The sequence below is a fragment of the Aplidium turbinatum genome, chromosome 13, assembly GCF_918807975.1.
Source record: "Aplidium turbinatum chromosome 13, kaAplTurb1.1, whole genome shotgun sequence".
NCBI lineage: Eukaryota > Metazoa > Chordata > Ascidiacea > Aplousobranchia > Polyclinidae > Aplidium > Aplidium turbinatum.
In genome coordinates this window covers 5,739,630-5,848,892 of record NC_137484.1, presented here as the reverse complement: position 1 = coordinate 5,848,892, position 109,263 = coordinate 5,739,630, and the positions used below count along the sequence as shown (strand labels likewise).

At 36.7% G+C, this 109,263-nt stretch overlaps 3 protein-coding genes and 1 long non-coding RNA gene across 4 annotated transcripts; 3 read left to right on the top strand and 1 right to left on the bottom strand.

Annotated features, from left to right (window-relative positions):
- Window positions 1–11,290: 11,290 nt before the first annotated feature.
- LOC145782390 (uncharacterized) lies at window positions 11,291–39,737 on the top strand. The gene is made up of 19 exons (XM_082594173.1): window positions 11,291–12,769; window positions 13,443–13,572; window positions 15,294–15,319; window positions 16,813–16,859; window positions 25,404–25,517; window positions 26,731–26,837; window positions 28,058–28,123; window positions 29,014–29,057; window positions 30,721–30,831; window positions 31,376–31,531; window positions 32,150–32,245; window positions 32,758–32,856; window positions 33,989–34,099; window positions 34,241–34,415; window positions 34,987–35,102; window positions 35,500–35,593; window positions 35,809–35,888; window positions 37,831–38,061; window positions 39,006–39,737. Exons 1-19 carry the CDS (start codon window positions 11,291–11,293, stop codon window positions 39,252–39,254), a joined length of 3,531 nt encoding a protein of 1,176 aa, XP_082450299.1. The 3' UTR covers window positions 39,255–39,737.
- A 5,017-nt stretch (window positions 39,738–44,754) lies between these two features.
- LOC145782038 (dol-P-Man:Man(7)GlcNAc(2)-PP-Dol alpha-1,6-mannosyltransferase-like) lies at window positions 44,755–57,315 on the top strand. The gene is made up of 11 exons (XM_082593769.1): window positions 44,755–45,289; window positions 46,781–46,913; window positions 47,433–47,606; window positions 47,928–48,009; window positions 48,979–49,091; window positions 49,961–50,081; window positions 50,940–51,020; window positions 51,438–51,569; window positions 52,625–52,778; window positions 55,040–55,137; window positions 55,595–57,315. Exons 1-11 carry the CDS (start codon window positions 45,098–45,100, stop codon window positions 55,836–55,838), a joined length of 1,524 nt encoding a protein of 507 aa, XP_082449895.1. The 5' UTR covers window positions 44,755–45,097; the 3' UTR covers window positions 55,839–57,315.
- Window positions 57,316–58,075: 760 nt separating this feature from the next.
- On the bottom strand, window positions 58,076–85,231 carry LOC145782029 (dipeptidase 1-like). The gene is made up of 10 exons (XM_082593757.1): window positions 85,125–85,231; window positions 84,195–84,318; window positions 80,057–80,198; window positions 79,790–79,922; window positions 69,612–69,762; window positions 67,284–67,338; window positions 66,819–66,995; window positions 61,643–61,727; window positions 60,646–60,721; window positions 58,076–59,689 (listed from the first exon to the last, which is right to left on the bottom strand). Exons 1-10 carry the CDS (start codon window positions 85,162–85,164, stop codon window positions 59,464–59,466), a joined length of 1,209 nt encoding a protein of 402 aa, XP_082449883.1. The 5' UTR covers window positions 85,165–85,231; the 3' UTR covers window positions 58,076–59,463.
- On the top strand, window positions 78,151–79,264 carry LOC145782030 (uncharacterized). Its single transcript, XR_014290812.1, has 3 exons — window positions 78,151–78,407; window positions 78,894–78,971; window positions 79,188–79,264. It is a non-coding gene; the product is annotated as an uncharacterized LOC145782030 (long non-coding RNA).
- Window positions 85,232–109,263: the final 24,032 nt, after the last annotated feature.

Genomic DNA, 109,263 nt, shown 5'->3' with positions numbered 1-109,263 from the left:
AGATAGCCTGGGCCTAAACAAAGACTCTTCAGCTTCAAAGTGCTAAAAAATTTGCCGAAGAGATTGAAAAATATGCAAATACAGTAGTCCTCATAAAACCTCCTGATCCTACTTTTTCTAAGCTTTTATTACTTTTTTATACAATTGTGTAGATGAATTTATAATTGAGATTGTGATATTCTGCTTAAGTGCGTGAGTGCTGATACACGTCATCACTGCTGTGGTGATAAAAAATTCAAACATAAAATAAGGTAGGTAGGCTGCAAACGGACATGAAGTGGCCAAGCCCACTTTCAAGAGCTCTGAGTCTAGATGTCAGAGGGTTCAATTCAACAGGAATAAAAAATGAATTTCAAGCTATGATGCTCAACCAGTAGTATGATGATCAAATCTTAGGAGACAATTAGATTCAGCTTACAATAGTGAAAACAGCATTTACAGCGGAAAAATAATTTTCTCCTCTGAGTTGTAATGTAGGCTAAGTAGCCTTAAGTCTTAATTATATTTTTATGATGTAGGCTAAAGAAAATAGCCTAATTTTTTTAATCAAATTTAAAAAAAAACTCTGAAACTCATATCATGAAACGTCACAGACAAGAAGCAATTAGTCATACCGGTACATTAAAACAGGAGAGAAAACTTCATTTTTGCATGATAGCCTAACCACTGAGGGTAGGCTACCATTTGCTTCAATTGTTTAGCCGCATTCCAACCTATTTTATTTTAAGATAGCCTACAAATGCTAAAAACTCATTGGCTATCGTATTTTGCAAGCCTTTCATGACATTAACATGGAAGCAACATGCGTTTTCAGTTCACGCTCAGTGCAGTGCTTTCGAGTTTAATCTTTTTGTAACACCTTGCAAGGTAGTCGTTAGTCAAAACAGGTTTCCCTCTTCCATTTATCATAGCTTACGAATTGCATCATAGCTCAATATGACGATGTAAGCAGAGCAAACATGCGTTGACATCAATGTTTTGGCTATCAGAATTTAATGCAACGTAATAAAACATTAAACAGACGACAGGTTTACTTTTTCTAACGCTAGAATACCATTTAGCCTACCCAACTTTGAGGAAGAGCACTGTAGGTTTCTATTTCAAATTCCTAAGCAAGAGCAAATGCGCGATTCTTATGGCATAAAAGTTGCAAATAGATTGAAATCGTAATTGCAGTTTGAGGACACTGTGACTTTACCAAAACTACATTGCTGAATTTTAATTTTGTCATGTGCAAATCTCCAACAGCAAATCAAACCATTTTTATCTTGAGTCAACGTCGCATCAATGTGAACAAGGGTTGAATTGCTGGTTGGTTGGTTTTGAATCTTTATCCTCGGACTGACAAAGCCTTGATAGGTTATTCTTGGTAGTTTCGCATACTTGTAGAGGCTCTTGACGCAGGGCCGGTTACCGAGATTGACAGAGTGAAGTTTTCTGATTGTTGAAGTGTTGTTGCAGGGAAATTATTTCATCCAGTGGATGCCGCTGAATGGAGAGCAGTCCTGAAATGCGTTGCTCAAGCGCACATCCTGAGAGTCGAACTTGCGCCGAGTGATCTTGAGTCGGCCGATTAACCACTGACCTAACGGGGCGGGCTGGTTGGATTTCTGCTTCAAAAACAGTAAAGAAAAGATTCAACCTTTGCAGTTGCCAACTTGTTCGTCCTTTTATTTCCTGCTTTCTTTATAATTCTTCTAAATAAAATGCACTAAAAAAAATGTTTGTATTCTGCAAAGTTCTTGAGTAGAAACTGAGTGTCACTCGTGATATGTTATGTTTATACGAGTACGAACAATGGCAACGTCGAAAAAGAGTTGTAAACTTTGAAAACAGCATCGTATATGAGGCAGTTTGAGGGAAAGGGCTGAGATAGGCCTACTGTCTTCTCCAATATTGGTTCCAGAGACGTGATTGTTAAAAACAGATGAACCGATTTTCCTCCAATTTGTTTGTTTACGAAATTTAGTTTTATTATGTGTGTAAATCTCACTCTATTTGCAAAACAAAAATTACATCGTGAGTCATTTATCCAACAGTTAAAAAAGAACCAAATAACCAAACCCCAAATATGTAGACAAACACCTTTAAAAATGGGCAAATTTTTTGAATATAGCGATAAAATCACATAATATGGCAACCCTAGGCGCACTGTTCAAGACAGCGCCAAAACGACGAACCTTGGCATTGCCAGACTGATAAACTACGTCATTGTCACGTGACTTCGAGTTGGTTTGTTTGCTTTTATGACGCTCGCGCTCAGGCGCATGGAAAATCACAGCGCCTCGCACAGCGAAGTCATAGCGGTCAAGCTTGAGTGGAAGTCATGTGACAACAAGGTAGTTTCCCTCTCTGAGAAGGCGTCAAGAAAGCGAAAAAGTTGGAAAGGTCTGCTAACTTCAACAAATTTAATTAAAAATCACGACGTGTTTTACGGGCAGAATGAGCCCAAAAAATTGGTGGAGCTGCAGCGCCACAGCACCATTACACGAGCCGCCACTGTATTAGGTGATCTTAATATCGATTTGTGTAAAATATCAACAAACGATTCTTATCGCAGGTAGCCTATGCAAATATGCTTTTAAAGTTTCTCTTGCAAGTGCCTTATTAATCAACCTACTAGATTAACGCCGAACTCTAAAACATTACTTGATCATATGTATGCGTCGGACATAAGCAACTATAGGTATTAAGTGGCATCCTTGTGAGTGATCTCTCTGATCATTTTACTGTATTTGCCCTGATACAGACTCCAATAAAAACAATGAATAATACCCATGTATTTTATTTTCGCGACATGCATAACTTTAATCGTGAACTATACATCGACCAATAGACAGTGTATTAAAAATCTTCATTGTTTTCGTTGTTTTACATTCTTGAATTGCGTCTCGCTTTAACCACAAAAAGACAATTAATACACGAAATGCTTTAAAAAGTTTTATTGTTTTGTTTTGATAATTTCGCAAACAACAGCTGCTGCTGGTGGCTAAAAAAAAGGGCTCCAGCAGGGCGGCATTCGTCAGTCCAGCGACAGCGCGCGCAGCCGCAAAAACGTGCCAGTAAGATTAGCGAAATTCGTTGGCGTACAGACAGCGCGCTGAACTTGAGCGACTTTCGCGATCGAGGCGCTTACGCACAGCCGACTTTTTGTGGTTAAAGCGAGACGCAATTCAAGAATGTAAAACAACGAAAACAATGAAGATTTTTAATACACTGTCTATTGGTCGATGTATAGTTCACGATTAAAGTTATGCATGTCGCGAAAATAAAATACATGGGCAGATCGGTGGCGGCTGGATGGCGATTATCGCTGGCGCGTCGCCAATAACTTCGCTAGCGTGGAGCTGGCTAGACGCCAATCTTTGCTACTTGGAAATTTGACCAAAAACTCAATTATAGCGATAATCTCAACGCTCTCACATTGCATGAATGCTTTGATAAATTTGAGAGCATCGTCTCTGAAGTAATAAACAATCATGTTCCTTACAGAAAAGCTACCCGTAAAGAGAAGCGCCTGAAGCTTAAACCGTAAATCAGTCGTGGACTGTTAAAATCAATTAAAACGAAAACTTCCATGTTTAAACGTTTACATAAAAAAATTAAGCATGCATTGCATGAACGATATAAAACTTAGCCTAACGTAATCTACTTAACTGTACTATCGAGGCTGCTAAACGTAAATATTATCACAACACCCTAACCGAAAACAAAAACGATTCCAACAAAATATGGAAAAGTATTTATGAATTATCCAGTATAAAAAACCTCAAAAGTAATTGCTACTCAATGCCCTCTAAAGTAATTGCTACGAATGGCAAACCTCTGACGTTTCCAAAAGACATAGCAGAGGAACTAAATAATTTTTTTGTTAACATGGGTCAAATATGGCAAAAACAATTAAACAATCAAAAGACCAACATGGTATAACTTCGTCTCTAGCCAGTGTCAAAAAGTCTTCTTTTCTTGATCCCACAAGTCCAGATGAAATACATAACTTAATCTCCAATATGAAAGACAAATAAGTTAGTCAACAAGGAAATCTGATTGTGAAACTAAATTTATATAATACCTATGCCAGTCCTGTGATCTCTTTCTTCCTAAGTGAACTATTTAATTCTGCGTCACTACAGGAGTGTTCCCTGGCCTTATAAATTGCTGAGGTTATTCCGGTTTTAAAGGGTGATCTTCATAATTCCACAAACTATCAACCAATAGGCCTATCACTGCTATCTCCTTTTAGTAAAATATTTGAAAAGCTTCTGCACGCTAGAATTTACTCATATCTAGAAAAATTCCACCTTTTGAGTGCTCAACAATTTTCGTCAAAATTCATTTCGTCAAAATTCGTTTCGTCAAAATTTGTTTTCGTCAAAACTTTTTCCAAATTTACACATGGCCCCCTCTAGTGTCTGGCCTGATTTGTCACATTTTTCGTTGAAACATTAACAGTCTGAGTTGCTGGCAAAATGTGGCAGGATACTCGAAAAGATAGCGATTGCTAAAGAAAAGTTAAAAGCAGTTGATTGATAAAAAGTTCATGTGTTATTGTTATTTTAACTAGAGTTAACTAAACATAATTTATTTGCCACTCCCACATACTCAACTGGCTATTTGGTGAGACTTTTGATCAATGCAACCCAGCCAAGTCCAGCAGTTCAAACCACTGGTGATGGGTCTGTTTTCTTTTTGAAGCTGCTTAGTTGATAGTTAAAACTGAAAAGTACCTGGGCAGTTCAACAGGCATAGCATAGGTATACCAGAATAGGTTAGGCATTCACCAATTTAATCTTTGGGTATGTTTAACAGATACCGTAATACCTTGCAGCTGTTAGAGTGCCTTGTCTAGTGTCTACTGCTTTAACTAACATAGCCCAATGATATGTCAAACAAGCATGAATGTTTTATTTTGACTATGCAAAAACTATTCCTTGTAAGTTTTTCCAAGCTTTAAAGTATGCCTATTTGCCTAACTGACAGGTACTGATTTGATCATGAAAAAACTCATCATTCATCATTGCAGTCATTTTTGTGGTTGCTATTATGGCATGGTTTATTCAAAATGACATTTGTCTCTCAGTAGGTTTTATTAGCCATGCTTTTGTGAAAGTGATCAGAATTGAAAGAATTAAATCAAGCCCCCAGATCTTTTTATGCCCACATTTTTTAAGTGGCTGCATGACAAGTGTTCAACACTGCACTGTAATAATAAAAAATCAAGAACTTTAGTTTTGCTCCAAGTACGGTATATTTAGACACTGGATCTTTTCAAGTTATCGCAAGTCAAGTACTTTGTAATATGCATGAAAAATTGTAGTAATTTGACTATATTTGGATTAAGTTTTTGCAGTGTGCTACACTTAATAAAAAAAATGGAGTGGGCAATTTAACGTAGGCTACAGTATTTTCTCAAAATTGGGCAGAATTCCATGTCTGGCAACCCTTGTATGGGAATGATAGCCACAGTCATTTTTATTTGGCCTTTTTGTAAACTGAACTGCTGTAAATTTTAATGTGCTGGTTATGGAGTTGTGTGACACTGAAAATGGTTCAATACCGGAAATCGCGATATACCGGTAGGCTACAATATGGTAATTTAAACTTGGACTATGGTAATTTAGACTTAGACTAAATCTACTGGAAATAAATAGGATTGAAGGAGTTAGAAATGCTTTTAAATCTACAATGGGTCAAAGACTGCTCGATCAAGTATCTTAACATAATATTAACATTGAAACAAATCTAACAAAATCATTAATGTTTTTACAAGTTAAAACACTTTTGCGGCAACAATAGCCAACAAAGTACCACTGTGTTATATTTACCATAAACAGCTTTTTGACATTTAGGAGCTGTGTTTTTAAAAACAAAAATACATGATGGATATGTTAAAAAGTGAGTCTACTAGAAAAAACTTTTTTAAATGCCATTGCTTTTTTAATTAAACTCGTTTGTGAACATCCTGAAGCAACAAGTTTATTTTTTGCTATTAAGTGTTAGGCTGAAACATCGTCTCAAAAGTGGGGTACTTTTAAAAATCCTCGTTATAACAAGGTGCTTAGCGAAAACTTTTATCTAGTTTTATTCGTAGTTCATAGCAATCACCATTTAGATGCAGAATTTTTGCTGTTACAGTTAATCAGGGCCGTTACAAACATTTTTGAAAGTTATAATTTTGTATTTAAATGATTGTGTCCTTTCGTGGAAAGTTCATTCATCAAAAAAAGAACAGAAACATAGAAGGGAAAGTTCAGTTGTGTGATGTTGAACAAAGGAATGAATTTGCTTTTAAGCATATTCATGGTGATGGACCACTTTCTGGTGGTAGAAAGGCTTTCCAATTTCTTAATAAAATATCAGTGGTTTGAAAATGACTCAGCATTTGACCAGGTTTTACTTCATTAATAAAGAAGCTTTGCCACATATAAAAACAAGAAGCAAAAACACAAGGACTTCAAGAACAACTTCAAAACAAGACAAAGTTGAAAGAATTAATACTTACTACAAAAGTATTTAAGTGACAAGTATGAACATAAAAGTAATTAGAAAGTTTTTGTCTACCACCTGTTCACCTCTCTCGTTATCCGTTGATGGAGTTAGAGTGACTGGTATTGTTGGTACGGCATGTACAGATTTCAGTAGACCTTAGTGTTAAACCTCAGTGCCATGGTGAGTACGTAGCTTACTGCATTAGGAGTATTCTACTTTTGTTATAAAAATGCTGTAAGACTAAGAAGTGCTCTTCGTGATGAACAATGATGCATTGTATCCAAACCCTCCTACAAGATAGGAACGTGATGATTATATACCTTTGTTGGTTTTTGTACCTTTGCGTTGTAAATATGTTCAAAACAATGTGTTAAAAGATTGGTATTAATTAATCAGCTGGGTACCACAACTGAGAGTATTAATCCATCTTATGATTTTTGTATGTTACCTTTTTCTAGTCATTTCTTCAATGTATCTTGGACATGCATCTAATTATTGCATGTATTCTGAAATTGTACGTGCTGTGAAAAGCAACAAAGACAACAGTAGTTATTGTGATAGCCCAAACACATTTGCCAGCATGACATTCAACATTTTTTAAGGATTTTGTTTTTCATAAATAGACTCTTTTTATGTATGACTGACAATCAGTTTGGCTTCAACTTCTGTAAGTGTATTTTTTAAATCAATAGGTTAACTATCTTGCATTTTGTTAAACCCATTGCCTACACTTATTTACTGTACTATATGTTTAGACTGTTCAAATGAATTTGACCAAGTAAAGTTTTCAAAGCTTGTTCAATGATCTGATGATATTTGTACAATTCTTGTGATTTTATGCAAAACAATGTATGATTGTAAAGTAGGGATACTATAATTCTCATCCCTTTGGTGTATGTGATGGTGTGAAGCAAGATCGAGTATTAATCTTGAAATTTTACGTAGGCTATGAAATATAATATCAGGGGTGCAGCCAGCACAAAATTTCAGGGGTGGCAAATAAGTATTTTTTCATATGTGAGTGAGCCTGGAGTGGCAACGAGTTTCATCGAAGGTGGAGCACTCACTGGGGTCCTCCCCCAGAAATTTTTTTAAAAATATATCTTAAAATTGCCATTCTTTCAGCCAAAATCGATAGTAAAACTTTGTCAAATGATCCTGTAATAGAGTGTGAAATGTTGCTTTAAAATATTTTGATCCTGTAATAGAGTGTGAAATGTTGCTCCCTTTGCTCGCCCCCCTGACTACACCCCTGATAAACATTTATCATTACAATTTCATGGTCTTTCTTTTGGCTGCTGCATTGGCAATTATTTTTGTAGTCGTGTTGTGTGTATGCTAAAGAAAGACGTATGTTATTTTGCACCAAGTATTCAGGATCTTTTCTAAAGTTTGTCATTTCTGCAGGCAAACGTATTTAAAACGGTTATTATTTTATGTATGTTATTTTTTTCACACACCGTACTTGTTGTGAGGACCTATGTGATAAATAATAGTTTGCACTAATTATGCAGAAAAAATAAACTTGTGAAAGAGAAATTCAGGTCGTACGTATATTTATTTGTGCATTGCCAATTGAAACTTTGAGGGGACCCGGAGTTTGGCTTGGTACCGGGCCCAATTATGCACTCAATGGCCCTGCCAAGACGTATTTTTTTATAATGTGCATTGAGTAAAGGTCAGAAACAATCTACTGAATTGTAGAAAACGTTTATTTTCTCCGTTTACGTTAATGTTGATGGTTTGGAGAAAACTACTTCTGATAAAGGTTTCATTTCGTATTACAGTTGGCATTTATGAAGATTAATAACTATCAATCAACTCAAAGAAAGCTCACAATATCGTACAAAGCTTTAAATACTTATTACTAATAAAGGAAATGTTTGTTACCCTCTTACAATATTTTCTGAAAGAACTTTAGTTGTAGAAACTGCAATGTTTAAGACAATTTGAGTCAGCCTGTTAATAAAATCCTTCAAAATGTGACAAATCTGGCATGATTTACATATAGCCTATTTAGAAAAATTCCACCTTTTGAGTGCGCAACAATTTTCGTCAAAATTCATTTCGTCAAAATTCGTTTCGTCAAATTTGTTTCTTTAAAATTCATGTACTGCAATGGCAATAAGCACGCTGTATGACAATCTGTTAAACAATGTGAACCAAAATTTCTATACCTGTTGGCTGTTGCATATTTCTTGGCTTGTGAAAGGCAATTGACGGTTGACCATAACATATTGATAAGTAAACTTCAACACTGCTACGGAATACGTGCCACTGCTCTAAAGCTGATGAAACGTTATCTTAGCAATCGATACCAATATGCCAAATTGTCTAATGCTGCTTCAAGCTTGCAAAAAATCCTTACTGGAGTACCTCAAGGTTCAACATTGGGACCTCTTCTCTTCCTAATGTATATTAACGATCTTCCTATATTGTCTAAATTTTCAACCGTGCTTCTTGCAAACGACACATATCTAGCTTTGTGTGGTGAAGACTTGGATTCGTTACAAACAGAAACCAATTCTGAACTACATAAAATTGATGCTTGGCTACGAAGAAATAAACTTTCCTTAAATTACTCGAAAACAAGTTACATTTTAATAAACAAAGTACGAAAGCGTACTATTGAAACTAGTTTCAGGTTGAGCATTAACCAAACGGTGATAGAACGAGCGAAAACAGTTAAGCATCTGGGAATCTATGTGGATGAAAAGTTACCTGGTCCGTCACACGTTAAAAAGGAAACATTGTGCATATTATATTATAGTTTAGTATATAGGCTAGTCGTGTTCAGTACGGTGTTATTAAATAGGAATAGCCTACTTCAAATAAAACGTTACTCAAGGATATAGCCGTCAGACACAATTATATTATTCATGCAATCACTAGAAGTCCAAAATTCAGTCACGTCACCAACTTTTACAAATATTTAAATATATTAGGCTACAATGAGAAGATATTTACAAACTCGAAATTGCCAAGTTTATGAATAAAGTGTCCAATAACAATCTACCACCTGTATTGCAAGATCGTTTTATAAACTTTGATATAATATTCACTCGCACAACACTCGACAAGTACGACAACTAAACAAAATGAAATATTTTCTTTCACAAACAAACAAATCCGTGGCACACAATCTTTTGGCACCTCAGGATACTAAATTGTGGAGTGAATTAGATGAATATAGGCTATAAAAAGCAAGCAATTTGCTTTGTTTAAAAAACTTTGTAAAATTACTTTGTTAAATTCTTATTAAACATACTTGTTCAGTTTAATTATTGTATCCACATGTCACCTCGTACTTGTGTAAATTGTGTTCTTACCCTGGCCTAGGCCTATATGATTCAATATATGCTCATGTTTTCAACTTCTTAAGAAACCTCAAATTATTCATTTCGATTTCATAGCTACAGTTCAATCATGCAGTTTATTGATTCAGCTAATGTAAAATTTGTAATGTCTGACGCTGCAATGTACGATGCCTGATGTCAGGCAGTACCTTGGCTGGTTAACCGCAAGGTTGTTCGGTACTGCCAGACCTTTCTATTGCTATATTTTGATTTTTATGTAAATGTGTTTCGTCTTGTCGACTCGTATTAGGAAAGCAAATAAAACAAACATCTCTTTCGCGTTCGGCATCTTAATGACAAGAAGATTTCACACAATGGGATATAAAGAAACGTCGTGGTCTTCATGACTAAAATACACGCTTTAAGTTGACAAATGTTAGCTTTGCTTGATTATTTCAACGTTAAGCAAATGTTAGAAAGTCTATAAGAGTTAAGTGGACAAGTTAAACGTTCTATCTGTCCCAAACAGACAGTTACTTTGTCAACACTCAATTCTGTCATTCTTGAGTTTGTCAAAAAGTTGAACTACAAAACATTTTTATTTGCTCTGTATATCAACAGTGAACTTATTAGAAACGCCTAAATGCTCTTGAATACTTGAATCAATATTTACCTTAGAATCGACACCAACACTTTCATACTAATTTATCGTTGAATCTCTAACGGCATATAGCAGCAATATGAAGTTGTCACAGGCCTACAACGAAATGTAATAGTCGATACCGTACAGTGTTTGTTAGTTTTGGTCAGTTAGGTTTTTGCTGTGTAACATTTTGCACGACCATTTTACTCCCGGGTCACAAATTAAAAACTCGTAGGCAATAACCTGCAGTAGCCCATGTAAAACATCAGCAGAATTACAGCCTATAGTCATTAATTTAAAAAATGTCAAAGTCAATTTTCAGTTAAACTTGCTCACAAAATGATAAGTGCAGCTTATGTTTTATAACTTATTGCGATAAAGACGACACAAAACGTCACATATCTTGTTGATTTCAACTTGTTTATTTGAGCAGGTGGTTTTAGTCAGGAGATAGTGAGGTTGCAGGCTAGCAGCTTGAAGTCAAATCAATACCAAGTGGATGCTAGGTTACTGCCTAGAATTCTGGATTACACTTACACCTTACTGATGGATGGATACAGACTTGTTGAAAGGTTTGATGTGACATTGACATTGCTCACTGTTTTGTAAACAGTATCAAATTTACATTTAAGTTAGAATAATAAATTTTGTTATTAGTTGCCACAAACTTAGTTTTAAACATAGTAAGCTACATTTCTTATAATGTAGCCTATTGAACAAAAATGTGCCTCAGCCTTTAAAATTTAATAAAAAGCTTAACTTCTTGCTACAGTTACTCTTTTGTCAACAGACTATAGCAAATCTTCCGATCATGAAAACATATTATTTGAAGTGATTAAAGTATTAGCTTATTAAGTTTCAAATGTCTGCTGATGCCTACACAACAAACTTACAGTCGCCTTCTGTGAGCTCAATTCGGCTCCATGAAGAGGATTTATCACGATCTAAAGTTTCTCAAAAACACACTTTTCTGAAAGAACAATGGAATGATGGGCTAAAGTCGAAGTCACACAATGGGTCTTACGCTTCAAACAGTAACGATTTGGAAGAAAGTCGAAAATTCCAAATAGGGGATTTGGCTTTCATTGGAAAACCAAGAAAAGAAAGAGAGGAAAACAAAGCAAAACAAGTTCCAGAGCTTTCAAGTCAACAAATAAAAGCAACTGTTCACACTAAACTAGAAAAACAACATTTAAAATTAACAAAAGATTTACAAGTGAACGGTTTTCAGACAGAAGCAGCTCTTGGAAGATTTTGGAATTCAAAGTATAACTGCGATCCCATAAACGACCCAAAGTACGAAAAAAGATTGTTTTATGCAGCTGGCAAGTCAGAGAAAATTAGAGTTGGTGAAAATAAACTTAAATCCTTTACTGAAAGCGACAGCACGTATGTTAAGCTGCAAGAACCTAGTATTCTTAATAGCCCAGATATTGTTCCTCAAGTAACAGGTGCAGAAAGTAAGAGAAAAAAATCTAATAATTTGCTCAAGAGTAGTCAATCAGTTGACGGTGAAGCAAGTGCTTATTTCAGATGTCAAATTGTAACTTCTCAAAAGACTGATAAAAAGGAACGAAAACATTTGTTTGATAGAAACAAGGCAATTCAATCAGACTTTCGTCCCAGATCAAAAAGTGACCCACCAAACAGAAAGCAAAAAGTAAATTCATCAGCGGATGGCAAAAATATGATTTCAAAAACAGCTCTCTCTAAACGACCCATGAAGCAAAACTCTGTCGAGGCCACATCGAGCTCGTCCGCTCCTCAGTTTGATCCAAATGTTGTGTCAGTTCCTATGAAAGTAACATCTTTCACCGCTGAAGGATACGAAATTACTCAAGAATACATCTTCATTGATAGCTCTCACAATGTTATTGTTGATAAGCATTCTACAACTGAAGACAGATCTCGAGAGTACGAAGGCCAAAATGCTCCTTCTTCATCGGAATCATCGAATGCTGGAAAAGGAAACTTGGCGCAAAGTCAAGAATCAATAGAAAAGCTAAGCAGTGCAAGTTTACCATGTCTTCAACATGCCACTACATTGGAAAAGTGCACAAAGACCGATCTTCCGGATAATATTGTTCTTCTTGAAAACATTGCTTCCTCTTCCAATCTTGGAAAGAACAAGGAGACAATCTCTAAGGATGTATTTCATTTACCAACTCATGTATCGGAACATCGTCCTTGGTCATCTGCTCCAACGTCTCCAACTTCTTCAAAAGAAAGTGAATCAAGAACTTGGACAGATTGGAGAAGAAGCACAAGCGCGGGAAACAGCCCGAGAAACGTCCCTGACGTCACAATGGCACAATCCAAAAGCGATGTCGTAAAAGACGAGGTAATGTTGTATAGAATATAACGTAGTTTGCAGATGGTGAACCCATCTCAGTGGTGTTTTTAAAAACAAGTAGAAAGTTCTTCTAGTTAGAATAAAAAATCATTTGTTTGAACTGTTTTACTATGATTTTTCATGGACCTCAAGCTACAACAAATTGCTGCCATGATAAGTGACAATCAGGACAACTTGTAATAAAACAAATATCTTTAACGTTTATTTGGGATCGGAAGCCAAATTTCATATTGTTTGCAAGTAGAATGTTATTGTTCACATGGCCGTTGAGAGGATATTTTAGGCCCGGTACCAATGATATTCTTGGGCTCCAAATCAAAACATTTATAAGAAAACTGTATTCAAACAATATGCGGTAGTTTATTTATGTTTTCGGGCCTTTTGAAAAGGCTCCGGGCTCCTAAAATAAACCCGGCCCCGGATCCAAAGTATCCTATGGACACCCCTGTCAAAGCTACTGATTGTTCAAGTTAACTTCTGATGGAAAATATAAGTAACCCAAACCGTTTACGCTTTTAGGATCAAGAATTTCTTACGAGGGAAGTGGCTTGTCTTCTGCGCCATAGTTTTGCCTCTGAATATTTCACACAGTGTGTAACTTGAAGGATTTTGTTCAACAAACAAAGCCATTCCATCTAACTTTTCAAATTCATATTTGCAGGTTCCACATAGCAAGGACGCTAATATTCGCAGTGGACCTATCATATCTTTCTTCAAACCATATCACAAACCTTCACCATCTGAAAATTATACTTTACCACTTCCTCAAGTTGATGAAGGTAACTTGGCAGGTAATTCGGTTTGGCTAAAGAACTGCCTACGTTGTTTTTTTGTTTGCTTTTTTTAAATAAAAATTTAGTTTTTCCGGAACGCAGCCAATCAAGTGTTTTTTTACATTGACCCAACGTAAGTGGTGTAGATTTAACCAATATGAAAGAAGACTGATTTACTGGTTGAAAAAAAGGATCAATTTATGTGGACATGAAACCAAGAATGGCACTTTCAAGTATGCTTGTGATCACTGCTGAAAAAGGCATCGCCACTTCCATAGAAAGCGCTGACTTTCTTTCGTGGGGGTCAAACATCTTCACCACTCGGCGATGCCACAGATAAATGTTTAACGTATCGAGAGACTCTAAATTATCTTAAACTATTAAACAATTTCTTCAATACGCATTTTAGAAGAAAGGTATAAGGACTTGGCTAGTGTGAGTTAATGAGTGGGTAAGAAAAAAAAAATTGCGTTGTGACTTCATACCGAATTATTCAAGTTGTCAACTTCCTAGTGGTGAGCCCTGGTAATTGATTCTTGCAATCAAGCGAATGACAACAAATCGAGACTCGAGACAGCAATTGTAGTTCACAGAGCTCCATGCAACTCCATCCTGTACAGAGTGATGCCGACGCAGAGCATGCGCCCTTCATGTCAAATAGCTGTTCAGGGCGGGCAACTTCAGTTGTCGTATGGTAAGGCATCACCTTGCTGCAGTTGAATGTGGAAGGCCTGACCAAGTCTAAAATCGACATCGACCGAATTATTTACATAACTATCTTGACAATATAAGAAAGCCAAGTTATTAACGTCATTTATAACAGATGATTTACTTTAAACAAAATAGGCCTACGTTGTTATAATGCTATTTTTTTTAAATATCGTTTCACAGGTCGTCGGACCTCTGGGAATGCAACAACTTAGCAAGTGCTTCAACTCAGCAAGTTAATTTCAGCTACTGCCAAGTCAGCAAATGAGATTTACGTGCTCACGTCGAACTTGCTTGGTCATCGCTTGTCAAACTCTTCTTGTTGACTTGTGATATGCCAAATTTGGCTTGCTCAGTTGTTACTTGCTCGGTTTCATCATTTACCAACTTCAGCCACTTACTGAAATGTTGCTAGCTCAGTTGTCACTTGCTCAGTTGTCGCTTGCTCAGTTCACAACTGCTGTCTTGTGGGAGATTCGTCTTACAAATAAATAAACAAATCTGTGGCACACAATCTTTTGGCACATCGGGGTACTAAATTGTGGAGTGAATTAGATGAATGTATAAAAAGCAAACACTTTGCTTTGTTTAAAAAACTTTAATATATTCTTATTTAATATACTTTTTCAGTTTAATTATTTTATCTACATGTAACCTCGTATTTGTGTAAATTGTGTTCTTACCCTATATGATTCATTATATGCTCATGTTTAGCAAGTTGGTCTTGATTCAATTGCTTACGAAACCTCGTATGATTCATTTCGATTTCGAAGCTACAGTTCAATCATGCTATTTATTCATTCAGCTAATGTAAAATGTGAAATGTCTGACGCTGCAATGTATGATGCCTGATGTCAGGCAGCACCTTGACTGGTTAACCGCAAGGCTGTTCGGTGCTGCCAGACCTTTCTATTGCTATGTTTTGATTTTTATGTAATTTGGTTTCTTTTTCTCAACTCGTATGAGAAAGGCAAATAAAACAAACATCTCTCTCCCTCACAGGATTTTAAACTTTTTTCTTTGCTTTCCAGAAGATGGCGCTAACGATCAGAAAAAGGTAAGTTCTAGTTCTTTGATTGTCACATGTACTCCAGTGGAGTGTCACGAGTGTGGAAGCATTTATTGTTCCGAGTTAGCACTAAACTGACAAATTTATGTTAAGTTACATTTCAACATTAAAGAGTAATTGGCGTGCTTGGAGTCAAGAATGAATTTCTAATCGCAATTCTCAATACAAATGTAAATTGACTGTACTTGAACTGTAAAACAACGTGCATGGATGTTATGACAAAGGAATTATTTGATGTCATAAAATTTTAGATAATTCAAGTAAAACATTCTGAATAATTCCACCGTAAATATTGCAACACTGCTGCGGACAGATGTAATACAGCAGCTGGGTTTAAAAACGTATAATTCACTTATACGTTTTTATATCAATTTAAATGGGTTTAAAAACGTACAATGCATTGATCTTAATTCTGTGTCGCAACACTTTGTTTTATTGCAATAGAGCAGGCAACTTTAAATTGCAAATTTGGAAATACAAGTTTGGTTTCACTTTGTCAACTGACACCGACAAAAGATATCTCGTGAAAAATAAGACTAAACAAAGACCACACTGACCCACAATTTTTCTGTCCTTTTAAGCAACAGTATGAGTGTCGTGCATTTACTGAGATGTGATAAAAATTGCTCATAAAGCACTTGTGTTGAACTTGAATTCTACTTGGAGGAAATCAAACAAATTTTTTCACTGGGAAACTTATTCCGAAACGAAACTAAAATAAAGCAGTTCTTTTCGGAAACCACTATGGCTTTTAATGAACGGTAAACCTTCAAAAAAGATCTTTTGGTAGACTGCGCACTTTGCATTTTACTGCACTGTTTACGACCTGAAACCGTTATGAGTTTCAGTTATATTTCGAGTGCATGACTGAACGACAGAGCTCGTTACAATGAAAACAAAACCAAAAAAATGCAAACTCTTGTTTTGTTTTGAAACATTTTTGAAATACTTTCAACTCCGCTGCACTGGAGTAGATCAATCAAGACCAAGCCAAATTGGTCAGATCAAGCGGGGTTAATTTAGTTTTGTCTCAAAAAACCCACTGTAAACTAGAATACGTGGACCACATGAGGCAAACTCTTTATAATTTTGGATTCCAGCTAATTTTTTTGCACCGCAAACGATTTTCTGGCTGTATTGTATTGTAGTTGGCCAGAAATACAGCCCATGTATCTGGCTGTATTTCTGGCCAACTAACATTCTACCATGGGTCGAACAGAGCAATTCGTGTAGGTCAGTGATAAAAAAATCAAAGGGTTGTTTTCTTATGAAAACAAGCTACAATAAAGAACGTTTACTCTCCATATTTCTAAGATAAGCTCACGCAAGGAACAAACGTCAAGCCCCACCCAATGTTTATGTCACACTTATTGGGCGATACATTAGAGCCAAAGAAACTTTTTGTTCACTGAATGATCAGAATGTTTCATTAGCTGTTGAGGTCAAGAGTCACTTGACTCAACAAATTTTGTCTTTTTCAGTTCAATTTACGATTTGAAGAGTCAAAAGATCTTCAAAAACTGCACAGGTAAGTACAAGATAAAAGTACACAGCCTAACAAAGTAAAAATAAAATGCTTAGAGATAACTGCATTCTAATATTCTTGCTTGTTATTATAGCCTACAATCTGGATCAGATATTTGCTCAAATAGTTCAATATTTTTTAAGACTTTATTGAAACGTCTTCGTTTCGATACAACAAAAACAAAGAAACATTATGAATGCTTTTGGCTTTCCATGGAGCACTCATCGGTTAATTCAAATATTAGGTTTGAAAAAACACATGTGGTTGTTCATTAACTTCTGTTGGTGAAACATAAAAGTTATGCAAAACAATGAAAACTCTCTCAACTTGATTATCTTCTTCACGTTGCATTAATTTATTTATGGCAATTAATTTAGTTAATAGAATTGAAGGCACGTGCTTGAGTTTCTAACGCAAAACATCGATTAGCTACCAATGCTGCGTTTCACATAACTTGGGTAAGAAGTAAACTCTGACTTTGTGAATGTGAAATTATACTTAAACTTTGACCATTCCATAGACTCACTTGACTGTGACGTCAGCACCAAAGTGCTAAAAACAGCGCTTTCCGCATGATTTCATCTAATAACGTTTAACTATTCAAACTTCAGAGGACAATTATTTGAGTTACAATTTTTCTATTTTAGTCAGCAAACTATAACCGTGATGGTATTCAGAGTAGTGCACGGCTAGATTTTTTTTACAACAGACCATTGCTAGACATAGGCCAGTTTGTTGTTTTTGTGGACTGGTCGTCAAAATGTCGCAAATTAATAAGCAAAGCATGAAGTGATGAAAGACATTACACGTGAATTCTATTTCTTCCTGTTCAAAATATTTGTATATTAGAGCATATTACATATTGGGTCTCACAAAAGTAAAAATGGGTATATTAATTTTGAGAGACCCAGCGGCAACTAGTTCGGGAGCCGGGACATTATCTGTCTGTCGTCTCTAGGTCAGCGAGCCGAGTCAGAGAGCTTGAATTTGTGGTTGGTTGGTTGGTTTTGAATCTTTAATAGAGTTTTGAATTATTTATATACAAAAAAATCTTTATCCTTGGACTGACAAAGCCTTGACTGGTTATATAGTTTATTAGTTATAGTTTCGCATACTTTGTAACTCTTGACACAGGGCTGGTTACCGAGATTGGCAGAATGAGGTTTTCCGATTGTTGAAGTGTTGTTGCCAGGGAATTATTCCATTTACTAGGTGCCGCTGAATGGAGAGCAGTTCTGAAATGCGATGCTCAAGCGCACACTCCGAAAGTCGAACTTGTGCTGCGTGTTCTTGAGCCAGGCGCGTAACCACTGAGCTAACAGGGCGGGCTGTTGTGATTGTTAGAGGTGCGATTTAACAAGTGCGATGTTTTAAAGTTTATCTGGTATGAGCCATTTGCTAATAAGATCAATTTTAGGCTCAGCACAACGTCCACAGCGCAAACCATGCTGCTTTGTGCGTTGTGCATAGCGATGGTAAGAAACTATTCATTCAGTTAAATGTTTGGTAAAATAAAAAATGTTTAGTAAAATAAAATGTTTCTAAGCAGCGATAATGAAACAAAATAGTCAGAAAAACGGATTTGTTCATTAAAATTCAAGAAAATAGCAATAGTAGCAAAGTAAAGTGTAGGATAGTTTGAATTTTGTGAAGCGAAATTTGTTCATGTTTCTGCTTTGCTGAATCACAATTCGATTACCAGTTTGTTTTCGAAAGTTCTAATTCCTTGAAATGCGATGCATCACGGCGCAGGAAAGTAGGCTACATGATTCCGTTCTTGCTTTCTGTCGCCTATATCTGCCCAGTCACAAATCGAAACCGCTTTCATTTGATGCTTTGACAATAGACATAAAGCCAAAAGCCTCTTATGTTAGTAGGCCTACCACTTTTTTGTTGTAAGGTAGAGTACCCAATCCAGGTTTAGACCGGGTAGTTGGTTGAATATTTGGATTTTGTAAATTAGAAAATAGCTAGGAAAGCAAATACATTCAAGCGTATCATTGATATTACTAAGTGTCTGCAAAGACACAGCCGCATACAAAAAGGAAAGCTGGTTCGAAAACAGTACTTGAGGCCTGCTGCAATTTTAAGTTGAGGCCCACCATGGCAAGTGATTGAAGGTCAACGTCCCAAGACACAAAAGAAAAAATTTTCATAAGCGCCCTAGTGACCCACTGATTCAAGAATGAATTTTTGACGCAAGACAAAAGAAAGTTATTTGTAGAAGGATCTTTATCAAAATGCATTATCTACGTTGCAGAATGGGTGGGCAAAAGCAAAGTGCTTGAGTCATATTTACATCGATCTTGTATTACCTCACTCATGTCAAAATTATCACATTTTAACTATTTATGGCCGTACCCACATAAATAGCTTTCATGTCATTTCAAATTGCCAATGTTTGATTTTACTGTGTGCAGAAAGAAAATGTTTTTGCTTAAAAGTAGGCTAAAGCGCAAACAGCCTCTAATAAAGCTCAATTTATACGGTCCATTGCCCACATAATCAAATCTCATATCATTTCAAACTGTCAATGTTTGATTTTACGGTGTGCCATAAAGAATATGTTTTGCCTTGAAATCAAAGCTAGTGCCAATATTAACAAATAAAAGTCAATTTGTGTGGCGCATCGCTCATGACGAGGTGAAAAAATCTTTTTCTTGCGTTTCAGGAAGGAATTTTCTGCCTTGCTGTGAGAACAGAAAAGTGCCTTTATAAGCAACTGGGCGGTCCTTATTTGAGTAACCTAACCGTTTCGATGTGCTTTCATTGTCCAGTGGCGAGTGATAAACGATTTTCATAAAAAAGAAAGTTTTTAGTTGGGGCAAATATAGACTTGCGTAGTGTAAGTATGGGCAAGACAATACCAATTTAGAGACTTTGCACCCAGACTGCAAATCAGACGATTTTTACATTGATTCAACGTTTTCAGACGTTGAATCAATATAAAAATCAGTTGATTTGTTGTCTGGGTAGGTTATAAGGATAGGCTATACATTACACAGCAATCTAACCAGAAGATAGCCAGCAAAGATACTGAGGAATATGATTTAAAGCGGTTCGCAATAAGCGCGGAATTCGTTTGGTTAATTTTGTTAAGCCATGATATTTGGTTAGATCTTATGCATTTATTTGAATTATAGGAATCGACAATTATTAGTGAAATTGTTTCTCGGCAGTCGATTGTGGCAAGAAATTACAGCGATAGACACATGTTTCTCTCGTTAGGCTGGACTCACCAGTATCGTACCACTAGATCACCAGGCACCACGAAATCTCGACAGCTGATTTTGCAAGCCAATTGAATTAGGCTACCGATATACACCGATAAAATTGTATTATGTATATTGTTCATTTTATTCATTAGTAATTTTGCGGAAGGACACACAATGGACAAATAATTGTAACCTTTTAATTCAGGGGTTTCCAACCTGAGGACCATGGCCCCCTAGTGGGCCATGATCCTTTTTCAAGAAGGCCATGGAAAAAATTGAAAAATATTCTTTTTTTAATTTATCATCTCTAAATCCACTTCAACACTATATAACAAAAGAAATAAATTAAAATTTAATATAATTACCTTTTTTGTAATATTAATAGTTTTCATTGTTCTAACTACCGGTTAATGTATTAACAAGTTTTTTAATTAAAATGACGTTTCCTAATTTTTTCAAAAGGTTGAAAAAAATAGGGGGCCATTGATTTTTCAAAAATTTCAAATGAGGCCACGGTCTAGAAAAGGTTGGGAACCCCTGTTTTAATTAAACAAAAATATACAAACACAAATGGGAGACAATTCTAACTTGGCAGACCCCACAATGCAGAAGCAAGACAAAATAAGTTAAATTACAAGCTGCCTAAGATTTTTTAACTAAACAAAATATTTTTTTCAATTTCTTCAAAGGTAGTTGCAGCCCAGAATGCCACTCTCTGCTTCTGAGTCGGTTGCTTTAATGGATTCGGCGAGAAAGTAATAGAAATACATATTAAACTCCGTAATCTTTATTTTTAAATATGGAAAATTGACTTGAAAAGTTCAGTAAATTCAAAACAACCCAAGTAGAACTATCACTTCGGACATGGGCAGAGCCTGTTTTTTTTTATCGTAAATTCCAAAGCAAGCCTTTTGACGTTTGCTTAAATTTCTCATCGACTTCGTTCACATGGCGATTAAACTTTAATGAAGTATTCGTTGCAAATGAAGCCAATAATTTGGAGACACATGGCGTGACCTCATCACAACTAAAAAGCTTGATTGACTGCAGCAACTACAAAAAAAAACAAAAAAAAACACAGCTGCATTACATCATTGTCTTGGAGAATGGAACAAAGGATAAGGTTATTATCTGTTCATAGCTGCACATGAAAGGAAGGGTTTTCGTGGTTACATTTAGCTTTAAAGGTAGACATAGATGTAGCTACAACATGAATTTAAGTTGCCAAGACATGAGGTAATAAAGGTCAGAGCAGTGAAATCACTTCCATTAACCTTTCACAATCCACTAAGCAGAGCGCTGGTCAAACGCACAGCTTGTCAGATAATCTTACAGTGTTGTAAATAAGAAAGAAACCATTGGCAATATTTTTCATGCGTTATATAGCCTTCATTAGCTTGCAGCTCAGTGAGGAACCAATAATGTCTTTTTCTTGATTGTATAGTATTTTAGGTCTGCAGCCTTGACACTGTATTTTGCCTACATGTAAAGGGCTGTTGTAGCTTATTTGAGCATTATTTCCTTTGATGATTAAAATTACGAGCTTAAAAGACATTATCTTCACAGCCCTTCAACACAGTACAGTAGCCGAGTAATGATGTTCGCAATTGCTTAATTTAGAAACTTTATAGCTAAAAAGACACCATAAAGAATTGCTTTTCTTTTATAATAGTTACATTTCAAATTCTTTAACATGTAAATCAAATTCTACAATTTCTTTGGCAATATACGATGAGCCGACAAGTAAGAATAATGTAGGCCTAATGCAACTGCATATGGAAAATATATGGTTGACTGAGGTAAAGAAGGTTCGGTAGAAAGGCTGGAATTATGGACGGCGAAGAAGAAAACTATGTGAGTTAAATGACACGATAATTGAAGACAAAACATTTAAGACAAAACGATAATTGAAGACAAAACGATAATTGAAGACAAACAAGACATTTTCAAAGGTAACTTGGAGAATTTCAGTGGCCATGCCTGAAGTTGGGTTAAATCCAAAGCACGAGAAGCTATTTGTAGTGACAGCTACACCGAATAAAAACAGTCAAATTTAGAAATAAAATATAGTAAATAGATCAAACTTTCTCCTTTGATATGTTTTCACTTGAAGACTAATAAAAATCATCATTCAGAAGGCACCACATGGTGAAGCATGTAAAGACTTAAATCAAAGTGTTCCTTGAACAGTCATAAATTATTTCCCAAGCACAAAGACGATTCGAGTTTTTATGCACATTTTTTACAAATTTAAGACAAACAATTTCTGCATCCAGCGCGCTGGGGATAAAATAAGATTACATTTGTGGGACTTTAAAAATTACGAAGGTCAAGCAAAAGGTCTTGTTCCATATCAACATAAACAAAAATTCATTATGATATTACAGTAAATCGTTATTTTGTCAAGATTGCACAAGGGAATTAGTTAATCATCTTGGAAAATATTAAGGCTTAAAATTGATTTTTCATTCCAAAACCCCATTAACACAATGTGCATTGATTGGAGGTTGCGTCTGTTGAGCATTATGCAAGGTGGAAATGTGTTACGATCTTTGGATTGACCAACGTTGAGTCGGATAGGAAAATAAGGCCTAATTGTGTTGCATAGCAACTTTTTTTTGAAATAGATTATCATCTAATCGGTCGGATTAATACTTTTATCCTCCGTCACGATGATTAACAAATGAAATGGTCGTGGAATTGAATGAAAGCGCAGTTTTGGATTTTTTGCATACACCGCATGCATTTTACAAACAAAGTTAACAGTATCGTCAGAGAACTAATGCGACAATCAACAGTTCCTCAAGTTTAGGCGTCAGCTTCAAACGTTAACTTAGTTTCAAAAACAGAGTGAAACTGTTCACCAGGCATTTGATAAATAAAGTGACTTGCTTTCTTCTGGTGACTATAGGCTACTGGGTTACCTCCTGATGTTAAGGATGATACTGTAATAAAAGCTAGGTATCATCCTCAACATCAGGAGGTAACCTGGTAGCCTATAGTCACCAGAAGAACGTCAGTTTCAAAAGTTAACAATGCTTGAAAGTAACCGTAATCTATAACATTAATATTGTTTAGCATATCGAGGGTAACTTATTAAAGACAACTTATGTCAAAAAGGTTGATGCTTGAAGGTGTGAGTAATGAACTCTGCTCTGATGACGTAAAACATCATTGCAAATTAATCTCAGTTAGCCTACATTGATCTTGTGAGTATGATGCGTGAAGGAATAAAAGATTATGAGATTTTTTGAAAATGTTGTGTAATTTGAAATGAAGCAAAAGTAGGTAATTTTGAATAGAAACAACACGAAATACTTCAGAAAATTATTATTTCTGAACTGTTTCGATCAGTTGCAAACGAAAACTCACTTAACTTAGTTTTCTAGACATTTTGCAGATTTGTATTTTTCGTTAAGCTGATTAAAATATTTAAAAAAAATGTTGCTAATACTTTTGACAAGTCTAAACGTGAGGTGAACTTTCACTTATATAAGCACTAACAAGTGAAGCAGAACTTGAACAGTGATTTTCATGATTTGACATTTTCAGCTGCAACAAGTTAAAGCAAATATTTCTATTGCAAAGATTAAACAAGAAGAAAACTAAAGTTTATGTGCAGTTTGCAGCAATGAAATCTTGGCCAAGAAGGTCCAGTAAGAGTTCAGTAACGAATAGATTTTCTACTGGCAGCACTTGCTCCTCAGACTATACAATTCAGCATCCTAATGACGCAACAAATCTTGCAATATATTCCAAGTTTCACGAAGGCCATGAAACCTATGACAACGATCTTCCAGGATTGTGCTCCAACAAAGACTGTGATTGCTCCTCTGAAGATGAAGATCAGTGCGTTTCTCCAATCTGGGATTCTCGCAGCTTCAGAAAGAATGAAATTGATGAAGTTTGCTCTAAAAATCAACCTATGAGCCAACAGAAATCTAACGAAAACGCGGTTGTATCTTTCCGCTCTTGTAACTCCGCCGGAAGTACCCGCACCCGATTCCGTAGCAACAGTTTCGATGGGTTAGTGCTTTCTATTCAATGTAAGGAACTGTTTTCATATCAACTCTTCTCAACTAAGCAAGATTAATATTCTTCAACATTTTTTTCAGTAAAATTGTCATGTAGAATGCTATAACAACTTGTAGGCTTGGTGGTTTTCTTGGTTAGAGTAACCGCCTCCGAATAAATAGGCGTGGTTTCGATCTTCTGTGGAAATATTCCGAACACTTTTCTAATTTTCAGTAACTTAGTACTAAACCTTATTACTGCCTGGCACTAAACAAAAAAAAGGATTTACAAAATACTTAAAAAAATAATACAATAGTCCGAAGTAAACACTACTCACTCAAACAGCCTATAGTTAATTAACAATTGATAAAGTTCAATGTTAATGTGGATAGGCTGTGAATCGAAATGTGCCTTGAAAAAGAGCAGGTGAAGGTGGTCACAGCTTAGATAGAATTTCAAAATTCTCAAAAAATAAATTATTAAAATCCTTCCGTGGTCGTGAATGAAATTGTTTTGAAATGGTAGGATATCATAAATTTTAAACCAAACCTTCTACTCAAATTCAATTTTAATTTGATGAATTTGGTTACATTGGCCTACATAGCGGCCTATGGTTACATACAAAGTGTGCATCTTGATAAAAAAATATTATTGCGCCAAAAATGACCAAAAAGTGACCAAGACAAAATTATATTTGTCAAAATTTTCTGGGGAGCAAGCCCCCTACACTCCCTTTCGAACGTTACCTTTTTAGACATTAAGTTTTGCTTTGTCCATTTATCTTATAAAGTTTGTTAGAACACTGATCCTTCCCTAACTTTTTTCTAGATCCACTACTAGCCTACATTGTCGTTATAACCTATATTAAGCTAAATATATTTTTCTAGAAAATATTAAGATTATTTACTTTTAGCTTACATGACAAATGTGAATTTTTCCCCTTACATTGAAAAACTTTGCGGCCCTACCCTAAGGCTTTCTTGTCCTATTTTTAAGCGCCATCACTAAACATAAGAGCCCACTGGTGGATTTCGTGAAAGGGGCAAGATGTACTTACACGACCCTTGTTAGGGGTAATAGACAACTTAGTAAGCTACCACCATCGTACAATGACAAACAAAAGACGAATAAAGCCGTTTTTTTACGTTTTTAGAGACTTCTGTTATGTTTGGCTTGTGTTGTGTTTTGCTTCATGTTACTTTTCATCATTAACGCGTCGGATGAAAAAGATGCTATTGGACTGGTTGCAATAAACAAAGCTAAATAACTAATGATTTTTGATTTTTTGGTAAAGTAAAAGTTAAAATTTATTTTTCAGAGTTAATAGGGAACGGATCGAAGATGTGGAAGACAAGGACAGAAGAAGATCAGAAACAATCGTCAATAAGTTCCAGAAGAAGGAAAAATACCATTCTGGATGCATTTACGAAAGGTTGGTAGATGATTGCTTTGGCTTGATTTGAACGATGTTCATAAAATGAAATTTTAAGTTGTAGCCATGTTATAGCTACTGTATAACACAAGCAGTATTCGTACGGTCATGTTAGGCATATAGCTATAACACAAGCAGAATTCGTAGAGCTGCAAAGACTCGAACATTTGAAACTGTAAACAGTGTACAAGTGTTCATTGCTGCCAGAAACCCATAACACAAAAGCATTAAAAAAAACAAAAGCTGCAGTGAAGCTTAAAAAATTTGCAATTTGTTTATTCCTTTTGTTTTTCGTCATTAACGCAACCGGGACAAAAAAGATACTACTTCCTACAATAGCCAATATGGGTCTATACCACCAGGTCATGAACGGGAAAAATTGGCAAAACCTTGAAAGGGGAACGTGCCTGAATGGAATATCGTGTAGCAGGCTACGTATATTTCGTCTTACCTGTGTTTTATTTGATATAATGCTGTGAGCTGCTCATGCAATGGCTATGCTTTTTGTCTGCAAAGTCTGCAAAACCTTATGAAATATTGTAGCTTACCGTGAATTGGTAAACAGATGCGATGCAGTGTTTTATTCCATGGTGACCTGTGTCTTATGTGGGATGAGTTGCAAGATTTGCTGCAATGTTAACGATGTCTGTTAAGCAATTACAGAAATACAAAACTATTTTGTAAAGCATTCCACAATGTTGATGTATTGAAAAAAGTAAATAATGCGTTAATTTATTTCCAAAAATAATTGTTGCATTGATCATTTTGTCACAAAGAAATTGTCACAAAAAAAAAAAAATATATATATTGCTTAGTCACTTTTAGCATTTTTATGACGGCAAGTTACCTCGCGATGCCTTATTCTACTTCCTGTGTTCGACCGCAAAGTGCATGACCCTATTATGAGACCACAACGCTTGCACTGTTGACTTGTGAATCCTCATTGTCGTTTTAAAACGTGCAGTGGTTGCTTTAGTTCATTTTTTTTCGATTCTATACCTACAGTAATCCAATATCGAACGCTGGATGATAGATGTATGCTGACAGAGATTAGTCACTGTCAGCTGCTGAGATTGCATGTTTTATGGTAAGTCAAGCAGAAGCCTATACTTTTCCATATACAACAAAAGAATCTTCAAGGTCAAAGACACTTGACATCGCCTTTGTGGACCTTAGAAGTTTTGTAATAAAAATTTGTTCGATGTCATTACAGTTTGGACCGATCGAAGCTTCGTCATCACCCAAGCGTGAACAATGGTGTGCCCAATGAACCGCAACGACCTTCAGCAAGGCGACCTGCAGTGGTCGCGTCACTTCCTGGTAAGTTACAATCTGACTCAAACTGGCTTTGAAAAAAAAACGAATTTTAGCGGATTTCGGAATTTTAGCGGATAAAAGAATTTCCGCAATGCCAATTATACGTAGCCTAGTTTGTATAAGATCGAAATTTAAAAACTAGAAGTTTTTGAGACCATCCTTCAAAATTAATGATCATATCAAAAGTAACACATCACGTCATGCACAACAAAACTGTTTTCTACTTGCGTGATAATGAGATATTGCAAAGCGGTCACGCGTTGGCTACAGAAACTGCATATCTCTCTGTAGGTATCATGGCTGATACAGCCCTCGATGTACAATGATGTTCCAGTGCAACTAAATGTATCCAGATGTATACAATGCATATCTAACAGCAACTAAATTAAAATTAGTTTCGATATGCAATATTCTCTATATTTAATGTTTTCTACATGATGCCATACGATATGCGATATTCGCTTTTCAAAAATTTGGCAGACTCTATTTCTACTTACAGTACTTATTCAAGTTAATTTGTATTTCAAAATTTTGAAGAATATTTTATTGTAGATTTTGTTAGCAATGCTTTCCCTTCGGCATTTGAAAGCCACATGAAAAGCAAAATTCAGTTGGTTGAATCAAGTGTATTATAGGCCTACACGAGAAGTCAGCATATGCTGACATTTTCTTAAACCAGAACATTGTCTACGAAATATTTTCACTTGAGAAAAGCAATAAAATTCTTTAAAAATAGCTTTTGACAATAAAATGATAATTACAAATCTTTTCGCTCTCGCTACAATGTTTCCCCAATGATAGGCTTATTTCTTGAGTAGCTTTATTAAGGTTTTTATCTGCCATCAGATGCTGTGATTAAAGAAATAGGAACATACATTTGCCAAAGCGTTGTAAAGAAACTAAGTCTAAACAGTGGTATTTAGAAGATGAGATTTAATGTTACTTCTGTTTCAGCATTAGGTGCAACTTGATATTCTTCGATTTCATGTATTAGGTCAAGGATTCGTAAATCCCTTTCAGTATAATTCATTTCTTTGCATAGATTCAACGTCTGCGACATTGCAAAAAAAGATTAAATTTTTAGCTAAAATATAAGGAAATGTTTTACTTGATACTTCCGAAGAATGTTAGCCTATCTCGCAGATTCAGCACGCTAGACTGTTTTTCCGACGTTGAGGTTATGTAAAAACGAGCAACTTCAACGCAAACTTATGATCTTGCAGATTCCGACCTTTCCGTGCTTTCCGATACAATCGCAAACTTGCAACGGAACCAGCCGGTCCCATCATGTGAGTGCATGTTTCCAGGCTGCAAAATTCCTTATTTTGCAATGATTCAACGTCTGCAGACGATGTAGTTGATGTCGGTCATAAAAATAAGCCCAAATTATGAATTCATTTAATTAACGAATTATGCTAAATTAATGCAATTTCACATAACCTTGATTACTACTTCTTCAGAAAATAAACAAAGGTGGAAATGTTTTGGTATAAATGGCTTAGTTATATAATGTATAAATGGATTTGTTACCTCAAAACAAAAATGAGCATAGGCTACTTTCACTTTTGTAAAGAAACTTTGTTGTTTGAATGTTTTACAGCTTTGCACGATTGTGTTGCATGCAGCATGCAGGTTATGCAAGAAAAAGCAATTTAACTGACACTTTTCAAATCTCATACAAACCATTGTCGTGCCTCATTTTTGCAATGATAAAAAAGATTAATAAGTGACAGTAGTACAAAATATGAAAAGATTAAAGAATTAAAAAAATAATTAAATTAAAGAATTAAGATTAAAGAAAATGACAATTAAAGAAAATATAAGTTAGCTAACACTTTTCAAATCTCAATTTTTTGGTTAAACAAGCCACGGTCGTGCTTCATTTTACAATGACAAAAAGATTAAAAAGTGGTAATAATGAATTCAGTTTTAAATTTGACTGCTGTAACGTATGAAAGTCCTATCCAAAATCAAATAGTGATACCAACAACAAGCATTAACCCTAACCAACGAGGGTTAACAATAACAGGAAGTGTAGGATTTCTGTCGATAGTCTGTGGCATGAACTAGTGGTGCAATACTGGTGAGTCCAACCTAATGGACGAAACAAGATTCTATCGCTGTCAATTCTTACTACAGTCGACTGCCGAAAAAAATATGAGATTTTTATGTTTTACAGCTTTCAAGCGATCAAAATGGAACTTTCCCAAACTAAGCTTCATGGTTAGTGGTTGTTATTAGGTGTTGCATGGTTTTGTTTTTATACAAGTCTAGGCTACAACTTTCTGCATCGTCTTTAAAAGTTTGCTTTTGGAGCTTTTACAAAACGACTTCCACATTTAAAAACAGTCAAAACAAAAATCACACCGAAAGCTTTCTGTTTTGAAATCATATTAAGCACTGATTGAACTCCGAAAGCGGTTTCTGCTGCAACCAAAACAAAGAATGGTCGCATGTGGAATATGCTTTGTGTAAAAACATAAAGCAGGCGTGACAGGTTTGACACTTGGCCTTTCAACACGTCACGGATTGTTTACCTTGCACCAAATTATCAACTCTGTTTTCTGTAATTTGTATGCTGCCACCAGCACTGAAGAAAGCGTGTCATAAAAGTGTTTCGTTGCAGTTAAAACGTGATATTTTAACGTTTATTCAACGTAACGTTTGCTAACTTTAAAACTTTTCAATATTCAATTGTATTTGATATAATTTATATTTGACATGTTTGATAAATATGTCTTAATTATTGATTCACTGAGGAAGTACAAACAGAAGAAATCTGACACTTTCAAGGCAATTTATTAAACGGCTTGTTCGGGTCCGAAACTTTAATTTTACTTTGAATTAGCATTTTTCTATGTAGTCGTTTAGTTTGCATTTACAAAAAAGTAGAATCTAAACGCTTGAACAATGAACATGCTTGCGGTAGGCTGCAATGACGTCATTCAACCTGTCGCTTGCTAGTACAAGCTTAAAGTTCTGGCCAAGTGAAATTCATGGATAAGATTGTTTGGGACTACGTTTAACCATGGTTTTATCTTCCTTTCAAACCGCTTTTGAGTTTTGATGCAACCTAGTTTATCATTTTGAGTGACAGCTTGGAGTAAGGTCACGAGTGGGATTGTCACATTCAAGGCTATTATCTTGCGTCATGGCATACTGGCGAGACACTAACCATGCCAGGGAAAGTTTCGTTGGATTTGATAAGACCCCGAAAGCTTGATCGAATAAAGAACTGAAAGTTGTTGAAGCAGTTCATAATAATCAACTACTGTTTGACATGAAAAAACAAAAAAAAAACGAAACCAGGTTTTTTAAATTTTCATTGCACGTTCTTTCTTAGCCTGAAAATTAGTCATTCTTTTCATTGCATCAATGAACAAAAGAGTGATTTGTTAACTAGGCTTTTGGTTTCGTTGGATTTGATAAGACCCCGAAAGTTTCTGTTCACAATAATCAACTACTGTTTGACGTGAATAAAGACACAAACAAAAACAACAAAACTAGGTTTTCTAAATTTTGATTGCACGTTCTCCTTTCTCAGCCTGAAAATTAATCGTTCTTTGCAATGCATCAAAGTACAAAAGAGTGATTTGCTAACTGGGTTTCTCAACAGCTGCACTGACAAAAATGTAGCAGCTTAAAATAAGCTAAACATGGACACGATGCTCTAGAACATCGGTTCGATGCTTCCCGAGAGCATGCGACGGTCTCTCACCAGGAATAGCCGACGTTTGACGTCGTTTTTCCGTCTATTTAATTTATTTCGTCAGCTTCCAAGTAATCTTCAGCCTTCCATAAGAGAAAAACATTTTTAATCAATCATTTATTTAAAATTTTAAAGCATGCATATTCGTTTTATCAAAGATTTTTTCCTTCAATGCAGAACAAAGACAGATCACGCGAACAAAAGTTAGAGGAGGTTCTTGAAACTTGGAATGCAAGCAAGGTTGATAAAACATTGGATTCCATATTGCAAGAGTTCCAAAGCTGCAAAGTAAGCTGCAGTCTACGTAAGATACTTAGTCAGGAATTGCATTTCATATTGTATGAAGAATGTGGTATTCAAGTCTTCAAATTGGAGACTAACGCCCGGGTTTATTCCAAGGAGGACGTGCGAGTCCCAAGACAGCAAAATCCGTCATTTTTACATTGATTCAACGTCTGCAGGCGGGTCTGTATAAGCTTAATATGTAACAACTCATCTATTCCTGCGATAAGTTGAGTAAGAAACCTATTTGAAAAGGTTTGTAAAGATGTTTTTTTATTGCCATCTGGTTGTTCATCCATGGGTAGGCCTACTGGTAGCCTACTTTGTTCCTGGACGTGACTATATGAGCTATTATAGTGATTAGCGACGTTTATGCTTGGTTGTGTAAATAAAGAATATGGGAAAAGGATTTGGCTAAAAAAACGGCTTAAGCCTGCCATTCAAGGCCTCCCATAGTTCACAAGCAATAGCAAACAGTGATGTTAACTAACATTTTGTGGCAATTTGTCTTTGCTGTGGGATTTCAACTTTAGCGTTCCTTTTATTGAAGGGTGACTGCCGGGTTCTACAACGCTCTCCATCCGGGTCACTTGTAGTTGGAGCTGAGAACGGAAGCACAAGGGAAAGGAGACGCCACAAAGCTGTATGGGAATTGTTCACTTCAGAAAGAACTTACCTCATTGACCATTTGCTAGTTTTACGGCAGGTAATGCACTGTATGTAGACATTTGAGATGAGAGCTATAAGCAGAATGTAAAACAATATGAGTGGCCTAACGTTCTTTATTTGTATTAAACTGGGGATCTACAGTGTGACAAAGTGGCTGGTTATTAACCCAAGTAGCAACCAGCAAGGTAAAGTCTATTTTTTGGAAGGTCTTACCAGCAAAAATTACAAAGTTTACAATAGTTTGTAAAAATAATGAAAAAGGCAATAACTTATAACGCGAGAGAACAACTGCACGCCGAGCAAGCTGGTGCAAGAGAGAGGCCCAATTATGGATCCATAGGATGCACTGCCTAATAATTGTAAATTCAAGAAAAATGTACGACCAGTCCAATTGATGTCAAGTTATCTTGTTGTGTTATTTTACATTTGTTGTTATTTTACAATAATTTATTTCCAATTTGAGGCAACATCTCAAAATTCTGGTTGTGATGTTCATGAAATGTCTAGAGATTTGTTAGCCATATTGTATAAATTCTTTTTTTTGTCTTTGTATTCCAATATTGAGGTCGGCTATGTTGACATTTAAAAAATTGTTTGAGAAGCCTAATCCTAGAAAATAGACTTAGCCTACACTAAAAAACTGATACGCTTCCAGGTGTTCATGGAACCATTGCAGGATTTGCAGTGTGAAGGTTTTCTGCTTTCAGTTGACGTAAGATGTTTGTTTGGAAACTTGGAAGAATTATGCAAAGTAATTAAAGATTGCTTTAACGTTCCTTCTCTGAACATTATTTACTTTAACTGAATTATAGCCAGAACACACTTTTTGAGTTCTGAAATTTCTTAAGATGTCGATTTTTGACTTGCAAGTGAAGCAAAGAATAGATCAACATCGCTTCTCGAACACGTTCTATAGCAGCGTAACTTGGCTTATCATTTTTATCAATAATAGTAATAATCACTTTAATTTGTAGCTATTGCGATAACATGCGGTGGATTGCGAACTGCAGATGCAACACTAAAGGCAGCAGAAAACTGCAAAAGGACGTAGCCTATTGTCGTCCTGTTAGCAGTTCTTAATTGCTTTGATGTGTCATTAAGTGTCTTATCAGGACACAGCCGCTACTGTGCAACTTAAATCGAGTCACATCGAGTTCGTTTAATAAGCCTAACATTCGAATAAGTTACTCTTGCACTTATAGTACAATTAAAACTGAAATAACTCAGGTGTTTGTGTTTACAAAACGACATGTTCTATTGAAGGTCAGCATGGACTTCTGCCACGCCCTGCTCAAAGTGGTCGGTGACAAACGTCCAAGTCAGTTCGGTTCTGCTGATGCCATTGACACCGCTTTTGAAACGGTCGGTTGGTTTTAACATGACATCGTAATATTGTTAGAATTCAGACTTAAACTTAATTCTGCTAGTGTCACTGCGTTGTTTTATAGAACGTTGAACTGTCGAAACATTTTATCCTGAAAATACGAAAAGATTCAGGATGGGTTTGTCGTCTGATATACTTATAGGACATCAGACTACAATAGCGTCAAGGATGATGAAACCAAAGACTGGCTGCTCTCTAGTAGCCTTCCAGTGTAGTCCGGGAACATCGTGATTCTGGGCTGGTAAAAAGATAGACCCTCGGCCCCAGAGGCTCACACGACGACGACTACATACAGACGAGCTATACTGCCCACCTCTGCTTAAAGCTTATTTATTTAGAAGAAATGTACTTTTAGGGACCGCAACGCTGGTTACCTTAGTATTCTATTCAAATAAATGAGATGTTTCTATTTGGATAAGATATTAAAAACCCCCTTTTACAGTAGTAAAAGGTTTATTTATAAATAAACTTATTGGCCATAAACGAACAGTAGCCTACATGAAACGCCTAGGAGGAATATTTGCACTTGTCTTTTTCATCCCTCTTGTAAGGCAGCTAATGATCACTTTTGTCTCGGGCAGACCTAACTTGTGACTGTTTTTTTCTCCATTTTGAATGTGTTAGTGCATATTTGCTGTGTTTATAGTTGGCTTGGATTCTTGTGTTCAACATACCAAACTGAAACTTATGGCGTAACGGCGGCTCAACCTTTTTGAAAAACTTCTTTGTAAGCTTTTTGCTAAACTGAAATTCTGAAGATGCAGCGACGTAATCGGCTACCACATCATTGCAACCGTTGCGTTGTTTATAATAACCTACAGAGCACATGGTTTTTGAAAAGACTATTAGTAATTTCAGTTAGGTCTAGGCTGTAAACATAGAAATAAACCATGGAGTAGGGGTAGAGTATTAAGTATTATTTTTATATGCGGTGCAAGGAGAAAATGTAAAATTTTAATTCAAATATTAATTATAAAATTTGATAAATAATAAAGATTTAAGGAAAGGTTAATGTTGCAATGTAGCCTACTAGTTTGCTTCTTTTTCACAAACCTGCTGGCTGCTAACTTCTTCAGGTTCTTAAATAATTTTGATGTGCTACTTCCTCAGTTCGGTAGCATCATGTGTCCACCTTATCAACGGTACTTCAGCGGATACCGCAACTCCTTAAGTGACCGAGAAAACCTCAAGTCAAATGAAGACTACCTTTTGTTTTTAGAGGTGAGGTGGTGCATGAACCAAAAGCATATACTGTATATCTCGAACGCTTTTACAGTCACCGTAAAAATCTATTCACAACGCTTTTGGTTTGACAAAACACGAAATATTGCTTTAGTTTCAACCTGTCAATCGCGTCTTTAGTGGTGTGAACGCAACCCGAGATGTCAGAGATTGAAAATCAATGACTTATTGGTCACTCCAATGCAACGTCTCACCAAATTTCCTCTGCTCCTGCGGAATATAGCAAAGTACACTGATGATAAAAAGCAGACTGAATCCATAGAAGGAACCTTGCTGCTTGTAGAAGAATCTCTATGTAAGAAATCACAACAGGTTTTGTTTTTTTAATTTTATAAGATGACTGTAGGGCTAGTAATCATGTGGCTTCATTAATGGACTTTCATTTTATTGCAGCCTATTATGCTTATTCATTGTGACCAGATGCATGCCTACAAGATTTGCATAATTATATTTCACTTTTTGTCGCAATAAAAAGTATCCAATAACATCTATCCATAACGTTAACCATCTGCTATCATTCTAGTTTTTGGTTTTGTAAAATTTACACTACCGTCTCTATCAAAATTCTATCACTCACTGTAGCCGAGTAAGCCTGCTTTGTTTTTACACGTATTTTCTGCTCATTGTTGCTTTGACTAATTATTTTTATTTATTTGCATCCCACAAGAATGCCCATATTCAAATCACACAAAAAAAGAAAAAAAATGCAAAAATAAATGGCGTAGGCCTATTTACATTATTAATTTATTAATAATTTACAGTAATTGAAACGAAATTGCAAGCTCATGTGAAAGATCGTTGAGATATTCTACGATCGGCTACCTAACACTGCTGACACATATTTTACTTTTTGACGGTTACTTTAGCCGCTCTAGAAGGACGAGTATCATGGCTGACCCAGTTTCAGTTCCTTCAAGATCTGGAAGGGTCGATATCGTGGCCTCCTGTGTATGAGATGGACAACAAAACAATCCTTCCTGAGGTAGGCCTACGACTACTTTTGAACCGAAGTGCAAATAGACGTAGGCTAGCCCTTTTTCAGGAAACATAAAACGAAAGCTGATGATAAATTTGCAATTGAGATAAGCTTGAAACCTTTGTTCCAGCATGCACAAATAAGCTAATGCTTCTGTCGAAATCTTTTTTCCGTTTGCCATATATTGTTTTTTCGTTGTGATGGTCAGAAATAAAAACAAACTGAACTGACTGCAACGTAAATTTTTGATGAGCTGCTAATGATTTGGCAAACGGGCTCATAAGAATCTGGCCGCTTGAGTGGAGAATTCATCGTTGGTCGAATGGTCTAGGGCAGGCCTACCTGAAGTGCATCTGTTTTCTGTAAGTTAACACACAACCAATCTGAACTTTATGTTTCACAGTCTCTCCGTCATGTCTTATCTGTTCAACCTTGCAAAAACCTCATAGCTAATCCAAAGCGACAACTCGTCCTTGAGGGAGCTCTTGCGGTTGTAGGTAAATTTTTCTAAGCCACAACAGTTCAATTAATTTACGATGGATCAAACCAAGTTGAAGCAGGGTTTTGCTATACAGACTGTTGGAATGCAAAATGGTGATTGGTGAAGAGTTGTTATTTTTTGCTGGTGTTTTTGCAGTGAAAACAAAAAAGCGTGGTAAAATAGCGTAGCCATTGTTACTAGTTCAATTAGTGTAAACTGTTCTTTTTTCAGAAAATGGAAAATCTGCAGATATTTACGCTTTCCTCTTTGATGATTTGTTACTGCTTACAAAGGCTAAAAAAGGAAAACGGGTATAATATTTCGAATGACAACATTTGAAATTTATTCAAATTGTGTTAATTCACTAAAGTTTGCTCCTTTTGATATGCAAGCGTGGGACATACAATCTATCTTCTAGATTTTATGACCACGTAAAGCATTTGAATCATCGCAATTCATATAATACTTAAAGTTTCTAAACTATAGAGCAAAGGTCACCAACTGGCGGCCCGCAGGGCACATGCGGCCAGCCACCCTGTAATGTGCGGCCCGTGGAAGGCATCAGCGTACAAGTAGCCTATCACCAAAAATACTTTTTGTGAGGAGTTAAACAGCATGAAGGCAAAAAATACTTTCCGGGAAGCATATTTTTGCTTTGCATACAATTCCACCGACCGACCAATCAGATTGTAGTTCTAAGTGGGAGTCGCTTAAACTTATTCCAATACAATGTCCAGCCACACTGTCCTACTGTCCTAGTAGTTGATTAAAATGTCTGTTTTCGAATTTGTCTGTGAGCATATAGGGTTGCTAATTTAAGTTTGTAAATGTCATGTAAATACTAATGTGCGTTTCAACGTTTTTGTGTTTCATGAGCAGTGTTCCCTTTATACAAGTTTTTGTTGGCAAATTAGGTCAGTGTGCCAACTCAATTTATAATAAATTGGCAAAATATTATACTGTATATAAATTTAAACACTTTTTCTGATTGTAATACGAAAGTATTTAGCTTAGTAAAATTAGCAAAATGTTGTTAATCAACAATTCTTGCCATGCTGATAAGCACCGCCAGTGAAAACCAACTCATTGCTTTTTTAGAGGAAACACTGTTCATGAGTTACCGATAGAAACGTTTTTTCGGTGATTTCCACAAGCGTTTGTTTCATGGTGCCTGGTTTCTTTCTCCCTGTTATTGGAGCCTATTTTTCACTGATATGTTTGCAGGTCACTATTGTTGCCTGTATTGCGATGTGTCAAACATTTCCATGTTTACTGAAACTGTTAATGGCAAGATATCTTTTGTGAAGCGAAGTGACAACACCACTCTTGCTTGGCGATGAATATTCTGATGAAACCGCTTGCCCCGCTACAAGTGCGCGAAACAAGGGGCCTCGTTTATTAGGCATTGTTAAAGAAAGTCAAAAGTGTTGTTAAAGGAGCATGGCCTGGTGGTAGCGTTGTTCGACTAATTTTGTTGCTGCGGTATTCTAAGATAAATATCAACAACATGTAACGCTGGATAGGCCTACTGGGTACGAAATGCGTTCTTTTCTAGCATAATAGTCAACTTAACTAAAAATTTATTAGTGCGGCCCGCCACAGCGCTCTCCTTAGTGCTAAAGTGGCCCGCATGTCAAAAAAAGTTGGTGACCCCTGCTATAGAGCAAAGCAACGACATAAAATAAGAGATATGAGAGTTCAAAGACGAACTGAGTTGAGAGTAAACAGTGAAATTTTCATACAAGAGAAAACAGGAGGAGAAAAATTTGCTGTTTAGACACTTTTTTTGTTGTTTTTGGTTAAATTTTTCCCATTTTGTGTCTTTCCACCTGCAACTTACAAGTTCGCACACCGCAACAACCATGAAGATTCAGTGACAAGTTAAAACGTTTGGTAGTCAACCATAAAGTTTTAGCAACATGTCATTTAGGTTAGGGTCTGTCTAAGACATTATCATGCTGAGGTTTAATCTTCCAACCTTAAAACTATTAGCATGAATGCGTGATAGCCGAAGTAGAGTGTTTGCAGCATTAGCAACAAAGGACATCGTAAACGTAAACAACATTGATACCGGTATCCCATTGGACCAAAATGGTTTCTTTTAGTAGCCTTTTAATTTCTCAGTGGACGAGAGTCACTTTCTTTGCTGTAAATTAATCAATTATTTTTAAGACATGGACGTTTATGTTGTTGTCTCTGAGCCTCCATTAAAAAATAAACACTATAAACTACAAAGAGTTGATTTTATTGCAGAAATCGTCGGAAATTCCTTCGGGTCTTAAACAACATGCTTTTCTGAAGGACGGCACTTTACTTACCGTATACAGACAACCTATCGCGCTGGATAGATTCATGGTTTATGACGTTGAAAGCGAACAAGCGTCTTCCGTGGGGTTAAAGAAGGCGTTTGTATTAGTCCAAGAAAATCGTTTTCAACAAATGTGTTCCGTTATTATGCTCCAAGCAAATACTGAAGACGTCAAAGTAAGTGAAATTTGTTGGACTCGAATGCGTAGGCCTGGATGTATGAGTTGTGTTTGTTTGTTTGTTTATCTTTATCCTGCATTGCGGGAAAGCGGACTTGAGCGCTATGCATCGGTGTACGCCTTCCGACGTACACCTGACCCACGCTGCAGCCGACGGCAATGTCTGTTTCCGGTTGTCTACTCTATTTATGACTTAAATTTGGTACTACTCATTACTCGAAATCGATCACTGGGTAGAGGCAATTATGGTAAAGTTTCTTGCCCAGAGAAACAACAGCAAGTGCAGGTGGCTGGAGTCGAACATGCAGGCTCTCGACTGCGAGCCCAACGCGCTAACCACTCGGCCATTGCTAACCACTCGGCCATTGCTGCCATTGCTGCCGACCGTTGTATGCAAACAACAGATTATTTTACAGCAGGTCATTTCTGCTTATGATGGAACTATGTCTATGTAGCCTCACCAATAAGATTTATTCTTTCCAAATGATGCATTTATGAAAACTATGCATTGTATGGCATGAGAAAATGCAAAACTGAACACACGCTTAACTTTGCGTCAAAAATAAAACCAATGCACCGCTTTTGAGAGATTGTCCTTTTCTTGGCATAATCATCAAATTACGCCACAGCGCTTCTGTCAATCAGAGTTGCCCTTAGTCGTGAAGGTTATTGTTTATACTTCAACATACCGTGTCACTCTAATAAGTTGAAGGCTATTCTTCGATGTCCCCTCTTCAGTCTTTCAAATATGTCAATTTTTTGTTTATCACTTTTTCTCCTTTCCATCAAACGTTATTTATAGCAATATTACCAGAAACTTATATAGGCCTACTGTATATATTTTTTAAATGTGATGTTCCAAATAACTACATTTTTGGAAAAGTACAATTTTATACCATAATGAGTCACCACAGAAAGTATGCAAAGCTTCTTGTTTTTCAGCGCTCCTGGTTGACTCATCTTGCCTCTACTGCCGCGCAGTGGATGGAAAAGAACGTTTATAGCAATCAAAGTATTTCTGCAGACGACAGACCTATTGAAAAGTTATCGTCTTTCAGTAACACGGACAAACATAAAAAAAGTGAACTTGAACATAAAAAACAGTCCCATCGCACCGATGTTCCTAATCCCACATCATCATACGCACATGAATCAAGGAACAGTGAAGTCAATGGAAAGCAAAGTTACTGATGTTTCAAGATCAGTGTCTGATTCCATAGTTCAAAACAAAGGAAAAAGACACAATAAATTATTATGAAGACCTACTCAGAAAAATGCATGCTTGCAATAACAAGACGAAATTTTAAATTAATACTTGTTTGATTTTGCATGTTCAATAGGCCTAAAGCGTTTTTTGCTGCAAAAGAAATCGAAATTATCATTTCTTTTATAATGGGCCTGCTAATGCGCAAGGCTAATAAAAAGCAATAGTTATTAAGTTAGAATAATATGCTTATTAAGTAGGCGTATATAAAATTTTTTGCTTCATTTTCAAATATGCAAGGTTTTCTTAACAGCAAAATTATGCAGCCTATAATTATGCTGAAGTGTGTGTTAAACTTGTAGGCCTATAGGCCTAGCCTAGTTTACTAAACTTAGGCTAATGAGTTTCTTTCTATTCTACATATTTCATTTTTGCATTGAGATTTTTTTATTGCTTTACAAATACAGTATAAAAAGTAAACAATATTAATGATTGTGTTGAAACGGCAAGCTATAAATTACCCTGGTTGGTTTTGAAGCTTTATCCTCGGACTGACAAAGTCTTGATAGATTATTCCTGGTAGTTTCGCATACTTGTAGAGGCTCTTGACTCAGGGCCGGTTACCGAGATTGGCAGAGTGAAGTTTCCGATTGTTAAAGTGTTGTTGCCGGGGAATTATTTCATCCATTCGGTGCCGCTGAATGGAGAGCAGTCCTTAGAATGCGTTGCTCAAGCGCACACCCCGAGAGTCGAACCAGCGCCGCCTGATCTTGAAGCTTCTTCGTTCACGAAGTCACGCGGTAACCAACTATAGCTATCGGGGCGGACTTTTTTTAATACAAGCAGTGATGTACGCGCATACAAAAAATATTGACGCCGTCAGCGTAAAAGCAAACGTTCGAAAAACCATAGGCTACGCCGTAGGCTATGCGTCAACGCAACTTGTAAAAAAAGTTGGCGACGTCAACGTCAGCGTCATAGCCTACACTAGCGTAAACTAATTTTGTTTGCTAGGTGCCAAACATTCACACGATATAAACCACTCGAAACAAACAAGTTTTATTTTGAATTTCCACGAAGAAACACAAGCATCTGAAAGTGTTCATCTGACATTTTGCTGTGTTTTAGTTCTAATATGTCTTTGCTCATTAAAAACATTCTTTCAACTGCAGCGCTGGAAGGTATTGGCGTGTTGTAGCCAAAAAAATACATTAAAAAGTATGCGTTGACGCTATGCGTTAAAAAACCGCGAAAACTTTACGGAGTAGCCTCAAGCGCACACTATCTAAAAAAATGTGGCCGCAAGCGTTAGCGCAAACAAAAAGTCTACGCCGCAAGTATGCGGCGTAGAATTTGCGGCGTATACGTAGGCTACATCTCTGAATACAAGTAGCCTAGAGCCCTAGACTAAGGTTTGCAGAAAAAGTGAACACTCTAAATCGCTATACCTTGATCGCTACCCTAAATCGCTACAACGAATGGGCCTGCGACGTAGGCTGAGCCTAAAATTGTTGTAAAATGTCAGGACTAAGTAAACAAAGAGACCTTTTTCAGTCTGAAATAAAGGTTCTTACAATCAATCTACATCTTCCTTCTATTTCGATAAATTGGTCATGCTTTTTAAGCATTTTTTTTATTGAAATAAAAAGTGAATGAGAAAATGACCAAAAAATGAGTCAGAAATCATGGTTGTTGTTTTTTAAAAAGGACCCTAGTCTTGATTGGAAGAACGCCACTGTAGGCCAAAGCATTGCAATCTCTAAACACAAGCACACAACGTAACATAACGGCAAATCTACGTGTGTATGAAGCACTAACCAGAATGCGATTCGGCATTTTTACAAAAATTCAGTGCTTTGCAATCCCCTAAATTCAATTCCCTACATTTAAAAAAAAGACCCGGTATCTGTACAAATCAAGTGGATTCTAGCGCTCGTGACGTCGGACGTCAGAAGCGCTTGACACCAGAGAGATTTCTAGCCTAGCATGAGCCTAGGGCCCCACATTACCCAGTCAGGCGTGCAAAACTAGTTTAGTGAAGCGAAGCTTTTTGACAGGTATTTCCCATCTCTGAAAACTAAAGTTGTAAATGCGATATTGCAGCAATACGATATTGTACAGTTTCATGTGCCTATTAAGTTGTAACCAATGCAGATTCAAATTGACACTGAATGTAGCCACCGAAACGAATGTGATAACTACAAAAGATTAGTCTGTGGGTCAGTGCATTTTACTTAGTTGCCTTGTTATTTTACTGTTTTAAAACAGGTCTACATGAAAGCCCTAATTTTACAAAGCTATGGAGAATCGTAAGTTGTATGTTATTGTTATGGAAATCTAATCTCTGCATATTTCTTGTAATTTTGTGTAAATGTTTGTTTTCCTTATGATGTGTAGGCCTAATGTTTATTTTAAAGCGCGACAATGTTGTATTTTTCTATTACTTTTTTGTGTGTCTGAAGTGACAAAATTATCATTTCTGTAGGGTGGCAATTGATTAGTACACCATGTGGTAATTTTGTTGTTTCCCCGTTAGTATAGGAATGTGCCACTTTTGTGTATAGGTGTATGGTGTACATATACTCAGTGTACGGTATACCGGTAGGCTAGATACATTGTATGCAACTTGCATATTTCAACCATGTATGGCACAGTACGGTAGGCTACTGTTTTCGGCAAATAAACCATTGATTGATTGTACTACTGGCTGGCTTGTGGCAGTGGGATGGTGCATCGGATAAGTTGTTTGCTTTTTAATCATGCAATCCTTGTTCAACTCCCAGCTTCAGCTAGTTATTGAAAAACATTGCTCACCTCTACCCAGGGCGCAATAAATTGGGTGGGCATAGTTGCTGGAGGAAAGGTAGCCCAGAAAAAGGAACTGGGCACCCTAGTCTTGTTAGTGTCAAAAGCTGAGTATAATGAGAACCTTATCTTCTCATCCCTTGATGCTTGGATCAAGTATAAGTATGGGACATTTTTGCATTTTACTTACCAACTAAATTTAAATTGGTTGGGCCAGGCCAGTGCTTTCAAACCAGTGAGTCGCCAAGCTATTTCAGGTGGGCCACGATTAAGCTGAGAGATAAAAACTGCTCAATACCGGTATATTTAGTTGCTGATAAAATTGAGTGATTTCAGTGTCTGGAAAAGATGTGTGGAAGATAGATTACGGTACAGTACTTGATATGTTACCAGTTTTAAACAAAAATCTTGTACTAACCTTTCATGGAGTCAATTTTGAAAAAATAATTTAGTTTGTGGCATAATTGCAGCAAAAGTTTAATTACTACCGTACTTTCCCAAAGATACACGACGTGGAAATTTATGGACTTTAACTCTGTATTTTACTAGTTTTGCAGCAGCAGAATGGCTTTGTCGGAGCTGGTGTACATGTCTTCGTTCTGGTCAAAAATACTAGCATGTCATACGTTGGAATAGACCAAAAATATAGGATGAAACTACTTTACCTTTGCTTTACTATTCGTATGACATCATAGCATTTATAACCAGAGTGGAGACTTTTACACCAGCTTCGTTTTGTCTGTAGAACTCATGAATAAACTTATCAAACTTTTTGAAGAAAGCACTATCAGGATTAGATATCAAGAAGCTTAATTGATTTTAGATCCATACAGAAAAGTTAAAAGGAATACACAATCAAAGCGAACCCCCAAATTTCTTTTGCCATCACCAATACACACCTCTATGAGTCTGTCTTCTCAACTGCAAGTCCAATTAAATCAAGGGCTCAGAACAGCTTGAAAATGGAATGCACTCTTTATGCTGTGTCATGTGTGAACTAGCTCTTATAAAAGTTCGACTTGATCTGACTTGTTCACCAGCTCCCAAATAATAAGGTCAAGTTTTACAATACAGTTTTACAATACCGGTACCCATGTGGGTATGTTGTTTCTTTTATTATGTATTAAATTATTTTTCTTTTGGTTACAGCATCTCATTGTGAGTTACATAAAAGAAATGACAATAAAAATGGATCTCATTATTTTTACAGACAAGTCCACTTATAATTACCCTATAGGCCAGGGGTCGGCAACCTTTCTTCAGTCGCGGGCCAAAACAAAACTGCGCAGATGTCAACGGGCCGTACAAGTTTTCCATTTGCACTTCCGTTTTCTTTACTTTTCATAATATTGTTAAAATTGGCGTTCTTATCAGAGTATCTCCATATTTAGCTACTATAGGCTTATATAGATTAATATAAAGAAAAATAGTAACAATTGGTAACGAAAAACACCAAGTACTTTATTTATTGACAGCACAACATTAATGTGATATTTGATGTTGTTTCCTGCTAGAAAGTTTCTGAAGGTCAGGTGATAGGTTGGATGAGGCAAGAATCATAACATCTTGCAAGTGGTCATCAGTAAGTTGTGTTCTCAACTTGCCGTTAAATATACGGTTAATTGACTATTACTAACGCAACTCATGTAGCCTGCAACTAGCATGCAGTAAATAGGCTAATATAACCGGACTTCAAGGTGAAACTGCCAAGTACCTTGATGCTACCTTCTGCAAGCTTAAGCTAAATTTTGCCCCAAACCTAGTTTACTATAACAAAGCGACCCGTGATCGATAGGTCGCGGGTACAAAGGCGCTTTGTGATAATTTCCTATGCTTTGTGGATTCTAACAAGTAGCAAATTCTTCAAAGACAAGAATCACTTGTTGAAAAAAACGGAAAAATGAAACTGGGAGTAAATTATAACTCTAAAAAATAAAGTAATTTAAAAGTCTGGACCGGCTGTCACTAAAAAGGCCAATTCCTGCTTCCTAAGCTACACATATTTCTAAATTATCAACCTTCAAACAAACTAATTCTTAAAACTTCAAATCTATCAAACTATCTGTCAGGCCTGCAACGTCGCTCTCTCTAAAATGCAGTTCGCAGAGAAAGAATATCAAGGAAATTCAAAATGGCGACAATGCCCTAACTAAGCATTGTTGCGGCATAAGTACACAGGCTACGTGATTACAAGTGAGCGTTACGGATAAATATGGAAAAGTAAAAATTGCGAAAGTTTTACATAACATTTAGTAATCTTAATTCTGTTATGTAAAACCAAATGGCAGCATAAAATAATGGGATGTTCGTTTTGGCCCGCCAACTACAATTTGCAAAAATGCTGCGGGCCGGATAATTTTGCTTGGCGGGCCGGATCCGGCCCGCGGGCCGTAGGTTGCCGACCCCTGCTATAGGCACTGCTTTGCCTAGACCACATTAAGTTTGTTAGAATATAAAAATTCTTGTGATTGTTTATTTAAGACAGTGGTGTACTGTACCTAAAAAGAAAGCATGTCTTAAATAATAAGGTGCTCTCTCAGTACAGCCGAAGAGTTTATAGCCGAAGCTCATTGGTGTTGGACGCTATGGCGCAGACATGTTGCGCTGGGGCTTGGCAGAGAGTGCTGCTTGTGAGTGTGGTAAAATGCAGATGGCAGCCCACATTATCAAGGATTGTCGCTTTGTCAGCTATACAGACCACCCCATGGCAGGGAAGGCCTAGTTTCTATCGATGACGACACCAGGCAGTGGCTAACCAATGGATGCCCTGACATATAGCGACAACACAAGAGAAGAAGTAAAGCCGAAGACTATAAAAGAAAGGCTCACATAATGATATTAAAAAGCAAAGTGCTTATACTAAATTTATTCAGTCAGTGAATTAATGTGTTTGATATGTTTAAATTATAATATGTTGTCTAGGCCACTAATTTATCTTCCAAAGTATTTAATCACCTATTTTTAAGGTCACTATTTTCATGATATACCGGTAAAATATAACTTAAATTTCAAGTAGGCTATCATAATGTTAAAAGACTGCAGATCTGCTGTCCCTTCAGCATCAACGTATGACAAATTATATGACCATGGTCCTAGAATGGCTTGTTTATTTGTCATGGTAACCTTTCTTGTCACATGTCCTTTCACGAAAGTTGAAGAAAGTTTTGGTATCCAAGCAATCCATGATCTTTTATATCATGATACAAGTCTCTCGGAGGTTTGTAAAAAATTATTTTTGTGTTGTAATATCATCAATTTCAGGAAAACCATCTGCTGGAAATGAATGATTGTTTCATATCAATGGGCTAATTAGTTTACATTGCTAGTGTCAATATTGTCAAACGCTAATTTAACAGATGCTCCAGGCTGACAAAGTGTAGCTTATAGGGGCTCTGTACATGTCATTTCATAATTGGGTGGCTTATCATTAGTACCGCGTCTACACACTGATAACATCAGCAAAAAAGTGTAATAAAATAATTAGTAGATGTGTGTGTGACCTCATTGGTTATTTGTTTTGCAAATGCTAGCAATAACATACAATATATAACATAGTTGAGAAAGTTTTGGTATCCAAGCAATCCATGATCTTTTATATCATGATACAAGTCTCTCGGAGGTTTGTAAAAAATTATTTTTGTGTTGTAATATCATCAATTTCAGGAAAACCATCTGCTGGAAATGAATGATTGTTTCATATCAATGGGCTAATTAGTTTACATTGCTAGTGTCAATATTGTCAAACGCTAATTTAACAGATGCTCCAGGCTGACAAAGTGTAGCTTATAGGGGCTCTGTACATGTCATTTCATAATTGGGTGGCTTATCATTAGTACCGCGTCTACACACTGATAACATCAGCAAAAAAGTGTAATAAAATACTTAGTAGATGTGTGTGTGACCTCATTGGTTATTTGTTTTGCAAATGCTAGAAATAACATACAATATATAACATAGTTGATGAAGTTGTACTGTATTACTGTATCAGCTAATTTTATGTTTAGTCTCATAAAGCAAAGAATCAATTTTAATTGGGCCTTGGCAGTTTTGCACAACTTCCTACTCATAATGGCTACTTTGTGTATAATACTTGTTTCTAGAGATGTTCACGGAGAGTTGCACTTTAAATGCATTCTACAAACAAGGTTATTAAAACAAACAATTGTTATTCCTGTTAACTTTATTTATTTAATTGTGTATGACTTGTTGAACCACATGATTAGATTTTTTTTTGTTTTGTTTAAATATAAATATTGTTGCTTAATTTACATTTGTCAGTGTGATTTATATGTAGTTTTAAGATTGATTTCATACATTAATTTTGGATGAAAGTTAAGAGATCTAGTTAGGTTTATTTTCGACAAAAAAATTTAAGAGATTTACATCTCTTTCAACTGCCGTACTACCTATATACGGTATATGTTTTGTATGACCACCAAATGAAGCAGAAAGTCTGCGACTGTATGTCATAATTGGTATATATAAATGACTAGTTGCTCGCTAATAGCCTTTTTGTGTAGTCTCGAAAAACCTGGAATGGTGAACATTTATCACATTGATCCCAACAGTTTAAGCAAAGATAGCAACCATATGCTTGTTGCAGCACAACAATAATTATTATATACAGTATTATACTGCTAACATTTTAATATGTGTGTTACTTTGTCACAAGTGTTACCACATCCAACAACTTGATTTTGTTTTGCAGTATGATCATCGCACATTCCCTGGTGTTGTTCCTCGAACCTTTATTGCACCAGTTTTTATTAGCATCCTTTCATACCCTTCAATCAACTTAATATCTGCAGTCACTGCTGCAAAGTTTTTGTCACAATACTTAGGTAAACTTTGGTGTGAACACAGTAGCCTACAAACAGGGTCTGCTACTAATTCGGTGAGTCCGATTCGGTTAGTCCGATTTGGTGAGTTCCTAACCTCTAACCCCTAACCCTACCCCCTAACCCTAAAACGGCAATGATAATTAGGCTACGATACCCAATAATTTAAAAAAAAATGAAAAAATTCCCCGTTAAGGGATCGGACTCACCGGATCGGACTCACTGAAACGGGCCATTTCGCTACAAACAAGACTGAAAAGCTGCATGGGCATAGCTATTAGGAACACTGTTTGAAAGTACATGTGTAGATTAAAGCAAATAATGTAGTAAGACAGTATGTACAAGATGTTTGAACTAAAATACATTTGGTGGTTTATAATTTAATAACATGTTTTATATACATGTTGGCTTATTGCAGTTTCATTAAATAAATGTTTGTTAAATTAAAATTTCAATAAATGTTTTAATTTTTGTATTGCTTAATTATGTGTTGCTTAAGCAATAATATTTATGATGTTTCAGTGAGATTTTGGATCGGTTGCTCTATATTGTTTGGGCTATGCAAGTTTACATCATCACTTCACCATGCTTTTGGCCGTGATGTCACCCAGCACTTCTTCATGATCACTGCCACCCAATTCCATTTCCTGTTTTATGCTTCAAGGCCATTGCCAAATACATTTGCTATGGTTTTAGGTGAATACATTAAAGTATTTGGCTGTAAAGTAAAATAAAACTGCTGTGTTTGTATAAAATTAGACTATGACAAATGGAATTTTGAGGGTTGGATATTGCTGCTATGTTGCGAAAATTCTCTAAACCTAATTTTTAATACTTGTGTGGGTTCAGTCCAAATTAGAATGAATTTTACTTTGTAAGCAGCTAACCTTATCATCTACCGGCTGTAGATGCACTTTCGTTTTAACAGATGTATCTAGGATAAATTGAATATTGTGTGTAGTCAATATCTTGATGTTACAGTCAAATTTTTGTTAACAAGAAAGATTTTTTTTCTAGTACTTCCTGCATTAGGCGCATGGTTGAGGAAAGATGTTTCAAACTTTATATGGATTTCTGCCTTTGCTATAATCGTATTCAGGTAAAATATAAACAATGTTGATGTTATTTCATCATCATGGCATGTTTTACTAATGCTTGAACAATTGAACATGAACAGTCATGAGAAGCGGGAACTCATCAAATGTTTTCTATTTAAAATTTTAAACTCTTGCCACAGACATCACAATCACATTATGGGATGCGAAACTCTGCATGTCCGGCCATACTAGAATGGTCAATTTAACAAGTTTTTACCCATTGTTACGAGTTTGCTTTCTACAAGAATCCATAAATTGATTTTAAACTAAAATTACCACACCTACTCCTGTTTAGTCTATAAAATGTGTGACATTTTGGAAATCAGTCTAAAGCGACTCTTTTAGTGTGGAGTATGAGCTAAAAGATTATCGCATTCCTTAACTAAAAATTGTTGTTAAAGTCTTCGGATTCAGAATGTATACCATGGAGATGTGAGAGTTTATAAAGTCAGTAAGGTCTCGATCGTACAAAAATGGTAGATGCCATACTCTAGTTTCACCCTACTTTGGGATCATCAGTGGCGATATCCATGCTGCCTTGAGTGGGAATCGAACTTTCGACTTTATGCGAATTGTGGACGTCCTTGACTTGGGTGGGCATCGAACCTCGGTCGAGATTGTACTGTGGCGTCCACTGTTACGTTCTTAACCACTCGGCCACATCTCACAACAATGAAGCTGTTATAATCTGTTGTATGTATTAATCCACACAAACGTTGAATAAATGAAAAAAAGTTAAGTTTGTCATATTGACATATTATTCATCAACAGTCAACAAGAGTTCTTGCATATCTGTTGATATTTTAAAGCAGAGTTTTTGGCCACAGTCCAATGCAGTAATTCCAGATGATAATTTCCCAACATTATGCAACGCCTGACTTGATTTTCTCATTGCTGTTTGACGCCACGCTCCATTACTTTTTTACGATTTTAAATTTTTTCATTTTAGGTTGCATTATTTTTATGTTTAGATTTGAACTCTGCATACTGATGGGCGTGTGCTTGCTTATATCTCTTATTCAAGGTCACGCTTCAGTAAAGGACGTCATATGGAATGCCATACCCGCAGGATGCATTGCTTTAAGTACGTTTTTAGTTTGTTAAACGCATAACTATAAATAATATTTTTAAGATTGGCGAGAAAGTTTTGACATCTTGTCTTGCCACACTTCGTGAACGATTAGGTCTGACCCCAACGCTTTGATGGGCCGATGAAAATACACAATATTGTCACCTTGTGTTTACTTTTCCTTTAATTTGTGGTGTTAGTTCAGTCAAAACTTTCGTGGAAACTTTTTTCTGGTTGAAGAGTGTAGTTTAAAAAGTGTCTAAGTCACATTTTGCTAACTTAGATGGGTCTGCTACTATTCGGTGAGTCCGATTCGGTGAGTTCCTAACCTCTAACCCCTAAAACGGCAATGATAATTAGGTTACGGTAACCGATAATTAAAAAAAAAATTTGAAAAAATCCCCCGTTAAGGGATCGGACTCACCGAATCGGACTCACCGAAACGGGCCATTCCGAACTTAGATAGAGTTAGCGCTTGAAAAAGTGATTTTGACAGCCACCTAAATGTTGTAGCAAAATTTCAACACGACAAAAGTGCCAGTTCACTTGTCACAGATTTCACAACACGCAAAACTTTTTCGTTTCAAAAGTAACTAAGCCCTGTCTGAAATCTCAAACTTCAACAATCGAAAACTTCATTTTGCCAGTCTGGGTGACTGAGCCTGTGTCAGTGGTTCAAAGTTACAATTATGCGAAACTGACAGGATTAAGCTCTCAAAGAAGCCTTCCCTGTACAAGGACAAAGATTCAATCAATCAATCTGGGAACTTCATTTGGAAATTTTGGACTTGGGCACTTTTAAAATTACACTTTTCAATTGTTTTACATGTTGCATCTATAGCCTATATCTGATGAGTTCTATCGTTTGTTCCACTGTTGCTTAGGTCTCACTGTTCTGGTGGATTCCTTGTTTTGGGATCGTTGGTTATGGCCTGAAGGGGAGGTCGCATGGTACAACGTTGTGCTCAACAAGAGTGGGGATTGGGGTACCTCTCCATATCATTGGTTAGTGTGTTCCTTTGCTTAGAACACTAGTGATAATCAGGGCTGTGGAGTCGGGCAGATTTTGGCATGCCCGGAGTCGGAGTGGTTAAAAGAAAGACCGACACCAGCTTGATATAAAACGATTAACAATGAAACTTTTGTTCGCAATCTTTTTTCCAAATTATTGTTTAGTTTGTCACATTTGAGGTGATGTTTTATTCGTTAGAAAAGTGCTAGTTTGAAACTATAGGTATAGTGCAGGCAGCGTATCTGCATAGACTTGGAACATTTTAGATATCTTGAACTAGGTTTGAAATTCAATTTGATCTTAACATTAAATTTAAAACTAAGATGTATTGTTGAAAACATTTGATTGGGAATTAAATTGTAAACGTCTGGACAGACGTGGAAAATTAATGTTGTTTAGTTATTTTAAATGTGTTTAGAATGGCCGTTAGATTTGTATAAACCTGAAGTGATTTGGTAAGATTTGACATAACTACATCCTCGTTTTTAATCAGACCTCTCAAATTCATGAAAACTGAAATATCCAAATTTCAACGGGTATAATATTCAACGGTATCAATTTTAGTTTGCGCCAATTCGGCGTTTATTCACATGTCAACGACAGAGGTTTGATGTGTTAAGACTGAAACATTAGTAGGATTATTGACATTTTGGTAAGTAGATTTTTACAACGCTCCCAAGTGATAGCCTACATCGTTACGCAATGCTTATGTCAACACACCCGACAAGGCTTGTACTGGCGGTTATTGCTGTTGAAACTTTCAGCCTGACGCCTATTCACGCTTTGCACAGTATGCTGTAGACGCCTTTTATGGGAACCACCCTGATTGAGCTCTTGCTTTCTAAACTCAGGTACTTTACTTCTGCTCTCCCCCGTGCCCTGCTCGTAACTGCTGTGTTCACCCCCTGGGGATTTTACGTCGATCGTTACCGGTAGGTTTGCAATGTTCTTTTACGACTGGAGTTTCACTATTCTTTTGAGTATAAAAAGCGGTATATGATTGTTTTTGGTGAATGTTTTTTCGTTAGAAAAATTAGAAAACGAGGTCAAGTCTTTGTGTGCTAAAACGACGTATGCTTTTTATTTCAAAAAGCTTAAAGTGGAGTTACCTTGTAACTTATTCGTAGCAATTAGACAACACACCAGCTAATAACACATATGGAATAATATTTTGTGAATTGTTTATGATGATTAAGTATTGCGCTGCGCGTGAGATGTGCCTTCCAAGAACCTGTCAAACATTTTCACGATTTTGTTCAACGTCATTACAGCCAGCCACGAAATGTTGACATGTTTCCGTGCGGCTATTCTGGAACCGAGCGTAAAAGTTATGATTTTTTTCTCCACAGGTGTTCCATGGTTCTCATCCCTGCTCTGTGCTTCGTCCTTGCCTTCTCCGTGCTCCCACACAAAGAACTCCGCTTCATCTTCTACACTTTCCCGCTCTTCAATATCGTGGCCGCATCCGGCATCGCAAATTTGTGAGTACGTTGTGCCAATACTTCTTATTCAGACTTCAGATGAGACTTATTTTCTTTATGATTTCCATTGCTGTTTTTATTTTAAGCCAGCATCTCACAAAATGGGTTTCGCTAACCCTTGGGTTTCTTTAAAAATCGAACGAAACCCACGAGGTGGGTTGCCTTAAAAATTATTTAGCGGTGATGGAAGCAACAATCAAGTAGGTAATAAAAACGGACGTGTGTTTTTGGCAACACTGCGTTATTTTATCGCTACTTTCATTCAACAACGCAACACATAAAAATAGAGATCAAAGGATTTCGTGGAATCTGAAGTTGTTCTGTTTAAATAAACAACTTCTGAGCCATGTGATGATGCTTAGTTTCGTATTTACTGGTCAACGTTTCGAAATCATTTTTAACACTAAACAACAAAAAATATAAAAAGTGAAACTGCCACCAAAGAAAACTTGTCTTCCAAGGGCATACGAACTGAGTTAATAATGTAGATTTATAATGTCACCAGACTTTAAAACGGCGTTATGAAAGGACAACTTTTCTGAGCTGGGGGTTGCGCAATCTGTTGTCATCAAAGTAGTTATTTTTTAAACTCATGTTTTTCTGAGCCAGCACACGTTTCTAAAAGCGTTTCCTGAGATGATTCTTACGCACCAGCTGCACCACATCACGCTGATCACTTCCTATCGACTCGTCAAGAACCTCAGCTTCAGCCACATCTAAGTTAAACTTATTAACAAAAAGCCTTCAGTTTATTTTTCATTTGTGTGATTCTATTTTTAAGAAACTTATTTTAAGAAGAATCCATTTTCATTATACAAATTGCATTTGTACATTTGAGGTCTGGAATACTGACAGACAGCTTGTAAGCTAAACCTGCGTGTGATTTCTTTATTATGAGATTGGTGTGCAACGCAAGATCAAAAAGATATTTTAATCCCATACAGTTAAAGAAAAACATTTTTTGGCTGTTGTTTCACGTGTCAAGCTGTGGACACAAAGAAAATAGTTATTAGCTTATTGTGGAAGTTATAAAGCAACCAAGGTCAATATTCCAGGTACATTCGAGTGAACAAGGCTTTCAAATGGAAAGTTCTATACACCATGTCACTGCTGTGTCTTCTGGCCAACGCCTTTGCCTCATCGCTGTTCCTATCAGCATCCTTGCACAACTACCCTGGTGGCTGCGCCATGGCCAAGCTGCATGAAACCGTATGTTTGTTCCTATTGTTAAATTGACTGTATGGCGCCATTGGCCACACTGGGTATATGTGATTTCTAATTTATTTGCCTTGCTGTTAGTCTAACCGGCCCCAGCACTTGCATGCCACGATTACCATATTTGTGTTTGTTTCCTACGTTTCAAACTCCAGACTGCACTTTGTTTGCTAACCTTGCTACGCAAATGCTTCGAATGCTGAGCACTATTTATTTTTTCTATATTGTTTTAATTTAAAACAATATATACTAATATTCTGTTTTTTTTTTCTAGTTTTCTTCTTTTTTTCTGTTTTAGTCGCTGTAATATTCTGTTTTTGTTTTTTTGCGAAAATTACTTGTTCAGTGTGGAAGGTCAGTTAGAGCAAGACAGCCTTCAAAATTTCCAATCATAAATGATATCGCTTTTAGAAATAATTCAAATTTTCTTGATTAATGTATTGATCAATAACGTGCTGGACTGCTGGTGCTGGTTCAACTGCTGCTCTCCCGCGACTTGTGAACGGCCTTGTTTCGTCACATGATCTCACTTTTGCAAAGTTTTAAAAGTACAAAATAAATTTTAAAAAGTATTTGCTAAGCTAATGCCGTCTGGTTAACATCCAACAACGAAATTTTAAGGTTAAGCGGTTATTTGTTAATACTTTCGTTCTTGAAATTTCTTGTCATGCGGGGACTGGTTAACTCCTTGAACCGGGCAACACTAAAAGGCGGAAACGCGGAAATAAGGCGTGAAATGGCGTATTGTCCGCAGAAGTAGCGATTTAATGCCGATGTAGAAAACGCGGAAATACGATCTTGGCGTCCATATTGTTTAACATAGCGATAACTCAATGATATTTGAACTTAAGAAAATGTTCGGTATTGAGTTGTGGCGAAAAATCGCATTTCCGCCTTTTTCCTATTTCAAGAAATTCCATTAAATTTCGAAATTTACTCCAATAACTGTGGAATTCAAACAGTCAAAGTATTTAATGACCTCACAATTGCTTTTAAACAATATGTTTCAATGATATTTCAACATAAGAAAATGTTCGGTATTGAGTTGTTGTTAAAAATTGCATTTCCGCCTTTTTCCTGTTTAGGAATCCAAGATCGTATTTCTGCGTTTTCTGCATCGGTGTTAAAGCGCTACTTCTGCGGACAATACGCCATTTCACGCCCGGCTTATTTCCGCATTTCCGCCTTTTAGTGTTGCCCCTTGAACCTATTCGAATATGTTATCAATGGAACGGTTATGGCACGTTTATTGGAATAAGACTGACTGGCGAAATGGTTCTGTGTAGCATCAATCCACGCTGAGGCGAAGATTTCGAACTGTAAAGCTGTTGATATTTCCAAGGCTTTAAATATCAAGATCAAGTAGTAAACGTTGGTTCAATCAATGTCAATGATTGTTTGTTTGCAATACATGATATTTGCATTTACACTTTTCCTTTTGAAAACGTTAAATCTAGAGCTTCCACGTTTTTTTATTTCCTCTTCGGATGAGTACTGTATTTTCTCATTGTTAAAACTAAATTCCTTTTAGTTCCACACACAACATACGTGCTCATAAAACAATATTGCAAAGCACTTACGGTAAACGGCATGAATACACAAAACAGCCTCATACATATATGATATACTGTTATCGTGATATATAAGAATAGAAAAAAAAACATTCAATAAGCCTACAGTCCGTTTCTGTTGACAATCCATATTTATTTGTACAATAAGCTATTCTGAAACCATTCAGCAATAAACCTGCTTAAAACGAAGATATTTCGATTTGTTTTCTTCATTTTCACTTTTCAAGCATGGCTTTGTTTCTCTAAAAGAACAGCGCGTTTGTCGTGATTCGCAAACATTTTGCCTGCTAAATAAGTATCCAGCAGAAAAGCATTTTGTTTCGACTCAAGCATTTTGTTATCTCAATTTCATTTCGAGTTTACTCCTTTATGAAGAACGTGTCATAGCAGTTCCATTTGTGACCGAATAGGTCAAGGAGTGAATCAGCCTACGCATGAAAGAGTTTTCACTTACGGAAGTACTGTATTTTAATTCACCGTTAACCTTGAAATTTCGTTGTCCGATTTTGACTAGCCAACATAAGTTGATAAAAATATTTAACCAGAAAATAAATCGTTTCCGGTAGTCCAAATTAGTCGATCTAAAACCTCAGGATAGATTTGAAGTTTTGAAGTCAGATTTACCTCTCAAGTTGTATCAGCACAAACCAGTGCAACTAGCTAACAGACAACGTTACATTACAGGCGAAGTGCAACAGCAACCGTCATGTTCATGTCCACATTTCAAACTACGCCGCACAGACAGGTGTGTCGAGGTTCACCCAACTGTGTCCTCAATGGAGGTGAGTGGGGGACTCGGGGAGCTATCCTGGTTGTGCCGTTCTGCTCTCATCATCATCATCAATGTGTGTTGTGTAGTTTGAGTTTGCTGGCTTCATCATTTTCGTCCTAAGCTCGCACGAGCTAACAATTATACCCGACATTTTTTTAATAAAGGAATTTTTTTTGATAAAAGGTTTTTGATAAAGGAACTAAAAAAGCTGCACCATCGAACGACGATATTTCAAATTAGAGGCATTAAGTTGCGGGATACGAAGCTCTACTTTTCCGCCCACACTGGAAGGGTCAATTCCCAACTCGACTACGTTTACGCTTCATTACTAGCTTGCTTTCAAGAAGAAGCCTTTAGTTGCTTCAAAACTAAATTCACTACTCTTGTATGTTCAGTTTTGCCAATTAAAGGTTGCCACCATACGGAGCAGCTTGTCACATATCTATTCTGATACGTTTTGTGTTCAGGTATAACAAAACCGAAAACCTGGACTTTGAAACTCTACGTATGGACGGAAGCGTTAGTCACGTGATAGCAGAGTATGACGCTGATGACGAGAGGCAGTGGTCCATGACCCACAAGCGCATGGCCACCTGCGAAGTTTTTGCTGGAATTTCTTTGGTGAAACATCCTTTCTTTTACAATGTACCATTTCCAACGATTAAGACTAAGCTTGCTCTGGTTTTATGGGAAAGAAAGTCGTTTAGATAGCGCAATATACAAGTTTGTGAATATCGTGACCAATTTTTTGCATTGCTTCAAGTTTGCAGTTTATGTTGGGTTTGCAGAAACAAAATGGTTGTATTTACTGAGCACGTTAGCAGCGATGTACGTATGGAATATGTCGTCTTCATTGTCTTTTATCGTGCCGTGGCAGAGTTTACTCGCTATATAATCAATGGTTTCTTGGTACTCAGGATCTTCTCGAGGGAAGCTCTGGTGAAAAGGGGATTTACGCATTCGTATCTAAGGGGTAAACAATAAATTTACCCCTGGGATAAATTTTATCATTCTTGCAGGTAAATCTCGATATTGTAAAATTTGGGAGTTTTCACTGAAAGCGGGAGTCTACAACTGAGGGTCATAGTGTTATAACAAAATTTGATGCTATATAGCGAGATGTTTTCTACCATTTGTCCCCTAGCCAGTTGCAGCCTACGCGACTCGTCTATATTTTTTTACTAAATGTGTATCGCAAGTTATATACCACTCACGAATGTCGTCACGGAGGAACATCTCGCGGTGGTAGCACTTAAAATTTTAAACCAAAGCTAGGAATTGTATTTGCCGAGAATGTATTTATAAAAATGCAAATAGAGTCTTTTGCCTTTCTGCTGATTTTTAATTTCCGCAATAATCCTCCGATTGTCCATGTTGCAAGAAAAAGCAACGAAACGAGTCGTCCCTGCATTCTATTGCCCCTCAGTAAATTATTTGCGACGACCAACAATGGCACCACTTGCCGCGTATTAAACAGCTCTTTCTCAAGCTTCTGGTCCTATGGACATAGTAGGCCAAGCAATGCATGTTTCAAATTATTTTTCAAATTAGTCTTTTACAAACACTAACTATTCAATGTAATATGACGTTGAAACTATTTTTTTGTGTGCAAAGAATTGTTATTTTTGTCATACAACAAGCTAGTTTGTTACAAAGCTGTGATGTCTATTGTATGTTGCATTGTACGTAGGGTAGTATAGCCTTCGAGTAAGCATTACACTTGCCAATCTGAATGGTCTTCAGACCACTCGGTATGCGACAACTCAGCAAGTACATTTCTGCTACTGCGACATTTACCTGCTCAGTTCGGACTGCTTGCTAAACTGATTTTGCTGCTTTGTGACATGCCGAGCTTCGGCTTGCTCAGTTTCATCGCTTGCCAACTTCAGCAACTTGCTGAAATGTTGTTAGCTCAGTTGTCACTTGCTCAACTGCCATATGCTCAGTTCACAACTGCTGACTTGCAGGAGACTCATCTGAATACAATGCTTCCCACACCCGTCAGCTGGTACACAGCCCCTTGATCTTCATCACTAGTTCAATTATTTGCAAGTCCCTCAGTATAATCGATGTCTTCAAAGCCTTTTTTAAGGCTGTTGTGTCAAAATCTCGTTGATGGCATTTTATTAACTTTTTAAAAGTTTCTTTGTGATTTAATTAATCAAATATAATTTGTTTTGCATTTCTACTATTGTTATTGAATTTGGTATTTAATGTGATGTTGTGAAAAGATACTTGTCGGCAAACTTGGATAGCTAAGTTATAGTTTTAGTTGTTCAGTATAATATTGTCAATCATATATTGGACGCTAAAAGCGTGTATTCAGATGAAAGGTGGTTTATCTGGCAGAGTTGATATAACACGGGGAGTTTGTCACGGATGAATATCATCTCCATGTGATACAGGCCACGTAGTTCATACCCACTCGAGGATTAGACGGCGTATCAGCTAAATACATGGTCACTTGCAGAAAATATTGCAAAAACAAAAATTGACCGGTATGTTAGTTGTAGGGTTAAACACGATTTCACCGGACAAGTTCCGACTGACTTCATTATTCTTCAGACAGGACAAAACTGCTGTAGTTTAGTTCTGATTACAATGAGGTTTAGGGCACCCGCTTCCAATGGTGCAACCTTAGTTCATCATCCAGGTAAAGCTGCTTATTAAAAACCACCTCTTATTTTTACCCAGGATGTAATAAATCGGCTTGGTAAAGAAAAGGCGACCGAGAGAAAGGAATAAAATCCTATTGTCGTTATTAGGCTGCAAATGGCCGCCTAGGCTATTTATAGCACCGCCCACGAGCAATGATAGCTAGGCAGTAGCATGATTTTCATCTATGAAATATTATTGAGTGATGTAGATAGACTGCATTGCATGCGAAGAAACTAAGATTAAGGAACGACTGGTGAGAGAAAAATAACTTTATTTGCCGATCGAATTCTATAATAGTAGCCTACGGTACACAAAGCTTACATCACAATATGATACAATTCATCAACATAGAGGAACGCATAAGAGGCTACGCTTAGTGTTAGATAGTTCAATCTGATTTGCTTGCAGCAGCGAATGACCATTTGATCACCTGGGCTTAGCAAAGCATAGGCAACTTAATGTAGGCCTATTGCTCACCACTCAGCAGCAATTAATAGAGGGAATGCTTTACAAATAACACCATTTCTATAAATAGAGGGAACCTTAGGTTACTCTGTCAATCTTAGTTATCGGCCCTATGTCGGTGGTCCAAAGCCTTTACAAGAGGGCAATGCAAAGCTGCCAGGATTAGGCTTCAAATAGTTTTTCATTCCTAGGATAGCGATTGCTACCATAAATTAAATTTATTTGCACTTGAAAGAACATAATTATGCAGTTGCTACCTACATCACAACTAGTTTACATGTAGGCTAGCCATTAGCCTTAACATCAAAATTATAACAGAGATTTACATAGGCTAACTTGTTTTTCAGTTATAACAAAATTATAACTGAAAGAAAAGTTTACATTTCTGAGAGGTACACACACCACAGAAAGGGATAATGCGTGTTTCAGTCAGTATTATCTCTACAGGTGAAGGCTCGAAGTAGATTTCCGAAACGTAGGTAGCTGGTCTATAACAATCAATTCAGCCTAGGCCTACTTGGTGAACACAAAACAAGCTTATTCATATCACAGTTTTCCTAAACGTGTTTTTGTAATCAACAATAAAAACATTGAGATCAGCAACGCTGTTACCGTACGTTTAATTAACAATGATAAGACGACAACATAAATTTACTTTCAGAGAATTGGTAATGTTAGCAGTGTAATTATATTGGCAATGTAGCCACACAGTGATCTGGATTAATCAACCGCTTTATGCAACAGAATGTCATGGTGAGGTTTTACAGGATCACCAGAAATATTTTATCATACATTTTAGGTATTCGGCTGATGCAGGTAAAAATTCTCACATCACGGAAAATAAGGAAATAAAAGAAAATAAGCTACGTAGTGGCATAGACTTTTTTAAAATCAAAATAGAAGTGACATTAGGCTAAAGAAGAACCAGTCTGTTAATATTTTTTGCGCAATGATAAAAAATACTGCTTAGTTTAACAACCATCCATGCTTATAGTTTACAACTAAATTGCATTTAATTGTAGCTGCATTATTTTTATTGCATTGCTGTTGCTCTGGACGTGTCTGAATGGTGATTGGACCAACTTTATTTGGTGTTATTATAAGAAATATATTCTTACAGTAATTCTTACAAAGCTAATCTCGCTACTGCAAGGCGGTTATTTGAATGTAATTTAGTAATATAGCCTATATACAGTATACACAATTCATTGCACTAGTATGTTGTTCTACATGATATGCCATCAACATCACCAGGAGGAACCCAATCCTCGTTTGGATATTGATCTTGCTGTTCTTTTGCTACTTCTTCTACCCTCCTTAATACTTGGAGGAGGTTTCCACCAGCAATCTTTATTAAGTCCTCATCAGACCATCCTCTCTTCATCAGTTCAGCAAACAAGTTGGGATACTTTGAAACATCCTCAAGTCCAACAGGAGTCCTGAAATAAAAACATTTTAAACTGTATGGAGAGGTTAACTTGGTTCGACAGATGGAGAGTTTGTGTTTCAGAAGATATGGAAATAGTGGGAGTGAAGAAGGAAGATGCTACTGACAGAGTAATGTGGAGGACTGCAATCTGCACTGGCGACCTGATTTGAAGTGGGAATAGAGCCAGTAAAAGAAGACAGAGAATACAGAGGTTAACGCTGATGTTGCAGCCTACCGGGTAGCGTATTAGTAATCTAGCAAAGTTGTGAGGAAGTAAATTGGAATACGCAAAAGATAACTTTTCATCTCTTGAACATTTTTGCCAGTCCTAGAGTTGCTTGTTGGCTTATAGAGCTTGGAGTGAAGCAGATTAATAAGATCTACAACCCGGAGCAAAGTGATAATGCTGTTTCTTTGAGACGTTCTTTACTCTGTTGAATGTCCATGAAGACAAAAAGTTTATCTAAAGTTGCTGGTTGCCAACATCCAGTCACATGAAAGAAGTTGTTTATGATACTGTCGATTTAGTGGAAATGTTAACATTATTGCTCCAGAAAGACGCACGGTTTTGAATTTGGCCCTCATGCTGAAAAAGATTGAAAACCACTGGGTTAAACTCAGGGGTTAAACTCTGTCGATATGTTCCTAGTATTTCGACCACGGCTATAGAGCCTGATAACAAAACTTTGCAGATGCCCTTTTTGATAAGTCATCGGTGCGGGCTAGATGGTTAATAAATTGATGCAAACAAAACAAATTATTCAAAGAAGTCTACCACTTTTTTAATCCGAAATTGGATGCAGTGGAAACTGTAGTTGCACAGTAGGCTACTGCCCTTAACTAGACTAATCCAAACAAGCCTCTGCATTTAAAAACAATAAACTATAATTTATTTTACTTGGCTTGAAACCCCTATCCACAAAAATAGATATTCGTATACGCATGGGTGAATAAGCGTTTGTTTACCTTGGCACCCCGTCATAGTCAGCTCCAACGCCAATATGTTCTACTCCAATCAATTTTTTCACGTAATCAAAGTGATCTGAAAATCAACTAAAATTACATTTGTGAAATAAGGTATTAAAATATTAGTTGAAGATGGCAAATCATTTTTCGATTACAATAAACGCCAAGCACTCTACCATATCTAGTTTAGACGGCGTTTCATATGCTTCCTTTCTTGTCATATTTACGCAAATTAGAATTCTCGCTCATGGCAAGCGGTGGATGGGCGATTGGTATGATCGCCATCCCCCTTTTTACAACACAACAAAGTAACTTTATTTACGTGCATTTGTAACGTCGGATTAACGTAAACCTAAACATTATTGTGTTTTGTTGAAATCCCCCCCCAGACTACTCGCTGAATCTCCCCCCCCCCCTATAATCGTGGCTGTGATTGAAACGAAGCATCGAATATTATTATAAGCCCGAAAAAATGTACCGTCAGTCTAGCAAATTTTATTAAGATTAGAAAACTTTATTATAGTACGAAGACAAGAAAGCATGGGCTATAGCTTACATCACAATCATTCGACGTGTTTTCGCTTTGTTGTTGCTCTAATAAATAAATCTTTGTTGTCTGCATGAATCTTAACAAATTCATTGTTGATGCGCCGGAAAACAAAAAATATGTTGAGTGCGTCACACCGAAAAAAGTTGGGGAGCCACTGTCATGAATTTGATTTCCCTCAAGTTTTGTCATTTTTCATTAGAAATTCCAATCTCCAGTACACAGTCATAAAAATTTTGTTGTTATAAGCTAAACATAAGGAATCCAAATGAATTCAGTTCAGTTGTCTTGTATGCATAAAGTAAAACCTTTTTTCATTGACACGATAAGATTGCTGGCTTCGTCAGTAAGTAAATGCTGTAAGAAACCGCTGTTTTGGATATTGCTTGTCTTGATTTGTGACTGGAAATTGAAGACAACACAGAAAACTTTATATATTTGCTGACTAACCCGCAACATCTTCAACTGTTGCTGTGTCATTGCACGTCACGAAGTTGGAATAAAAGTTGATCATAATAATTCCTCCGTTAGTCGGCTGAAAATAGAACTTCTTTAGATTTTGTGATAAAAACACAACACGCGATTAAAAATAGCAATAAATAATTTCAGCTTCATATAGAAGTTTTTCTGTTTTAGTTCTATGGTCAATTATACTCCGCTATTTTATTAGTCATCCTTCCACGATATCGTCAGACTAATAAAATAATGGCGTAACTCATTTTTTCTTGTTTTGAGATAATCGAAAAAAACTGTCTACACGGTTGTTTTTATCATATTTATTGTACAGTTAAACGAAAATAGCATGTCGATGCAAGTACAATGAGCATGTATACTATGATTTGTTTCATTTTGCATCCCATAATGGGCTGGCATGACTTAGGCCATTTTCTGAATGCACTGACATGACTTAGGCCATTTGATATTTTGACTTTATCAATATGAGTTTTTTAACGGTGACATAATAACAGTGATAATACGACTAGAATTAACAGAAAAATCCCTAATAGCAACTCCAATCTAACGATAGGAGTTATATTTCATGCTAGACTGCATATTTCGCCCAAAAACAGTTCACAGTTGGCAAGACAAGCTGAATAAATTATCAGTAATGAGGCAAATTATCAAAAAAGGAGTGGCACAATGTTGGCATAACATGTTTCATAGATTGGAGATCATTGTATTTCCTCAATTTGATTGGAAGATGGCTTGAAAAAATAGGAATCCATGTAGTGTCGTCTAAGTTTGTTTGTGACCGCTGTGGCAGATCCTTGAACCTTGTACAATACCTTTCCACTGCTTTCATGATTTCTGCCTCTAAGATCATGAACAGTGGGATCTCCAGCTTTCTTTGCAGGCCTAATACTCAACAAGCATCATCCATCGATTTTCATAAAATCACTGTGTTGCATCCTCTGTACATTGTTGGGATGCGGTCTGATCCTGGCATTCTGGATGATAATTTCGTAATCTCTCGTCGTAAAAATGTTGTTTACCAATTTTCGCTCGATAGTACTATGCATGCTATCGCACTCCATTTGAGGGAGACCAGCCACGAGGTCCTTCTGAGTAATAGTGATGTCATGCTTCCATGCAAGGGCACAGTAGGCACTAGAGACATTAGAGTTTCTATTTTGACATCCACACCCATCACTCCAAATAACTATCTCCTCCAGACCGGGGCTTTCACAAATTACCCATTCGAAATGATTAAACTGCAAGAAAGCGAATACTTCACTGCGTAAATCACTTTCTGTTTCATTCCAAATAGAGCAATAAGCATCTTTTGATTCAAGATTGAATGGTGTAAAATTGTGTACCTGCAGCTTGGTTTATAGTAGCTTACATACTGCTTGCCTTAGTTTTAGGACGCAGAAGTACAGCCTGTAAATCCACTGTCCATACGGATTTTACTGTGCTAGCGGACTCTTTGTCTTCGTCTTCTCATCTCAAGCTTCATTCTTCAACTTGATATGGTCATCGTATTGTTCCTTGGTAATAATACTGTATTTGAATGAAACACACACGTCGCACTGACCCTTACGTGGTATGAACAGAGCACCCGGCAGCCCGTTGCAACCAGTTCCCCTGAAGCTGCACGTTTTCATGTTATTGGGCCGCAGTGGACATGGAGCTGGCCAAGAGTGTGTGCGTGGCCCTCGCGTAGTTACGACCACCGTAAATAAACATACAAGAAAATGGCATAAATTGTTTCAATTTGGACCTGGACCAAACAAAGCCCAATGGCGATGATATCACGGGTAACAGGGACAGGCTTAGTAGAGTTGGAAGCCTCCAGCCTGGTTTCACATATTGGTGGCGGATCTATGATGATCGTCTCCCAGTGCCTTTTGCCCACGTCTTTTCCATCACAGACTGGGCCTCCAAAGCCACATACGACATCACCATCCAAACTCAATTTGAAGATCAACCAATGCTCTGACACGAGCTGGAGCCGACGATGAAAACGGAGAAGTTCTCATTATGAAATACTTCCCTAAAAAAGGCTGTGCTCAATGGTAGTATTCCTGATGATTCAGCAAGCTCTTTAGCTTGTGGATAAGAACTTCAGCTGCATGGAGACATGGGCCCAGGAATGGAACGAGCTGCCACATATCCCTCCCTAGTTTTCAGTTATACCAGTACTCTCCATCCCTCCTGGAGCAGACCTCTCAAGAAAGGCATGGGTCACATTGAACAGGATCAGATGTGACGTTGGCTGCACTGGAGCTAATCTGCATAGGTGGGGGTTGCATAATATGTCTGATATGTGTCTGCGGAGCGGCAGAACAAACAATGCAACACATACTCCACGAATGTCCCATCTTACGGCCCCCAAGTGAAATCATTGGTATTCGACAACTGGACCCAACTACCGTATCATGGCTGCACGATGAGGCATTGCCAATCTAAGCTATTACTACAAGTCAAACGAGAGAAGAAGAAGCAAGCTCTTTGTATTGCCGATGAAGTTGGGTTATAATATAGTTCCAGGGTACAAGAATTTCTTCTTTCTGTACATTGTGACCTTTCTACAGTAATGGGAATCTACAGTAGGCAAGTCATTGAGAAATTTCGCCAAAAGTGATTTTCCTCTTTTCCCACTTTGGCACATTTAAGCTACCTACACATAAAAGTCAATTCAAACGTTTTAAAAAATTTATCTTTTCCTATGTTCTCCTTCTCCCATCTTTGAAACTCAAGAATGATGGCGAAGAACTCAGCAACGAGCTCATGAAGTCGCTAAGTGTGATATTAAGCTGAGAATTAATTAGGTACCGTATCCAACAATGACTTGCTACAAAATCCTGCCATGGGTGCGAGAAGACTCCGAGAAACGGCGCATTGAGAAGATTTGACCTGTATCACAGTGTGAAGTGATAAGTCGCACTACCAGAGTGCTAGGAAAATAAAGCTTCTCAAAGGAACAGAGAGAAAACAGATTGATTTAAGTAGGGTGGTTACTTGAAAATGGCCAAGATTACGATACATAGAATAAAAAAAATATAATCATTTTGTGCTAAATTAATCGTCTTGACTTGTGATAAAGTGGAAGCTCTATTTCTGTACAATTTAGATCGTCATCTTCTGACCATCTGCTCTGTTGGAGGAAAGCTTTACTTCCAGAAAACGATTAAAAAGATTTGTAAAATGGCCTAAGTCATGCGTTTGAGTTAGGCCATTTGACATTTTTACGAAAATACCACTTTCCCGTTAACGTAGGTCTTAGAAAATTATGTGACAGATGCGCTACATTTTAGGGACCTACAAAACACTAATATCTCAATTTCGTCAAAAAGTGAGTTACGCCATTATTTTATTAGTCTGACGATATGTTTTATTACAAAGAGATATTATAGAATTTTGGTAGAGAGGTGATGCTTTTTAACCATTGACATAATTTGTCTAAAGAGATATCATCATCATCATTAAGTTCCTTCCTCTCGTCGAGGGTTGGAGGCAATGAGACGCCAAGTTTCTCTATTGTGAGATTTTTTTACTGCAGTTTTGTAATTGAGTCCTGACCAGTCTTCAATATCATTAGTCCAAATTCTTTTGGTGGTCTGCCCCTATTTCGTTTGCTGTTCATTTTTCCTTCTAGTAGTTGTCTTTGAATAGAATTATTGCGAATCATGTGGCCAAAATATTTCAATTTTCTTGGTTTAATTGTTTGTAGAATTTCCATGTTGGTTTGTATTCTGGATAGTACATCTTTGTTTGTGATTTTATCCTTCCATGAAATTTCAAGCATTCTTCTATAAACCAAAATATCCAATATCCATTCTTCAAAATATCCAACGAAAATATCCAAAAAGATATAACATAATTAAAAAATCAACTTAAACGTTTTCGACAACACAAGTTAAATTATAACGCTCTGTGCTCTAATAAATAGAAAACTGGTTTAATCTTGTGTCTGTTATCTCGTACCCGTTTGGCGTGTTCTGATGACCAGTTGTTTCAGAAAGAAATGAAGAAATTGAAAAACATGTTTGATTTAAATGGATGTCCTTTTCGTTTTTTCAATATAGTCTTAAACACCTTCATGGCTGATAAACCAAAGGACTCGCCTGAAGAAGTAGATTTTAGTTATTTTTATTAGTAGGCCTATGCCCTTTTTAGGAAAAGATTCAACAAGTTTTGCAAAAAACCTAGCTAAACTTACAAAAAAAAAATATTTTCATGTGACATTCATCATGTAGCCTATACAAAACATTTAAAGTGCATCAATACTTTCGAATGAAGTCGCCTACCTCCTTCGATCTTTTTTCGAATGTTGTGTATAAATTTAGTTGTTTGCGTGACGCAAACCAGACATACATTGGTATGTCAACCAGACATTTGTTGACAAGGACCGGGGAGCACTTAAACCCAAACTTAACAACCAAAAGTGCAATTAAAGAGCACATCGCTTTTTGCAAAACGTGCACTGACAAAGTCCGGGTCGACCAATTTAAAATCATCTCTCGATGCAGATCTGAATTTCAGAATAAGATCATGGAAATCTTAAGAATCAAATGTAATAATCTGTTTCTCAACAGGCAGTTATTCGCCTGTGGCTCATCGTTCCTTTTGTGTGTGTTCTAACTATTTGTCACATGCCTGTAGTTACACATCATGTGATCTGTTTCCCGCCGTATAATTTACTCGTAATCATTCTTGTATTACTTGTTCAGTTAGTGCTTTTCAATCCGGAGTGTCGTTACAGTTATAGTGCATAGTCAGATTTATCCTATAATTTTCATTTATGTATATTGCAAATTAAAGTAATTCCTGATGAGGACATACGTACTTGTCGAAAATGTTTGAGTTGGTTTTTAAATTATGTTCTATCTCTTTGTAATAAAACATGTTAAACCCTCTGAAGTTACTTTGCTTTGTTTGTCTTTTGTTTGTCTATTGTTTGTCTTTTGTTTGTCTATTGTCTATTGTTATGGTTCAACAAAGCAAACTCTCTTCCAAAGCTTTACCTTTCAAGATATTATGGCAGTTCTAAAAGCTTATAGCTTACAGATAGGGATGTAGGCCTAACCTAGGTAGCCTATCAAACAACAGCAAGCCCTCAAATATTCTTAATAATTGTTATGTTATAAAAAAATCAATGTGGTGACTATATTGTGTCTTTTACCAAGGTCTTCAATACGTCATCAGGAACATTTCTTTCGATGTTGCAGATTGCACGCACTGAACTGTGACTGAACATTATTGGAGCTGATGAGACTTCCAAGGCATTCCGCATGGTAGCTGTAGAGACATGGGCAAGATCAACTAAGATTCCGAGCCGATTCATTTCACGCACGATGCTCTAAAAATTTTAAAATTATTATGATCAATGATGATGAAAGTTTTTGTTTTATATAGCTCTGAGTCTGTAACCTATCCATTGCAGATATGCGTTGCTCTCAGCGCTTTCAAAACAGACAGTGTCACTGCAGCCCGAAAGAGGAGCAGTCGTGTGCACTATATTCATCAAATCGTGATCAAAATTAAGCGTTTTCTTTCATAAAAACAATTTAAATTGGAAGTTAATGCATAATCCTGTTTTCTCTTCCTCTTAATTTTAAATCACTTTAACAAAAGCTGCATCCCTTACCTTGCCAAATTCTGTTAGTCCTCCCATGGTTTGATTACCACTAGCAGACTCTGCCCTTTAATAAATAAATAAAAACTATTGCTTTATGTAAACTCCGTATAAGGAAGCATTATAAGTTTGCAAACAGACTAGCGCAACTGCTATCAAGCTGTTCCTATTTGTTTGGTTAAGTAGAGCTATAAAAGAATGATGATGATTATGTGCCTGATCTGATACAGACGTTGGCGATCATGGTCTTCCAAACTTCTCTGTCATTTGCCATTCGTATAAAATCGTTCGTTTTGACTGTTGTGTTTGTGGCCCATTGATTCAAGCTGTTTAAATAAGTTAATCTTTGTCGACCTCTGCTTCTTTTTCCCTGTATCATCCCCAATAGAGCTAATTTTTCCAAATCTCCATGTCTGTGAATATGACCTACAAATTGCATCTGACGCCTTCTAACTGTTGTTATTAATCTCCTTTCTGCATTTGCCAATTTCATAACTTCGTCATTACTCTTCTTTTCAGTCCAAGATATCCTCAACATCCTTCTGAGAAACCACATCTCAGCAGCCTCTAGTCTTTTCTTCATATCTTTACTTATTGTCCAGCATTCACATCCGTAGGTTAGAATTGATTCTACATATGCTTTTAAAACTTTAATTTTGGTCTTTATTGTCATGTTGCGATTCCTGAAGACTGTGCTCATTTTACCGAAAGTATCCTTTGCTATCCAAGATATCCTTTCCAAGATATTTAAATTTTTCAACTTGTTTCACTGTATCACCATTGAGTGTTAGGTTGCAATTTGGATAAGTTTTCTTTTTTGATACCGTCATGCATTCTGTTTTTCTTGAATTTAACTCTAAACCCATTGCTTTACTGTTATTGACAACAGAATTTAATAAGTCCTGTAGATTGTTTGCAGATTCTGCTATCAAGACTGTATCATCAGCGTATCTCAAGTTAGTTATATTTTGTCCTCCAACCTTTACTCCATTCATATTTTCGATGTCTCTCAAAATCATCTCACTGTAAACGTTGAAAAGGTCTGGAGATAGGACACATCCTTGTCTGACGCCACGTTGTATCGGTTTGAATTCGCTAAGATCGTTATTTATACGTATTGCAGCCGTTTGTTCCCAATAGAGGTTTCGTATGATTCTGAGGTCTTTACCGTCGATATCTAAAGAATGCAGTATATGGAATAATTTGGCATGTTGAACCTTATCAAAAGCTTTAGAAAAGTCTATGAAACATAGATAAAGATCCTTGTTTTTTTCTATACATCTCTCTGTTAACATTTTTAATGTAAAAATTCCATTTTTGGTCCCTTTGTCTGGGACAAATCCAAACTGTGCTGTTGAAATTTCCGGTTTTAGTTTTGGTCTCAATATCATCATCACGATTCGAAGTAGGATCTTTGTTAAGTGACTCATAAGGCTAATTGTTCTGTGGAATGAGCATTCTGTTGCTCCGGTTTTCTTTGGTAAAGTTATGAATATGGAACGTACCATATCACTAGGGATGTTTCCGGTGTCATAAATATGATTTAAGATCACAGTGGTTAGGTCTAAACCCCACTCATCTAAAGCTTCGAGAATTTCAACTGAGATATTATCTGGTCCAACTGCTCTTCCATGTTTTGTTTTGTTCATAGCGATTCTTACTTCTTCTTTCATAATTGCAGGACCTTCCATGGGTTTGGAGATGCCTGGCTTGTTTCCGCGTTCGTCGAAAAACAGCTCTTCAATGTATTCACACCAACGCTGCAGAATATCTTTTTGGTCCATCAGAATAGTTCCATCATTTGCCTTGATGCATCCTGCTTGTGAGCAATACCTCTTCTTCCCTGTTACCTCTTTCACCTTCTTGTGTATATATTTACTATCTTTGATTTTAACATTTTCGATTTCTTCACATTGAGTATTTATCCAGGTTTCTTTAGCATCAACACACATCTTTTTAATTTTCTTGTTTAAAATTTTGTATCTTTGTTTTATAAAAGAATAGTTTAGTTTAAGTCGAAGCTTCTTAGGTGTTAAAAGTTGCGCTTGATTAAAATTTTCAACCTCTTGCTGTGCTAGATATAATGCAATGAACATTAGCCGCACTTTCAACACAATTACGTGTTAATCCAATATGTAAAAATAGGTAAAACAATGCAACGGTAAGCGTAATAAGACATTCTAAACTTACTAATATTAGTTTTGTTACACAACTAAAGAAAACACAAACTTATCAATTTTGAACTGAAAGAGTCGATGGCCATGTTCCCTTGGCTCATGCATCGTACCTTAAAGCAAGTCGATAAAATTGAATCATTATTGATACCAGGAGCAATCTTACCAGGGTGTATCACAGCTGTGAGTTAAAGTTAAATATCTCGCTCCTAACTCGTAGAGCATTCTCAATGCAGCCATTGAACTGTCAATCATGTGGCCACCTTCCACTCCGATCAGAGAAGCAATTTTATTGTTTGCAAAAGCCGATTCAATTTCTGAAAACATAAGACTTGGATAAGTTAGACGTAGTATGTAGTATTTACCACCAGTTTGTGGGCAGGCATCGAAAAATTGTAAAGTGTTTCTATAGATCACTGCTTTACAATATTAGCCTATTGTCCTACTGTTTCATCAAACTATAGCCTATCGTTAGTTTTCAACGTGGCTAAGAATAATCAACAATAGTCTTGAACTTTGTTGAAATTGATGGAAATTTTGGTCACATTTGTAGAAGTCTGTACAGAGTGCAATGTGTAAAGCACACTTGTTTTGAGAGTACAGTTTAAGTACTAAACTTGCTGAAACAACTTTATGACGGTACTAGGCCTATATAGGCTACGTTAGGTAATTTCTAACTTTCGATAAACAATAAAATGTATAAAACAAAGAAGTCTGAGAAGAAATCGAACAAAATGCAGATCAAATTTATACAAGTGTATTTTCAAATGTAATACGCTGTTCTTGTTTGCTACAAAAGTAAAAGCTGTCTGTCAGAGATACAGTTTCGTCTAATTTGCAAAATGATACAACGTGGGCCAAGTTGCGTCTCGATATTAATACTCTCTGTTAACATTTGGTCAACTAGGCTATGTGCATGCAGTAGGCCATGTGCATGCAGTAAGCTAAGTGTATGCTTTGCGCACAAAGTTGTCCTCTGTGGTTTCTATGACGACAAGCAAGAACAGACTTATTTTAAATAATATTTTTTTTCAACTTTACCGTATAGTTAATTAAAACAGTCGTTTGTTTCCATTAAAGCAGTGGTTCTTAACCTTTTTCTTTCTTGGCGCCACTTTGAAATAACCGACAAGTTCTCGCACCCCCTTCTAGAATGACTCAAAGTAATGTTGTTTACATAGATAAATAACAAAACCATTGTTTCTTTAATCTTCATTCATAAAACTGACAATAAAATAACACAATATAATGCTTTCCTTATAGCCTACGAGGGATCTGCAAATTACGTTTTTATATGATTTGTGTCTCTATCCATCTCTACGATTTAACGTCTCCTGATCCCCGTATTGGGAAGGTTGGCGGCCAACAATCTTCTATTCTGTGATGACATTTCTCCATGCCATAGACGTTAGCGAACTGTATTTTCTTTGGCCACGCGTCTTCTTCCATGCGTTGCACATGTCCGTACCAATGCAGCCTTCTCCATCTCATGACATCTTCAATCTGATGGATGCCAAACCTGGATCTCAGCTCTTTCATCGTCACCAGGTCAGAATGGCACTTGGAATAGATCCATCGTTCCATTGAAATTATCATTGCAACATGGCCGATAGCTCGCTTTTCAAGAGTGGGGAATCATGTCTCATGTGCATGCAGTAGAACATTCCTTACATACATAATATTATGCATGTTGTCTCGACTACCGAAGGAAATATCCTTGTCCATAAAAATAGGGAGGAGCTCACGGAAACGCTTTCAGGCCAATTGCATCCTCACTACCATGACATAGCCTACTTACAGCCTCCCGACTGGCCAATCATGTCACTTAAGATAACAAAAGTCAAAGACGACGTCGAACTCTGCCTTACCAATTGTCAGCAGTTGGCTCCGAAACTGCCTTTATTTCGTTAGTTATGTGAAAAATGCAAAAAAAATTCTCCGCAGTGGTGGTTAACCCTAACAAGCTCAACGACATTTTTGCTGTTGTTTCCTGTTGATGATGGCATCTAATCGTGGTGTGTTGGTGCTAACTACTAAGTTACTCGCATATCAAGGATCGAATCAATGTTTTTTTTTTATAGGAAGCAAGCAGGAATATCCTGATTTCCTAATTATTCTTTTATAACTAACCTTAATCATTCAGTATTTCCACACCCCATTGAAACAGCTCTCGCACCTCTAAGGGGTGCGGCACTCCAGGTTAAGAACCCCTGCATTAAAGGGTATTTCATGGACGCTTTTGTGCAACTGCAAAAACTATAGCCACATAATTGTTATTCTTTATCTGATTGGAAACGAAGCTTTCGTACATTACTGAAACTTTGATACTTTTGTTTTATGCTATTTATGCTTTTCCTTTGAGAAAGTTCTTCCACTTTTTGTAATTGTGACGTCGCAATGTAGGCTATATGCTCACTCTTAATAGCAAATTAACTTGATTTGAGAAAAATGATAACATAACCTCAGAAGATAAAAATGATACTGAGACTTCTTTGAGCTGCAAGACAAAATAGAAAACTAATTCTGAAGCTATTTTAATATGTACAGTTGGCAAAATCAAAAACCCATGTGTTCATCCCGATTGCTTCCTATGACGATTTTTGTAGCGTCATAACCGCGATTGGCAACGATTGAAATTGTTAGGACGTTTGCACTGGTCAAGATTGGTGTAGCAGGAATTGACAAACCCTAGCTAGAATATTATTTGAAGTTACAAGAAGAATCGTCCGGAAATAAATGTGGGACTGAAAATTCTTTCTCTGCTTAGTCTGCTTAGTTTCATCCATGATCCACAGGATTGGTACATTCTTATCCACATTTCTACACAAAACTTACTTGAAAACATTCTATTTTACTAAACATCATAATTGAAGCAGTGCCGGTCTTAGGATATTTCGGGCCCTGTGCAGAAAATGCTTTGTGGGCCCCAATGACAATGATCCAATTCAGTAGCGTAGCTAGGTATTTAGAAAGGAGAAAGGGAATTGGTTTGACGGTCGGTGAGCGAAGCCTAGCGGTGTGTTTGCCGAAAGTGGCACCTAGTGGCGGAGGGTCTGGGGGCCTCCCCAAGAAAATTTCGAATAATTACTTTGAATTGGGGGCATTCTGAGAGCATGTTTTACAAAAATTTGGGTATGAAATTACTGTTAAATGGTGCTGTCCGGTGGCATAGCAAAAGGATTAGATGATGTTTTTTTTGGCATTTTTCGGAAATAAAGCTATGTTGAGTCTGGATGCAACCTATTTCGTCCCCTAACCCTGGTACGAAATAGGTTGAATCCTTAAACATTTCTAACCCTGACGTGATTGCATAGCACGAAGAATTCTTGAGAGAATATAATTTCTAGCACATTCTAGGGCGCATCTAGAAAATATTAATACTGTAACCCTTAGCTTCAATTTAAGCAGAATAGCTTTGGATTTTTAGGTTGCTTCAACGTTTGATGACATTGAATCAGCATAATAACGGTGAATTCTTCGCTAAGAATGGATCGAAGTAGGCTACCTACTTCTACACTAATCAGCACAATTTAGTTCAACTGTTACATCACAATGTCTGGCTTTGGTCTCCGAGTCATATTGATAAGGCAAGGTTGGTTACAAAATTCGAAATGTCGAAATGTCAGTCTCGAAATGTCTTCCTGAACCAACAGTTTGCGTGTATTGCAACGATAACAAAATTGAACAGGTTCAAAAATTCAATTATTTGGGCTCAATATTGAATCCAAGCACCCGATGTGAAGAAGAAATTAGACGACGCATTGCATTATCAAAGTCAAGTTTCAACACCATGGCAAAAATCTTTAAAGATCGAAAGCTCTCCAAAACCTTAAAAATTCGTTTGTTAAAATCGGGGATATAGTGAGTACCGGGATATGAAACTCACTATGTCCCCGGTTAAAATGCTTTGTTTGGTCAATTTTGATGTAGCCTACGGATGTGAAACCTGGACACTAACGGCAAAAACCCGAAAAAAAATTGAAGCTGCAAAAATGTGGTTTTACCGAAGAATTCTTAAAATTCCATGGAGAGCTTTTCGAACCAACAGAGCAGTTCTCCAACAGATAGGCCAGGAGCAGCAGATACTGAGATCTTTAGAAATGCGGCAGCTGAAGTTCTTAGGTCACATTATAAGGAAAGGCGAACTTGAAGATTTATCTTTAAGCGGAAAAATTCTAGGTAAACGGTCAAGAGGAGCACAAAGATTTACATTTTTGCACAATTTTCAACCACTTATCAAAAACCCTACTAAAATTTGGCAAGAAGCACGAGATCGATCAAACTGGAACATCATTGTACATCGAGGGCTGCATCAGCTATGATACCTAAAGAGAGAGAGAGAGGTTACAAAATTAAATCATATGAGTAGGCTAAGTTTTGGTATTACAGTAAGAAAGAAAAGGCCCAGGAAAAATTTTATAAGTGAGAATGAATACGATGAACCTACAGTACTTGCTCTCCATCACTTTCGCTCACATGACACGCAAAAATAAACCTAAGGATAAAATCCTAGCGAAACTTTGCACAGTAGAAAACAGTAACGTTAGTGCAGAAGTTTTCCGACTCCTGCCCAGAGCATTGTGACGCAAGAAGCCACACAATCTCGTTCGGTGTAAGTGAATCAGTTATGTTGTGCATTGGGCAGTTACAGGGCGCTTTGACTCTTCAATGGTCTGGTCTGATGAAGGCCTTTCAGAGTGAAGAATTCTCAACATAAAGTGATTAAGCATGACGATCGAAGTTAAATCTCGTGTGTCCGCCGTGAGACTTAATTTGTCCGCTGAGATAGCTGCTCAGACTGGACACGTTTGTCCGCTGTCAACAAAATCGAATTTCGACCTATTTCGTCCCCTGAAAAGATCGAGAGAAATTTTGAAATGTTTGCGGCAAATCCGATCAGCAACTTCGGCTAAAAGTTGTTCTTTTCTCAATCTTTTCAGGGTACGAAATGTTCAGGTGACGAAATAGGTTGTTTTTCTATGTTTTTTTATTTGCTAATTCCTTCGTTGAATTTTTTCATTGGAAATGACAAAAATTACTGCATTTTCTGAGTAAATTGCGCGCCCCCTAATTTGCGGGCCCTGTGCGATCGCACGGTTTGCACACCCCAAAGACCGGCACTGATTGAAGGTATCGTGTTATTTTATTAACACTGTCATGCACAGGGTCTAGTAGCGTAATTTGCACTGTGGATGTGGCCCTATAAAATGCTGCTATTGTTGTTAATGTTTCTACGCATATTCAATTGATCAATCAATAAATCATCATTATCTTTCTAAAACAAAGTGAAGTGATTTGGGTCACTTAAGCACGACGCACGTTTGTAGCTTTCATATCAATTAGATAAAGTTTCTTTGGTGATAACTTTTTTTTTCAATCAATGTGCAACTGGAAAGAATTAAAGAACATACACCTGACTGAACTGCAAGAATTTGAAACCTCTTTTTACATGCATACAACGTCAACAGAAAATGCGCAATATTACGGCAGCACTTTTTGAAATAAATCGTATTTGACATGATCATTGATCAGTTATATATTTTCTTGTGTTTTGATGTTTGAGTCTAAAACACTGAAGTGAATTCTTTTAAACGTGCATTGTAGGGTATTGTTTTCTCAATAGCGTTGATTGGGAGGAAAGGGGAAGAGGGTATTTTTGGGCCCAGTCGGGATGATAGTAGGGGCCGGAAACCTTTACAAGGGGTCACAGCAAAAAGTCACAGCGTATTCTTGGAATATAGTGGGTGCTGTTGATTTGGGGGCCGCAGATCTGATTGGTACCTGGTCCAAATTATCCTCTCAACGGCCCTGTGTCTTCTTATTAAGTTTTAAGGTCTTGTTTTGTTGCCATGAATAGATGTCCCTTCACATTTTTACCCAGTGTAAGTTGGCAAGTTGAACACCCCAACTTTATAGATTAGATTTAAAATGAAAAATAAATTATGCTGAATCTTTGCAAGTTGCGATAAATGTGTTCAGAAAAGAGATGACGAGGTCTCAATAAAAGTATCGTTTCTTAAATATTGATAATGTTTGACTGGCATTTTACGTTTCTATACTGTATAAGTGACATTACAATATGATATGACTTTCAGCACAACGAAATAAAAGACTAACGTTTAAATTTAATAGATTTGACGAAATTTGTGCAATTTTTATAGCTATAGCCTACAATGCTGTATTCTTATGCTCTACCACTTGCAACCAGGCTTTAAACGAGTGATAGAGAATTTTGCTATTCCCGTCAAAAGTTACAATTGTCGGAAACAATTAAAACTATTGCTCTACTGACAAAATAGCAATGTATTTTTATGCTCTACCACAGTGGTTCCCAACTCATGGGTCGCGACCCAAAGTTGGGTCGCCTGATAATTTTTTTGGGTCGTTTGTTTTTCAGGCATATTGTATCTTGGGCGAAAAATATAACAATAAAAAAATTTAAAACCTGAAGAGATCGATCACAAAACTGGAAAATATAAACACAAGTCATGAAGCGTTTCATGTCGAGACATCGGAAAGCTTTGTAGCATGATCGTATAGTGCAAGAAGATTTAACAATTTTCGCTTTTATTATTGTTATTATTATTATAAAATATAAACCCAACAAAAATTTCAGTCTCAAACATAAATTAACTTGACAAAGTTATGGGATATATATTGTAACGTGCACTTATGACAAAGTTTTCCACACGTTGGACCACGCATAGTCTGGTGTGGTAAAACGGTAAAACGCATCAAAAACAAAGCCCCAAGTGCTGTATGAACTTATTGCTTTTTCCACAGAGAGGCCTTTGCTGCAAAAAAGCTGTCTCAAGAGCTGCACGAAGTGTTAAATGATGTGAAGTATGTAAACTTCATCAAAACAAGTCCAATATATCGGCATTTGTTTTCGTCTTTGTGGATTCTGATTATTATCAAGCAATGCTGTTGCACACAGAAGTGCGATAGTTGTCACGAGGTCGTGTCCTGAAGCGAGTTTGTAATTTGCGAGAGGAGATTGCTATCTTCCTGAGGCAACAGAACTGTGTGAGATTAGCCGAGAAGTTTTTGCATGAAGATTTCAAGGCAAAAGTTGCTTACCTTGCCGATATATTTTACTCTCTGAATTCTCTAAATTTATATATGCAAGGCAACGGTTTTACGGTGATTGATCGCGCCGGAAAAGTTTCTGCTTAACACAAAAAACTCATATTCTGGAAAAGTTATGTCACCAGAGATGAGTACGATATATTTCCTCAACTAACGCAATATATCTGTGGCAATGAAGTTGATATTAAGCAAACGATAATAATTAGACACCTGGAACAGTTTGCCAAAAAGTTTGTGCACTACTATGGAGAATCTCTAACACTTAATAACCAAAATGATTGAATAATTGATCCATTTGTTGGAAAAGATCTGCCTCAACTTTCCATCCATGTTGCAGAACAGTTTATATGGACATAACGACAAAAGTAGCAAACCGTTTTTTTTTGCGTCCTTCAAAGTCAAATACCCCAAAGATTCTGCTAACATCCACTTTTGGGCTTCTATGTACAAAGTGTATCCCACAGTTTCACAATTTGGGATTCAAAAACAGATTCCATTTGCAACAACTTGGCTTTGTGAGATTGGATTTAGCGCCGTGTGTGTATTGAAAACTGAGCAGCGAAACCGGCTGGAAGTTAAAGCCGACATCCGGCTATGCCTAAGCAAAATAACGCCTCGATTTCAAAAGCTCGCTGACAGCAAGCGAGCACAGCTATCTCATTAGTGATTTGATAAACATATTATTTTCGGAAAAAGTTACTGCTTTTGTAGTGCTGTTTGTTCGCAACACAATCTCGTATAGCTTTTAAAATATTACGACAATTTGCTTGGGTCGCAAGATTTTACCGAACTGATTTTTTTTTTTAATTGGGCCGCCTTAAAAACGAGTTGAGAACCACTGCTCTACCACATGCAACCAGGCTTTAAACGCGTCATAGAGAATTTTGCTATTCCCGTCAAAAGTTACAATTGTCGGAAACAATTAAAACTATTGCTCTACTGACAAAATAGCAATATCGCTTTGTTTTGTTCCATCATGAAGTCGGTTTGTACTCAATACTGTGCAATTGCACACAGTGTAGCCTAGCCTGGACAGGCCATATGACTCAGGTGATTTGATTTGGAGATTCAGTTGCTTTGTTGTGTCCCAGCACATGCCGGGAAGTTAAAAATTCAGATTAAGTAGATGTGAAAGTAAGGAAGACAATCTTCCATGTCTACATACCATTAAATGTCTTGAACTAGACATGTTCAAGTCGTGTTCAAGATGAAATTTGGAAAATAACGTTTTCAAAAGTTAACTGTTTCCTTATAAGAAATGTGAAGGCTAAAATAACAGTCACAAGTACAGTTTTGGCAGTTTTGTAACCGACAAGATGTGGTATACAGGTTTAATGCTAATTGCTAGCTTTCATCTCAGCAGCTCGAAGTACTGGCATTTTCACACCAACCTAATTTTCGCAATTTGGTCGATATAGCAAATCAGCACTAACACTTTCTGCCAGCAGTCTGATTATGTAACTCGTTGAGGGTAATGTATATCTATGGTAGATACAACACTATGTAAAAACGCAAGTTATTATTATTACGTGTTTTCACTTACATTACTTGTAGTGTTTTCAAATGTGATTAACTACAATATGAAATATGTCCACCACGTTGTTGCAGCAATTACAAAAGTAGGCTACATTAAATTCTCATCTGTTGGTTGGAAAAGAAGTTGGGCAAAACAGATATGCATCCCGAAACAGTGCAAGTTTTCATATGCAAGAAATGCAAGTCCAAACAGGGCTTCACAACATGGTTTACTTACGTTGACCACGTGATGTCAGAACATGGAGAACGAGGTTTCTGTCCCTTATGCGACAAAGGTTACAAAAGAAAGCCATGTTTATTCAAACACATCAACAACAAGTGCATGGCCGCCATTACTGTAAGTATTTCTTTCTTTGTTTTCGTATCAAAATTACGTGAATGTAAAGTTGTGTTTCATGAAAACATTTGATCCTACAGCATGCTGTAATTTGTTCATCTTTTATATCATCTGCTGCAGCATTACCAAAGGAGAAAATGCACCAATAGGCTAGAGAAGTATTAGTAAGTCTATTAGGCTACTTTTCTGTTTCAAAAACGTTGTGTCATGCTTCTTGCAGCATGCGTCAAAAATGCATAAAAGTGAAGAATGACTGGTATAATGGAATCTATTGATTTCATTCTTGGCAAATGTGTAGGAAAACATTTATAAAAGGTAGCAGTAGCACACAGACAACTTCTCAATTTGGTGCAGTTCCTCATCAGGTAAGCTACCGATCTATTTGGTGGGGATCTGCAGAACATGAAGTTGCTTTTTGAGAAGTGAGATTTAAGTCTAAATAATTATTTCTTGATTCTTTTAGATTAAACTTGCTCTATTTTTCAGCGACGAACAAAAGAAGATTTTTCTAAATGAGGCAAGAAAATAAAGCCCAAAAAGCAAGTCTGACACGTGGACAAATCAGTAGGTTTCATAAGTGTCAATATGTCAAATTCTTGACAAGCGAAATCTGTTTTTTGGCATTGATTCAGCTTCTTCAAATGTAGAATCTGTAAATGTTAATGTGAAGAAGAACTCAATTACTGAATACTAGCTGAGATTCACATTTAGATTTATTTTATGTATTTATGTTGTGTATATGTTGAGTAGCTTCAAAATTAGTTATTGTTTTACTTGCAGGTCAAAGAAACTTCGTTGTCTACAATCTTGTAAAATTTGTCATCGTTTTCTCAAATTGCAATAAATTCTGATCTTGACTTTTGTTTTTGGTAGAAATGCGTAGGCTACACACGAGTCTGAGCGGAAATACGCCCCAAACCAAAGTAATACCAATTTGAAACACATGCAAGCGCAAATTAGATTAAGCAAAAGCAAACTTAACTTTCTATCGACGTGCATTTGCACTCGTGCAAATAACAATTGGTTGTAATAGCCTTCAAGAATACATCACCATGGTGTCGTCATAGAAACTATACTGTACAATTATTCATACAAAGAACACAGACAGAAGTCGATGGCAGAAGATGTCATTCTTTCTAGGTTAAGGTGTTGACTTCTAAAATCTGCTTTTCAGCTAGAAAAATTCTTGGCTTGTGGTTGTCAAGGTTTAACTTTAAAACATTAATTTTTTAATATTAAAGTAACCGCAACAGCTTTCAAAATGTCTGTATGTTTTATGTCGTATTAGTGCTACTTAATCACCAATAGGACTACTGAACTAATTAGAAAGAGTTCACTTCAATAAAATATAAATTTATAAATAAACGACGTGGTAGTGTTACCATCCGCTGTCTCTGCAAACTGGAACGTATCCGGGTAGTCGTTCACGAAGCGCTTTATGACGTCAATTTGTTCCAGCGCCTGTCTCAGGGCATCTTTATGTTGGCTGCTGCACGCCGTGAAACAAGACCAGAACTAAAAAAAATCTTCTTGTTAGATGTGTTAAGATAACGTAAATAAAACAAGATAACTCGTTGAAATATAAATTGTTAACACAGTACAGTATCTAATAATTAAAAAACTAGAAGCCATAAATAAGAGTTACATACTTGACCGGATAGCTTTCCTTCTCTCATTCTTGGGATATCTGTGTGGGAGTAGTTGCTATAAACTCTTAAGTCCGAATTTAGATCCACTTCGCTTATCTTGTTGTTGAATAAGGTACGAAAGCTGTAAGGCCAATCGTTGTGGCTGGAAGAAGAAACAATCATTGGATCTTACGCATAACAATTAGCCGATCTCTCAGCTCACTGGTTTTGTGCATAAAGTAATCGCCCTGAATCGACAGATACGAGTTCGATACCCGCTCATGCCGCATTCACAATCTCACAAGTTGGTGCTTAATTTAATTTCTGATGAAAACTCAATATTGAAGAAATGAAACTAGTTCAGTGGCGAAAGTAATCTTGGTATAAGATTAAGAAATGAATGGTAAGCCGAATGAAACATAGTAAAAGCAAAGCCTGAGTTGGTCAGTTGATTGGAATCATTATAGTTTTTTCGCGCCTTGCCTATCATACTATCACATCATGTGATCTGTTTGACGCCATTTGCAGTGACCTTTGAGATTCTCGTGTTTATTGTTGAGTGTTGAGCTAGTCAGAAGCACTGTGCAGTTTTTGTTTTTTCCTGTTGATAAATTTAATATTTAACCATTGTATTTTGTTTTGATGTAAATGTACTGCATGTTATTCCTGAAGAGGATATCTTGTGATATCGAAAATGTTCGAAATTTGTGTCTATGTAGTTTTTGTAGTTTTCTTTTTTGACTTGTGTAAATATTATTGTATAATTTTAAGTATGTTAAATTTGATTACGTTGCTGGGCTTCGTATGCCTGTGGTTCAACAAGACAAACTCTCTACCAAAGCTCTATCGTTGTAAATAACCTTAACACAAAAAAGTGTGACAATATTTCTTTAAACATACGACGATAATTTGCATAACTTTATGCAATGATTCGTCTCGATAGCTTAAGCCAGTGGTTCTCAACCTTTTTGACCCACGGACTATTCTCAACCTCTCGTATATATCCGCGGACTCAAGCTATATATTAACGAAAAATAGTTTTTTTGATTTCTATCCAAGAAAGTTTAATACGGTATCAACAAAAAAAGCAAGCACTGTTTTTCACTCAACACATGCTCAATGAGAGCCTTGTCCTTGAACTTGCTTTACAAGTTTATCGAATTCCGGAATTATGGTTGTCAGTGCACATCTGATGTCATCTTCCGGTTGAAGTCTATTACGATACTTCGTTTTGATCATCGTCAGAGTTGAAAAGCCAGATTCACACAGGTATGTGGTTGGAAATGGCAAAAGAGTTGTTGCAGCTTGCTTGCAAAGATCTGAAAGACTAGGCTCCATCGGCTGCACATTTGCCCAAAATTGAGTCAAAGAAGCCTTTTTAAACTTGTCTTTCCACATCTGTCGGCTTTGCAATTCAAGCAACTGTTCAGCAATGCAGTCCATATCTGAATGAAGTTCTAGCGCTGACACCTGAAAAGGATTCCGAACCCAATTAAAAATCCTGCAATAATCGTTGGAAGGAATATAACGATCCAATTCAGAAAGAAATGTGTTGAGGTGCTCAAGAAAGATGGGAAGAATGACGCCCAAATTGATATCTTTCTCTTCCACAAATAAGTTCAATCCTGGGAAAGCAGCTAACCTCCCACTTTTCATTCGATGCATCCACAGCTTTATTTTACGTTTGAATGCATCAATACTTTCCAAAACATCAAAAAATAGTTTCTCTTTTCCTTGCATAGAACTATTCAGTTGGTTTACATGGCTGAAAACATCTGCCAAAAATAGCAACTTCGCAATCCATTCATCATCACGAAAGCGATCAGCAAGTTCATGATTTTGCTCTTTTAAAAGAGCATTGGTTTCCTCTTTAAGAGTAGCCACTCTCTCAAGCACCTTTCCTCGTGACAACCAACGAACAGTTGAATGGAACAGAAGCCCACTGAGTTCCGCTCCCATTTCGTCACACAAAGCACGAAGTGCGAGTGTTCAAAGGACGAGATTTAATATAATTCACCACAGATACAACCTCTTTGAAAACTATGGCAACATTTTCTTGTATTTTCTTTGTTGCCAAATTTTCTCTGTGGCGAAGACAATGAACAACCGAAATGTTATTGTTTTTCTTTTTCACAAAACTCATGAAGCCTTTCTTACTTCCCATCATGGCTGGAGCACCATCAGCACAAACAGACACGCAATTAGACCACTCAAGCTGATGTTCTTCAAAGAAGTAATCCACTTTCTTGAATATTTCTTCTCCTGTGGTATTTTTAGCAAGTGGACGGCAAAACAGAAACTGCTCAACGAAATCATTTGTGTCAAAATATCGCACAAACACCATGAGCTGTGCATCACTTCCGATATCGGTTGTCTAATCCAGTTGCAAACTAAATCTTTCACAGCATCTTATGGCAGCGATTGTTTGTTGCAGAACATTTCTTGAGAATTTTTCGATACGCCTCTTCATGGTGTCGTTTGACAAAGGAACCGTTTCCAGTTTGTTAGCAACAGCATCACTACACATTATCCTGGCCATTTCAACAGATGCTGGTTTAATCAAATTTTCTCCAGCTGTGTGAGATGCTTTTTCACAAGCGATTTTCCATGCAACCGCAAAAGAAGCACGCACTGCATGACTGTGAGAATATACTATTCCTCCCCAAGCAGTTGGGCGATCAATGCGACTTCGCTTCACCTAATGCTCTTTTTCTTTAAATACTGCAAGAGATTTGTTAACAAAATTTCCATGGTTTGATTCTAGGTGCCGACGAAGTTTCGTGTCCTTTGAAGAGCTGTGAGCTGTACGTTTTATTTGTAATACAATATGAACTGACTACTAGCAAAAGCAACTGTGCTCGCGGACTCATCCAGGCCCTTCCGCGGACTCATTTGAGTCCGCGGACTCGGGGTTGAGAAACACTGGCTTAAGCGATCGACACCATAAAAGAAGTGGCAAGATCTAGCAGCGATACGTCTACTTTCAGGGTGTGCGATTGAGCAACGCATTTCAACGATAGCTCTCCATTTAATGGCACTCGGTGGATGGGAAAATTCACAGAGCAACTCTTCAACAACAAATGAAAACTAGCGTCAACGATTCAAAAATTTTACAAGTATTGAAAACCGCAAGGATAAGTTTTAATAGAGGCTTTCTCGGTCAAGGGATGAGTTTAGTTTGTTTGGTTTGGTTTTTGAAAGTTATTTTTGGACTGAAAAAGCCTCCAATAGATTATTCCGATTAGTTTTGCATTCTTGTAGACTGTAGAGGCTTTTGACGCCGGGCCGATTACCGAAATTGACAAAATGAATTGGTTGAAAGTTTCCTATTGTTGAAAAGTTGTTGCCGGAAAATTATCCCATCCATTAGATGCCGCTGAATAGAGAGCATTCCTCAGAGTGCGTTGCTCAAGCGCACACCCTGAGATCCGAACAAGCGTCGCGAGATCTTGATTCTTGAGTTTGGAGCTTGACTACTGGTCTAGCGGGGCAAATGAAGATGATTATTGTAGTCAACCACTTGTTTCGCCAGGCATCGTTGGTATCATAATAATATTCGTGAAGTGCTTTGAGCCGTGGTTTGACAAGCACTGATATGACTGGCTATTGCCAATAATTTCTACAAACGATTGAAATGCAACATAAAAATAACTGTCAAAAGGATTTAAAACACATTTTATTAAACTTAATCGATCACTTTGGCACATTTGCGAGTGATGACGTAGAATTTCCTGCTAGATGTCAAAGAAATGTGAACCAACGTAACAGCAAACGGTAGGAATCAGTATAACAGTAAATTTTCTTTACCATGCTTTGCATCGCGTTTTGTAACGTCTGTTTATCAGTGCGGCATATCCTACATTTCCGTGTCATCCACACATTATTAATGGGGAACTTAGAGTAGTGGAACGTAGAGTAGTTTTAATTCCATCTTGAAAGCCATTAACGTTTAATATTAATATTTTAATAAAAAGTGATGATTTTCTTAATTAAAAGTATAACTTATTAGCCTATTACTATCACCTACGTAGGCTACAACTTTCAAAGTAAAAAAAAAACTGCTTATGCTTTCAGAACCCAAGGTGTGCATTTGCCTACATTGTAACTTGTTTAAACACAAATAATGTGATAAATGTCTTAATGAAAAAAAAATACTAACCCGTCTATCAGTAGCGTAGATTCCAACAGCGCAGTTGCATCGCTTGTGTAGTCACGATTTGACGACGATTGGGACAATGGGACGGCTATGGCGACTGCAACTGCAGCTGTAAGTGTGATCGCTCCTAGGAAAGAAATGCATTGATAAAACAAATAATACTAAACAGCAAGTGCAATATTGTAAGGAAAAATGCACGAAACCGTTTTCCCCAGAGAAACCCCAGTCGTCTCCATTATTGTTTATACGCTGCGTAAATCTTATGCTCCAAAGTTGAAGAATGGTAATTTGTTTTCACAGCATATACAATAAGCTAATTGCCAAAATTCGTAACGTTTAAAAGTTACAAATTCTGGTCATTTTTTGGTTTTAAAATGTTTGAATAAAATTTTGTAGCTTAAGCTTGGTAACAAGTTTTTCTTTTTTCACATTATTCGATAAATGGCGGTGACCAATGGAAACAATTTAGTTGGCTAACTGCAGTAGACTACAAAAAAAGAAAACGACAACTCCCTTCAGGAACGATTTGTGAATTTGCCATTTTCATTTTGAATTTGCCATTTTCATTTGCCATTTCAAACCCCACCAGGAACATTTCAAATGCAAGGAAAAGTAACAAAATGTACATAGATGTCTAAGCTTGCAGCAAGTATCACGAAGAAGAACACAGCAGGTAGCTTTGCATGCATCAAATTTGCCGACATGATTCGCTCACGGACAATTGGGATGTTGGAAATTGCTGGCAATAGTTTAAAACAGCTTTCTATTTCTAGGGTTTCAACATTTTTGATGCTGCCCTTGGCTACAAAAATTGTTTAAAAGTTGCAAAAACTTGCCCTGGTTATATCCCTATGATGAAACATTTAAACGAATATCAAGAAGCAGAAATTAAACTTTGCAAAAAGAATTGCGAGTTGGCTTCTTGTTACTTACCAATAGCAATGAAAAGACACTTTCTATTTTTTTCCGGCATTGTTGTGAACTAAACGTAAAGGAAACAATCTCTTGAAAACCTATATTTGCCTTCAAGCGCTTTGTCTATAAAGTAAACTAGTACAATTAACGCTGCTTGGACTTACGAAGACAATTTTAAAGAAACCTTCGTAAAACAGTAAAACTTTCATTTCAATAAATTAATATCAACTTGAATGTTTGAAAACACTGAACGTTGTAGTTTTAGTTTTATCTAACTTGTTTTGTTTGGTTCAACTGTTTTGGTTGAAACTATGGAAACCATTTTGCAAAATCTGCCTTTCCGCTCAACAATGCATCAATGGGGAATGACATCATCCTTTTCTTCTACTGTAAATGTGATGCTGAGGAAGAGACTGCACACCAAACCATTAACGGTTGCCCCATCTTTAACCCACCTAATGAAGTGAAAATTCTGCGTGTCTTGAATGATAAAACCAAAGACTGGCTGCTCTCCAATTGCTTTTCAGCGCTGTCCTGGAAACATTGTCGCACTGTAAACTGGTAAAAGGAAACACGCTAGCCCAAAAAGCTCAAACAAAGAATAAATGTTTTTGTCTGTAATTAACTTTTCAAATCTTTGAAGTTTTCTAACATAAATACAACCATTCTTGCTTCTATTTTCCTTAATCTAAATATTTCGAAATATTATTTTTTTTCTTTTTCCTCTGCTGCTGCATGTACTTCCGAAGTTTTATCTTATACGTAATTCTTTTTGAGGATGGATATCATGATTGTCAGTCGCAATCAGGCCTGTAACTAGGAGGGGCGCAGGGGGGCGAAGCCCCCCATGCAAACATTTTCGCCCCCCTGGGAAAAATGATCTCAATTAGCTCTGTTTGCTGACTATTTAGTTTTATACCCAATTTTCTTGTGTTGTTTAATTGTAAACATTGTGTGCTTAATGGTGTGGTCGAATGTTGTGTTACACAGACAGACTCGAGATTTATTGCTGGTTAGATCCAGAATAGGTACAACAGTTTCCAATTGAGCTGAGCAGTGTGATAGCCGATCAGTCTCCAGAGTACTGTGCTAGTTGACTGCCACTAAGCGTTACTAAACTACCTGACAACCACTTTGGCATTTGCGTTCTAGGTAGGCTATGCTTCTATACTTGCAGTTAATAACTACTGTTTTCGCCATGGAATACTTTGCGTATTCTGCCTTTATGCTTCCTTATGAAGCGTGATTCAGTTACTACGTAGTGATGATGGATATGATGCGCTTCTGCAGGAATCCAAGTTGCATGATCAGATAGCTAAAAAAGAACATGATCATGAAATTGAAAACTGGTGAAGCACTGCTACGACCTAAACCTAAGCGTACTTTGAATACAAGCCTTACTGATTTCCTGGTGATGGAAGAGTTACCACTTACCAGTTGCAGTAGGAATGGATAAGAAAAGAGATCTGAGAAAGTTACTGGTGCATGCTGTGATAGACAAAATAGGTTTGGACATGAAACTCAGATTTGCAGACAATTCATGGTTTTACACATCTGTTCGTGCCCATTCAAGAAAAAAATGAAATTTCTTGGATCATGAATCGCTCATGCCACTATATACGCAACTAAAGATAGATATTCCATCAGAGGCGGAATTACAAGTCCCCAAACAATTCCTACATGACCATGTGCAATTTGCACAACACCAGAATTCCGATATAGTACTGAAAAAACTGTACAATCAACGACTGACATTCCTGAATGTATATAAGCTTGCCGCTACTGTGTCATCATTCGGGTCCAGTAGTGTGCTTTGTGAGAGTGGCTTCACCGTCTTATCTCGGATAGACAAGCTCGGGACTTTACTAACTCCCGAAGACAAGCCTACACGCAGTCTATGTTCCAGACGAGATAGGCGAACTTGGTTCTGCTGGGTTTTAAAAAGAAAATGACCGAAAAAATAGACCTGGACATTTTTGTTGATAAATTCAGTAAAGTTCATCCACGCCTTTTGTTAACCCATCTAGTCTATCCTGTCTGGACCTAACCTGTCTATGGCGAGGATACATTTCACTGATGGTGTGAAATACATTCTCACTATTATCATTTAGGGTTTGATCTGGAAGAGATGATTGTTGATTCTTCTCTAGATAAAATGAGGTGCAATGTACAGTGTACACATTGTAGGCTACAATTATTTTACCAAACGATGAGTGACAGGTGCAGCGGCTGCAACTCTATTTGATCATAGTTAAACGCCTATTTTCTATGTATAGTAGACCATGGCCACCTGGAGATGCGGCCTGATTTGTCACATTTTGCAGATTTTGGTTACAGCTACTGCTAGTGCTTGACTGACATTTTTTGAGATATTTTTACTTTTTGCGGTTTCCTTATGACATAAAACTTTTTTGTTGCCTTGGGGAAGCAGTAGCAAATGAGAAAAAGTAAGTTGAAAAACGCAAAATCAGACTGTTATTGAAAATTAACAGTCTGACTAAAATCTTCGAAATCAAATTTTCTTTGTTTTTGAACATGTGAGAATGTTAAAACCTATTGTGTCGTCTGGAGAAAAGAATAAAGAAAGCGTAAAAATAGAATTTTTAGAAAAATTTATTTAAACATTCGTCCAAAGTTAGAAAAACTTGGAAATTTCTGCAAAATGTGACAAATCAGGCCATATCTTTAGGTGGCCATGAGTAGACCTATATTTTGTATAATTTATGCAGCGCATTAGACGAAAATGTAAATAACCTAAAAAAAACTCGAAGTCCATGAAAGGCAATCGATTAACTAACAAAAGAATCAACTACAAAATCATAAATTTCGCTGCGGTTTCTATGCCAATTTATAACCATTTTATCACTAAGTTAGTTGATGGTCAGATGTTTTAAAAATGATTTTGCTTCTTAATTTTTATGCTGTCGTCATTAAACCTATAACTGTTTAGGCTACAGTATGTAATTGAGTCTATAATGCCAGTTCACGCTGCTGTTTCTACAATAATCTATGCTAATATAAACACTGCAGTAGCCTACGATTAATGTTTTTGGGTTTTTGCGTAAATATACCCACAGTGTGTGCTAACGTCGTTTTCGTACATAATATGGAAGATAAAAGTTGGGCCCCCTCTAGAATACTTATCGCCCCCCCTGGTGCTCCAAGCTAGTTACCGGCCTGGTCGCAATGGCAAAAAAAGCTTTGGACTCGCACTCGGAATGAGTTGGGAAAACTCCCAAAATGCCAGGAAAGGAAAGGATGCCACGTGTATTGTTTTAAATATAGAATGTTTATGTTTTTGGGGTTATTTGCTTTTAGAGAACTGCTTTTGAAGGAAACTACAAAAACCGTTTCAATCTTCAATGCACTTTTATATTTCTCGTCTAGCTTTTAATACGCTGCTCACCAAACTATGGCAAAGAGCAAAATCTCTCGTTACTGATTTCTATTGGCGTTGCAAACGAATTAATAATTAGCCAAAAATTTTAACTTGCAACAATTTCAAGAGAGTGTGATCTTTGTTGGCACGGCTTTGTAAGATTTCAAAGAAACGTTTGTAGTTGTATTTGCTTCATCCCATACTATCCGCTTTTTTGCAATGTGCAATGTGAAAATGACGGATTTGTCTGTATGGCATGTTTGTTCTTGTAATGTCGTTTTGTTTGTTTTAATAAGTGAAGAGAGAGATGGGTACCAACTTTTTGCAGCTTGGAATGTAGCTGCTTTAACTTGCTGTGATGTTGTTAATCATTATGTCATGTCAAGTGCTAGGTAAATAATAGTTGCAAGCAAAAGTAGTTGTTTGAAACCAGCAATAAATCAAACACTTAAGCTGAAAGCAAGCTTTATCTTCACATGAAAGCAATACAAATGAAAACAATATCAACATCAGCTTTTGCACCTCTCAATCAGACTTAACTGTCAAACGCCGATGTGTTTCCAAGTTTGAAAATAAAATTTTGGTAATCACAACATACATAAAGTTGTTGTGCATTGCCAATGCGTAGTATCGATATGGCGTCTAATAATGTATGTAAGGTACATCAAAGAATATAATTCAATACTTTCTCTTACCAACAATGTTAAAATTCATTAGAAGAATGCTTCTAAAGCAAACCTTTCTTCTCTTGTACATCTCCCAAACACACGTTGTTAGTATCGATTCTGCAATAATGTAGCATAAAAAACTATAAAATGGTATTCAATGTTATACACCCGAGTTTTGTTATTTCTCTAAGCGATTTTAAACATAGGAGCAAAATAGTTGGAACGCCTGGTTAATCTAATCAAAACATAAACAGTCCAAAATGTAGATACCAAACTCATGTTCAGCAAACAAATGTTTCGAAAACTATACTGTCTTCATCTTATCCAGTGCTATGAAGATGAGTTTAGTATGTACACTTTGGGCTCTTTATTTTTGGATTAATTTTAAACACGTTCCCTGAAGTTTATAATAGCAAAGAAGATCGTTGTATGCAACGATAGTGTTAAAGATCTGAGTGCTCATACACATTCGACATTAAAATATGATAATGACGTAAACCTGACCTGACAGCTTTATTGTGTTAGAAATAAATTAAGTACAAACGTATCAAAGCGTTTAAATTATGTTAAAAAACATTTTATTCTAGTCACATTTTGTGTTACATAATATTTTATAACGTTGGTGTAATTACGGTCGTGTTTCCAAAAGCCATTTTGACCTGAATACAATGACGATTTCAGAGTGATGCACAGCTTATCCCGTTACTCAAGGGTTGGTACCATACAAGTCGAGCAAAATAATTTGACTTTTGATGAAATACTTCTCAAATCTCTTTACAACTTCTTGTCCATGAAAATGTACACATAAAAACTACATAAATGCACTCTGCAACTTTTAGGCTCTCATCAATTTTCTAAGTCTGAAAAATGCCACTTGCAGTTTAATTTTTTACTCGCAAGTTACTTTGATGAACAGTTTAGACTTGTTGGTCTCGGAATAATAGGTTAAGCTTTATCATGGTACGTTAGTACGGTACCATGGTACCATGAATGCAGATGGCTATGTACCATCCTAATAAGTTAAGCTTTACCAAGCTTTACATAGGAGTCACCATGATCTGTTATATAATTTTGATCTCGTTTGATGGAAACTTCTGTTGCATTTTTTGATCTTGATGAACATTTGCCGTCGATTAGGTCATTAAAATATTATAAAGCAAGCTGAGCGAAAAAAAGCAAAATACAAGACAATTAATCTTCCAATTAATTAATTTATTAAATTTAATAATTATAATGCCATCATTTAACTATATTGCAAATAATGATTAAAATAAACCATCAGTTAAATGCTACAACGTAACGGTAGCCTATAATTTAATTAACAACTAAATCAAAACTTAATCAGATTATTCATTAACCGCAATCATTATAACAAAATAGCAAGATAAGGCAAAGTAGCTACACAAAATCATGGCAATGCCCTCATATATTAAAATTGTTAGATTATATTTACATTGTATCAAGCCGACATATTACAGGAGCTGAGATACATGCACAACTCAGCTGGTTAAAACTTTATAACGGCAGCTGCTGCTATATTACTGAAATGCTCATTTCGAAAAGTATGTTAGCCTACTTGTATTGAATTTCTCTTAAAACGTCGAACAAGCGGAAACACTGACTGCGATGTGGTGGTGAAGCCCGATGTGGTGGGTAAGCTAATTAGGCTATGTGAGACTCTAACAATCTAAGCTGTTTTACCTTCCATATTGCAAATCCTAAGCGGGGTACTTTCATGTGTATGGCTTCCAATTTCCTCGAAGCACTTAGTGTAACATTATTTTTCACTCTACACATGCAGTATTCAGAATGTTGCACTGGTAAAATAATTAGACTCCTTATGTTTTATCCTATGTTTATTTTTAATCCATTAAATCTTTTTGGGAGAAATACAACAGCTGAGTAGGCTACTGGTTTACCAGCAGTTTCCGTGGTGTTGCGACTGTACAAGTCCTTGCATTCAATATTTTATTTTTTCGCTCTCGAGCAGCATGCTAGAAGTTTTGCATTTTGTTGCTTTTTATGTTTTTCTAGACGCCTACTATGTTGTGACAGAAATTGGTTTTCGCCTTGGTCAGATATAAAAAGTAAACTTTAGCACTTTAGCAGCCAGTGTGACTCAGACTTACACCAAAAAAGCAAATCAAAAACTGTACTTTGACTAGAAAAATACTGGGTACTCGTACTTGTTGTTTACGAATTATTCCATCCTATAGGTGCCGCTGAATGGAGAGCTATTTGAAAACTACGTTGCACAAGCGCACAACCCGAGAGTCGAACCAGCGCTTCTTGATCGCCGTTTTAATTTTTGCAATCTCGGTCAACTAATCGTCTGAGCTATTGGGGGGGAAAAGAACAAAATATTAACAATAATATACGAAAGAGAAAACATGACATCTGAAATTACAGAAAAATTTGATCATTTTAGACCATAAAAACTTAAGTTAGTCACTTAAACTATTTGGTTTGGTTTTGGATGTTTATACGAAGCGTCCTGGTAGTTTCGCATGGCCTACTTGTAGAGGCTTTGAACCACTGACACAGTGCCAGTTGCCCAGATTGACAGAGTGAAGTTTTCTGATAGTTGCATCATGAATAATTGCATCATGAGCCAATCCAAGAGACGTTTGCAGGTACAACCTCATTTTTCTTACAAAATTTTCATACTAGAAAAGCCTTTTGTTATTTCAATAATATTTGATACACCTGTTTCTGTGATGAGCAATAAGAACATCAAAAATCTTTCGTCTGAAAACCTTCTGAAATAAAAATAATCATTTGAACAATTACTCTTGTCTTCACAATTTGATGACACTGACTCTTTTGACTTTAAATTGTCTGCCGAAAACTAAGGTTAATCGATGCTGAGAAATTTTTCCATTCGAACTTTTCAAAACATCTTTAGAGAATGTACGAAATTCTGTTGCTATAAAATGAGCTATCTGCTCACAAAAAAAAAGCAAACTTTGTGCTTTACTGTAGCTGTAGAACGAGAATCCAACCAGTGTATGCAGTTTAAGTTGGCGTATTGCTGACTGTAGACTGGTGAAATGTTTGGTTTGTCTTTTTAATTTATCATGCAAAGATTGAACTTATTGATTACGGGTTTCTAAGCTTGGCTAAAAGCCGTGAATCATAGAAACAGACAGACCCATGTTGATGCACAATCTGCTTCAAGCGGAGATGGCGATTGAATATAAGCTTGGCATGAAACCGGCATGCTTTCGTTTGTTGTTTTTTAAAAATTGAATAGTTAGTTTTTGCGCATATAAGCAATACGCCTACAACAAGATTCATGATTCATCTAATCCCAGGGTCTCAAACACACCCCCCGGAAACATTTTGGTACGGCCCGAGATGCATTTTTGAGCTTTCAAATAATTGACATAGTAACTGTTCAAGTGCCACATATTATTTCTACAGATTCAAATAAGTACAATGCACTTTAAAATTATTCAAATCATCTGAAAATGCCATCAAACTTCGCACGGCTTTTAAGAGCTGCTATCGCGCCATTTTATTGCTTGCGAGAAACTTATATTGTTACATCACAATTGCACTACCTATTCACTTATTGTGTCGTAATCGTATTAGTAACCTCGGTATTTGCTGCTGTCAGTTCTTCAAGGATTTTCCGCTTTTGAATTTCGAGAAGGCGAAAAGGCGCTAGCGACACGAGGTTTTATGAGGACGCCCCACTTTACTACTGAAAGATTTCACAGAAGGAAATAGGCCAGAAATGTGAAATTTCTTGACTTTTTGTTTGTATTCTTTGCAAATTTCTAAACCTACACTGGTTATTTTTCTATCTTCCTGCCCTTCACAATAAGCATTTCGTCTCAGGTGACTAGACATTTTCGTGCAATACTAGTTATATATATGTTAATGTAAGTGCAATATAAATGTTAGTGCAATTACTTTGAAATGTAAAAACGCCCAAAAATGCCTTAAATTTATGAGCAAAAGTAATGTTTTGTTTAGTTTAGTATTACTCTCTGTTGTAATTCAAAAATTTAAATTTTGAAGTTATTTTTGGGAAATTAGTTCAGTTCAGTTGTTTTTATTGGAATAAAAATAGAATAAATTAGAATAAAAACCAACCCTTCTGACGTGTTTTCATCTCAAACACTTCATTTTAATAAGTTTGTTGCGTAAAAATTTAATTTCTATACGCACAATACACATGGCTATTATCTTGTAAAATATTTTGGCTCTGTAACTTTCATAGCTCACGTTATTAGCGTTAATCAGCACGGGGCTAAGATACCGTGACTTACTTTCCGCGTACGAAAACAGCTGGTACTAACATAGGGTTAAAGATTGAAGTCTTTGAGTTTGCGTTCTTCTTGTTTTTCTTTTTCGTATTTTTTTTGCGTTTTTACAGTGTTTTTCGATCTTTTTATTCTTATTACTACGTCTTTTTTATTGCGATCTTAAATTCTAAGTGTTCAGTCGAGACAAGCTTCCACACAGTAATGCGTTGTAAACAGCTATGAATATTTGTTGGTTACAGCTGTGTTCAATGACTTGTGTATGCTATTTTGATAACAATTCCTCGGCGTGTAGTAAGAAATGACATAAAGAAAGTATATTGCTATAGTGAGCAACTTTATGTTCACTGGCTGTTGTATTACAGAACAAGAAACACATGCGCGTTGTGTTTATTTTTAAATCCAACATTGTGAATATGAAACAAATTGGAATTTATTTTATTTAGCATGAGAATAACTTCTTGTCTTTCATTGAAAAGAATGCGCTAATGCAGTTTAGTTCAGAGGGTAAATTAAGTACAAACGTTTTAAAGCGTTGAAATTATGTCAAAAACATTTCATTTTAGTTACATTTTATTACATTTTAAGCACATAACTGTGGTGTAGTTAGAGTCTTGTTTCCATAAATCCTTTTTAAGCTGAATACAATAATAGTGACTGCCCAGTGATGTACGGCTTACCTTGTTATGGAAGAGTTCGTACCATACAAGTCGAGCAAAATACTTTGATTTTGATGAAGTGCTTCCCAAATCTCTTTACAACTTCATGTCCATGAAAAAATGTTTACATAAAAAAAAAAAAACTAAATCAATAGACTCTGCAATTTTGAGGTTTTCATCAAATTGCCATGTCTGAAAAATGCCACTTGCAGTTTATCTTTTGACTCGCACCTTACTTTGACTAATAATTTGAATCTTTAGACTTTAGATTTATAGTTCTGATGTGAACACAGAGTAATAACTTAAGTTTTACTTAAGGTAATCATCATAATCTTTTTTATAATTTTGATCGCTTTTGATGGAAACTTCTGTTACATTTTTAGGTCTTGATGACCATTTGCCGCCAATTAGGTTAATAAAATATTACAAAGCAAGCTGAGCGAAAAAAATAGTTGCAAAATCAAAGACGATTAATGTTTTAATTAACTAAATTTATAAATATAATGCAGCTACTTGAATAACTATATTGCAATTAAATGATTAAAATAAACCATCAATTAAATGCTACAACGAAGAGGTAGCTTATAGTTCAATTAACAACTAAATCAAAACTTAATCAGATTATTATCTATTAACTGCAATCACTATAAAAAAAATAACAAGATGAGACAAAGCAACTACAAAAAATCATGGCAATGCCGTGATGTATAAGGTGGTTAGATTATGCCTCCATGTAAAACACAATATTTCAAATCACACCTTCCCAGTTGTTGCTGCCAGTTGTTGGAATTGTTTGCCTATTTGTGTAAAAAAGCTGAAAATTGAAATGAATTCAAAACTCGCTTGAAAACGTCCTATTTCACTGAACATTATGACTGAAAATGCCGTATTATTTATCACCATTGTCATGTACAGCGCCCACGAGTATAGTTTGCACTGTGGATGTGGCGCTATATAAATGTTATTATTATTATTTTTAGCAAACCGACATATCACAGCAATTGAGATACATGCACAACTCAGCTGGTGAAAACTTCATAACGGCAGCTGCTGCTATATTACTGAAATGGACGTCTCGTAGTAGTAGTGCAGTTTTAATCCGGTGGTGTCCCCGTTACCGAGGGTGATCGGATTCCTTCCAAGTGCCGCAATCGCCTTCACACCCTGCCTCCACATCGATCTGTCTAACGCGCCCTCTCTTGTCAAGCCCACTTTAATACTTTCAACTTGCCTTTTCCACGTTTTCTTGGGTCTTCCTTGTTTTCTACGACCCTCCACTTGCAACTCCATCGCTCTTCTCGACATCATCTTAATCCTCCCTTCTCAAAACATGCCAATACCATCTTACTGCATTCGCTTTCGCCAATTTATCAACATTCTCTTTTAACCCAAGCATGTTCATAAATTCTTCGGTATTTCTTTTGTCCATCAGCTTCACACCACACATTGCTCTCACCATCGCTCTCTCAGATCTTCTTAAAATAAATCGTCAATTCGTTTTCCATTAAGCACCATGTCTCACTTCCGTACAGCATTGCAGATCTCACACAATTAGTATAAATTCTTCCTCTCATTTTCACCAGAAATCTTCTACCACATAGCCTAACAACTCTCGTCACTCTCTGAATTTCACCCAACTAAACCTTACTCTTGCAGTCACTGCCGCTTCACAACCACCACTGGCATTCAATCTATCTCTTAGATAGCAAAATGCATTCGCTGATTCAACTTCGTCATTCAGCTTTTCAACTGGACCAACCATTCCTTCTTCAAACTTGTTGCATCTTTCACATTCAAAACCATCTCCAGATCTGCATGTCACTCTCTTCATCTTTGCACATCTTCCATTCTTCCATTAGGCTATATGAGACTCTAACAATCTAAGCTGTTTTACCTTCCATATTGCAAATCAGATATGGTCTACTTTCATACGGTATGACTTCGAATTTCCTCTAAGCACTTACTAAAATATTATTTTTTCACTCTACACTTGCAATGTTCAGAATGTTGCTCTGGTAAAATGGTTAGGCTCCTGAAGTTTCAGAGCAAAAAAAGCTATAGGACTTTGGAATTTGGACACCCATCTTAACCCTATTCGGACTCAGTGCCGGATTAACTATAGTAGCATATGTAGAAGCTGCTACATGCCCCGCGCTTCGTAAGGCCCGCGCTTCGTAAGGCCGCGCTTGGTGAGCAAAACATTTTTTTTTGCAAAAAAACTGTCGAACATAGTTGGTAAGTAATTTTTGGCTTGCAAACTGGAATGGCATGGGAGAATACCATAGTTTTAGGATTAAATTACTTAGTCCCAACGTCTTATCTCTTCCTAATTATTGTAAACTTTAAAAACCGGTAATTTCCTCTTGAAGCAAGTGCCTGATCCAGTGCCACGAGCCCACGATACTAGTTGTTTGAAAGATTATTCGACTGCACTGTACACCAGTGAGAAGAGTATCAATCTTGCTGATTGCCTTGGACAGAGTTATTACCACGCGTCAAACTATTGATTTTAAGCTGAAATGAAAGTCTGATCCCTTACACACTTTTTAAAAACATTTTCACTTTTCTATTTTTGTTACGTTTTTTTTAATTGAAATTTTAAAAACGTCACTCAAATGTATCAATTTACCTTCCACGGAAGATAAATTGATACACCCGGAAGGTAATTTGATACAGTAAAACTAATACAGAAATCCCCTTTGACAGCAAAGCAATAAATAAAAATTTAATATGTGGTTGGCGTGCTTGGGTGCAAAGATGACTGTTGAGGCTCATGTGTGCGGCGAAGCTTCTGCAGCGGGATGGACATGGGAAGGATTATTGGCTGGAGTTCTTATTCAAGGGGGGTGCTTTGCGCTTTTCTTATTTTTTGACAGCAGATAGCGTGTAGGCCTACGAAAGCCTACATAATAGTTGTTTCCCAAAGTAGCAGGTCTTGTTAAAAAGAATAACTTATTTAAATCAACTAGATCAATGACAATATTCATTACAGTCACAAAAAAGAATTTAATATACTGTATCAATTTACCTTTTCCACATGTATCAATTTACCTTTTTCAAAAAAAGTTATAAAATTCTGATTTTTGTATGCTTGGATGCACATTGCAGAAAAAACGTGACATGCCCTTGAAGCCTTATCAATGAATTATCAAATGAGTTTGGTTTCATCTTTCAGGAACTTTTCGTTAATTTTCCAGACGAAAATAATCATGAGTTAAAAATTTTACGAAAATACTCAAAAAACACACTTTTATAATTTTATGCCATAAAAGCACGAGTTAGGTGCATGGCGCAATTTTTGTAGGCATTATTTTCACAGATCTTCCACCTAATGACAATATTTTTGACTAATATTTTTTGTACATTTCTGTAGAGGGGGTGTATCAAATTACCTTCCGTATCAAATTACCTTCCCTTCCCCTAACGGAGTAAGCCTACAAGCACTTGTAAAAAAAAATAAAATTGGTGCTGTTGCAGAATATGTTCCATGCTATGCTCATTGCTCATTCGTTGAATTTAGTTGGTGTACGTGCTGCACAATCGTGTCCAGAAACAGTTCAGTTCTTTGACTTCGTTAAAAATATCTGTCCTAGGCTATTCTTTGCTGCTTCAACACACTTTTGGTCCGTTCTGGAGTGTTCAGGTGGTGGAGTGCTAAAGAAGCTCTCTGAAACACGATGGTCCGGAAGAACTGATGCCATTAGGTAATTAAAGAACGTTTTCTTTTCAAAAAGGAGGCACTGGAGAAACCTGCAAATTTAACCAAGAGCAAAAGGCAGAACGTCAACAGCAGGCAAATGGACTCCTTGAGAAAATGTAGTTGCTCGAAATTGGAACCTTAGTGGTTTTTTGAAATTGCTTACCCGATCGCTTCCAAGTAAGTCAAGCCTCTCTTCAAACAAAGCGGCAAAATCTCAACACTGCTTCAGCGTTGTGTGCCTCTTTGGCAGGATCCCTACAGACTTTCAGAGAACAATTCGCTAAGTTTGAGTCAGAGGCGTAGAAGCTGACTTAAGTACCAGATTACCGACCAACAAGCACAAGAAGAATTGTCAAAAATCGAACGCACGATGAGAATGTAGGCAGTGGCCGCTCAGTTTCAGATGCAATGGATATCAACTAAAGGCAGATTCCCGGTGGAAGTTTTCCATGCAGTATTGGACAGCCTAAAATCTGCGCTGGAGCAACGTCTCAAGGCATACAGTCATACACCAATTCGTAAAGCACATTGCTATTGATTGCTCCTCTCCAGAACTCAACTATTTCACTTCCATTAAAGAAAACAATATTGACACCACGTTTCCTGACATTGACAATTTGTCACGCATTTATCTATGTATGATGGTAACTAACTGTACTGGAGAGAGATCATTTTTAAAATTGAAGTTGATGAAAAACTAGCCTATCTACGAAACACGATGGGGCAAGAGCGGCTGCACTATCATAAAAAATACCAAATCTGTAAAATACATTAAATCAATCTGCTACAGGCCCCGCACTTGGTTAATCCGGCACTGTTCGGACTAAGCTATTTTTGTGAGGTAATGGCCTGACGTGTGGACTTATTCCATCCACACTTTCATTTGCTAATAACTTTTGATTTATTACTGAAGCCTAGTCTAGTGACTGACCAAGCATGAAAAACTTGTGAAGCAGCCCTGAAGCCACCGTAAAAACTGTAACAAAAAAGTTATAAAGTTCTGAAAATTTACTTTTTACCACCTAAAACAAACTTTCATTTCTGCTAACAACAAGCAATGACTTATTTCTGCCTAACTTAGTTTCAGCAGCTTCTATGGACCACGTGACCATGGTAATGCACGGTTGAGTGTATAGTTTGTCACGGATTGCGAAAAACGATGGGAGGAGCACTGTAGGCACCCGGGGCACTGTTGGGCACTCTCCCCTACGAACAGCTTCAACAGCTCATGGTAGAGAACAATGGCGCATTGTATCCAACCCTCAATTCGAGGAAGGAACATAATGATGATGTTGATTTGTGCTCAAAGCACACGTTGAAGTTATGTATCCTTCTTGAATAGAAACCGCGGCTACTTTTTATTTTTTGAACGTTTTGTGCGGCTTCTATTTGAAGGTGGCTTCTATTATTTTTATATGAACGTTTTTGTCTTCCAATTGGTGCTCACTGCTCAGTGGGCATTCGAGTTGTTCGAGTAACAAGAAAACGTGATCAGTAGGTCAGCTGCAATTTTAATGTCTCTTTTTGTGAAACCGCTAATCCGACAGCTGCTATTATGTTCGCATCTGTGTGAAGAAAACAAAACCAAAAGGAAATACCCATTGCTTTATCTGCCGCCTTTTAATTACCGTGCTCACTGCTCATCCAATTTTATGCAAAGAGCTGAAACACAATGAGCCCGCTCCAAGGCAATGCTGAGTGTGTGCGCTCGTGTATTATATTAGATAGCTTTGCGTGCGAATTTTACATCGTGCTTTACTTCTGAAATCTTCGATGCTAGAAACCGATAGATATTTTAGTGGTTGGAAAATCTGGCATTGTTACATTATGTTACAATGTAAACAATGACTAAAATTTTCAGTAAACAATGACGGTTTACATTATTGTGCAATGCAAAAATGACTAATTACATCGGCCTGATATGAATGGTTTCTATCGTTTTCAATATCAAACTGAAACAAAAATTGCATTTGCTTTTTACAAACATTGCTTTTTTTCAATTTGCTTTTTACGGTGGCTTCAGGGATGCTTCACAAGTTTTTCATGCTTGGTCAGTCACTAGACTAGGCTTCAGTAATAACGTTTCAGATCGTAGGCCTCGGTAAAAATAACTGACGCCATCTTATCTTGTAGGCCCGTGGTTCCAACAGTGCCCCACCCTGAGGTCTCCTACAGTGCCCCGGTGGAGCACTGTTGGAAGCCATGAGATTTTATTAATCAATATGCAGTGCCAAAATGATTATCAACATTTTATGTTATATCAACAATATTATACCGGTAGATGTTGGGTAGTATTTGGTATGTTTCTAAGTTTCGGCTGTGGAAGAAGCTTCCGGTGCCTGAACTATATGTAGGCATTGGTTGTTTAGTAATTTTGTCTGTCAAATTTGGTTATTTTGCTCCATAAACCAAGCCATTTCTTGTGAACCACATGCTAATATAGGCCTACTAAAGTGTGTTGTGTCTGTATCTTGTGTTAATCATACCTTCCATGTTGGCCAAATCAATGATGTCTTTAATATCTTGCATTGCATGTTCTTTCACTGATTGACTGTTGAATAAACACCTTCCTTGTCATTGCAATTGGTAGTTAAGTCATAACACCAAAGCTTTTAAAAAAGTAATTACAGCTCTAATTAAATCAACTTGGGCTGTTCTATAAACTACAGCTCAGTGGATTCGTATGGTTCCTTGAAATCTATTCGCTATCTTTCGTTTAAGCACAGTCACCACGACAGGCCATAGCATCTTTTCACATATAAGCTAGGTGGGCAATTGCCCACCTAGTCCCTTCGCTTGCCCCCCTTGCCCTTTCTTTGCCCACCTAGTTTGAAACTAGGTGGGCAATTTTTAAGACTTAATTTTTGTTTAAATTTGATTCTAGTTTTATCTTAAAACAGCAACTCTGTAGTTTTTCTACATTCTTATAGAACACTTCACTTCTGCGATATATCAGCGCTACTCAACGTGGGAATTCGTTGCAGTTATTTTAATATTTTTATGCTATAGCAACATTGGGTGGCATTACTAGATGCCTACATCATTTCTTAGGAACGAAACCTGCCTGCCAACGCAACTACTTCGCGATTCTCACAGCTTTTACCATTAACTCACAGTGGATATCTCAGGAAACTGATTGAGAGTGTAACCCTACCCCTATGTCATCAAAGTACTCCTTTCCAATTTTGATAAAAGTGATTCGGCAATAGCTTCTTAACGAAAAATGATAGGAAATATGTTTTGGTACGATGGGAATCATCGTATTTTTATGTTTTCGACTGGCTATAGGGCTAAAATTAAGTACCGGTACAGTTTCCCTTTAAGTAGATTTTGTTTTGTAACTCTGTTCATTTACTTCTTTCTGGCTTAAACAAACTGAATTTTTTTGTTCTTTCTAGGTATATTGTGTAATAATTAGGACCATTTTTATTTTAACCGAAAAAAAAATGTTTTGACTTTTATTTTATTAAATTTTGGCTTTACTTTAACCTAACGAAATTGCTTATTCGTAGAGGCCACAGTTCTTCCTTGAATTGATACCAGTTATCCAAACTTAATATTATATGTCGATTTCAGACCCAAACGTTATCAATAAAGGGGCTTGTTCAATGAAAGTTGGCCTTGATTGCAATGCTTGTTGTCGCTCCAATCCAGCTTGATGGCGTTTACTTTTCCTGTGGTTTTCAACAAAATACTTTTTCTCGCACTTCACTACAAACTCGCAAAAATTGCACCTTAAATCACCCCCGGAAGTTGCATCAAATTCATCAGGAAAATCTAGACGAATCTGTCTAACTTCTGCTGAAGACGATTTAGCTTGCTTAGGCATTTTTGTATTACAAAATGTCAGTAGGCTATTCCCAAAATCCAAACTGTTGATCTTCGAAAAGATCACGTTTGTGAAGAGGAAGTGTTTTATAAGAATAATTAAATATACGTAACAATGAATGAATAGTGGACAATTTGCGAATAAAGTTACCCAAGTGGCCATTGTGACATATTTCCTGCATTTATGGGTTAATATGGTTTAATTGTGTGGCAGTTCCTGATTTACAATGCTTCTACAAGGATTTTGACAAAAATTACTCTGAAGAAACACAAAAAGTTTGTCAAAAGCCATAATTTGACAAATTTTGACTTTATTGTCAATTTTGACTTTTTATTGTTCTATAAACTTCTTAGAAACAGTCTTGTAGGTGCTGAAAACAACTTTATTCTTTGATTCGTAGACAGCCGAGGTCCTTAAAAAATTTTGACTTTATTTACTTTTGCGGGCCCTAGTGATGCATTAGAATTAGCAGGTTATGCCGGACTAAGCAATAATGTTTTATCAGCTTGTTGATGTCTCGCTGCTAGTTATTCATTAATGTTATTGTATAATATGTGCGGACTGCTCTGAAGTTTGACAAAACTGCACCATGATCTTCTAAATTTCCAAAAGACATGGAAAATGATTTGCAAACCAAACAACAGCCAGGTAGGCCTACCCAAACCTTAGTCATCAATGACAAAAGAGCAAGAAAATGATAGGACAAGCTGCATAACAGGTTCTGCAGTATTTTTTATTTCAAAAATAATTTTCTATTAGGCATAACAGTTGGGAGAAAACTTTGCAGCTTTTTTCGATTAAACTTTTTAGATTATAAAAGTGATCAAGTAACGTTTTTGATGCACTTCACATTTTGAACTATTTTATTTCTTTGGCAGTTAAAGAATGAACAGCTAAATGGAAAGCTTCAGCATACATCTAGAACTTATTAGCCTACCTTTGACCTTACTTATAATATCGTTAAAGTTCCATTCAAAGTATATTCTGTCTTTTTACCCACAATTTTCCTGAAAAATCTACATTTTTACATGTTTTACACTCGAAAAAAATGCCCTTTTTTCCACCATTTACTCGCGAAAAGTGCCTTTTTTAACATAATTTGCGCACTAAAAGTGCCCTTTTTTGAAAATTTGCCCACCTAGTCCAATTTGTGAAAAGATGCTATGCGACAGGCAGATAGCATGTCCCACATGCTATGATAATTGTTGCTGTTATATTTTGTGTCTGTGATATTTGTGTAGCCATGGCCACCTGGAGATGCGGCCTTATTTGTCACATTTTGCAGATTTTGATTACAGCTACTGCTAGTGCTTGACTGACATTTTTTGAGATGTTTTTACTTTTTGCTGTTTCCTAATGACAAAAAACTTTTTTGTTGCCTTGGGGAAGCAGTAGCAAATGAGAAAAAGTAAGTTGAAAAACGCAAAATCAGACTGTTATTGAAAATTAACAGTCTGACTAAAATTTACAAAATCAAATTTTCTTTGTTTTTCAACATGTGAGGATGTTAAAACCTATTGTGTCATCTGGGGAAAAGAAGAAAGAAAGCGTAAAAATCTAATTTTTAGAAAAATGTATTTAAACGTTCGCCCAAAGTTAAAAAAACCTGGAAATTTATGCAAAATGTGACAAATCAGGCCGTATCTTTAGATGGCCATGGTGTAGCCTATGTACCACTTTTATAAGGTTTTGTCTTGACCTGACCAGCTCAGTGACATCCATCATGTGAAACATTACCGGTACTAACACAAGTTTCATACCTAGGGTAATCATTGCAAAAAGAGTGGCTCAACATTGCAACTAAAGACACCAATTACTTTGATAGGGGCACTGTTGGATCCTACCCGGGGCACCGTTGGATACCATATTCAACAGTGCCCCACTTTGACAGGTGATTTTTAACGCCTGATTATGAAATTTGTGTAAAACTTTTAAACTTTTTTTTATGTGGAAATACTAAAGAAAAGGAGGAATTTTCGTAATAGAAAAAAAAATTTTGAAAAAAATTACTAAATTTTGAAAAAAATTTTTTTTTTTACGTCTAAACCTCAATTTTCCAAAAAGCGGGGCACTGTTGGACATTCTCCCCTACTGCATTTTCATAACTTAATTTTGTCCATTTAGTGATGTTTGATGTCTAAATCATTCTCGGTCTGCCTTTGTTTCTTATACCGTACCGTTTATCTTCCCTTCTACTGTATTAATGATCTTTGTAACGAGTTTCCCTTATTGTGTGTCCAAAATACTTCAATTTTCTTCTTTTGACTATTTGTAAGAGAATTTTGCTTGAATTAAATTTGGATAATACTTCATCCTTCCTTAGTGATCTTTTGTTTGCATGAAATTTTTAACATTTGCCTGTATGACCAGCTGTGCCCAATGCATATTGCATTTGAAGCAACGATGAGAAACTTTGGTGAGATTATTCATTTTTTTTGGAATATCCAGTTCCTCTGATGTCGTCTACACATATGGCACAACGATTTTTGAATGGCTGTGGCTGATAATTTGGTTGTAGTTGTATTGTAGTCTACTAGCAGTAGGCTACTTCTCCCCAGGAATCCCATTATTGACTTGTGTAGGTGATTATTGAGCAGAGGAGTGTTGTCGAGACGGTGCAAGGCGGCTCCTGCGTACGCCATATAACATCGTCATAAAAAGCACCACTTCAAACGCACGGAAATCTCCAAGTAAAAGCACAATAAAAATTAGAAGCCACGTTTGAAACATATTAGAAATACCAGTTGTCAACAGTGTAATTTCGGTGAAAATCAACAAAGCAATTTTGTTCTTGGTATGAATGTACTTTGCATTTTTCGCAGTAAAACACAGTGGCTGCCTTACAATTGGGGTTCTTGCATCTTCCTCTTCTCATCACTACTGGTAAGTGCCGGTCTGGTACCCATCAGTTCGGATTTCAACAGAAGGTTTTGGTTTGGTAGCAGCACCTAATTTCTTTTTTTATGAATTGTAAAGTCGTTGTCTGTGATAGCCGCTCTCTTTTGCGAGGCGTCGTAGGTTTTCCTTCAAGAAGCACAGCTTCAGCAATACAAAGCTTGAATTCTTGAAGCATCATTGTTTTCTCAGAACCACTGACAGCGAAAGAGTCCTCTCCATACAACAGCCAGCAGTTTATTATAGTACTAAAAATGATTTATGGTAAGACTTTTTGATTCGATATAGAGCCATGAGAGAGTCTATGAGATCAACGCCTCCCATAAACTGATTGTACTCCTCCCCAATTGCAGGGTAAGGTACCGTTTTAGAACATTTTTCTTTTTTGTCAAAAGTTTGCAATCTCCCAATGGTTGTGCAGCAGCAAAGGTGGACAATAAAGTGACAGATCTGTTGCCTATCCATTTTACAGCACGCACTTCCGTGCCATCAACCACAACTTTCTTTTCATCATGAGCACCCCTTTTTGTCACCGGAAAATGTGATCCCTGGCAGCCGATTAACTGACACAGTCCCTAAACAGTGTATATTTGATTTTTCCAGATGGGTTACAAGAGGAATAGATGTAAACCATCTGTCAAAGTAAAGCAAATGGTCAAGACCCCTTGAAACAGATCTGCATAAATTTATTACCACATTGGAACTGGCTCCAAAGTTTGGCTGATCAGGCAATGATTCGATTTTTCCTCAATACACAAGGAAATCGTGTACAAAACCATTTTTCGGCTATACAGTAGCTACCAAAGCTGTTCTGCAGGATGTTGTTCCTCTTGGACGTCTGATTGCTTGTCAGGTGGTTAATATCTTTATCAATGCTTGAAAAAAGAAATGGGCCAACTGCGAATTTATAGGCTAATGTTGAAAATTGAATGAGTCTGTTCATCCGGCATTTAGTTAAATAACATGAAGCATTCTACTGGTGCAAATTAAGCTAAACTATCACACGATGTATAAAGTGACAATCTGCTTTTATTCCGACGTTTCGTCAATCAGACACGACTGACTTCTTCAAGGAGCTAGACCAGGTAGCCTAGTGGCTAACTGTCAAACATGGCAAAACACAGGACCATGTTGCTGAAATCAACTAAACATGCAAAAAAATATATTTAGGATACTGTATTTGGATATTGTGTGAAAATGTTATCTAGAATTTTAAGTCGAGTAAAAACACAAAATTGTCTTTAGACTAGATAGCCACAACATCAAAATTTACCTAGGCTATTTCTGCATTGTAACGTAGGCCTACAGTATATCAAAATCATGTCCATCATACACAAGATGCAACCATTGCCTCTGAGACTATATTTTTACACTTCTAAGGACATACAGTCACCAAACTAAGTACCGTAGGCCTAAAGCATTGAGAAAGTTGTTATTGTTTGACACAGAAGTGAAAAGGCTTACGAAGTTTCATTAATTTTTTTATCAACGCTTTAATGATTTGTGTTTGAAACCGGTTATTTTTGCCCAGGAGATATGACACATCTGTCATATACTCTCGAGAAAGCGCGGTTGTGAACGCTTAGGTCCCGTAATGATAAAGGTAGGGCTATAACAGAGGATACTAGACCTGTAGCGCACCCAGCATGGGGCTAAGGGGGATCAAGCCCCCCCCCTAAACCCGACACTAAAAATGAAGTTTTGGTATGCTCCTCATTTATATATTTTGCATACAGGTTAGGTATGAATAAGACACAACAATACAACAGGGCTGAGCATTATAACAATATATTTTACATATTTAACTTACAAATAGTTTTAACAGTAGAACGTTTTCGGTTTAACTTAAGCCCTCATCAAGAGTCTGAAAATATTTATAAAAATGCAATAAATTTCAACTTTTTGAAGGTAAAATTACACTAGGAAAAGGCAACTACATAAATAACTGCGAAAAAATTTGCTCCACAGGGAAGGTGATACATTAAGTAAGTGTTGAAAAGAATGGACTCGTCTCCAGCAAATAATTGTTTGTTTAAATTTGAGTTATAGCGTTTGATTAACAGTGCTTCTTAAATTTTGGTGTCAAATTGGGATTTGTGTTTGCGTAAAATTTTAAATGAGTCGACAGAGAATTTTCGATCAGAGCAAAAAGAACACTCCATGATATGGTCTACTGTATAATGGCCCTTTTCTTTAACTCCCTAAACTTCAGATGCTCATGTACTCTCGTGGTCAAATGTCTGGTCGACATACGTAGCGTACCTATGTAGGCCTACCGTGTCCGTACGTCAATGCCGAATCACACGGACGTGTAAAACTGTATACGACGTTTGAGCAGATAGACCAAGGCGTCTGGGACTTTGATTGAAAATACGAACTAAATTTGAATGTATTGTAATTAGAAAAAAACGTCCACATCAAACTTGTTGTTTACAAAATTAGTGTTTTGTTTCAAACTGTTTTCGTGCTAGTTGTTGTTTTCGCACTTATTTGTGTTGGCAAACGGAAAGCTAATTCTATTTTGTCATACATGACAAAAACATCGAGATCTATAGAAGATTGCAAGAGTGGACGTAGGGATGAGGAAGTTGATGGTGCTAGTAACATGGGGTTCACTAGGCCAACTTCTAATCTGATTGAGAGAACGAATCCTGATGTATGCATTAAAAGAGCAAGTTTTGCTGAAAATATTATTATATTATATTTGCCAATACCACACATTCAAATATTTCAGCCAGGAATTAGAAACAAGAAAACATAGAGACTTAGCGTTATTGGGAAAAATGCCAAAGAAAGCACGATCTTATCCTTTTGCTATGCCACCAGGCAGCACCATTTTACAGGAATATTCATACCCACATTTTTGTTGAAAATACTCTCAGAATGCATCAAATTCAAACTAATTTTTCAAAATCGTCTGCGGGGAGACCCCCCAGACCCCCGCCGCTGGGTGTCGTCTTAGGTGAACATGCCGTCAAATCCCCCTCCCCTTTTCAAAATTCCTGGCTACGCCACTGGCTGTGAGTGCTTTTAAATACTAATCAAAGGGATGGGCGTTGGCCTACTGTCACAAATCACCCGGCCAACATTTCTGAATTAGCCCACCCCCCCAAACTTTTTTCTGGGTGCGCTACTGCACTAGACAAGAAGTTGCACTTTTCGTTGACAGCATTGTCAGCACCGATATTACCTGGAATAGCCTTCAACTCCGATTGAAGTTGCTGAAGGATTATTTTTTCTGGCAATAACGGACGAAGTATTATTAGCAACCCGCCAACCCCTCCATCAATATTAAGCTTCAAAGAGTCCAAGAAACAAGCGTATGGAAAACAGGTTTTCAAGAATATTTCAACAAAGTTTATGCTGGTTTGGTCTGTGATGAAAGTCAAGATGAGGATCGGATCCAACGCTTAGATTCATGAATTATAAGCAATGGGTCCATAAAGAATTTCCAGAGACAACTAAGTCCAACTCTTAACTTTGTGACAGATGTGTGTAACAAGCATATTGCATGTTGACAATGGCATTGACAGTGGGTCCAGAAAATACTTTTGGACACCCGCGATGATTTTAGGGGTCTGTAACCTGCTTAAGTGCCAGAAAACTTGAAGAAACCACCGCAATTTGTTTGGATAGAGTACATTTTATTTTAACATTGGATACAGTGCATTTTGTATTTTTAGCAAACAAGTCCAAGCTAATGCAAAGAAATTTATTCTCACACAAGCTATTTCGTTTTGTCAAGTTATTAGTTCGAAACGATAATGCAAATCATGAAAAAGATCTGAAAAATATGAAGTGCCTGACTTCGTTGTAGATTGTGATTTGTTGTTTTTGGAGACCCCTGATGTCGAAGTACAGTAAGTAAAAACAACTGAGCTGAAGTTAAAACAACAGCCTTCCAAGCCATCTGTGATTACCAGCTAGCACAATACGAAGATACAATTAAAACACGTTATAAAACGTAATTACTTTGTATACGAGCCTTACTCTGTATACGAGCAAACAGAAAACAAGGAAAAGTGCCATCAAGGACCATATCATGGATTGTTCTTTTTGCACAGATCAAAAATTCTCTGCTGAATCATTTAAAATTTTACGCAAAGGCAAATCCCAATTTGACACAAAAATTCAGGAAGCGTTGTTAATCAAACGCTACAATCCAAATCTAAACAAACAATTATTTGCCGGTGGCGCCTCCATTCTCCTCAATATTTATTAGCCTAGTTGTATCACGTACTCCGTGGTGCAAATTCGTTTGTAACTTAGTCATGCAGTTGCCTTTTCTTAATGTAATTTTTCGTCTGTCTGTATGTTTTCCACTCCAGTGCTTTTAATCGTGCGTGTTTCTCGATGCTTTTAGTTAGTTAGTTAGTTACGGTAGTCACTGTCAAGAAGTGAAATTTATTGTAGTTTATAATTATTTACAGATTCCTGATGAGGACTTAAGTTAAGTCGAAAACGTTTGAATGTTGAACTATTTGTAAATAAATAAGGAAAAGCTGCAAGCAAAAGAGATTATAATGATCACGCAAGATCTGTTTCTGCGGAAAGCTGTGGAAAGCTGCGGAAAGCTGATCTGTTTCTGCGGATCGATTCGCTCTGGGACGGTTCTCAGTGTGTTACCAAAACAATGAATTAGCTAAAATGATTACAAAGTCTACCAATCCTTTGTATAAACATGGAAAGAATGCAATAGTCAAATACAGAAAAAGAAATAAGGTCCACTTTTAATTAAAGTTAATTGTGGCGCTGT

Excerpts from the sequence above, each read along its gene's own strand:
- LOC145782390 (XM_082594173.1), top strand. The coding sequence starts at position 11,291 with ATGTCTGCTGATGCCTACACAACAAACTTACAGTCGCCTTCTGTGAGC. Across the intron at positions 15,320-16,812 it reads GCGCTAACGATCAGAAAAAG|TTCAATTTACGATTTGAAGA; the intron begins GTAAGTTCTAGT and ends TGTCTTTTTCAG. Across the intron at positions 34,100-34,240 it reads ACTACCTTTTGTTTTTAGAG|TGGTGTGAACGCAACCCGAG; the intron begins GTGAGGTGGTGC and ends TCGCGTCTTTAG.
- LOC145782038 (XM_082593769.1), top strand. The coding sequence starts at position 45,098 with ATGTTAAAAGACTGCAGATCTGCTGTCCCTTCAGCATCAACGTATGAC. Across the intron at positions 46,914-47,432 it reads GTTTTTGTCACAATACTTAG|TGAGATTTTGGATCGGTTGC; the intron begins GTAAACTTTGGT and ends ATGATGTTTCAG. Across the intron at positions 50,082-50,939 it reads GGTACCTCTCCATATCATTG|GTACTTTACTTCTGCTCTCC; the intron begins GTTAGTGTGTTC and ends TTCTAAACTCAG.
- LOC145782029 (XM_082593757.1), bottom strand. The coding sequence starts at position 85,164 with ATGCCGGAAAAAAATAGAAAGTGTCTTTTCATTGCTATTG. Across the intron at positions 80,199-84,194 it reads TCTACGCTACTGATAGACGG|CCACAACGATTGGCCTTACA; the intron begins GTTAGTATTTTT and ends TTCTTCTTCCAG. Across the intron at positions 61,728-66,818 it reads ATGACGTATTGAAGACCTTG|CCGACTAACGGAGGAATTAT; the intron begins GTAAAAGACACA and ends TTCTATTTTCAG.